Here is a 124,185-nt window from a genome sequence, read left to right on the forward strand (position 1 = left end):
ATTAACCATGGCTATTTTATTATTAAAGAAAAGAAAACACTAAACAAAACAACAAAAGACAGAACACAAAGGATAAAAGGCTGATTTCTAGTCAATCTCTTCTGTATGCTTCTCTCTGGAGAGCTTTTAACAGATTACACCTTTGTGAGCAGGCCTGCCTTTGATGGGGCACTTTTCTCTTGGTAAGTTGAAACCAAGGTCTTATTTCCCAAAATTATTGTGAGTCATCAATACTAAGACTGTTTATGGATGAGCAAAATAATTTTAAGATCCTATTAATAACTAGACAGTTTATATAGATGAGCAAAGTAAGCAATTTTAACTAAATCCTCTGAAATCGAAGAAAGTAGTTAAATTACTTAGTTAGAAGAATGGTTTCAGAGTAGCAGCCGTGTTAGTCTGTATCCGCAAAAAGGAGTACTTGTGGCACCTTAGAGACTAACAAATTTATTTGAGCATAAGCTTTCGTGAGCTACAGCTCACTTCATCGGATGCATGTAGCTGTAGCTCACGGAAGCTTATGCTCAAATAAATTTGTTAGTCTCTACGGTGCCACAAGTACTCCTTTTCTTTTTTTAGTTAGAAGAAGCCATTTAAGGAGCTGTCTTGAGACTGGCCAATTAACAAAATATTTAGAATCTTCAATTCAGTTAAAACCCAGTATTTCTCCTTTTCCCAATGTTTAGCCCTTGTCTCTCCCCCAAATGCATGGTCTAATCATTTAGTGGTTAACAGGAGAAACTGTTAACATCTTAAATTACAACACCATGTCCATATCTCTTGTTTTCACACACACACACACACACACACACACATATACTCTTCCTTTGCCTTTTAGTCCTTTCCCCCTCTAACAAGCAGATATGTCTGCCGACTGGTGGTCTGATTTAGAGGTGAGTAGGAATTCTCCCCAGAAATGGAGCCTGCTCTCCCCCCATTGCTGCCCTCTCCAGACCACCTGCAGGAGACTACTGGGAATGTGCTTGGAATCTCCATGTGCTTGGGGAGACAGGGTCTCCTGATGTAGGAGGTTTGTTTTCTCTAAGGTTCCTTGGAGCATTTTAGCTTTATTTAAACCCACAGACATTTCTAGCCCTTCTGGACTAACAGGGAATTCCCTGATGGGACCGCAATGCAGCACTGCCATCCCGGCCTTGTCTACACTCTCCTCGTCTCCTGAGGGAGATCTGTTATTAACTAGAGAAGTGGAGACAAGCAGAGCTGGTGAAGTCCTGGCCTCTTGGGCTAAAATCTCTAATGGAATCCTGCTGGTTTAGGAAGAATTTGGAGCAGATTCTCCCCAAATTTCCCCCTGTTGTCCCTGTCCATGTTATCTCAGCTCCCTACCTGTGGGGTGAGGTGTTTGTCAAATGCCTTGGAGATGGGTATGCAATATAAATGCTCTGGGCTGTGACTGGTGGCAGTCCCTCCCCAGAGAAGCCATGCAGTGTGATTAGTTCCCCACACAGCTGTATTGTCTACCTCACCCCCCTGGGGTTTCTATCAGTGACCAGGAAAGGAGGAATACCACAGTATTCTTGTCAGCAAGTTAAAGAAGTATGGGCTGGATGAATGCACTATAAGGTGGGTAGAAAGTTGGCTAGATTGTCGGGCTCAACGGGTAGTGATCAATGGCTCCATGTCTAGTTGGCAGCCGGTGTCAAGTGGAGTGCCCCAGGGGTCGGTCCTGGGGCCGGTTTTGTTCAATATCTTCATAAATGATCTGGAGGATGGTGTGGATTGCACTCTCAGCAAATTTGCGGATGATACTAAACTGGGAGGAGTGGTAGATACGCTGGAGGGCAGGGATAGGATACAGAAGGACCTAGACAAACTGGAGGATTGGGCCAAAAGAAATCTGATGAGGTTCAATAAGGATAAGTGCAGGGTTCTGCACTTAGGACGGAAGAACCCAATGCACAGCTACAGACTAGGGACCGAATGGCTAGGCAGCAGTTCTGTGGAAAAGGACCTAGGGGTGACAGTGGACGAGAAGCTGGATATGAGTCAGCAGTGTGCCCTTGTTGCCAAGAAGGCCAATGGCATTTTGGGATGTATAAGTAGGGGCATAGTGAGCAGATCGAGGGACGTGATCGTCCCCCTCTATTTGACATTGGTGAGGCCTCATCTGGAGTACTGTGTCCAGTTTTGGGCCCCACACTACAAGAAGGATGTGGATAAATTGGAGAGAGTCCAGCGAAGGGCAACAAAAATGATTAGGGGTCTGGAACACATGACTTATGAGGAGAGGCTGAGGGAACTGGGATTGTTTAGTCTGCAGAAGAGAAGAATGAGGGGGGATTTGATAGCTGCTTTCAACTACCTGAGAGGTGGTTCCAGAGAGGATGGTTCTAGACTATTCTCAGTGGTGGAAGAGGACAGGACAAGGAGTAATGGTCTCAAGTTGCAGTGGGGGAGGTTTAGGTTGGATATTAGGAAAAACTTTTTCAGTAGGAGGGTGGTGAAACACTGGAATGCGTTGCTTAGGGAGGTGGTAGAATCTCCTTCCTTAGAAGTTTTTAAGGTCAGGCTTGACAAAGCCCTGGCTGGGATGATTTAATTGGGGATTGGTCCTGCTTTGAGCAGGGGGTTGGACTAGATGACCTCCTGAGGTCCTTTCCAACCCTGATATTCTATGATTCTATGAAATGACCCCCCACTCTCTTTGCACGTATCCATAGCCACAGACCAGGGGAAGGAGAATACAGCAGCCACTGGGTGTTGCAGCCCTTCCCTATCTGGGCCTGCTACTTCAGGTTAAATAGGAAACAGGGGTATATACAACTCAGATTCACCCCTTTCCCTGCGTAACCTTCTGTAACCTTGATGTTGAAATGTTTCCAATTCACAGTAAGTTGTTACAGGTAAGGCTGCAACAAAACCCAGGTTCAAGCATCTAGGTCAGTTACAGAAAATGTATTTGGGCAACACTATGAATGATAAAAACCAAACTTCATTCAAAAAGAAAATGATTAGTTAAGCAAACAGGTGCACAATTACCACTTACACTGTCAACACCGAGTGTGCATATAGCTGTTGTATTGTGGATCAGTGGGGGATCAGCCCACTGACAACAGAGTGAAGTACAGCCTGTGAACCCTGGGACATAACGGTACCCTTGGGGTGTTAATTGGAACGTTCACCGAATTAACAAAACAACTCCCAGTAGGAGCCATTCTCATACTATTGAACGTGCAACTGCTCCTTACACTAATTATATTTCCATCGCCTCCTTATTGACTCTACATTACACGTGGTTTACATTAACATCTGCACCAATATCCTTCCCATACTAGCAGTATAGATAGCATTTTAATAAAACAGTCACAATTCTCAAAAACACTCATTAAAAACCCTGCTTAAGCCAGCTATAACCAAAACCTAACAGTAGCAGAACCCCAAGCCATGTCCTTGCTAACTCTTACTTTCCCATAACAGGATCTCCAACTTATCGCTAGCTTTCCTCACACTAACAACTTCAGTTTTCCAAACTCTTCTATACTTATGCTAACTTAGGCCAAAAACCTAATTTCTATTTATTTCGTAACCTAAACCATCCCATTGGTAGGCCAAATTCACAGCCATGAAAAGTCATGGACCCTGAAATCTAGCTATTGGAGGGGCGGTGAAGGGTAGGCTCCTACCATGCTCCTGGCTCCAGGTGCTAGTCCCCTCTGGGCTGGGGAGGGACAGAACTCACACTTCCCCTGCACAACTGCCCTCGCGGGGGAGATCAGACCCCCCCTCCGGGTACATACCCCCACTGCTCGGAAGGCAGCGCAGAAGTGAGGGTGGCAATCCCACAACCCCCCTACAACACTTTTGCAACTCCTCCACAACTCCTTTTTGGGGTAGAACCCCACTACGACATTGTGAAATTTCAGATGTAAACGTCTGAAAACCTGAAATTGATTTTCAAATCCTGTAGCCATGAAATTTACCAGAATGGACCGTAAATTTGGTAGGGTGCTACCTATAGGCTATACCTGCCCTTTGCCAACTCCCTTCAGTGGGTCGGCACCCTCCTTCCCATTAATGAGGTTATGCTTGTGCCTGGCATTCGACTTTTCCAGAGGCCTTGTGGTCTGCACTGCCTGAATGAGAAGGGTTCTTGGCGTCCCCATCTCCCTGCAGTTCTCCCTCCCCAGGCACTGCACATGCTAGATTTCTAAATCCTCCAAGCTGTGTTTGCTGCAAGCTAGTCCCCATCCCCTGCACTGCTGAGACCCCACTGCACACTGTGGGGGAGTCCGGAGGGCTGTGATTGTTGGCACCGACCTGTGACATTGAGAAGGAAAGTTGGGGTGGCTTTGCCTCTGTTTAGAGAATCGCTCCTTTCTGGGTCACACACATGTTCTCTGTAACTGAGGAAGTTCTTTGGTGACCCAGGTGTGACTGTATTTGTTACTCAGTGAAATCAGGTTAATTGAAGTTCCACAAGAGGACTGGAACCTGCTGCTTTGGGTACAGAAAACTCCCCTCCCCTCAGCACTATCATTCAGATCACTCCCCTGGCGGTTCAAGAGAGACCTTTAATGAAGAAATTTAATCCTTCTCTTCTGTTGACAGACACAGCAGAGCAAGAGACTGCAGTGTCAGCCAGGGATGGCAACCCACCTGACACAGAGTCTCCCGGGCCAGGTAGGCAGAAAGCAGCATGATACACAGCCAGAATTCCTTTCCGAGGCCAAAGTTGCTGGTCATCTACAATGTCTTTTACAGAATCAAGTGAGCTGTAGCTCACGAAAGCTTATGCTCAAATAAATTGGTTAGTCTCTAAGATGACACAAGTCCTCCTTTTCTTTTTGCAAAGACAGACTAATACGGCTGTTACTCTGAAAAGAATCAATATAATGTTTAGTTCTAGCTTGTGCAAACAGTATAAGCCCCGTGTGATCCTTCTGGGTGAAGAGTGGTATATTAACGCAGAGTGCTATATTAGAGCATCACAGCTGTTATTATGAGAGCAAATGTTTCATCAGCCTCAAAATTCAGAAGGATGCCCACAACGGCTTATGAAGTTGTGTGCACGGTTGCAGCAATGATCCAAGCAGTTGCGGTGACTGCTTGTGCAAACGATCATTGTGATGTGTAACTGGCTGACTGTGAGTCAAGCCATCATGGCTGGGGCTGGAACTGTGGGTGCTACTGAGTCACACACACTCCATTCCTGGAAGCAGGCACCAATGCATTTTTCATGACTGAGCTGCCCGTGGTTTTCATATGTACATTACAAAAGGCTTTGTGAGTCACGATCAGATGCTGCCTCAGGCACTGCTGGTTTGGGGGCTGTGCAGTGAGGTGGGACAGAATAGATCACTTCTTGGTCAGAGTTTCTCCAGCCAGAACACACTTCATAAACTCAGTTACCTCATGGAACCAATGCTTTAGGTGACAGAGCCGCCTTGCTGAATCCCAAGGAAGGAGGAGAGGTACCACAAAGGTTTTATCCCCAAGGAAGGGGGAATCCCACATTTCAGTGCTGCAGCTCCGTGCATCCACCTCTGTCGAGCCTCGCAATGTCTCTGGCTCCTTGGGGTTCTCCAGCTCACGAATTACGTCCTTCTGGCTGAGGGGAACCCAACGGAATCCCCTTCAAACTCCTTAGTCAAGCAGAGAGCCTCCCCTAGGAAATGGAGGCTCCCCCCACCCGGAGCAATTCCAGCCATCTTGGGAGCCACAGACCAGCACAGAGAATTAAGCTTGGGTTTCATTCCACATGGCAATGCAGAGCACTGGGCACCAAAGTGCTAGCTTGGCCTCCCAAGAGTGAGGTGTGAATGTTCTGAAGTCCGTGCGATAGAAGAGAAACTCCTGTGATCTGTTTACATTGGTTCTTGTCGTAGGAGTCAATATGGGGCTTTTGGACCGTCTCTGCCAAAGACTGACTCAGACTATTGGTGAGTAGGAATTCTGCCCAGAAGCGTCCCACACGCTACAGATTTCCCCCAGTTTCCCTCCGATTCCTATTGCCCCTACATAGAATGAGTCACATGATACCTCACCCCACCACTGCCCTTCTGAATTACAGGATGGACACCTTTCCGAACGGGACAGGACAAATCTAGACTCCAGCCAGCCAGGCCCCACTGATTCTTCTGCCCCAGGTAGGAGTCAACAGCCTTTGGCTGTGACAAATCACCACATGGATCTGGTCTTCACCAGGCAGAGGGGTGGAGCCTAGACCTGACTCCACACAGGCCCTGGGCTGGTTATGGCACAGTCACAGCCAGGGTTGTGCCTTTTCCCTTCAAGCCCCATTTTCACCCCCTGCCATGCCCACTATAGTTACCGTGCCATGGAAGTCTCCACTGAATCTAAATTTCCCCGGTGTCTCCCTTATTTCTCACCATCAGGAGAAAGCAGACAGGAGGTGCGCCATGGAGCTCGAGGTCCGCCAGCTCTGCTCCAGCACCCTGCAGTCCCCGGGTGACTCCCCCAGAATGGCCAATGTAAGTGACCCTGCCCCTCTCCTTTGGACGCAGGCCTCTCTGGATCTGAGCTTTTCGATGAGACAGGCCCCAACCAGACTTATTTATCTGAGCCTCCCCGCTCCAGAACATCATGGGATTGGGTAAAATGGTCCCCGGATCTGAGCCAGACCTGGTTCTTTGTAACAGGGAACACTCACTGGCTCAGTGCCCCTGCATGCTAGGGTTTAGTGTCACAGGGGCTCTTCCGCTCTAGCATCCCCTGTGGTCAGTCATGCTGGTTCTGCAGCTTCCATAGCTCAGTCCCTCTTCATTGGTTGCTCTGTTAACTTTTTCCTGGCTGTTACAGGGTGGGGTCTATACAGTCCATTGCATTCTTGTTTTGCAAAAGCCAACCCTAGCCCAGGATTTCCTGCCCCTCACCCACAATACCCTGGTGCCTAAGAGAGAGTCCACTGAGCTGGGAGACACTACATCCAAATCTCATCTCTGCTGACTACTGCTTTATGTTTCCACACACTGCACAGACCTGATGACTGACCCAGGCCTCAAGCCTAAGCAGTTAAGTATTAGCCAGCCCCCTTCCCACACTGAACAAATTAACAGCCACGTTGCACAAGGTCACTTCAGGCAGAGCAGAGACTAGAAGCCACATTTCTAATAAGGCAGACCCAAGTATTGTGCACTCAGCTACACTGTCTTTCAGACTGAGCATGCCAAATATATGTGCTTTAGTTACTACAGGTGGGGATAGACCCCCAGGGGTTCCTGATCTCCACTATTCTATATTGTCTAGCAAAGAGTTGTGTAACCTTGTCCACACAGCAGACAGCAATTGTGTCTGTGGTTCAAGTGGTGCAGGTCTGTGTGGGGAATGTGAAGGTCAGAGCTCAAACCTTTCACTTGATAGTATTGGTTTTCCTAGTGTCCTCTTTATTTATCAAGCTGGTGTATTGCTTTCACGCCGTGAGAACGCAGCCTTTCCAAGTGGGCCTGGAGTTAGGAACTACAGTGCTGCCAATGATGATGTTACACTCAACAAAAGGCCAGGGGGTGGAGGGGGGGTGTCAGTCATGTCACTCGATTTGGTGCTGGAGGCAGACACCGACAGGTGTGAAGGGGGAGGGGGTGGGGATTGCTGCATGGTTCAGGCTGGGTAAAGAGGTCTGGCTGGCGGTGGCGAGGCCAGGTGTCCTGTCTAGTGTAGGAAACAGAACGCTGGTGCAGGAAGAGGATATTTCCATACTGAGCTGGCTTTTCTCTGCTCTGCAGGTTTTATGGCCTTGGCTGCTGCTTCACCTTAAACCAGCAGCTCATGGGTCAGCCCTGCCTCTCCTCCTGCGGACCTCAGTCGGAGTAGTGAGGATGATTCCGGAGGGAGGCAGGCTGCCCTTGGCCAGCAGGTGTGGCAAGGGGAACAGAGGTGAGTCCCAGTCTTTTGTCCACCCGCTCTTAGTCCTTCTGTAGCGAGAGGCGTCTGCCCCAGGTGGGGGAGGGGATCAGCTCCTGGCTCTGGTTCCGGCTCACGGCAAGGACACAGCCAGCTGCCAAGAGCGCAAGTAGAGCTCAGAGACAAATGCAAAAGATCCCTTCAGAACCTGGTGGGATGTGCCCCCTTTCTGTTCACAGGGTGTTGGTCAAGCCCCAGGGCCACTCTACCCCAGGACCTGCTGGCTCAGCTGCTGGTGAGTAACCCGCAGTTGGGAGGTTTCCTTATCCTCAGTGGGAAGGGGCTGCTCCTGGAGCTGGCCTGCAACGCGTGGCTCTTCTCCCCGCAGCCCCCAGAGGAGCTGGCTCGTCACATTCCTCACGTTCATTGCATATCGACCCAGCACCTCTCAGCATTTAACAAACCCAGCGAGCTCTCTGAGCCAGCCACCTTCCTGGCTCCCCTGATCCTGGGGTTGGATCAGGTTCCCCAACACAAGTTAGTGCAGCCCTCGGATGACTCCAATGTAAGCCAGATGGAATGAGCCCTTAGGGACTGTTGTGCAGGCCCCCTCCTGCCCCCTGGCCTCCAGCATCCTCTCTTACCAAGGGGCAGCTGGGGATTCCCTTTATGGACCAGCTGCCTCTTTCGGGCTGCTTCAAGCTCCCCTTGTGCTGCTCTAGCCTAGGCCAAGGATCTGACCCAGCAGCTGCCTCACGGCCTCTGGATAATCCTGTCTCCTTTCATCTGAGCTAGAGCCAGCCCAGGAGTGAGAGGATGGAAGGAGACAATAGCTGGTCCATAGAGTGTCCCTGATCAACTGAAATATCCATCTCAATCCTGTCCTGGTTGTCAGCTCCACCTCCCTGCTGTCTCCTTCCCTCCAACACTGAGCTCTCCCCCTGCACCTGTAGGGAGCGCCCTTCTCTAACTGCCTTGCAAGGGAGGAGTACAGCCACCTCTGTATTTTTGTCTGCCAGGTGCTTGGTGCATCTTCATATATGACGGTGCAGGTCAGAAGGGCATCCATGTTCCCCCTCTTCCAGCTGATAAGCATGTTCCAGGCCGGGTCAAGCCAATTCTGGGATAACTACAGGAATGACATGCTCCTCTACATGGAAGGTGAGGAGGGGGTGTCTCCCCTTGCAGGAGCAAAGCACTGTGGTGCTGGGCTCAGAGAGGGAGAGAATCATAGAATCATAGAATATCAGGGTTGGAAGGGACCCCAGAAGGTCATCTAGTCCAACCCCCTGCTCGAAGCAGGACCAATTCCCAGTTAAATCATCCCAGCCAGGGCTTTGTCAAGCCTGACCTTAAAAACCTCTAAGGAAGGAGATTCTACCACCTCCCTAGGTAACGCATTCCAGTGTTTCACCACCCTCTTAGTGAAAAAGTTTTTCCTAATATCCAATCTAAACCTCTAAGCCAGGGCCTCCCTCTGAATCCAGAATAATATGATGCTGTGACCTTGGAATCAGAGAGGATCACATCAGAATCATATCCCTTGGGTCATCTAGCCCAGCCCGCCATGCCTAGACAGGAAGGATCCTTTCCAGGACTCAGAGTAGCAGCTGTGTTAGTCTGTATTCGCAAAAAGAAATTCACTGTATTTTCTACTGAATGCATCCGATGAAGTGAGCTGTAGCTCACGAAAGCTTATGCTCAAATAAATTGGTTAGCCTCTAAGGTGCCACAAGTACTCCTTTTCTTTTTCCAGGACTGTATCTAACCTTCATCCGACACCTCACACCCTGGGGAAGGATCTTGGCAAGCAGAACTCCTGGGTATTTCACATCAAGGGGTCTGGGCCTGAGGGGCATTGTTCTCCATCAGCGATTTGCACAGAGCCATGGATCTCCTTGGGGCCCATGAGTCGGCAGCTCCTCCCTGCCTCCCGCCAAACCAGAGCCATGTTGCAGGCTGCTCCCCAGTAGACGGGTCTAAACAGAAAGGAAACTGATCTTCCCATCTCTTCCAGATCACGAGACTGGATTCTGCCAGAGGGAGTGGGAGCAGCAGCTGCTGCAGTTAAGGGTCAGAGAAATGGAGGGCTGGAAAGGAGCTCAAGAGGTCAGCTCGTCCAGCCCCCACACACTGAGGCAGGATTAAGAGGCCCCCCCAGCAGCACTGCATTGTGGGACAGAGGAAGCGGCTGAGCCCAGCAGATACAATTGGAGAAGCACCAAGGGCAGCTCACAAGGATTCACAAGCATTAGGAGAGACGTGGGGGTGACAGTTCATGCTCCCTCTTCCCCTCCCCTCCCAAGTGTCGTGGGTTCCTGGCTGGAGTTATTGAGAGGACCCATTTCTTGGCCTGTCTCAGTTCTAACTGGCTCTTCTTTCCCTGGCAGTTCCTGGAAGGCCTTCTCTTCTTAATCTCGGACCACACCTGGCTGGGCTGGTTCATCACTAGTATCAGGCGCCAGCTGGCCTACAGTGATAAGCTGCCCAGTGACAAAGTCATTGTCCTGGAAGGAATTAGGGCTCAGTGCCTAGTTCAGAACAGTGGTCGCTCCTCAGGGGCAGCTTGGGGCCAGTGAAGCAGACAGCTATACCCCGTGGGCTCTGTGCATGCCAGCAGCCAGCATGATGGTGTCTCTTTCGCAGAGCTGTCTCTACAAGTGCTGGTTCACCGGGCTGATGTTGTCTCTAGCAGAGACCGTCAAGCCCCAGCTATGGCTTATGGTGGAGATGGTCAATTTCCGAGAAGAAGAGGAAAGAGAGGTGAGGCCTTTGCTCCTCCACTGACAAGAGATCACTCATTCCTTGTCAATCCCCTGATGCTACGTGTGTATGTTCTGCCTTGGACACGGTCCAGGGGATTGAAAAGACCTTCCTTATACACATGCCCTTGGCAATGACCTTGAGAGCCCATCCTGGCCCCTTGGCTTGTTGCTCAGCATTCCCAACCTCCGTCTTTCTGTCTCTCAGGGATTGGCCTGAGGGCTTGGGCTGTGTGCCAGGCAACACCTAGGTGAGATTTTCGACATCCTGGAGCACTGGGAAGAGTTCGTCAGCAGGGTGCAGCTCCACCCTTCTGCCGGTAGCTCTCTGCAGGTACGGTCCCACCTAGCATCTCTGCTCTTTCATCCATCCCTCCACAAACCTTTGCAGATAAAGGGACCTGCCAGGGAGGACACTGCTTCCCAGAAGCCTGTTTGGTGAGGAGCTGAATTTCCAAGCAGTGGCTCAGGCTCCGTGGAGAGAGCCCTTTCCTTACTCCTCCATGGAGCTGAAATCGCAGCACAAGGGGGTGGATTCTGGGGGAAAGGTGGGTCCTGTTGTATAAGCTCTCCAGGGTATCTCCTGGGCAGCTCAGACATGCTCCACACAGCCCCATAAACAAGGCTCAGAGAGGGCCCAAAAGACACTGCCATGCCATCAGCTCCAGCTGACACATTTCTCAGCAAAACAGACCCTTGGTCTTCCCCTGAACTATTTCACAGACCTCCTGGCAGACTCACCAGGGCCGGCATGTCTGACATTTCCCCGCAACCCTCCAAACCTTCCTAGTAACTCGCTGGGCCAGATTCTCAGCTGGTGCAATCCACTGTAGTCCCAATGACATCTCTGGAACTAGGCTGAATTAAAGCAACTGCTAGTGTGTCCCCTTTGGCTGCCGGGTCACCTCAATCACCCAACCCTGGGAAGCTGGGAAGGGCCTTGGAGTCCAGGCAATTCAGCTCAGCAGAGTAGCCTTTGGTTGCTAACCCGGCTGGGTGAAAAATCCTCCCCTGGCCCCATTCGTGAGTTAGGAGCAGCTGGAAGCCATCCCTTCTCCTCACTCTCTCCTTTGCAATTCTCAGGAGCCAGCTTCCATTGAGCAGCTGAGACGCCTCCTGCTCCTCACCTATAGGCATGTGGTCCACTCAGGCCCCATGGATCTCATCCCAGAGAGCATAGGCTGCAAAATCCTGTCTGCCATCCAGAAGCCCTTTTGCCTGAGCCCACACATAAATCAAAGCCCTCCCCTGACCGCCCACGCAGCACCTACCCAGGGTGTGCACAGCAGCACAGAGCCATGTCTTTGCATAAACTCAGCTCAAAAGGCTGGCCCTTTGCCCTAGGAGGGACAGGAGACACGGGAGCAGCACCATTCTCTGTGCCCCCCCCCAAATCTTGATTAGCTTGATTCCAGGCCCATGGAAGCTAATGGAAAGACTCCTATCTGGGCCTTGTTAGAATGTAACTGTGCATCACTCGATGCTATTGTCCCAGAGATGACTGTACCCTGTTTGGTACCTCTAGGCTTGTGCTGCACTCAGGGATCAGAAGATAAAGCTTTAGGGCTTGTTTCCCCACACACTGTAGTCAATGGTGTAGCCGGGCACAAAAGGGGCACTGAGTGATTCAGGCCCCTAGCCCAGCAGACAGGCTCTGGTGCCTAAGGGGGATTTTTGAGATAACTCAAGGTTGTTTTCTTGCCATCGGAGATTTGAGGCCGGCATTCAGTCTTACGCTGGTTACAATGCCCATATGCGAGTCCTAGCGAAAAGAAGAGAGGATGCTAGTTTGGTTTAACTGAATGTTCTCGCTGGAGAACAGACCCATCACAGGGAGAGCCCAGAAGACTCCAGAGGGCAGCAGATTCCTGTCCCAGATCAGACAATTACCATCTGATTGTCAGGGGAGCTGAGCAGCCCCAAGGCCCATTGACAGCTCTGGGAACTGCAAGCGCTCAGCACCTCTGGAAATCAGGCCATTCTGATACCAGTCAACTCTGTGTTCTTGGGGAACCAGGGTGCAGTATCCAGCCTGTCTGACTCATGAAAGACACTCCCCCACCCCCACCTCAGCCTCTGTTTAAACCAAAACCCATCAGAGAAAAAAAACTTGCAGAGAGCAGTGAAGGGCGTTGGGATTCACACCTAGACCCCTCCTGACAAGGGTGACAAGATTAAGACATCTCCATTAGCGTACAACATGAAGAACAGAGACAACTCCCCTAGCCTCATCTGCATGAAAGATGGGACAGGGAGACATCTCAATTTGCATACAGAATGGAGAACGGAGAACCGCACTGAACTCTGGGACCAGAAAAGCAGGGACGCACTGCATCATGGGAATCTCTGCTCCAGATGTTAATGAACCTACGCCTGCACACACCCAGCTCAGCAATTATCAGACCAATTCTAGTAATAAATCCTTGATTGATATCCAAAATACTGAAGCAGCCTAGTTGCCTTGTGAGCTCCCTGGAAGAAAACACCACCCACAGCCAAGAGTGATCAGCTCCTATTGTCTAGCCTAAAGAAAACCCTTAAGTCATCAGTTTACCCATAAACAAATCTCGTGTTCTCCCTTGAACCATTGTATTTTCTCTACAAAAACCCCTACCTATGCCCAAGTAAGGTTATGATGCTTAGATCCAAACTATGCATCAGTTCCACTGGTACTCCATCTTCTCCTGACTGATCGTGCCTGGGCTCTGCCTGTCTCCTGACCTCAGGACCCTGAGCTACCACCATCACTCAGGAACCCCGACCAGTTCAAGCCTCCTGAAGTGGGTGAGGTCCCCCTCTTTCTCTCTCTCTGTTTTCCTTTCTACCTCAGGTATTAACCTTTAATAATGTATGTTATGTTGGTTTAGGCTCTCCTTGTGTAGTTATCACTATGATTCAATAAATAACGTTTATGGTTCAGCTGGTTGCTTCTCTCTCTCTGAATTTTACTCTTTTTTGTTCTTAGCTTCCCCCATTTACTCTGCAGCAAGGCGTCTTTTATCTAAGCTACAGATCCCTGTAGTGCCCAAAAATACGGCAGGGTTTGCTCATCAAGTGGGTTACTGCCAGTACAATTGTGACGTGAAAGGGGGATGGGATGTGTTGAACCTGTGGCACATAAAGGGGGGCAGGCGAAAGTGCTGCTCAGCTCAGCCTATTGAGACCAGGGGCACAGGAGGGTGACAGCTTGAAGGTGCGGCTTAACCCAGCCCTTTGAGTACAGAGACATATGAGGGGATCAGCTTGAGTGTGCTGATTGACCCGGTCCGCTCAGACTTGCTCTGTTAGTGTGTGCCCGTGTGTTCATCTAGTTCTAGGGCTGGAGGAACCCAGCTCTGGGGAACCGAGGTCCTGCAGGACAGCTCCATTGGGAGGGGAGAAGGAAGGAAGGAGTAGAGCTCCATCTGAACACACAAGTGACATAAGCAGTACATTAATAGAATTATAAAACCCCCCCACCTGAAGAGTAACCCTAATAAATGAGCATACCCCAAAGTAACGGGCACATCTGGTAACAATTCCTTGCATCCATCTCCAGAGATGTTCCCCTAGGGAATGCAGAGATGTTCCACTCAGCAAGCCAGGTCCTTTGCCTTAGGGTGTGAGGGCAATCCAGCCTAGGACAACAGCTCCCTTGTAGAGACTTGCCCTGTAGCCTTGTGCCTCAGCTCTCTATTGCCTGTGGCTGTTTCCTCCCTGTTCTCTCCCGCTCCTGCCTGTGAGTCCAGGGTCCACTGGTGAGATCTGCTTTTGTGAGAAGCCTTGTGCTGGTGGGTGAAGCTGTCACCCAAAAGAACAGGACTCCCTTGGTGACCCAGGACACATGCACCCCGCTGTCCCTCCTGCTGGTGAGTGAGTGTGCTGGGGTCCTGGGAGGGGTCCCTAGGTCAGACGCACATGCCAGAGTACCCAGCGTTGAAGGCCATGTGCTTTGTTTGCAACTGGGTACCCAGGGATATCTTGTGCTGCAAACCCAGTGCTGATGCCAGATTCTTCTGGTGCAATTCCAGCCCAAGGAATTAATTGGCTCTATTTTCCATTAGTGGATTCATACTGCTTCCACCCGGGACAATTCCCCATCCCACTGCTGAGGGATCTGTCCAGCACCCAAAAAGTGCCCTGGAGTTTAACTCCAGGTTTTCATTCTGGGACATGATGCTGCGGAGTTAGCAGGCTCAGCCCTCCCTAGGTTTGCAGGAAAAGATTTGACCTCAGCTGTTCAGGACTCTAATGCTCCCAGTCACAAAGATGCCTCTGACCAGATCCTCCTTCCCTGCTCTGTGGCAGATGCTGAGGTTTCCAGAGGTGCTGGCAGGAATGGCGAAATAGGGGCTTTTGTGAACTTCCCCTGCATTCTGGCCACGTGGCAGCTCCCAGGCAATATTCCCAGCTCCGTGCCCCAGTGCGTTGCACGCTGGGGCTGTGGGTTGGTGGGGGTGTCAAACAGCGTTTGGAGGCTCCATATCTTGCTGAGTAACCAGGCTCCCTCAAATTCTTTTGCCTTTGACTCTCTGCTTTGTGCTGCAGGAGATCCTCAGAGGCAAGGACCGGGCCTGGCTGCAGAGCCCTGATCAGCAGCATGCCCTGCTGGCCATCTCATACTTAGGGTACGTCCATGGGGCCTGACTTACCTGCAGAGCCCAGCAGCCGGGGAGGGGCAGATGGAGGGAGAGGAGGTGGGGGAGGAACGAGCTCCAATAAGAACCAGAGGATGCTCCTCCCTGGTGGCTCACAAACGGAAAATATCCTCCTCGGCCTCTGGGTCACTTTATCCAGCCCCAGCTCTGCGTATTGTCTGGCAAGAGGGAGCCCCTCCCGTCAACATAAAGTGCTGTGAATGGGTGCAGATGCAGAGCAGGGCCCAGGATCATCCCCAGAGAGCAACTTCCCCAGCAGAGCCCCTGCCGGCTGGGCCCAGGGGGCGCAGGCATCTCCAGACAGGACCATTCCTGAGGCGGTGGCTCTGCTGAAGATGCCCCCTGGAGCTCTGCTGCTTAGGGAGGGAGCTGTCCCTCGTGCCATCAAACCCAGCCTGACTCCGGCGGGGACCAGTCTCTGTTTCAATGGCCCCGTCTGCTCTGTTCCTTCCAATCAGGAAATTCCAGCCTCACCTATCTAAGGAACAGGAGGCTGAGACCATCAACACTTGTATCGCTGGCACCATGGTTCAGCGCCCAGCCCTGGCGAAGCTGAGAGGGACTGAGGTGGCAGAAAGCTCCGCTATGCGGGTAGAGGTTAGTGAGGCATGGACAAAGCTGCAGTTCCCACTTGCCTCCTTGGCTGGGAAACTCAGCCACCCCCCTGCTGAGTAGCTGGACCCAGGTGAGAGGAAGGATTCTTTGGGAAAGGACAGCCCGTGGTCCAGGTGAGACCCATGTCTATGTGCAGGGGGATCAGTATCACCTGGGGAAAGGGACCCCAAATACCAACAGCACCTGGCTCCAGATGGGGGATCCACTCGTCCCCCTGCCTTGTGCGCCCCACCTCCCTTGCTATTTACTTCCCCGCTTCTCTCTGCTCCAGTGTCTCCAACAACTGCCCTGGAAGGCCCTGGATCTCATGCTGCAGCCGTTCCTGGAACTGCACCTGACCCCCACCATGCTGCTGCGTCTGTTTCTGGTATGATGGGGAAGAGGGGCCCATTCACGCTGGCCATGTGGGGATGGGCCGGCTGGTCAGGTTCTACCCGAACCACAAGAGGGAAGGCTCCAGTTGATCCCAAGGGGGCTGAGCAGGCCTCCCAGCTGCTGTGAACTAGCCAGTCCCCACGGGGCATACATCCGACCCTGGGATCCAGCAAGACAATCCTAGTCCTGCTCCAGGGGGTGTCACTTTGGCCTCCTAAATTTGGGCTGGCACCCCTGTGCTCCTGAAGGAAACAGCCCCGAAACCCCACAGCATCAATAGGGAGAGTCCTCAAAGCGCTGAGTCCAAGATCCTCGGACCCGTCCCAGTGCCCCCGAGACAGGAGAGGAGCGCCGAGTTCCAGTGTCCGGCAGCGGAGGAGAAGGGGTTAAATGCGCCATCTCCTCTCCCTGCTGGGGCGGGAAGCAGGTTCTGGGGGTTGCCCAAAGGACATGGGGGGCAGGTCGCCCCGGCATTGCTGTCGCTCACACGGCTTTCTCTCTGCTCCCCAGCACTTGCAGCCGTGGATCTGCTCTCCCCGGGCCCAGGAGCGGAGCCGAGCTGTGAGAGCCAGCGCCCGGTTCCTCATGTTCTATCGCTTCCAAGCCATCACCGAGGTGAGCAGCACGGACCCTGCTGCCCCCCGCAGCACTCACAGAGAGAGGGGGAGGGGTGATACAGACAGAGCTGGGCTCAGCCCCAGTCCATGCCTTGATTTTCTGTTCAGTGGCCCATTAGGACCTGAGACCCATGGCAGAGCAGGGCTACAAGGCCAGGCTGCTGACAAGCCAGGCCTTCGATGCTCAGGAGGCCACCAGACACTGGGCATCTCAGGCTCTCTATTGGATCTTCACACCTTGCAAAGGTAAGATGGAGCGGAAGCAAACAGTCGCCACCTGCCAGCCCCGGCCGTGACCTAGCGAGCAGGGCTGTAGAGAGAACATGGCGCCTTCATCCCAGCCCTGACCAGAGGGACACAGAGCAGAAGTGGGTTGGTACCGACCAGGCTGGCCTGGCATCTGCCCTTCACCAGGTGCCTGGGACCATCTGGGACCTCCCCTGATCCCACCCCCAACACACCTTCTACATCAGGGTGATAGGTAGGCAGTTGGCCCAGGAGCCAGCTGAGAGCTCACCCTAGCTGGGCGTTCCCAGTTGCGTCCAGAGTCTGGCTTTTTGGAACCTCTGACCTGGCTCGACGGCAAGGGGGAAGAATCCAGCCCCGAGAACACTGCCTGAGCACTGCTGGTTTCTTGGGCAGCTGTCGTGTATACCCAGACAGCGGCAGTGGCAACCATGCTGAGCAAGATGCAGAAGGATGCCAGCTGCAGAGAGAGCCCTGCCCATGTTCCTATGGTGAGTAAAAGAGACTGTGGCTGGAGAGATAGACACACACACATGGGAAAGGGGGCGTTATTGTCTTCTTCCCTCCATGAGGAGCCGGCAGATGGAAATTCCTGGGTATGGGCTCCAATGCTCACTCACATAGCCCTGGGCGCAGGCTGCCAGTGCCTCTATCTCCATTCCCTGAGGAGCAAACCCACCTCCCTGGGCCGGAGCTCACTGCTCACACTCGGCCTGTGCCTTTCCCTGCAGCTCATTGCAAAGCACCTGCCGTCGCGTGACCTCATGCCCTTCAGCTTCACCCTGCCAGTAGGCCTGCTGGAGAAGGGGGAGCGTGCTGACCAACGGGCAGGCGTCATGGAGGTGGTGTTGAGAGAGAAAGAATCAGAGCTACAGGGCCAAGTAATGGCTGGGCATTGAACATCTTGGGCAGCTCCATCTTGCCCCATGCCCAGAATTTCTGGGGCACGAGGGAGGATGTGGAGGGGAGATGTTCCTTCTCACCATCATTGATCAATGGGACCCATCCCCTGTCTGCAGGGCGGCCGCTGGGCACGGCCCTGTAATCATTTGCAGGCATTGATCCCAGGAGTCTGGCTTGCCCAGCTCACTCCCTAGGAAAAGTGCCCTGTCTCCAGACTCATCCCCCAGCTGGGGGAACAGAGCCCACAGTGGGGTCCCCCGTGTCCACTGGGCAAAGAGTCAGTGGACACAGATTGAAATGATTCCCAGATGCTTAGGTCCCACTCAGCCCAGGTGTGCTGTCACAAGGGGAGGTACAGGGGGAGGTACAGCCAGGATATCCGGAGGGGGGCGGGGGGTGTCACCAGGCAGCAGAATTGGAACCCTTAGTGCTACAGAGCTGGATCAGGGGTGGGGGTTTCAAGGTACCAAACCCGTCTCAGCTCAGTCACTCACTAGGAGAGTTTATCCATGGCCTCTGCCGGGCCATGTGACCGCTGACTTGTTTCTGAGCCTGCCCAGCTACTCCTGGCCCTTGCCTGCCAGACACCCACAGCGGGGATAGGGTCTCAGCCCCTGCTTTGCCTCCGCAGGTGCAGGATCTGCACGCGGCTCTTTCCTACACACTGTGCCCACCCCGAGAGGGGGGCGGCTGAGTGAAGGGACGAGACATCCTACACCTACTGGTCAGACAGCACACCAAGGCCGCGGTCAGCATCCTCCTGCAGATGCCCTGGCCTTACGAGCGGCGAGCGCTGGCCCCGGGGAAAGGATAGAACACCCCGCTCCAGCCTCCCCTTAAAGGGGTCACTCCACAGCACCATGGTTACACGCAGCACAGACCCTCCCCTTGCACACGGGCCCCCAGGGAACAGCCCTGCCCCGGCATGCTGTCACCATTAGCCTCCCTGTCCCTTGGAGGGCTCTGTGTGCTCTGTGACCCCCGGCTCAGGGCTCCCCCAGTTGAGCTATTCCTAACACAGCTGTCATCCTCCCCCACTTCGTTCTGTGCCAGCCAGTCCACCCCGTCCCGGTTCAGCTGTGCGATGACTTGGCTGGCTGGAGGCCAGAACAGTCTTCCAGGGCCCCCCATCACAACACAGACCAGGAGAGACCCCATGTGAGCAGGTTCACCCCCTCTGTCAGCATGGCCCCCCGCTCCCGGCAGGGCATCCTCCAGGCTGAGGCAGGAGAGGGGCCAGCCTAACTGCATCGCCCACACAGATGCCCCTACACTGAGCATGTTCCCGCAGGGGCACCCCCTCCCCCAGCTGGGAAATGCCCTCTCCCCCCCCGGAATCCCAGCCTGGTATCTTCCCCATCGCATGCTTTTATATGCCTCATCCCACCCTAGAGGCTGGTCTTCTCCGATTCACCAGCCTGCCAGGGTCCCCTGGGCCAGCAGCACCTTCCCTGCATCCTGCCCAGAGCCGACAAGCACAGCGCCCATTTTACAGCCTTCTCCAAACCCCCCACCCCAGAGCCATGGCGTGGTCAGAACTGGAGCCTTGTTCCTCCTGAACCCCCACCCCCTGCCCCATGGGGAAGGAGCTCATGCTATCCTTGCCTGCAGCCCCCACTCTGTGCCCCTCCCCCAGCTCAAGAGATCCAGCTGAGCACCTAGCCCTACCCCCCACCAAGGGTGGGCACCTCCTCACATCAGCCCCACCGCTGAGCCTGGAGTCACTGCTTTCCCACTGCTCTAACCCCAGCCCCTCTGGTTCCCATCAGGAGAAGGTGGCAAGGGAGGGAGGGGGCCCCCCAGCTGGGAGAAGTGAGTCTGGCCACCTCTGCCCATCCCTTGCTGTGACACAGTGCCCCCTGGCAGTGCCCAGGCAGGAGGGTATGAACTCCTTAGGACTGGCCAGTGCCTGAAAGACCTTGAGGTCAGCCAGCAGCAGGCTCAACCTGCTGCTTCTGGCCCATCGCCCCTCGGAGGGCATCATCCCCGATGTGTACCAATGGGGCCCGTCCTCTGTGTTAATTCCTTACCTGCCCCATGCCTCTGTCTGTCACAGCCAGGCCAAGGCCATCTGGAGATTCCTGGGTGCAGACCCCATGCTGGCCAGGGCGGTACTGCACATCCTGCTGTATGACAACCCAGAGAAGGGCCAGGCTAACGCTAAACAGACCCAGGACAGGAGCTGCCCCCAGCCAGCCTGGCTGCCCCCGGCGGTAAGTTCCCAGCGCTGGCATTCAGCCCTCTTTTCCAGCTGCATTCTGCACATGGCCACTGTCCTCTGACTATATCTTGTTCCCTTCCAGACCACAAGCGGCCTGTGGGAGCTGGTCAGGGCCCTGGGGCAAGTGGACACGTGGAGGGACTCGAGGACGACCTGTTCGCGTCTTACTTCCTCACCATCACCGGCTCCCCGGCCCGGCACCTCTCAGGAGCCCAGCAGGACCTGCCCAGTGACGCCAGTCCCCACAGGTAATGTGTGGGCCTGATGGATCCCAGCACCCACGCAGTGTCTGTGCTAGCCCCTAGTTGGGGGAAGCTTCCTGCTTGGATCCTTTGTTGTCCAGGGACCCCCGACACCTTCGGGAGACTGAGGGTTCAGATCAGCCAGGCTTCTCGTGCTTAGGAGTGGGCAGAGCTTCCCCCAGATACTCAGGGAGCCAGAGAGCTCCTCAGAGTGGGCAGCTCATGGGGGCAGGGCTCAGGGCAGCAGGGTGTTCAGGGGGGCACCTCATGTACTTTTCTCCCCGGGGTCAGTTTCCTGGCTGGGGGCGGAGGGGGCAATTTTCACATCTTTGGAGGAGAGCGAAGGTCACATCTGCAGACGCTCCCCCCTGCCCCTCCAGCCTTCACAGTTGGTGGTAGGGGAACCAAAGGCAGAAGTGGGGCAGCTTCTAGTCTCACCCTGATCCCTTCAGTGCTGCAGCAAGGGAGTCCTGCCCCCCCCCCCCTGCCCAGAGAGCAAGCATCCCTGCATCACCATCTCCTGCCTCCTTCTCTTCCCAGCATGGCTGTGCACGCCCTGGCACGGGTGCTGCACCTCAGGGGCAGTCAGCAGCTGTGGAGCTAATGGACCAGGAGCGAGGCTGGCAGCTGCTGGAGGAGGCCCAGCCCTAGGGGTTCACTCTCCTTAGCAGGTGAGGACAGAGACTGGAGGAGTCACATTCTCGCTCTGGAGCCTAGTGGGGCAGAGATGAGAGGGGGTGGCCAGGACGGGGCTGGATTCTGGCATGTGCAGGGTTGTCATGCACACGTCAACAGGAGCTCTTGTTCTCTTCCAGGGCCATGGTGATCCACCCAAAGCAGGCCCTGAAGAGCATCCCGCGGCTCCTCCTTCCCAACCTCCAGGCCAGCCAGGAGGGTGAACGCATGGCCTGCACCGCCCTGTTTGCAGAGGTGAGCTTGGAGGACTTGGGGGAGGGTTAACCAGGCCCAAAAGCTAATGGAACAGGAGGCCAAGCTGGTCAGCCAATGAGAGATGGTCCTGGTGGTGTATTGCTTGTAAATTAATCCCTCTGCTGGGGACTCTGTGGTGGGGTTTGGGAGCACCCCACTGGAACCAGAGGGAGTGCTCTGCCCTGCTCGTGTCGCTTCTGTTAAGCTCAGCTGAAGCCAGCCTCTCATGAACAGCCGTCGGTACGGATTTAAGTCACCCCTCCTGACCCCTGATCATACTCCCTTCCCCTTGCTCCGGCCGGGCTAGGACCCACTGACCTCACCCAGCCCTCTCTGACAGCTCCATTCGGTCCCTTTAGTTCCTCGGCAGCCCCTTGCTGATGGAGAATGAGCCCAAGGCGATGCAGAAGCAGGTTGTGAGGGCCATGCTGCAGTAGACAGAGGACAGCAACATCCATATTCAAGGCAGAGCGCTGCACGGCCTCAGAAACGCAGTAACCTAGTTCCCGGACAAGGTGGGTCGAGAATGGCAGGGTTCTAGGCAGAGAGGGCTGGATGGGAAGCTCCTGGTTCCCCTTCTCCCCAGCCCCTGGCTCTTGTGGAGCAGACTGGGCTGTAGGCTCACTTGCCCAGACTGTGGTTACACTCAGGCTGACAGAGCGTTGCTCACCGAGCGGCGTCCAACCCCTTCTCTGCAGGTCAGGAAGAAATGAGACCAGATCCTGGGGAGCTTTGTCCGTGCCATGTGCAAATGCTGCAACCCTGCGCCGTTCTGGACACCATGGAAGGGCTCTGCTGGATGCTGTGGAAACCCAAGGTGCCTCTGAAGGGGCACGTCGCTGTCCCTGCAGGCAAGAACGTTCTTTGAGGATGTAAGTACCAAGCAGGGCAGGCCTCATGGCACTATAGGACACCCCACAGGGGGAGATGCTCAGAACCTGCCCTCATGCGGAGGGGGCTCAGTGTCCGATGCAGGCATGTTCCTGGACTTGTGGGGAAGCTCAGCTCCTCTGCCAGGGGAGGCAGGGATAGAGTCATTCTTGGGCCCTGGGCCCACAATTATTTGGCAGCCCTGTGGCCCAGCAGGAAGGAGGGGAGTTTGCAGAGAATTGTCCTGTTGTTTGAACTAGCTGAAACCTCTCCGGGCTCTGCAGCTGCCAGGCTGATTCCCAAAGCATGTGAGGGCCTGAGCCTGTCCCCCACTAACCACCCTGCACCCCCTGTCTGCAGGAGAACAGCGGCCTGAGGCAGACCTCCATGGAGCTCTTTGGCCACCTCAGCAAATTTGTTTCCAAGAAGTCGTCCCTCTTTAGGGCTGAGGTGGAGAAGAGCATGGGGATGCTGCTCATTCACCTACAGGAACCCCCAGGTGACCCAGGTGAGTGCAGCTGAGGGCTCATAGGGGCAGGGGTGGCTGGGGGCATTATAACAACATGGCAAGGGTGGTGCAAACTCCACACTCCAAGCCCCAGCTCTCCTCAGTGCTGACCTGTGGTACCCAGGACAGGGACCCCCCCACTAGTCCAGCCCTCCCTCACCCCACACAGAGCTCTGCCAGCCCTCAGAGTGTAGCTGTAGGGCAGATCTGTGGGGTTTCCTTCTCCTCCTCCATTCCCCTCCTCCCTGCCCAGCCAGACTCTCGGTGGCTTTGGCTCCATTTTACAGCCTGCCTTGTTTAGTGGCCAGGCCCAGGTCTATCTATGGCCCCTAGCAAGTGACCTGACCCAAGCAGGGCCTCAAGGAAGGGCAGGTCGCTGAGGCCAGCTGGCTCTCCATTGCTGCTGCCCTGCCCTCACTTGTGTGTTAGCTCCTGTCTGGGAATGACTAGCATCCTGCAGCAATCCCCCTCCCCCCGCCCCCCGAATAGCAGCCCCCAATAGTGCCTGGATTGAGGGGAGGCCACGTACGTTGGTCACTGGGCAGTGCTGTTAATGGCCTGAGAGGGACCCACAGGGAATGGCCCCAGCCCTACTTCCTATTATCTCTCCCTGCCCCACGAGTCTGGGGCCCAGTGCCACATGCACACTGCCAGCAGGGGGGAGGGGCTGGCCTCATCTGCCCACACATAAACCCACCCAATTTCCCCCCTGTGACGGGTTGGATCACAGAAACCCCCTTGGGGCTGCCAACTGATGTGCCAAGACTACTTCTGCCCCAGCTTTCCCTGCCAGCTTGGGCCTCCAGCACCCTGTCTTGCTGAGCCAAACACCCAGGGTCTGAACCACGTGCCCCAAAGCTGCAGACTTAACTGAAAGCAGCTTAAGAAGTGTTCCTCTCTTAAACACTCAGATGCCCAACTCCCAATGGGGTCCAAACCCCAAATAAATCCATTTTACCCTGTATAAACTCATAAATTATTCGCCCTCTATAACACTGATAGAGAGATATGCACAGCTGTTTGCCCCCCTCCCCCAGGTATTAATACATACTCTGGGTTAATTAATAAGTAAAAAGTGATTTTATTAAATACAGAAAGTAGGATTTAAGTGGCTCCAAGTAGTAACAGACAGAACAAAGTGAATTACCAGGCAAAATAAAATAAAACACGCAAGTCTAAGCCTAGTACAGTAATAAAACTGAATACAGATAAAATCTCACCCTCAGAGATGTTTCAATAAGTTTCTTTCACAGACTGGCTGCCTTCCTAGTCTGGGCACAATCCTTTCCCCAGTACAGCCCTTGTTCCAGCTCAGGTGTAGCTAGGGGATTTCTCATGATGGCTGCCCCATTTGTTTTGTTCCACCCACCTATATATCTTTTGCATAAGGCGGGAATCCTTTGTCCCTCTGGGTTCCCACCCCTCCTTCTCAATGGAAAAGCACCATGTTAAAGATGGATTCCAGTTCAGGTGACATGATCACATGTCACCGTAAGACTTCATTACCCACTTGCCAGTGCACAGGTATACAGGAAGACTTACAAGTAAAACAGAGCCATCTACAGTCAATTGTCCTGGTTAATGGGAGCAATTAAGATTCCAAACCATCATTAATGGCCCACACTTTGCATAACTAAATAGGACCTCAGAGTTATATTTCATATTTCTAGTTTCAGATACAAGAGTGATACATTTATGCAAATAGGATGACCTCACTCAGTAGATTATAAGCTTTGTAATGATACCTTACAAGAGACCTTTAGCATGAAGCATATTCCAGTTACATTATATTCACACATTAGCATATTTTTATAAAATCATATAGAGTGTAATGTCACCCCCCCGCCACCTTCCCACCTCCCTGGGACAAAGGGGTAGCCAAGGCTCCTTGGAGCCAGATGCAGGAGGGCTCTGCGGCCAGAGGGTCTCCTCTGTCCTGGGCCCAGGCGAGCCCAGCACCTGCAGCAGGAGCAGGTCTGAGGGAGAGATCCTGCCTCCCAAAGGTCTCACCGTGGTTCCCCTCCCCGCACCCCACTGAGGCACTGGCCCCAGTCAGGTCCCCCCACAGCCTGTACGGGGGGTGGGGGGGGCAGAGATTCACAGGAAGCCCCAGCCCTGCCCACCCCAGCTACCACCTGCCATGCAGGCAAAGAGCCAGGGCAGCAGCTCTGCCACACTGTGCTTCACGCCAGCTCCCAGTGGGGCTTGTGTGCCAATGTGTGCCTTGGGCACAACACCTCTCCTGGCCTTTGTGGGGCACAAAGCCAAAGGCAAAATGATCCCAGTAATCTTGGAGACTGACTCTCCACCCAGCTCCTTCCCCTCCTCTGCTTGGATGGATCGGGGACAGGGGGGCACCTTGAAGGACAGAAATACAAGTGGTGGATAGTGCCCTGCATTCTGTTAAATAACCAGGCCCGCCTGCCTCCCCTAGGATACATGGTGGACAACTGAAACCAGAGAAGAGAAGGCTTGGAACGCCTGCCCTGCTGTAAGTCACAGCTGAGGCATATTGCTGTGGTGGGGGGGGAGGGGGAACAGGATGAGGAGGGGTTCTAGGGGCAGCCGCCACATTGCACAATGGGTGGGAGCCAGAACCCAGTTGGAGTGACATGCAGAGTGTAGGAGCAGGGAGAAAGCCCTCAGGGCTGGCTCTGGGGTATCCTCTCCCAGGCCATAGTTTGAAACTCCCTGCCCTTTGGGGTGTTCTCATCCTGGCCCAGGCAGGAGCCATGGCCGGTCAGCAGGGTCTGGGAGTCAGAAGTGGGTCGTTCCTGGCAGGCAAGGGGCAGTGGCAAGCAGAGAACCCCCTACTCCCTCGCCAGCTGTGGTGCCGCCAGCAGGAACTCTGAGCAGCCCCAGCCCAGCGCGAGGCAGGGGGCTGCTATGAGCCTCATTTGGTGCTAACTCTGCAGAACCCAGCCTGGCATACGCCAGGAAGTCGTGTTGCAGACCCACCATGAACCATGTCTCCCAAGGATTGCTGCCAGACCCCTGCACGCACAGAGCAGCTGACCACCACCCCAAACCTCCACACAGCCCCAGCTAAGCTTATGGGGATACAAAATCTAGCTCTGAGCCTCCCTGCCTTCAACAGATGATCATGCCCCAAAAGGCTGCACCAGAACAGAGGAAACAGAGCCAGATGCTGAGGAAATACATCCCAGGGCTGGAGTGTGCAGTCCAACACCCCGCCCCATCACAGGCATTAGTTCAGTCAGAGGCTGACCCTGTCAGCTGCTCCCTAGGCAGAACCCAGCCAGGTGCTGAGCAGGCTGTCCTAGGCCTGGTGCTTCAATGCCTATAGAGGCTGCAGTCAGCGCAAGAAGGGTGGGCAGGGGTTGGCATAGAGCCACAGGCTGAACTGCAGGCCGCAAGCAGATCCAGTATCGCTTCTCACAGCCCCAATCCACAGAGCAAAGGAGGAATAAGGCTGCTGCAGCCAGAATTTCCTTCACTCAGGCTGCAGGTCCTGGGTTCTCCCAGCATGTGGCCCTGGCTGTCAGAAAACTCCCCAGCTCCCTTTAACAAGCCACTCTCCTCATCCCACCCCCTGCGGGCACTGCCTAGGACAAACTGCAGGGGGCCAGCTCTTGCCTAGGGAGGGGGAGTTTGAGCTCTTTACATTAGCTTTGTAGTGAAGCGAGCTCCTAACCAGCAAGACCACTAATAACAGCAAGAGCCACGAGGTTACTTGAGCAAAACAAATACTTTAAAAGAGGCAGGGTGGAGAGTAAAGAGGAACCTGAATTACAGCGGGTAGCATGTAAGCGGGAAAGTAGAAGTGCTAAGATGGCTTGTGAAGAGCAAATAACTGAAGGTATATAGACAAACACTAAGAAACACTTTAAGGCATCAGAAGCCTGTGAAAGAATGAGTGGATTCAAGAGAGCAATTAAAGACGACAAGGACATTGCTGAGAAGCTAATATTTGTGTGTGCACACATCTCCTGCCGTTACCACAGAGGCTGTTGGAGAGAGATCTGTCCCAGACTGGTTTTCTTCTCGTAATAGAGGTGCCACTGGGGCTTGAGATTGCAGCAGAGGCGGTCCTGGACCAAGCTGATAATTTATGAAAAGTAATCCCCCCCCAGTTCTTCAAACTGGATTTCATCCTGCTCTTGCATCTAGAACCTTCCATTTTTTCTTTCTAAAATTCAGAAGTCCTACCTTGGACAAGTCCCCATCTGCGTGTGAATTAAAGCATGAGAGTATCAAACCCTGAACACAAGTTTGTAATATTGTTTGCAGTAACTAGCATCCCCAGCGTCCAGGCCGCCACGACCAGCAGCTGCGGGATGGCTGTTGGGTTCTCAGGGCCTCGCTGCAGGGTCTGTCCTCACAGCAATTGCTGCTGCATACTCCAGCCTAGTGAAGGGGAAGAAAATCTTTGTGCAGAATCAGGCTTATATATTCTGTTGTGCCCTCATTACAGGTCAGCTTTATAAAGCAACACACAAGAACACAAGGGCATAACTGTCTTTCCTAAGTGAGGGTAGCTGCTAAGTCTGGGGGTAGCTGCATGCTAATGACTACATAGGGATGATACTCAAGATCTCATGTTCACTCCCCAGATAGACTTGCAAAGATCCACACCCACAGTAGACACCTCTCACCACAAAACTCAGCTTGTTACATTTCCTGACACCCTCTCTATTTACAACCTATGCAGTTGGCTGCTTTTTAAAGACAAGTGCGTGTTGCAAACTCACGTTTTGTTATCCATTTCCTTCTTTGCAAACAAAGATTCAGGCGGAGAGAAATTCAGTCATAGTTTTTCCTGCAGGTCTAGCTACTTAGATGCTCTGCTCACACAGGCAGGCTGATCATGTGGGCTGGACCATGCTGCTGTGTGGATGAGGGAAGCCTATGAAAGGTGGGGTGTAAAACGGCACTCTCACTGAAGATGCTCAGACCAAACTTGGGTCAGGATGCAATGCTACAACAGTCCAGCAGGGGGAGCCACCCCAGGAGTAATGGGCAGGCTGCCAGTGGATGTCCCCATATAGGCAAGAGAGCACTTGCAGAGACCTGTGAGAAAGCAGGAGGATGCCCAGGTTATCGCCTTGCCAAGTTCCAACAGGGAGGTGTCTCTTTCTCACCAAGATCTACCCGAGCTCTGATCTCTAGGGCAGGAGCCTTTTATTTAACGCTGCAGGCCTCACTCATACACCTGCCAACCAATCAAGGCCTTTGAGCTCCATTTGCACCATACAGAACAAACGGGTGGTCAGACTCACTCACCTCGAGGGTGCCCTTTTTGTATGTCTAGGACTTTTCCATCTTCTCCTCCTCCACAGAGGGGAAGAGATTGGAAGCTCCAGCTCCTGAATTGGGCTGTTGGGGACACACACTGATCACCAGTGACTTATTGGGGGACTAAATAGGGAACCCTGGAGACAAGAGTATTTCCCCAACCTGCCTAGGGTGGAGAAACTTTAAGATTCAGGTCCCAGGAGTCCAGAACCTCTCAAGTTTGCCCTCTGCAATCCGTTCTCTCCTGGTGGAGCCTGACAGAAAAACAAGAGATTAGTGGCCAAGGGCACAGAGGGCTGCCGTGTATCCCCTCCGGGAACCAAGGCTCAGGAGAAAAGGCTAGTGGCCTGCCAAGCAGCAGTCATCAGGCTTGGCTTCTCTGGCCCTTCAACAAATCTTCCCCAGAACTTCTGAGCTACATGCAGGCTGCAAGGGGGGTATCGCTCAGTGAGAATTCACCTCTGGCAGGCAGCCCTATCAAGAGCCGGGGTAGGGGGATCGGAATGACATGAGCCCAGGATGGGCTTCCTTTCTGGGACAGTAGAGCTGGGCAATCTGCAGCAGAGGCTCACACTGCAAATCCAAGACAATATCATCATCATGTTCAGCCTCACCACGAGCAGACGCCTGGCATGTAATCAAGTCTCCATTCTGTCCTCGTCCAAAACTTGAAATCAAACTCTTACCTTCTCGACATTAAAGACTGCGACAGATGCCCGTGTTGTGTAAACAGGCAGTGAGGTTATGCAACCTAGGCAGAAACAGGCACTCAAATACTGCACTGATGGGGGCCTTGTAAGGATGTAAAGTAGTCAGATGAACAGTAGCATCTTTATACAGGAGGATCCTTGAACAATGCCCCCAAGCTATTGGACTCAAAGCAAGAACAAGCATCTCTTGTTCACCTCTCAGTAGGAGGGCTCAGGGAAGAGAAGAGTGAAGCAACAGCTCATATCGAATCTGCTCTTCAGCAGACTTAGGGTGACCAGATAGCAAGTGTGAAAAAGCAGGACAAGGTGTGGAGGGGTAATAGGATCCTATATAAAACAAAGCCCTGAATATCGGGACTGTCCCTATAAAATCGGGACATCTGGTCACCCTAAACAGACTACACGCTGCACATCAGTCATACAGCAGCAGCGTTGATGAATTAATCTAGAATGAGAATACGGTATCTGCACCATCCGAGTCTAAAATGGGGTAAATGCACACAAGGCAGACTTTGAATAATGCTTGGACAATACAAAGCCAACTCTCTCCTCCATGCAAGTTCTGCTGGTTGGATGTGAAGATACTAGGGTGGGGTTGCAGTCGTGGAGGTGATGTTTTATAAAAATACTCCTGGAAGACCAATAAACTGCTTCTACTACACAGCCACTTCCTAGGGGAATCCAAAGAGATTGGGTTTCATTTGGGACACTTTCCAGAAAGCAGCTGAGGAGAGAGGTGCTTCAGCTGCCTTGTGAACATGTACTTCCAACAGATTCTCTACCACCCAACTGGGAAAAGTCTCCAGGTGTGTCAAAGACGGGACCGCTTACAGCTGAGGGTGAGAAGTTTTAAAGCACCCCTTAGTGAAACCACTCTGATTACCAGACAATGCCAGGATTAACTGCCTCGAGTACCATGTCACTAATCCAGCATGCCAGGGACATCACAGAGTGCAAAGGCAAACGCAGTGGTTTACTAGCAGCTGTTTTGCTTGACCTAGATACAGAATTCTGGTTTTGTCTGGGAAGGAACAAGAGATTCTTTAAAACCTTTGAAAGCATTGCAGCTTTAGGCACCAGAGGCAAATGCTTCCTCAGATTTTCAACCTTCAGTAAGATGTGGCAGCTCTTACAGAGACAAGCAAGAAAGTGCCTAGAGACACAGAAGGGCTACCCTGAAGTCACAACTCTTTGCTGGCCTGTCACCAACAGCTGGCGAAGGAAGCTGCACATGCTGCAGTGCTCCTGGTTTGGCCGCACCAACACGCTTGGCAGCATCACTGAGTCAAGACAGCACTCACCAGATGGTCTGGCTCCCTGGAAAGTCCTCCAACAGCCCAGCTTTAGACATGCCTGTGGGGCAGTGTCCCAGGACAGGCAAATCGGAGGATTTTAACAAAATATTTTTTTTGTGCAACAGCCTCAAAACTCAAAGAATGGGAGATGGACAAATGACTCCGCTGAACTGAAGCCTGTGGGCTGCACTTCCACACATGCATCTTTGTTGGATTTATTTATTTTTTTAAAGCTGCAGTCGCAAAGGAATGTTTCAGGGGAAGTTCTGGGTTCTACAGGAGGTCGGACAAGGTTCTAAGGCCAGAAGGGATCATTGTGATCTATGACCCTTGCTTGCTAGCATCCCTAAGTTCAGAGTCCAAAAGGGATGACTTCAAAGGGAGGCTCAACGGCACTGTTGAAAATGAATCAGACAGGCTATCCAGTGAGTTAGAGCACCTTCTGACATTGCCACTATTTGCATCTCTCGGGTCCCCCTATTCATTATTAGTGGACTTGCAGTCTGTATTCAGTGTGCCTTAGCATATGGCTTTGGATACCCAATGGCAGCTGGTTGAGCTTTTCTGGTAGTTCTGTGTATTTCCACAACACAATTACCTCATGGGGCTTCCTCACCCTACAGGAAGAGACACAGGAAAAACTATTAAACTGTTCCAGAAAATACTGAGTACAAAGTGCAATGTTACCATTTAAGCTAAAAACATTCAACGTTCATGTCAGGGTGGCTGGGTGTTTAGTGGCCCTAAACTCCATGACTGGGTATGTGACAGACCTCAATCTCGAAGCACTGGATGTAGGCAAAGGGAGTGCTGAAGACAGCTCTAAATCAAAAAAGAATCCGACTAAAGAGATCTGTTAATTTGTTAAGCAACCAAAAAGGATTGATTTGTTATTGAACAGCCCTGCTGCTAACACAACAGAGGGAGAGATTTTTTTTTGACATTTCCACTGGCTGGTAAATTGTATTACCCCATTTCCCAGATTGACTCAAGGGATGGGGGCAGGAGTGGGGATGTCAACCCCTTCCCCCAGCAGCTTTAGTGGAACTGAAATTTACATGGCTGATAACTTCCTTATTTGTTCTGATCTATAGCAGCTGGAATGACCTCCCAACTCCAGGGGAAGAGGTGCTTAATTATTGGCTCGTGGCCACCACAAAATGTTGCAACTGCTACAAAATAAAGAGTTTATAACCTCTGAACAGGAATTGCTTACAAATTAGTATCTGGAATCCAGAGGTGATACCCTAGCAGATAAATTTAAGGGTAAGTCAAACATTGGTCATTTGTGAGTGTGCTAAACAGAGATCAAACTTTCAGGCGTACTATCTTCTCTCACCACCTCTAATTCTGTTTTTATTAACAGGAGCGATTCCATCAGATGCATCTCCCTCCTTTCCCTCAAGAGAGTGTGTGTCAAGATTTCATTGTGTATGATCAAGAAGGAAGAAAAATCTGTACACAATGATTAGCCCTGATATTTTAATGGAAATACTGCACTACAGTCAAGTTTACAACATTTGTATAGAAATCATCACATGGATAGGTGGCCAAGGATCACATTACAGAATACAAAAAGCAATTTAAAGTAAAAAGAAATCTTTGCTATTGTACAGGCTGGGATCAGAGCTTGGAGCTCAGAAGTCAGACATCAGGAGGGATGAAAGCTGTAGGTGAAAACCCTGCTGCAGGAGAAGATCTCCTTGTGTTTTATTGGGTTTTTTTCCTGGGTACCTTGAACAGCAGGAATCCCGCCATGTTAACCCCATTCCGCTCAAATAACATGCAGGCACAGACTCTTGGACAAAAACACCCACAAAGCAGCAGCAGCTGTTACTTCCAAGCTGGTAAAGTCTAAATCATCCAGACTTCCACTTTCAGATCAGCTTTAACATACATTGAAAAGAAACACCTGAGGGTGCGGTGAGGCGCAGGGGAGTGTGTGTAAAACCTTTGAAATGGAAGAGGACACAATAAAACCCCCTTCCTGTCTGAACACAGCAAAAGGAGGAGAAACGGGACAGGTAACTTATTGCTGGCAAACTCTGAAAACTCCCCAGTGGGCTCTTTACTCTCTTTTCCTTTCTCCATAGGAGGCTCCCATTCTTCACCATGGCTGGAACTACTCTCTGTACATTGGCTGCCAATGACTAGTGACCCTTATAGGCCATGCACTTTCACCACTCTGCTCTCCCAGGCTGCACAAAGGCTGGAGCAATTGCCCTCCCCCTGACCCTCTCTCCCCAGCTTCTCCAGCTCTCTGCCAGGGAAGGTAAGAACTCAGTTCTGAGGGGACAACCAGCTGTCTTGAAATCCCTGGGACAGATTTAAGAAGGGGACTTTGAAAAGCAGCAAAGCTGCATTCACAGCTCTCCAGCTGGGACGACGGAAGCTGTTCGGGCACAACTGGCAGCATTGTTTTGTGCAAGGAAAAGATGCCTCCTTTGAGGAGGAGAGACAGTGCAGTTGGGTCTGTTGTGGCTTACGAAGTCCAGGCCAACTTGTCCGAAAACCAAAATCTTCCAATGCTTAAATATCTGCCAGCACTAAACTTCTATGCTTAAAAAAATATATATCCCATTTGTGGATTTCACTCGTGAAATGCGTCACACAGCCTACCAGCCTTGCCTTTCTCTCTCTCACACACCGACCGACACACACACACACACACAGACACAAAGCAGCTCTAATCAAATACTGGTTTGGTACTTAGGATGTTTTCTCCAATACTGAGAGGGAAAATACATAAGCACAATCAACCCCAGCTAGGTAGCTCAGCAACACTTCCCAAAAGCGAAGGTTCTCTGAGCTGGAAGACCAGGTGGATAAAAATTACCCACCAAAAAAAAAAATTTAAAAGTTAAAAATTATATAATATATATTTATATATCATAACAGGCTGCTTAGAACATGATCATGTTCACCACAAAACACACACATTGCCTCTGCCTTCTCCCCTCAGATTGTGAAGCCAATAATAAAATGGTCAAATGTCCCCTCTCCCCACTGCAAACTGCATGCTGCATGGTGCCTTTCAGAGCAGGAACAGGGCCGTGGGTGAGCGAGTGTCTTCCTCAATAAGAACCAAGATGTACTTTTATTTACAAAAGAAAGGAGAGAAAAGTTTCCACACAAAAGCACTACAATGATAACTCCCTTTGGTAAAAAGTGTAATAAATGTCTCCATAGGTCTGTTTGTAGGTACTAACTCTCAAGCCACCTGGTACTATGGTACACAAGAAGCTGGTACAGTTATGCTAGCACATCAAGCATACTTCCTTTAATAAAAAAACAAAAAAAAATTGACAATATGTACATTTATTTACAAAAAAGGAAGGGGAACATGTTAAAATTGTGTTGTTTCTGCTGTGTGTGCGTATGTGTGTGAAAAGCTGGTGCATGGCACTAGGAGAGACTAGTAAACAAGCAGGTACAAAACAGTCCCACTGGCACTAGAAAGGACAGACCAATCTGAACTGGTTGAAACAGGAGTCCAGCAGGGTGAAGGAGGGAAGTCGAGGGTCAGATCCAGGAGATGGTGTTCTCGACACCCGGACTGCAGAGCTGGGTGACCCCATGTGAAGATCCTGGCAAACCTACAGCAGCCTAACAGAGGAGAATCCAGTTGTGATAGGCACCTCTGGGTTTCACGACATATCTGAGCATGTAACTTTAAATGCATCACTCCGGTGAGGATGTATGCAACATCCAGTTCTCGTCCCTTGTAGCTCAGGCCATCGAGGAGTTAGTCTCAAACCTGCTGGTGCGTATGAGCTAGCTGCATTTCTCTAGGATCACTCAGTTCTGAAAAGGGTCCTTCCCTCCACAGTGCACGCTGAAGTCAGAGGCCTGTTGGCAACAGTTCCAGCGTAGGTTTGTAGAGATCCGTATTCCTAAACCGAATCCCGCTGGTCACAGGCTGTACCAGCTGCACACTAGTCAACTGGCCATGTTACGGAGATACACAGTGAGGGGAGAAAGGCATCTTCCTCATTTCCTTGATACGCACACACACATACACCCCACGTGATCTTCCCTCACTCAGGGACTTTACGGTGTCTTGAATATTGTGCCGTATTTGACACGGTACTTGTTAATGCTCACAAAGTGCAGGGTCTCTGTATCACAGGTGGTGGTACAGGGCACCAAACCCTCCAACCCTTCTCCCATTAGCCACTTGTTTGTCTCAGCTGCCATTTCACGGGTCACATGCTCCTTGGTCCATTTGTCCACCCAGGCTTGGAACCGCTGGTGCAGCCGCTTGCTCACTCTTTCATGGGACTACAGAAACGGGAGAAACAAAAAAAATAAATAAATAAAATAAAAGGCTACAGCCCCCAACATTCAAGATGACGAAACACTTAAAAAGAGAAAACACACCCACTTCCCTAGGCCGACAGATTTAGCTCTACTGGGGAACAGGCAATATAAACACTGGCCCTCGCTGACTAATCAAGGGAAAGTGTCAGTAAATTGGAGGCAGTGTATGAACAAGCAGACGCAGACACTCTTATTGCCCAACTGGAAATCCTCAAAAGCCTAGTGTCAATGAAAATTAAGTCTGTGAAATCAAGTGCTCAGAAATCATAAAATTCAAAAGTCATCAAATGTTTGTTGAACTCTGAACTATAATGTTAACTCTGCCACAGTGTATATCCTGTATATTTTATGGAATGGATTCAACACTGTGTTCATGATCAAAACAGAGACACATAAAAAATACATGTGCACCAGAGCAGAATTAAATCCTCAAAAGAAGTAACGTCCAGAAGTTCCTGACTTGACTGCTTGATTATAACCCTAACGCTGCAATAACGCTAAGCTTCTCATATCACTTCCCCCATTAATGGCAGTGTCAGGTGATGCAAGACTGTGTTCAGTCTTCAAGGCAGGTGTTTATAAAAAAACAATACAGAAACATTTTCACGTGTGTGCAAGAATTCCAGCTGGAAGAGAAGAGGGGGGTGCTGAGACAGATATATTTGTTCCCAACTTCTCACAGCGCATGCACACGGCACCCCCACTAAAATAAAGTTATTTTTACACTGAAACAGAGCCTAAGAAATTTCAAGCCAAAAAGGAATCTGAGTAAAGTTATGAGTAATTTAATAAAGGGTTAGTTGAAGTTTAACACTGACTTAATTACTGTGGTCAGTCCCAGTAGCTACTATACATATTCCCATAGCTGTGCTATTCTGCTAGAACCAGAACGTCCGAGTCCTGGGAAAATATGCATTGTGACGTTTCCAAGGCGGACGGATTTAAATCCACTTTTCCATTTGTATTTCAGCTATTTTCTAAAGAAAGATGCACTCTGGTTGATATAACCATTAAAACACCTTGACTTACAACTAAACAGACGCTTTACAGTAGATTTGGTACATCTGTTTGCTACCTAGAAGTGTACACCATAACTCTAAATTTAAGCAATTTATATAGCTTAACATTTTCATATTCTTATTAACTGAACACTTTTAGTATGTTAGAAAATGGTGAATCATATATTACTTATTTACTAGATAATTAACTTTTTGCTCATGTTATGTGTCAATCTGCATTAGAATGGTAACTGGAATGTAAACAAACAAATAAACCAGTATATAAAATGTATTTGTATTAGACAAGACAACCTTAAATGTTTTAGGCACAAACTTTTCTTATCAAAAGATGTTTCACGTGACAATTAAATTTATTAAACAGAGGGATTAACTGTAGTCAGTGAATTAAACTGATTATTTCAGGTTGGTCTGGGAAAATTTTCAAATATGCCTAACTGAAAGTAACGGGGGCTTAAATTTCTAGTCTCACCTATGTCTCTTGAAAAGAAGACAGACAATCTCCTAAATTACCTAGGCTCACTAACTGTGCTATATTTTTGAAGCTTGACCTCAAAAGTTAGATGCTTTCCCTGGCTCTTTCTTTATATTAGAAAAGAAGCCTTTAATTCAAAGGCTTTATTTTTATTTTTATTTTTTTTTTAAATAGTGGGTTCTGGATTCAGCATATTTATTTGTTATTTAAATGTCTTATTATAATCTTCTAAGTTTAGGCCTCAACATATATTGTATTAAAATTCTGATTTCATTTTAAAACAGGCTCATTTTTAAGAAGAAAAACTTGTAAGTAACAAACATTTTTTAAAAGGATTATATTTAATTAAAAAAAACCAAACAAACAAACAAACCAGCCTTCCAATTTTTATCCATCCTGGACCTTTCTGTATTATGACATCACTGCAGCTATCCTTGTCACAAACCCAGCACTTTCAAGCAGCTGGTATATTCATTTGCAGTGCTCCGCTGCCTGGGAGCAACCCTAGACTCCCACTCTCAGTGACTGCAGGGACAAGGCACAGCTCCTTGATGAGATGAGCTTGGAGGGCTATGTCAGTTTTTCAGCATTTTAGTTCTTTGCTATCCCCCTTTTTAGGCCCACCCTAACAAGGGGGATAGCAACCAATGTGAGGTCCCCCTAGGCAAGAAACCTATGAGTAAAAGGATGCTAACAGCTGCCTACTCTAAACAGGAGAGTTTGGGAAATGGAGGGGTAGGAAAGGAAGGGTTACATCTCAGGAACATTCAGAGGAAGTTTACAGCGTCCAGTGGACTAAACCATGTTGTGTCCAGTCCTCAAAGCAATATAAAGACGACTAAACGTTATAGGAGAACAACCCCAGCCCGGAAACTTTATCTGACTCTCCCCAGATGCCCTTTGGGAGCAAGAGGTTCAGGGAAACACCAGCTGCTCATCCCATTCCTTTCACTCAACTCCTACCTGCTGAGCACGCAGCAGAGCGGTCCTCCTGTACATGTAATCTTCCGATTTGATCACGTACACCATCTTATAGGAGTTCAGTTTGAATTTACACTCCAGCTTGTCCAAGCTCTCCACATTCTCCATGGACTTCTTACTGTTTCCCTCCTTCCCTTCCTTCTCCTGCTGCTCCCGACCACGCTGACACTTACGGATCCGCCTCAAGTTCCTGTAAACCAGAGAATCCCTGCTGGGATTAGTGCTCATCCTCTGTCCACTAGGCTGGACACATTGGTGGCTGCAGGCCAGCCCTTCGGAACCCAAAGTATTGCTCAGAGCGGAATGGTCACAAATTAAAGTCGTTTAGGCTCATGTGCCTACCAAAAAGCCAACCCACTGATCTCAGCTGTTTACAGAGAGTGAGGGCCTTTCAAAGCTATTTTGCAACCAACTCCCTGCTAATGAAAAGCACTGACTCAGCACTTGCTGCACTCAGCTAGAGGGCTATTGTAAGCCAAGGCAGGATTGCCAAAAAAAAAAAAAAAAAAGGGGGGGGGGGGGCTGGTGACTCCCCAAACCTCTGACCTCCCTGCTGCCTGTGGACTATGCCCTCTCTCAGTCACTGGAGAGCAGGAGCCCAGGGTGGGCTCTTGGAATAAACAGCAGCACAGTGTCTTTATATGCTACTCCCAGGTTAATGTCTTCTAAAGTGGCAGAGTACTAAAAACAAACAAGAGACTGCAATAGCCATCACTGTGATCTAGTAAGATTTTCTCCCCCTGCTGACATGGGTACTTGTGGTCTGTGTGTTACTTTTCACAGCCACAGCTTGTTCACTCACCTTGGTAGGAAGACCGGCTTTTGGGCCAGGTGTTCCCGAAGTTCAGGAGAAGTAGAATCAGAGTTGACATACCGCTCTACGTAGTCTGACCAACGCTGAAATTGGGCACAGAACACAAGGAGTTAACCAACATCTGCCAAATCAAACAACTCAAACCCAACTCTGAAGGGGTTAGGTTGGAAGTGGATGAAAGAAAAGCAATCTTTGGAGACTCCATATATTTCACACAGGTCCCACTCACTCTCCCCCCATGGACGGACATGCACCTGTACTGTCTGGTTTTTTAAATTGTTAATGAAAGAGATGCCAACGAGGACTGTTCAACCCAATTCACTGAGTGCACTGTGTCACATAATGAATGTGTCCTGTAGAACTAGAAGCAGGTCATAAACTATAGCATCTGAAACACTGACAGCTCTGCCATCTTTAACCAGTATACCCCTGTTTAAACTTTACAAGCTTAATAGCTGCAGCTGAACTCCGAGGACAATCTGCTCTTACCTCTGCCTCCACAGGGTCATCTGAGTTCTCCTCTTCGGTGTCCAGCAGCTCGATGGTTAATTGGACCTGGCCTCTGCTCTGAATGAACATCAGCTACAAAACAGAATGTGGAAGGGGACTTCGTAACAAATTATTCAGAAAAATGAATTCCTTTCCACCAGGGAAAAGAACACGGAAGGAGTTTTGACAATGAGTGGGAAGTTCTAAATCACTAAGGAGCTAATCTAACAGAGGGTAGAAGGAATAAGGTTAAAGAAATTATTCTACGTATATCGGCAGAAGAGAATTCCTGGACAGAGAACCATAATATGCTTAAAGAGAGTTGGAAGAGAAAAGCATGAACTGCTGTAGTGAACAGTTGGTATTTTATTAACAATCAGACAAAATCTCTGTTAACCACAAAGTTTACTCAAAATTGGGATGTTTCTAAAGGCAAAGCAAGAAGCTGGACCCCTTTTAGCAGCATGCTGTTTTCTGATCAATTTGTGCAGTTTCAGTTCTTTGCTTCCCTGTTTATTTTGAGACTCTCAGTGGGAACACAGAGACATCCTATAAATATCAAAGCCATTATCAATGAATTTCACTAGTTAAAGATGGGCCCGGCCACTTCTGATTTCACAGTGACGAGAAGTATAGATTTGATTTTAACTGTGAGTCAAGTTTATTTAACGCATAGGTAGCAAATATTAGTAAGAGACCATTACAGTCTACAATGGATGAGATGGAAAAAAGGTGGACAGCTCCAGTGACCCACACCAGAGGAGGGAGAGAGAGATTAAAAACCTAGTGACAGCAATCAATCAATACAGTATTACTCTGGTTTTGGGATACTGAGAAATACAGGGAAATCCTAGCTTTACTTCAGGATATGAATTTTCCATCTTCCTTGCAAATGCCCCATTTCCGAGGAACTCTTTATAGAAATATTTATCTGTTTTTTCTGTACATTCTACAGTTCCTGTCTGGGTTTATGCAAGCCCCGCCAAGGGCTATATTAAAACTGACAGTCACAGAGCAGGTACCCAGCAGCTCCAGGCTAGAATGCACAATCAGATCTACCTGTCAAGCTCTATGAGAGCTGTGGAGCACACAGGTGTCCAGAGGTCCTTGGGATATTTGGATAGTTACGTAAAATGAAAAGCTGAGCCCATTCTCCTTTCTCAGCGAGCCTTCATACTTCCCCTCCTCTCTCAGCAAGCTCATCCAGAGTACTCCTCCAAGTGTCAGCAGTATGGTTTTTACCTTGAAACAGTTCTCGTCCGACATGAGCTGCTCGGCTTTGCGCTGGTACGTGGCCTCCACAAGGGTCCGAGAAGATTGTGAAGACAGCAGGCCTCCGGTAGCTCCATTGTTATTCTCTGACAGGTAAAGGTCTGTCACCTGCACACAGATCTCATCGCTCACTATGTGCTGAAGCTGGGAGCAGGAAGGACACGGAGAAGAGGAGTTAGTGAAGAGGGTTTTAAATGCCTCTGGACTTGGTGCACTGTATACTGCAGTAGCTCCCTTTCCCCAACCCAAGACAGTCAGAGGGCTTTGCACTAGTGTGCAGAATGGACAACCTGCCTTCTGCAGTCAGGCAGTAGACAAAACAGAACGCTAAGAAAATCTCCAAAATAAACTTCTCCATGTGGCATCAAGCAGAGTTTGACATTAATCAAAACAAGCAAGGCTGAGCCTTCACCATCTGCCTGCACGTCTATACTCAAGAGTTTCTGAGCCCTTTATTACAGAGATGTCCTTCTCGAGATACGGTGATCACAACACAGAATTCCAGCTAGCTGGGGGATTTGTTAGTTTTATGCAAACACTTATGTCGAAAACTATAATTGATAAGAGGGAAACCATTTTATCTCCCCTGCATACATATACGCTGTGGCAGAATTGGTCAGATTTCCAGTTCTTCTCCACTATGCAAGTCTCATAATCAGCTAAAGAATATGTCCATCAATGCAGATTAGAAATGAACATACCCTTAAAAATTCCTGCTTCAAACCTTTGTCTGGTCAAACCGCAGCAAAAAAAATTCTAGCCATCTAAGTATTAAAACTAAAAAAACAATTATTTAGGTTACGAACATAGTAGCCTCTTCTATTGTGAATTACAACTACATCCATTGGAAAACATCATGTCCTTTAAAATAAATAATGATGCTGGCAAAGTACAGTTACACATACAAAGTAACTACAGATAAATAACCTTTAAGTAAGCATTATGAAGGAAATGTCTGACAGCTGGCAAAGATTTAGACCATCGAGGTACGTGGGAAGGGCTTGTTAGGCAGTTCTCTTGCCATGAAATCGACACCAAATTCAAAGGTTGATTGGTTGGTTGTTTGTGGAGGGGAAATTAAAAATAATTAAATCAAACTCTAATCCTTAATTATTTCCCCAAATTTAAATAAAGAGCCGGTTGGCTGCCAATTTCCTGTCAAAACTGAAATTAAGAACTTATTTTTAGCCCTACCTTTATACTCTAATTTGTGCTTAACAATTCTCCAAAGAAATGGGATCATCAAGGTAGCCAGCATGTGAGGGCTCACACTTGGGCTTACAGAGTTAAAGTGACAACTAGCAGCTGAAATCAACAAATATACCAGGTTCAAGAGCCAGCCAGTGTGTGTGCAATCCAGAAGGAAATTGTTATTCAAAAGAAATACAGAACCTTTACCAAGAGTCCTTACAGTTGTGGTTCTTGTGTTTACAAATGCTTCAGGTTTTCTTATAGCAAGAGAACACTTCAAATGTGGTCCCATCTGATACGAGGCACCTTTTGAATAGCTGAGGACAGTCTGCACTTGGTAAGGCAACTCCTACCTTTTCATGTGTTGTATATTTATACCTGCTTACTGTATTTTCTACTCCATGCATCTGATGAAGTGGGTTATAGCCCACGAAAGTTTATGCCCAAATAAATTTGTTAGTCTCTAAGGTGCCACAAGGACTCCTCGTTTTTACTGATACAGACTAACAGGGTTACCACTCTGAAACCTGCCTTAAGAATGAGGCTTGAACCTACCTGAGGAGTGTATTACAGTCACACACTAGGTGGACCACTTATTACAACACAGTGGTAGCAGCACTATCTTTCTGAATGAGGAGCTTTACTATAATCCCCCTGATTATTGGATCACTTGATGATTACCTGGTTGTGTTCATTCCCTCTGAAGCACCTGGCATTGGCCACTGTCAGAAGACAGGATACTGGGATAGATGGACCTTTGGTCTGACCCAGTATGGCCGCTCTTATGTTCTTATGATTTCAGGCACATACTACAGTCTGAAAAAAGTCCTCTGGGCTCATGTTATTCCTGCCCTCAAGACAGACGTGTATTTTAAACAAAACTCTATCTATTTGAATAGTCAATCTTTTTGCTTTCTATAGAAGGTTTACAAATCTTCAAAAACTGGCATTTTAAATATTGTTAAGCACACTTAATCTAGCAACTTCTTTGTTAAAGCAACATTACTTGGGGAACTGTTGTTATGCCAGATACACGTACCTTTGAAGAAGCTGAAGAGGGGAGACAAAGTACCACAAGGTAGCTGGGTAACCTAAATATCCGTACACACCTTGTTGAACCTCATCACTTAAATACACTAACACTTATCCTGCCCCATCTCCAGAAATATGTTAGAGACACAGGAGGAAACCCCTGCTGTTCTCTCCTCCACTCTGAAATACATCACACAAATACATTTCAATATTACCAAGCTTCCTTTAAACCTTGGGGAGTGCTCTTTTGTGGGAAAGCATCAGCTACTTCCTCTTTATCACCTGGACACCACCCTTCCCTTCCCCTGGCAGTATGCTATAAGTCACCTGTCTAACAATGCTCTGGATCAGCTTGTCCATGGTAAAGGCGATGTAGGCATGAATGGTGAACATCTCACGCAGGGAGTCCTCATACTGGGATGAATCCATGTTGCCATCTAGCAGGTTCCGCACCATGTCCAGGAAAGCTGGGTAGTAATCCTCCACATCAATATCCACTAGAGAAAGAAAAGGTGCAGCATGAACTACATTGTAACACCCCTCAAAGGCAGTTCCTACAGGCCTGCTATGAGTTCTGGGAGCAAAAGGGCCACATGTTGAAGGTCTCAGACAAATTGATGAATTACCAGAATGGTCTATAAAATGAAGGACAACATTGTAAGACTTTAAATTAGAGCTTTTCAAATTAATGCCAGGTTTGTAACCCGTCAGAGACCTCATGGAGGAAGGCAGAGGTAAAATTCTCAGAACTAAAGGAGGTTCTTGCTACTAAAACATTATGCATACTATTAAGGCGGAGACCTCACCAAAAAGACATGAATGCAGACACGTACTAAGGCTCTTATGAAATATACACATTACACATTATTAACAACTTGTATTTCAGTTGCACCCAGAGGTCACAAACTATATCTGGGACCCCTCTGTGCTTGGCACCATTCAGACACATAACCAACGAGTCCCTGCCTTGAAGAATGTAAAACAGAAGCCAAGGGGGTTGGGGGAAGCAACTAGCCCGAGGTCACATAGTAACTAAGCAGAAGATCTCGGACTAGAACCCAGGTCGTCTGTTTCTCCAATACCTATCCAGCAAGCTACATGGACAGTTACTGCCTTTCCAAGCTGAATGTGCCAATGTAGCTTCTAAAAGGTTTTGTGTGCTGTAACAGAAACACAGCAAAAATGGGAGGAAAACGAAAAAAGCAATTCAGGGTACACCCAGTTTTGAACTAACACTCATCACTGTGGTATAGGTATCAAAGGAAGATGAAAATAAAGTTTTTGAAAATACTGGTTAAGGAACAATTGTTTTCTGTTTGTTTTTAATTGTTATAGGCTCTGCATCCCTCAAGGCCAACAAAGACTGTCCACACCTCCTCCCTTGCTTTAATCCAAATTAGGTACTTTACTCTGGTTTTAGCTGGCAGGAAATAGACAGTCATAGGCAGTTTAGTACTGTAGCATTATCACCACTAAGGAAACCATCCTTGGAGAATTCTAAATACATATATTTCCTGAGACCACTCTGATTACACTAACATTACAACAGCAAATGGAAGCTCAAAGAGGCTTTTTACTGGTCTACATATGACTGCCTATACTTACTTAGGTTTGCCCATCTCTGCTTTCTTTAGTCGGTAAATCATTTGAACACCAGTTTAAAAGGACACACACTTGTTAATACCAGAGCCAAAACTGACTGCTTTGTCAATTGCCAGGGGCTGACTCCTCCATTGAGATATTTTATAACAAGCTTGAGGCCAGAGGAGATTTTTATCCAACTTGTAAATCCATGAGGTAGAAAAACAGCGCAATTCAAAATTAAGAAATTCAGCTGGCAAGGAGTGTTAAAGCAATACAAAATACCACACCTCTTACCCACAGCCCCATGAACTACGATGCTTCCAGTCCCAGGGTCAGGTCTAGAGATCTCCTCCTTGATAACATGCTGTGCTACATTTAGTGCCCACCAGCATCCTTATATTTCACATTTTGGAAACTACCAAAATGCAGGTACTGAGACAATACCTAAAGGCAGGTGAGGGGGGAGGAACACAGATTCCTCAAGACACCAGGAAACAGATCAAGTACCAGATCCACACACTGCAAATTAAAGCACCTATCACAACTGCCCCCCCCCACTAAGAGAACACTCACTGGGCTCTTTCAGTCGCAGCTGAATTGCTGGGCTGTCACTCTTGTCTCGTTTTATGCCTAGCACTTCCCGCTCCCACTCCCTTTCCCGGTTCTCCTCTTCGATTTGCCGCTCAGCCTGGGTGCAAATCCTCAACAGCCGCAAGCACAGGATCTGGTGAAGCCGCATGAAGATGTACCAGTTGTTGTTGACATAGAAGAGGTTGTACACTTCGTCCACGCCCCGTAGTTTCTGGGCCGTTGTGTTGCTGAACAGCAGCTTGGCTTTCGGAGGGCTGCCCCCAACTCCATTGTGCTTTTTCGCAGTCCCAGTGGCTTCATCCACATCCATTTCCTCCTCTTCTTCCTCCTCCACATCTGAGAGCTCGCCCCGCTGAGCAAACAGCAGGTCCGGAATGAAGTGGTACATGATCTGCTTGATTTTGTACTTGTCCTCTTTCTGAATTCCTGTCTGCCGTTTCACGTGGTGGATGATAAGAGAAGCAGCATCCTCCAGGATTTGCTTGTCCTCATAGGCTAGTGACAAGTGTGGGCCTATGGGTACTCCAGCATTATCTTCTGATGCCTGCTCTTGCCTCTGAGGGAGGAAGAGCAAATAGACAGAGCAAGGGTGAGTCTCACATATGCAACTTACCACGTCTTCAAGACCCTTGTACAAAGCACTGGCAGTGAACTGGATTTCCTCTCTCATTACAACCCCAAGCCCTATGGGGGCAGGACCAGAGTTCACACTATCCATCATAACACCACAAGTTCTGGTGTCAACGGCCTACACATATTACATACATGCACGCATGCACACACTCCAAATCTCCTTCTGTCATATCTCTTCCCTTCCTGAACCTGTGGCTCTTACCATAGCAGGATCTCTGTTGCCAAAAAGGTAAGTTCCCTCAAGTGCTAACTCAGTCACTCTGTAGCAGCAGCCACCACTAACTACCATGACCAGGCAAGCAGCGTGCATTCTCTCCTTCCCCCTGAAACTGGTGGCCGTGAATGGCCTACATTGATACAAATGCTGCATTATTAATATACCCCAGCAAACAAGGAGGGGCCAGGGTAAGGAGGAGGTGAGAGCACATGCTCAGAGCCCAGATAACTGATAAAACAACACTATCAGTGACCACCTTACCTCATCATAAATGCTCTCAATCTCATTGAGGAGGCTCTTTGACCTCAGGACCTTGGTGTCATTCTGTTTGAAGTTGATGCCCTGGTGATCCAGGGATTTCAGGTAATATTTCTCATTCTGCTCCCTCCAGACCTTGTTGAATCCTCTCTGGGCTTCTCGCCACTCTTCCTCTTTCATCTTTAGCCTTAAAAAAGCAACAAAAAACAAAACAGGAGCTAAGAGGTGCTAAGATACCACATTGATGGGTATAGGATAAAAACCTAGACCAGACAAGCTGGAGGCAGTAAGGCTTCTGCTCAGTGCCCATCGTCCACTGAAACAAAAGAAACTTTCAGCAGGAGTTCAAATGAGGTACAACGTACATAGCAAAATTCTCCAGAAATGGCCATGAATCTTTAGACTGGTTTTGCAGCTATGTTATTTTACAGAAGGTTAAATAGGCCACAAATGCAAGAGTAGACCCCACTAACTGGGCTGATGAGGGCATTCAACAGAACATAAACCAAACTTTTTTTTCCTCCTGTATAGCTCCTACAGAGTCCCAGGACTGGTTCTGGGTTCACTCAATTTCCCAGAATTCTGCTTTGTGAGGAGTTACAAACAACAAAAATCTCAGCTGTTGTAAACAGCTGGCCCAAAGAGTCCCTGGTATCTGTGACATCCCATAATTTATTTAATACATGGATTTAACCACTTGCCAGAAATTTCTGAGCTCTCAAACTTCTCTGATACTTGTTATGGTCCTGTAACTAGATATTCTTTTCACCCCATGCAACACAGGCATATACAAAACTCTGAACCCCTCAGCCATCCTATACCTAGCCTAGAAGAAAGAAGTCAATTCTGTCACTTCACAAAGAGTGCACTGTAACCAACTTGATCACATTTAAAGGAAAAACATACACAAGTTGGGAAACACACATCCTTCCACCTCTCACATCTTGACATAATGGAAAAGCCAGCTCTCTCTTCACAGGGGATTAAGAAATCACAATTTACATCTAGGCAGCCTAGATACTTTTTATGAGACATGGGAACTTTGCAGAGGTGTAACTGCTGAACATTCCAGGAGTCTAGAAGCACACAGATCCCAGAAGTACCTCTTACTTGGCAAGTCCCTTCTCAAAACTGTATCCCTCCTCTAATCTAGTTTTTATATCATGTCCATACCCTGGTGTCTAAGACCACTTCCTCACAGTCTTACCCCTCTCCTTTCATCTCTTCTTTCTGTATGTCTAGTTCTCACATTATGTTCTGCCTCAGTAGAGAACCTGCTGGAGACTGCAGGGGTCCTCAACATGATGCAACAGAAAAGCAAGTCCTTCCGGACAGGAGTTCTCTTTCTGCATTTGTACAAAGGGGCACCAATTCTGACTGGGGCATTAGGGAGCCACCATAATAAAGATCTGACAATCCACAACTACAATGCTAAAGGGAATTACTTTTATTTCTAATTATCCTTTGTTCTACATCGTTAGAGATGTATCTGGAAAGCGGAAATGTATGATGACACAGTTCCATCAAAACGCTGTTGTAGCCTCTTGCTATGTAAATCCAGAACCAGCCAGGAGGACAGAGAAGCTATAAAGAACACAAAGGTTAGTTTCCATTCATTTATGGAATATCCCCTTCAGCCAGTTTAGTAGGGGCACATTCCACACATTCTTTGAATATTCAATTTCCACTTTCTCTTTACAGCTCACCTGTCCAGCTCACTGACCATGCTCAACAAGGAACTGGGTGGAAGACAGCACTTAAACTCAGGAGTGACACGTGGTGACCACTAGAGGGGTTGGCTCTTACTCTACTCTATCACTGCTGCCCTCAAGGGTAAAAAAAGGAAGAGCTAGGGAAGTTCAGAAAGTCCTGCACTAAGGGTCTAAGACACAAGAGGAAAAAGTCCCACACAGATGGTACTCGAGAAGAATACGTCCTTTCATCAGTTTTACATTTCCTGCCTTTCATTTTCACGGAATAGCCCCTTGTTTGTATATGAAAAGGTAAAGCAGCAGCAATCATATTTTGTATACCTCTGGAAAACCCCCTCTGATTCCACCATCTCTCAAACCTAAATAGTTTCATTACCATCAATCACTTCTCACAGTCTTCCCATGTCTCATCTTTCCCTCCACCCGCTCATTTCTGAGCCCTTTATTAATGAGCTGTCCTTCTCGAGATAGGGTGACAACACCACAGAATTCCAGCTAGCTGGGGGATTTGTTAGTTTTTTCAACATACAGTAATGGGATATTTGCTTCAATTCATAGCAGAGACTGAGGATGTACAAGAAGATTCTGTCGACCACCTCTCTTTCTATTCAAGACCACATTGACGACCTGTAGTCTACAGATCAGGAACCTATGCTTTAAAGATCGTAAAACTGTCCAACTTTTGACTTAGCGTCCACTTTCCTAAATCTCATATCACAATTTTTAGTATAATCCCTTCTACCAAGGATGCTGGACTGTTATATATTGTGGTTGCTACCCCTTGATGGTTTGACCATGGTTATTTCTTGATTCAATATCCGAGTGTTATTCAGGTCTAAGTCAATAACCTCTCCTCTTGTGTAGCTACAGACTAGCAATTACAAGAAGTAATAATTTAAAATATTGAAAAACTCCTTCTCCTCACCTTATTCAGAGGTTGACATTTTATATGTGGGGAGTTGAAATTGCCAGTTATAACTATTATTCAAGACAGCGGTCTCTGGGCCCGCTCAATGTTGTGCACTCACTTCCTTTTTCTGGTCAGGAGGCTGGCAGTAGAAGATAGTATTCTTTTGAGTTGGAACCTGAATCCAGTACACACACTGCACTTCAAAGCCTTGTTCACTTTCACAGATGGGATTTATAATGGGATCAAACTCAGTTGTGTTCAAAACTGACAACACAGAACCCCACCCCATCTTGATTTCTGAACTCAAGACTGCCATATCTTGGGTAGTGATGTTTTGGCTTTAATGGACACAATAGTAGCTGGGTAATATGAAACGCAACAACTTATTATAACATAAAAAGAATCTGCATTTCTCAGACTGTATGCTTTCCTGAACTGGAGCCTCTGTGTGTGTTTGGATAGTGCCTAGTGTACGATGAGTTTTACCCAAACGCAAGTAATAATGCCAAAACCTGGGAAGTACCTTTTCAGCACAATAGGAACTGCAACAGATGGGTTTTTCCTCAGCCCATCTATGATGTCGGCTGCTTTGTCAGCATATATCCTCTGCAGCGCCTTGCGGTGGATCACCTCCGATGTGCCACCCAGAGTGTTGTCCAGCCGGAATTTGGCTTGCTCCTCAGCAGACAAGCGGGAGAGTTTCTTTTGGATTGCCTCTAAGACTCTGATTGTTGCCAGGTTGGTCTCCAAGACAACATCCAGCTGAAAGGGAAGATGCGTCAGCCATAGTACAATATTACTTGCTGGAAATAAAGGTCGGGTCTACACTATAGACCTATATTCGTGTAACTATGTTGCTCAGGGGTCTGAAAAATCCACACTGAGCAATGTAATTACATCAACCTAGTCCCTTGTGTAGACAGGGTCATGTCAACAGGAGAGCGTCTCCCATTGACACAGCTATCATGTCTCAGGGAGATGGATTAACTAAGCTGATGGGAGAAGCTCTCCCATTGGCATGGGAGCTTCTTCACTTATGCGTTGCATCAGAACAGCTGCCGTGTTTTAAGTGTAGACTTACCCTAACATTTAAGTGAAGCAAAACAAGAACTTAATACTTTTGTAATGCTTTACATGTAAAACAGGAGGCACTTGAGAAATGGTTTAATATTTCCACATTTGGTTGTTCTAATCTACCTACATTTCATCTGCTTCCTATACAATATTGCATCTTTCCACAAGAAGTTACAGGTTACCAAAATGCTTCCTTTAGGAAATAAGATTTTCCATGTGTGGGAGGTACACAATTGACAGCATTACTACAAAAGGAAGTCATAATCTTAGCATAGGCAAATAATTGCTGAGCTGACTTCCACTTGGAGTGTCAATCATTTAAACACTCTGTAAATGTCATTTTTCAGACTTAACACAGGGATTTATTTCAGCCCCTATGTACTAGGTGGCTAATAAAAGGAAGCATTAATTATGCACCTGTCATTGAACAGTTTTATTTGGAATGACCTAAACTGAAGAGGAAGAAAGTTCTGCCAAAGCTACTGACCAGGATAAAGTCAATGGGCTGGAAGGGAAGGGGTTGGTGATCAGAAGCAGTTACTTGAATTTTGCTCCTTGTATTCACAAAGGCTGAATAGTCCTTAATTAGAAGCATAACCATGTCCACCAAAGGCAGGACAAGTAGTAATGGGCTTAATCTGCAGCAAGGGAGATTTAGGTTAGATATTAGGAAACTTTCTAACTATAAGGGTAGTTAAGCACTGGAATAGGCTTCCAAGGAAGACTGTGAACTCTCTGTCATTAAAGGTTTTCAAGAACAGGTTGGACAAACTTCTGTCAGGGATTGTTTAGATTTACCTGGTCCAACTCAGTGGAGGGGGCTAGACTCGAGGTTATTTCCAGTCCTACATTTTTATGATTCTATGATCCTATAACCATGTGAGACATGGGTCACCCAGAAAAAATGATTCTGGGCATCAGTATTTAAGCAGTATTATACCATACAGCTAGGCAGTTCATAGAATCCCAGACTTCCCAAGAAATGATTTTGGAAGAACTTCTACCTCAAAACGCTCATCCTCACATCTGTAGATGTGTTCTTCGTATTGTGTCTTCTTGGAGCTAACAAAGGTGGAATCCTCAGACCAGGAAGGGAAGGATACCCAAGTATCATTCAAAACCTTAGGTGCAGGAGAAAAGCAGAAGACTGAGGGATCTTTTCTCTGAGCCATCAGAGAAGCAGACATCCAAATTTATATCATCACATGTTCCTCTGACAAGGAATCTCAGATTCCCTACATCCATGGTCTCTTTTCCTTGGTGAACATTCTCTCCTGTACATACCACAGGACCCCTTATAGCCAAAACTTGACCTTTTGGGCATACTGCAAAAGCCAATGATTTGACATTGTCTGCGGGGAAAGCTAGGGGTTTTTCTCCTAGGGAAGTCAAAAAGAAGGGTAAAAGTAGTATTTCTGTTGCTTTGGATTTATTGGCTGGCTGAGTTAAATTTGTTCTGTTAATATGATTGTTTAATGATGCTGGGTGGTCTCACTGGATTATTGTAAGTATAATAAATTGTTAAGGTGCCCATGGCTTTTTGTAGGGACTTTATATTCAAACATAGATATAAACCTAGTCAGGTGCTTAAATCCATACTCTGGCACCTTGGCCTCATTCTCAAAGGTCCTGAGCAACTGATCTTCCACCGACTGCAGTGGGAACTGGGATTTCTCAGAACCTCTGAAAAAAGAGGCAAGGTGCCAAAATACAGATTGGGAGACCAATCTCAGCCAAGCAAGTTTGAAAACTTTGGCCCGTTTTCATAGACCCTGAAGTGTGTGAGGCTGAATCACTAATCTCCTGCAAGACAGAGTTTGTTAGGATACCACATAGGTCATCCTTTAAAGACATGTTACAGTAAGGTTTTCAAATTATGCAGCTGGTTTTCACCATGTTATTTTATGCTAGCCTACCATCAGTCCAATTAAATGTTTATCACCTACAACAAAAAAGCACTTCCATTTGCGGGTAACTGGTCAGCTACATCCTGCCTTTCCTTCTCCATGGCATCATGAGCAAAGCCCTGCCTATCCCCTCAAATGGAATCTTGTGGCAACATTTGTGGTGGCAAAGATCTTCACCGCCATCTAGGTAAGACATTTAGCTGTGCTCTGGGGTTCCCCTCTTCTCCAGGGAATCCTCTTAATCCCTCCTATAAACCACTAGGAACTTAGATAACCTCCTGTAAAAGTCCCTACCCCACCCGTATCAGAACCACTAGCCTTCCTCAGCTGATAGGTAAACAGTACTAGCCAGCACCATTCCTGCATTGATCAAAAAAAGGTCGTTACAGAGCATAGCAAGGACTGTGCACATCCCCTGACTCTGCACCTCCTGCCAGGAGAAAAGGAAACTCTGGTTGTTGATCTGTGAAGTCTCTATAAACTGGACAGATTCTTTTAAATTATGTATTCTGAGAATCCCATAAAGTTTTTCTGGTGTACATACACACCACAACTGAAACGAAGGAAAACTTTATGGAATTCTCAGAAAGCACAATTTTGTGAGGAATCTGTTTTCACTCTCACACTTTCTCACACAGCTGGTAGCAGCACTACTACTGAATGAGGCAGGGGTTCTGTGGAAAAAATAGTATGTGATGATGAAACTGAAGACTATATCATAATACATTTGCACATGTGGGCGAATTAAGGTTATACTGGCCAGCTTTAGCATTTCCTAACTTCTGAGTGCTTGACTTTGCAACTTTTCAGCATACTAGAGTTATGCAGTCAACTCCCCTTATTGCCCTTTTTTACCAGCTACCATTCAAGTCCTAGCAGACTGGAAATGGGCTTCCCCCAGCATGCAATTCCTTTGGCTAGAGTGCCTTACCTCTTTACATAGTGGAGTCCGCCCTGTGCACTTGGGCTGCTGGTAACTCTTGGGCAAGGCTCGGTAGCTGGAGCCCAGTCTCTTACAAGAGGCATAGTCTATCTCCATGGCAATCCCCTCTGTAGCCCGTTCTTTTGGAAATGTCTCCATGTGAACAGACTCTTTGTAACCCAGAAAGTTTTTAAACCAAGTGAACAGTTCTGGGAATTTCCTAAGGGAAAAGAAACATACAAGAAAGCCTTGAAAACTGTAGCGACTTAGAAATCAAATACCAGTGCTCTAAGATACTGGGTCAGAGCTGCCACTTGAGAGAGATGGTCCAAGACGGCCCTTGGAAGTCACATCTGGGGACAGAAGACTCTTGGCCACTCAACTGCACTTTGAGGAGGCCTGGTAAGTGGATGCCAGTGCAGAAAGTCATTCTGTTTTTCTTTGGATTGCTCCTGCTTCTATTCATCTTGAAGGCTATTTTTTTTGGTGGCAAATGCCTTCACATCTGGGAGGCTGTTGCCATGATGTCTGAGATCAAACACTTTTGTTCTGCCTCATCCTCACTCATCTCAAAAGCTGGGTTCATATGAGGAACTGGGTCTGCAGCTTCTCCCAGAGTAGGCAAGACTTGCCAGGAGCACTCTGACAACATTTTCAAACTGAATCTCTGACCATTTAGGTTAGATATAAAAGCCAGTTGGCTGGTTTCTAACCTATCTGCCATTCAGGGACTCAGCCTTAAAAACAGATCATTACTTTCCTGATTGGAAAGGGGTAAAGAAGTTGAATACTGATTCTAGGACTCCACTGAAGAAAAATTCCATCCTTGAAGAGTGAACCTCACACCACCAAAGCCTCAGCTGGTGTTGCACAATTAGGTGGAAGATTTAGAAAATACCAGCTGATAAGTAAGCACATAGATATTGGTAACTGAAGTGGATTCTGCTTGTGAAAAAATAATCTTACTCTCTGAAGACCTTATTAGAAACTAAAACCAATACAGGAAGAACTAGAAATACTAGTGAATAATCACAGTTACGACATAACTGGCATCACAGAAACTTGGTGGGATAATTCACATGACTGGACTATTGGTATAGAAAGATAAGCTTGTTCAGAAAGGACAAGCAGGGGAAAAACCAGAGAAGGGGTTGCCTTGTATATCAAAGACGTATGCACTTGCACTGAGGATGAGATAGATATGGGAGGCAAACCTGTTGAAAGTCTCTGGGTAAGGATAAAAGAGGCAAGAAAAACAAGGGTGATGTTATCGTAGGTGCCCACGATAGACCACCAAACCAGGAAGAATAGGTGGATATGCTTTTTTTTTTTTTTTTTAAACTAATAAAATTATCCCAAACAACAGGACTTGGTAGTGATGGGGGACTTCAACTACCCAACCATCTGTTGAGAAAATAATACAGTAGGGCACAGATTATCCAACAAGTTCTTGGAATGCACTGGAGACAACTTTTTATTATAGACGGTGAAGAAAGTGACTAGAGCAGAGGCTATTCTAGATTTGAGTCTAACAAAGAGAGGAACTGGCTGAGAATTTGAAGGTGGAATGCAGCTTGGGTGAAAGTGATAATGAAATAAGAGTTTATGACAATGGACTTCAAAAAGGCAGACTTTAGAAAACTCACAGAATTGGTAGGTAAGATCCTGTGGGAAGCAAGTCTCAGGGACTTCAGGAAAATTGGCAGTTTTTTAAAGAGACCTTATAAGGGTACAAGAGCAAACTATCGCAGTGCATAGGAAAGGATGGATGTATGAAGAGACCACCCTGGCTTAACCAGGAGATCTTCAACATACTGAAACTCAAAACAAAGCATGCAGAAAGTGAAAACTAAGTCAAATTATAAAGGAAGAATATAAAAAAAACCCACAACACCACAAGTACACAGGGACAAAATTAGAAAGGCCAAGGCACAAAACAAGATTAAACTGGCTAGGGACATGAAAAGTAACAAGAAAACATTTTACAAATGCATTAGAAGCAAAAGGAAGACCAAGGACAGGCCCATTAACTTAATGAGGAGGGAAACACACTCACAGAAAACACAGCAATGGCTGAAGTGTTAAATGCCTTTTTCATGTTAGTTGTCACAAAAAAAGTTAGCAGTGCTCGGACAATTAACACAATGAACATCAGTATAAATGGGCTAGGATCTGAGGCTAAAATAGGAAAAGAAAAGTTTAGAATTACGTAGACACGTTAGAGGTCTTCAAGTGACTAGGGCCTGATGAAATACATCCTAGAATACTTAAGGAACTGGCTGAAGAGATCTCTGAGCCATTAGTGATTATTTTTGAGAACTCATGGAGGACAGGTGAGATCCCAGAGGGCTCAAAAAGGGCAAATAGAGTAACTATCTGTAAAAAATGGAATAAGGACGATACAAGGAATTACAGACAGTCATCTTAATGTCTGTACCCAGAAAGATAATGGAGCAAATCAAAACCAATTTGTAAGTACCTAGAAGAAAAGAAGGCAATAAGTAACAGTCAACATGGATTTGTCAAGAACAAATCATGTCAGACAAACTTAATATCCTTCTTTGACAGGCTAACAAGCCTTGTGGAAGGGGGGGAAGCAGAAGATGTGATATATCTTGACTTTAGTAAAGCTTTTGATACGGTCTCACATGACCTCCTCATAAACACACTAGGGAAACATAGCCTAGATGAACCTAGTAAAAGGTGGGTGCACAACTGGTTAGAAAAGCATACTCAGGGAGTAGTTATCAATGGTTCACAATCAAGCTGCAAGAGATATCGAGAGGGGTCCCACAGGGATCTGTTCTGGGTCCGGTTCTACTTAATATCTTCATAAATGATCTGGACAATGGCAGAGAGAGTGCACTTATAAAGTTTGTGGAATATACCAACTGGGAGGGGTTGCGAGCTTTTTTGAGGACAGGATTAGACTTCAAAATGATCCTGACAAACTTGAGAAGTGGTCAGAAATAAACAGGATGAAATTCAATAAAGACAAATGCAAAGTACTACACTTTGGAAGAAATAATCAATTGCACAAATATAAAATGGGAAAGGGCCCCTTAAGAAGGACTACTACAGAAAAGGCTGGGGGGTTATAGTGGATCACAAACTAAATATGAGTCAACAATGTAACATTGTTGCAAAAAAGCGAACATCATTCTGGGATGTATTAGCAGGAGTGTTGTAAGCAACACACAAATAATTCTTCCACTCTCCTCAGCACTGTTAAGGCCTCAACTGGAGTAGTGTGTCCAGTTCTGGGCGCCACACTTCTGGAAAGACGTGGACAAACTGGAGAAAGTCCAAAGGAGAGCAACAAAAATGATTAAAGGTTTAGAAAACATGACCTATGAGGAAAGATGGAGGGGAGCGGGGGGGGGGGGGGGAAGAGAGAAAAAGATGGGTTTGTTTAGTAAGAGAGGAGGGTGATAAATTATTCTCCTCAACCACTGAGGACAGATCAAGAAGTAGTGGCCTTAAATTGCAGCAAGGGAGATTTAGGTTAGACATTAGAATTGTAAGGATAGTTAAGCACTGGAACAAATTACCTAGTGAGGTTGTGGAATCTCCACCCTCAGAGGTTTTTGAGAACAGACTGGACAATCATCTGCCAGGCATGATCTAGATAATACTTAGTTCTGCCTCAGCACAGGGGACTGAACTAGACGACCTATCAAGGTCCCTTCCAGTCCTACATTTCTGTGATCGCCTACAAAGCTTCAACAATAAGAGAAGCTTCTAGCCTTATTACTAATGCTAATTAATCATTTCATTTATTGCATTTTTGTCATTACATGACAGAGGGACTAATGTCCCCAGCTCTAAAATAATAAAGTGAGCTTTACTGTACCTTTCCAGATATAGATAGTTCCTGCTCTAGCTCAGAACACACAAGATACATGAGAGGAAGAGTCATTTTAAAAAGTTATTTTTATTGATTTAGGTCTAATATTTTACTTTTTCTAGCTAACATCAGGCTCTTTCTTAATGACCCAAAGTTTGCCAAGTTTCAATGAAGCGAAACAAAGATTGTAAGTTGTTTGCAGCAGTCTTTCATATTGTGTTTGTACAGCAGCCAGAAAAACGAGGCTCTGGTCTTGATTTAATTTATCATCATCTTCGCTTTGCCTCCTTCTCTGCCTTGTGTGCTAATTCGGTCTAGAGCAGCATGGAATACTAACCTTGCAGCCCCAAACTGATGTAAGAATAACTAAGGTACATAAAACTTACATACAGTCTCTGCCATAACTTATGGTGGAATTGTTTTGTTCACTATCAACTCCCAAAGAAGGGTTTGTACCCTCTTGGTTTACAGTTTTGCACTTCATGGTGTATTGTTCTGGACATTAATTTGCTTTGGGGCAAAAACTGATCTGCTCAATTAATTAGCAATTATTCCTTTTTCGAGTTGGTATGTTCTGTATCATAAAGACAAAAATACTATATTTATGGGGGGGGGGAATAGTCACAATCACAAAGCAAGAGGCTGCTAGGGCACCATTGTTTGATCTTCTGAAGAAGGGTAAAAGGATCAGTAATAACAGCACCACTTCTGCACTCCTCTTAGCTGCCTTTTCATTCTTTGCAGTCTCTAGGAAGCCACAAAACTGCCTCTTTCAGGCACTTCACCAGAAAGGGAAAATGGCGGTCATCAAATCAGGTGACAATGTGCAAGAAAAAATGGCTGTTCTTTTGCTTCAATGAAGGACAGCCAAAGAGAAGAATCTAAAATCTAATGCACTTTGAATTTATAAAGTACTTATAAAGGATCTCAAAGTACGATTGGTGTTCCTTTTATCTCATAGGCCTGCTAGTAGCATGTGGCAATTTGCCACCTACATTCATAATAAGAAGTGTTCAGGGAGGGCTGGAGGAGACAGGAACCTCAGAGGTGACACATTTGGATCTCAGAGGTGAACCGGTATTAGCTCACTGCTGTAAGGGCAACTCTCTACCAGTTATTTTGTGAAAAGAATTAAGCAAACAGCAGGGCACACAGATAAACTAGTCAACATTAACATTCCATCTCTGGTGTGTACACTTTGTGCTGCAGGTAGCTCAGGAAATCAGATGCCCAGTCAAACTATTGAAGCTGTGGAGTGCTGGGCCACAGAACCAGCTGTAAGTTTTCTTTCTTTACATGGCCACACAAGTCAGCATTTCCTTCCTAGCTCCCGAACAAAAACAGACTAGATCCCTTAACGTCACCCACCTCCAATCACTGACCATATAAAGAAATGGATTTGCCCATCCTCCACTTACCCCAAGAACGGAGAAACTAGCTGCACAAGCTCAGCCCGGGAAATCACCTCCTGATTAAAAATAACCAGGCAACGAAGAAAATTTTCATACGCCTCCGTACTACGCAGAGCTTTGCGGACCTTACATACATATGGGAGGAAGAAAACAGTCAATACAGAGTTGAGAATGAGTGCAACCTAGACTTAATACTGTGCTCTCAGGTGTTATCCTGAACAGATGAGGTTACTCTCACAGCCAGAATCAGACACACTCTTTTAGACTTGGGAGTTTTATGCCATTACATTTAAATGCATTTCCCCTGCCCATGCACTACTACTGTGAACAGGTAAGGTATAAGAACCTCTGTAGAATAGAACAGAGCATAAATTAAACTGGGTCTCTGGTTCTCGCTTGCGCAGACCATGAGGCAAGAATGATGACTGATCCAAGCATGCCGTTCTCCTAGTGGACATCCTCCTCCATCCCAAAGAGGTAAGCAATCAAGATCTTTGTGTCCACCCATAAGGAGAAGAGCAAAATATGGGAACACTGAGAAGAGTCTCAGTCAAAACTGGTTCATAGAACACTGTCAGCAGAGATTACAACAGCTGTCTGCTGTTCTGCTTCTAGAAGCAGACGCGTCACACAGGTAATCCTCTACCCACTAGGGCAAACTGCAAGTCCAGACAACAGAACCATTCACTGTAGCCTAACAATCAGTAATCCACGCTACAGCAGTCACAACTTTCCAGCTTGCCATTATCACCACAAAGTGGTGTTTGTAATCCTCCTCTTCTCAGTAAGACACAGCTGAATCAGATTCTTTAAAATACCATTACCTTCCCCCATGAGAACAATTTGCATCTTCACATCAAATAGAGCAGTAGCATCATCAGGTTATTCATCGTTGTGATTCAGACTCTCCTGCTAGGATTTCTACATTTACTTAGGTTAACACCTCAGTGTTTTCCATCCAACGTATGGGCTTTCGGTTACCATTACCTCTCCTGCAAACCTGTGCCATACCCCAGGGATCAGGATGGTGTCACTAGCACGTGGATATGTAGTTAAAATGAGCATTTGCCTGGGGTCACATGCTCTGCTACATGCAATGGAGGAGAGAGAAAATTGTGGACACCTCAGGGAAGAGTACAAGGGACTACTTGGAGGCATCTCATACTGCCTACCTGCCTCAGTCTAGTCTGTGTGGTCAGGAGATGCGGCAAGAAATAGGTAAAAACTGCACAACATGGTTTGTTCCCACTCAGGAAAATGTAGCTTACAATGCAACTGACTCATTTAAGCAAAGTTGCCCCCACTTCATGCAGCTGGACAGGGGAGGGGAATGGAAAGAGTGACACTGCCAACACAACAAGGTAGGCCATGTCACCAGTAGCATAGGGGGCTCAGAGTGACGGGAGATGAATGTGAACTATGAACAAAGATGCCTTTTCCTGCAGAGTTTTGTCTTCCATGACAACTGGCAGCCACAACCCCTGACAGCTATGCTCTGCTGCCATCTTTACCTACCCAGAGGGGACAAAGCCGTGGATCAAAGGCAGCTGAAGAGCCAAAGATGGACTTTAGGGGCAGGGATATGCACAGAATTTTTTTAAATTAATATATATCAGATATATAGACCAGCTGATAGCACATGTAGTTAAAAGATGACAGAAGTCTCATTCTGGAGAGAACGCCACAGACTTCGCTGTGTTTAGTTACATTGGAAAACCAATGTGCTATGAGCATGAATCAAATGTGCAAAACTGTCTATTCAGAATTTCATCACTCACCTTCTCGAAGAACAGAGATTCTGTCCCCACCCCATGTTTGCTGGCTTCTGCCAATGACTGGTCCTTTAAACCAAGCAGCTTTGGTTTCTTCTGCAAAAAGCAAAAGTAAAACCACAAAAGGAGGATTAAAATATGCAATAACAATATTTTGCACAGCTATCATGTGAGGGCATGTGTTTCAACTTCCCCGACACCCCATGTACAGTACACCCTTGCTATAATGCCCTTCATTATTACAAACCTTTGGTTATCATGAACCTGGTCCCTGGAGCCCGATTACAGTACAATACTGTACTGTGTTTAAAACAAAACAAAAACACGTTGCACATACTTGCACAATTTGTATCCAGCCTCATATGTTGAGCCCAAGGGCAGAAACTAAGGAGTGGGCCCCTACCCCCCGTCCCCTCTCCTGGGGCTGAAATCCAGAACCCCAGCCCCACTGCTCAGGGCTGAAAGCCGGAGCCCCAGACCCCCATTTGTTTTGATTGTCTTTTTGCTATAACAAACCCGTGGCTATAACGAACAAAAGGCTTGGATCCCAACAGGTTCATTATAGCAAGAATGTACTATTCTTTCAAATAGAACAGTCAACATCAAGTTTTTAGGAGGAGAATTATATTTGAGTTTCTACTGGTCCCCCAAAATTAAAATATTCACTTCGCTCCCCTCTTTGTTTCCCCTGGATTTTACATAATTGCTTTCCCCATACTCCTGTTTCACGGGGGGGAGGAGGAGCCTTTATTTTTCACTAGCAGCAAAACTTTAAATAATGTTTAATGCAAAGATGGAAAAAACGCATCAAGTCACTTGCAACAGTCATTGCACAGAATACACCTCAATATATTAGTTCTGTACTTAACAACAATGAAGACAAATTCCTTTAGATTTCTGCCAGAATCTCTCCCACCTACTCCAATCTTGCACCTCCCCATAGTTTCTGCATTTCTTTGCTCTCTTCTTTTATTTGTTCCCAGGGTCTTCAAGGAACCCTCCCTCCCACAGCTACACATCTCATTCTCAGAGGACTGCTGGAAGCTGACCATTATTGTTATTTGCTCCATCATTCTGGAGGCAAGTGGGATTAAATTACTAGAGAGATGGGTGCTGTTGCTTTCCTTTACAAAGCAAAATGTAGAGCTCTGGGATCACTGGATAAGACTACCAGCACAGACAGAAAAGAGGCAAACTTGACCCGTACAACCTCAATAACCAAACACTACACCACTTTGCCATTTCTGTTTCATTGCAAAGCTTTATCCACCCAGAAATTCTGGTAGCTTGTAAAAGCAAGGCTTGGTTAACAGAACACAGACTCATCAGAACTCTCAAATTACCTTTAGCATGGGAAGAACACACAAGAGCCCAACGTACCTGCATTGAATTTTGATTTAATGCAACCCCTGGGATACACCATAACTATTCCCCTTTTTTACTTCCCCCAAATGCCTTGAGAACAGCATTGCAAGCTTTTCAGACAACCTGTCACTTGGTCAGGTTTACTGAGGCTTCTCCCTATCTACTCCCTCCAAATGCTGCTTTATTAAATAAAACAATATAATCAATAAACATATCCCTGTGTATTCTGTAGCAACACAGAAGAAGAAAGCAAGCACTGTTCCTCTTTCTCCACTGGTAACTACTGCCACACTACTCACACAGGCTGCATCTAAGTCTCTAGCCCTCTTTGTATGGATACTACTAAGTCCTGCACTTAAAGGCAGACCTGAAAGGGTCTAATTAGAAGCCTGGGTAGGTCTCCTTCGCCCTCAATCTATTCATAACCTGAAATTTGAGCCTCAATATAAACAAGTACATAAAATGCATTCTACTCTGTGCCCTCAATTTTTGCCCATTACCATTATTTCTGGGAGAAAAGCTGTGAACTATGCATGTTCTTACCTTCACTGGTGGGGTTGCTCCAGTTCCTGAGTGCCGTCTGATTTGACAGCCATTTTGGTTGGGTCTTTGTTGCTTGTTGTTGAGCTGGGGTTTCTTGATTGTACCACCATGGTCATTTCTCACTGACTCCACTTTCTCTGCAGTTGTCTTGCTTAACAGCTTATTTAAAAAAACCCACAAGACTATTAGTAATGTGAGCTTCTGGCGCTGGGGCAAAGGTGCATGTGAAACCCCGTCACCTTAGCTCTAGCTGACCAGTGCATTTTACAGCAGTGATTATAGTCCTAGAACAGGTCTTTGAGGCACAGGAGTCACATTTAAAGATTTGTCAACAGAGACTGTACTCCCTGCCCTCTTTTCCCCATGTGCAATGAAGGACTGTTTGAAAACACACTTAGAAAAGAGGAAAGCAGTGTACTTTTCTGAATTCAGTTTTCTTGCATAGCCAGCTTTCTACCAACTAAATTAGTGGGGTTGAACTCACCACAGAGCTGTTAGCATCTGGCAGGAACTGCCCAAACTCAGAGAGTAAATCCTCCTGGTTCTTGAAGAGGCGCGCTACCTGTGCGTACACCTCCTGCTCTGTCAAAGCTGGTGTGTAGTTACCACCTGCCTCCTTGGCATTCCGCTGCTCTTTCTGTCACAGGAACGGGGGATGTGAGAGAGCAAAGGAAACAAGAACCATTACAGCTGCTTTCCCTAGTTTCTGCTTTTCTTTCCCTAGGGAGCAATACTTAATGCAACTCAAAACATTCATTCCTGAGTTGAGAGTTTATGTTTGTTGCTCCTGTATCGCTAACTGGAAAATCAGCAACCGAAAGAAAAACTGAATATGGTGGCTGGCAGCTCCTCTGAAAACAAAGAGTCATTCCAAATGCTCAGGGGGCAAACATCAACTGAAAAGGTACCGATGCTGGATAGCTTGTTCTCTCTCCTTCACATTAGATGCATTATATCCATCACCCCTTTATGCCCCAGGTTCATACAACATTTGGTTTAAAAATCCTGCCCACTATTTCAGATCATTGCAATCAGACGAATGCTGATTTTGCACTGTTAACTCACACGCAGTTAAACTGGTTTGAAATACATAAGTTGCCCCCCACTCTCCCTCTAGCTAATTATTTGCTACTTGAGCATGTCAGTATGTCAATCTTCCGCATACCCCCTTCAAATACACAATACAGGCGTAAATTAATTTTCTATGGTAAGGCATGACACACATTTATACATACTTAAAAGCACCTGCATGGGTAGTGCACGTATACAGTGTTCCACTAACCTGATACGTGTGGAGGATCTCCAGGAAGGCCTTATAGATGTCTGGCTGTCCCTGGAACCGATTCTTGATTTTGTTGACGTAGTTGATGGCATGATTGAACTCAACTGGCTGATTGTTCTGCAGGGACGGTGTGGTTCCAAGAGAGATTGTCACAGGTGTATGAGGCTGCACAGGTGGAGAGCGTGGTGATGCATATGGAGGAATTGGGGGAGTCTGCTGGCTGGCTGGCGTATGTGCCTGCAATTGTGATGGCTGAGAAGAAAAGGGACACTTAGTTTTGTCTTAGAGATTTGTGTTGTGGTAGTTTATTTCATTCAGATCAAATCCTAGGAAGAGAACATGTAGTATTAAAACGCAACAAAATCAGTCGCACACAATAACCTGCGGGGGGGTGGGGGGAGGTGGAGAGGCGCAGGAGCTGTTCCCACAACTGATGCCAACAGCAGAGCACCATGCACAGGGTACCTCTGTGAGATGGAAGCTCTCAGTCTACCCAAGATACTTTGATTTGACCAATGGAGAGGCTGAGTAGGCTGGACATACCCTGATGATACTAATGCCCAGTGAAATAGCCCCACCCGTATGTTTCAGCACTAGGGGTTGTGGCATGTTCATTTCTTGGTGTTCTTAACTCCACAGCTGGGAGTGTTACAGCAAATTTTTGTTTGCACTGATGGAGATGGAGGAGGAAAGGTACACTGAAACTAAGTCAATGTTGTCTATCCACACAACTCATCCACACAAGAAAATTTCCTAATGGTTGATCCTGGATGGAATTTTATTTTTATTTTCAAAAACTGATTCTGCATATTAATGGATGTACCAAATAAATACATATAAGAAAACAGAGGAAAACTAATGTAGGATGTGACAATCATCTAAAGAGCTGATACAAAGCACACTTGGTAAAACAGAGGAAGACCTCACCTTTCAAGTAGTGAGGAAACATTTGACATTACAGAGCAACTCGATTTTGGCTGAGTCATTTTTGTCTTCATATTTCAAATTAACAGGAACCAAACCGCATAGACTTAACTTGCTCCAGGGTGGCTAGTGATTGTCTCCATTATGAAGGTATCCTGTACTCCTGTACTGTATTCAGGCAACTGAATCTGAAGATACTTTCCTTTTCCAATAGTCAGTTAGTCACATAACTGACACTAACAAACATGAAAATCAATTTAGGATTTTAAAATTTGGTTGCTACTGTGACGAAGTGGGAATGTTCTTAATGTTTTAGGGAAACTGAGGCACCCACACAGTATTCAGAGAAAACATTACGACCATTCCCACTTCGTCACAGCTACCCTTTAGTGGGAGGCTCAACAAAATCACAGAAGGGTCTAGAGCCAACTTGGAGCTGGTAATTTTCAATGCAACTGAAAATACTTCACCTTCCACTGCCTTCCAACATGCATTAAAGCTGTATTTTGGAGAGTGTTACTGGCAGTTCTGGTAACAACCCTTGTAGTTAAGGTTGGCTTAAACTTAACTACATTAAAGCATTATAAGACCTTGTTTTCAGTTGCTTATAACTTTGTCAAACTAACTCTTCAAGCTCAAGTTTCTTATGCCTGGCATCTGCTTCAGGCTAAAGTTTCAGCATAAACAGTTCAGCTAGTTCTGAGAAGGAGATCAAGGAAAAGCATGTTTTGCCCGCGCTAAAACGAATGCTTACAACCATTTCATTGAGATGCTCTAGGGCTTCCATGCTTTGGAGCAGGGACTTGAAATCTGAGATTTCCTAATTTTTGAGTGTTTGACTTTGCAACCAACCTTAATGTTCTCTTCATGTATTTTTTGCATGTTATTTTTATATAAAGGCAGAAGACAACTACCACTAGTGCATCACTCTGAGGTTCTATTAATGGTCAGAGAATCCTGCTGCATGCTACCAGCGTTGAAGAAAGGGAAGGTTATGGTCATCTAGTCTGGCTTCCTGCATAACACAGGACATATGATTTCACCAGTGATTCCTGCATTAAGTCCATAATTTCTGGTTGAGCTAGAATGCATGTTTTACAAAGACACCCAAACTTGATTAAAAAAAGACTTCAAAAGAAGAATCCACCATGTCCCTAGGCAAATTGTTCCAGTGATTAATTACCCCAAATGTTAAAATTCTACATGACAGATACAAGGTGAGTGAGGTAATATCGTTTATTGGACCACTTTCTGTTGGCGGAAGGGACAAGCTTTCAAGCTTCTCAGAACTCTCTCTCATATGACCTGAGGAGGACTTCTGTGAAACTGAAAAGCTTGTCCCTTCCACCAGCAGAAGTTGGTGCAATAAAATATATTACTTTACCCACCTTGTTTCTCTCATATCTGGGGGGACCAACACAGCTACAACACTGCAAACAACAATGGAAAATTCTACATGAGAGTTTCATACAGCTGCCAACCCTTCCATCAGGATTTCTGTTTCTCAGCGGAAAACAAAAATAATGTAGGGGAATATCAAGAAGTCCTCTCTGTTCAATATTTATCTATTGCTTTATCGGGGCCCCATATCAAATGCAACTGAGCTAATTAAAAAAGGCATTCATCTGGGCGTACCAGACCATCCTCGGATAATGGTCTCTACCACATTTTGCTAGAGACTCTGGGTATCTTTCTTTCCCCAAATAAAATGTATAATATTGGCTTGCATCTCCTTTGGTAGTCTCCAATTGAAAGGTTTGAAATTTATTGATTTTGGATAGCAAATTCATTTTTTAATCAAAGCAATATTTCCAAACTAATCAGTAAGGTTTTTTTGTTGGTTTTTTTTTTAAATAAAAGCTTTTAAGAAAGGAAAGTAAGCTGGAGCCAAAGAGACTATTTAGGCAGGAGCACAAACTAGGGTTTTGAGATGCTACAGTAACAAAAATAGAGTCACTGTTTCATACCTGAATTTGCCTGCTCCAAATCTAAAACTAAAAAAAGGAGTTTCTGAAGTTTTGGACCAAATCCATCACTTTAGATTCCATCTAAAATTTACTTTACATCCTAAGACTTTTCCAAAGTCAGTAATTTTCTAGACAGTTCTGTAGAAACATTTATATTCACATATGGTCCTTTTCACTGTGCTGGCAGTTCAGTGACTGATTATTTTCACACTCGTATCATATCACCAGGCAATATGACCGCTCTCCAGAGATGGTCTCCATGAGTGATCATCCTATCATTCACATGCACACTCACAGCTGCTGCTGCGGAGCCAAACTGGTACATGTTTACTGTCGTTTTCATGATGTGAAAAAGTTGCGAAAGTGATTTTACAGATATTTCAGTTTTTACATTTCCTTTGATGAAATGTTAAGCCTTTTGCAATCTTTAGTTTCTTACCATTTCTAAACAGGGACTAGGTATTTCACTCTGCCTGTGGTATCCAAAGTCTCTCACCTTGCTGATTTTGGCAGGTGGTGGCTGTGGCGCGGGCTGTGCTGGGGTTGGGGTCGACTGTGCTGAAGGCTGGGATTGATGCTGAGGCTGCGGCTGTGGCTGCGGCTGGAGGCCATGTGTGGGGATCTGGTGAACCTGCCCTGGTGTTGTCACATTCACCATGTCATTAGTCTGCACCTCAATTTTGTAGCCAGGTGGCAAGAAGGTATTGAAGCCCATGATCAAGTCAGGGTGACCTTTGAAGAGCTGAGACACGCGGCTGATCACTCCTGGAGTGTCAATACTGAAAAGGAACAAGAAGATAGAAAGGTCACAGATCTTGCAAAGGGGCGCTCACTGGCAAACTGGGAACCCCACACAATGGAACTATACTTTCCATTCAAATTTTTATCTAGCCATCACTAGCTTGTGACAAAGCCAGGAAACAAGACAAAACTGATTCTTCCTCATGTATTATTTAACTTGTTCTTACGTTACAGCCAATTTTATTTGTCCAAATAACACTAACTCAATGTGATTTGGTCACAAGTCTGATCGCTCTGCACCTACTGGCAAGCAGACAACCAAATGAATCAGCTGTAAGGACTGAACTGGGAACTCCAACTTTCTAAGCAGAGATTTGGCACAAATGAGGGGATTGGCTTAGGCTCCAGAATGGAAAATACTGACCAACACTGCACTTCCCAGCACTGTCCAACCAGCAGCACGAATGGAGCAAACAGGAGGAAAAGGACTCTAGAGATTACCAAGGGATGGATAATCTCCAAAGTGGAAAGTGCTAACCATCTCCTGCCTGCATCTCCCAAACGCACATGCGCACACACACTCTCTCTCTAATCTAATATGAGGAAAGCAGAATATAAGTTGTTACCTTTGAGATTTGAATTCCTTCATTATGTCCAGGAAATCATTGTAGACCTGAGGCTGACTACCAAACTGCAGCTTCACCTGGTCAAGATAGGACAGGGCATCCTCCACCTGAGAGCAAAATAAAGGAGCTAAAAATACACCTCAGAGAAAAGTGGGTGCCCACTCTTGCGCATGAACACACATTTGGAAAGGCACCTGCCTACAGTAAGCCACTAAGAGTAAGTAATTAGGTAGCAGCCTGATCATAACATTGGCTAGTTTATAATCAGTGCTATCTGACCATTTGATACAGCCACATCCTATTGCTGGGCTCACACTGGAAAGATCTTGGTATTTTTCTGTGATGATGCAATGTACGTGTCAGCAGAAATAGTCACAGTGAACACACTTCAAAGTAACCATTTCATCACTGGGTGGGGTGATTGCTAGTAAAAACTCAGAGCTGGACATGCACTATTTTTCCTACATTTTTTTGTGGAAATTATTACTGAAGTCTAAAAATAAACATGGCGGGGGATCCTAGGAGGAAATTCCATGTATTAGTGCTGCCAAGTACACACTTGCCCTTTTTTTAAAAAAAACTCATGAGACAGACATTTCAATTTGGCTCATAAGGATTTGGAAAATGCTAACTGTGGATGTTAACTTGGAAGTACCTCAAACAGCAAGGAGGCCATGTGGACACTTAGTTTCTATTTACGAATGGTCCATATACCAATGTCTGATTTTCAGGAGGCGCTGTCTGAGCAACCGCAGCCCTCAGTGAGAATTCTGGGTGCTTCTTATATCTGAAAGTCGGGCTACAAATGAATACACTGCAAGAGCCATCCATCTCCCACTTTGCTCATTACCAGATTGTCTAGAGGTATGAAAGCTCCTACATGCAACAGAAGCCTTCTGGAATAATATCTGAGATCGACACTGGAGTTGTTCCTGTTCTATTGTATGGGAAATACTGAAGTTAATTAAAAAGTTAATTAAAAAAGAGATTTTAATCCATATTCATCTAAAGCCTGATCTTGAACCATCAGAGGTTTTGCCATTGATTTCGAAAGGAGCAGAATCTGATCCCAGAATATGGGAAACTAGGTCCCCTGGAAAGCAAGCGCTCTGTTGCTCTGTTTACTGTTTTAATGTAGGAACAATGAAAGACACTTCAATACGTTTTCCAAAAGAGAGGAGTAAGAAATAGACATAAAATCATATACATGTGTTCTTACTACAGCTGATCTGAATTTAACCACTTCAATGTTTTATTTTTGGTTGGGGGAGGGGGTTAAGGGAATTTATTGCAAACAGTCTAAGAACAGAGCCTTGCTCACTCCCAAGCATCTCCTCTACACCCACCCACACAAAGCAACACATTCAGAAAAGCCTCTAGATGCCACGGTAGTTTAACCCTTTCACACATGGGCTCTGCATCAAAGCTCCTTGGCCCCCCTTCATTCCTCCCTAAACCTGTTGATTAGAATTCCAGATTTCATTATTTTGCTACAGCATTTGAAAAGAAAATGCATTAACAGAGACGGGCGGGGGAGTCTTTGGCTTACACAGCCTAAATCCCCTTCTTCATACTGAAATATTAACAGTGTACAGGGCCAGCTTTCAAGTCATGAATTCCAGGCTTCTGTGGCTCATCAGGAAAGCTTTTAACAGACAGCCCAACTGGCTCTTCCGGGAGGCTGGTATTACATATGCAATAGCCAAGGACCCCAGATTACCCCCAAACTTCTGGCACAGGCCTCAGAAACTGCCGCCTGCTCTGCAGCAGCACAACATAGACAGAAGTCGATAGCGTTAAAGATTTTAGTGAATGAATATACAGAACTTCAATACTTACTTTCAATAAAATGTGATTTTTCCATTCATTTAGGCTGCTACACAAACTAAAGCTCACCACAGAGTTTACCAGGTCACAGAAGTCAGGGGTTTTGCTGATGAACACTGGTACAGCACAGACTACATGGGATTCTGTATTCCCTACACATAATGCTAGTGCCAGACTCTTGGGTTTGTTCTGAACACCATGCCAAAGGCCAAGTTCCAACTCCCACCAAGTTGTCCATAAATCTAGCCTAACGATCCTTCATTACAAAAAGATTATTACAAAACCAGCAACTATTACCTGAGATCTCTCATCCAGTTACATCAGACACCTGCGCAGATGAAACTACCGCCAACTAAGCAGATGCTGCCCTTCAAAACACCTATTTTACAGAATGATAAACTGGAACTTGGTGTTACCTTAAGCCTCTGGAACTGCTGTTGCCCCTGCACGGGTGCTGCTGGAGGGGTCGGGTGAGCATGACTCTGCACCACCTGGCTTCCATGAGGCTGCACTGGTGTAGTGTGATGATGTCCGCTATGGACGGTCGCTATAGCGGGACCATGACTGCCTGAGCTCTGGGGCACAGCCGACACCTGGAGAGGAAAGATCAGAAAGCAGCTGGGGGTTAGGGCTTTATCTGCTCTTGGAAATTCCCTACTGGAAAAATTGTGTACACTAACAATTCAAGCTTCAATGAGGACATGGACTTACATAGCGCCTTTCACCAAGGCACAGCCCTCACAGTACTGAAATGCAACCACTTCTGTGGTGAAACAATAGCTGCTTATTGTGAAGCTAGTTTAAAAGCAGCCTCGAGTCCTATCCATTCCTTAATGCACAGATGCTGCATAAATTTCATCTGGTGACTATCTGTAAAATGGGTATAAGAACCTTTATCCAATTCTTTGGGCAGCTGTGCACTGTAGCTGTTTATAAATAAATGCTTCAGCATCTCTGGATGAAAAAGTACAAACTACAATTCTGAATTGGCAGAATGTCACCAAGTCTGTACTTTCACCATAGCACCAAGACTAACAGCCTTATTCATTAAATGCATTTTGGGCTCTTTAACCATGACCTGCAAAAAGGGGAAAAAATGGCTGGTTTCTTTCATTTTCTCTGATTTACAAAGGCCTTGAAGATTTTTTTCAGAAGTACGAAAGGAGGGAACCCTCTCTGTGTTTATGATAGAAATTCAGGTCCTGTCCAGCCTGGAAGGCTCTCTGATGACTGGAGAACTAGTGATGTGATACCACCACAAGAGACAGGAGCGAAAGTAGAGAAGGGAAAGAGATTTTCAGGCAGATTTGGACAAATTTATCAGTGCGATTGCATGATCAGGGTTGCTTGTGATGGTAGGAGGCAGGGCTCAACAACCCCACGGCTCACATCTGGTTTATGTCTTACATTCCTAAAAAGCTCATGCTTCAGGGTTTCAGCCAGCCACTGGCAGAGGACAGGAAGGATTCTCCTCCCCCCATGTATTCTGGTAGGTTTTTTTTTATCTCCTTCCTTTGACACATCAGAGATGGCCATGCCTGGAGATGGGACATTTGGGGGGTGGCCAGGTCTCTAAGGTGGCACTAAGCATTCTCTCTCAGTTACTTGGCTGGCTGATTCTTGTTCACATGCTCAGGGTCCAACTGATCACTGAATGTGGGGTCAGGAAGGAATTCTCTCCCAGGTCAGAATGGCATTGACCTTGGGGGGTTTTCACCTTCCTCTGCAGAGTGTGAGTGCGGGTCACTTGCCAGTATTTTTTGGGGCTCTCTCATTTAAGCATTTCCCTGACATCTTTGGGGCCTCAGGCACTAGTGCACCTGGGTCCCTCCTATTCTCTGCCCATGGCTCATAACGGCCTAGTCTCCTGTGGGATGCAATACTTTGGTCTCATTTCAGTTGTTGTGTTTAGTGTGCATGCACTGGGTAGGGCTGGCGGCCTGTGAGTTACAGGAGGTCAGACTAGATGTTCTGGTGGTCCCTTCTGGCCTTAAACTCTGATTCTATGATATTCAAATTCTGGTTTTGTTTCTATCTATCTATTACCACCTATTTAATGGCACAATGATGAAAATTTTGGATAAAGAAAGCCTTTGTTAAAGATTCAACACCATAGCTCTTCAATGTAGGTGTTAGAGCTCTCAATTAAGATCCTTTGGACCTCCCAGAGATCCTCCAGCAAAAACCTGGGAATCCCAAACTTGATGCTTACCTTTAGAAAAATCAGGAAAGACAAGCAGAACAAACTCTTTTGGGCATGCACTTTTCAGGCCTCCTTTATACATCATAAACAAGCAAAAAGTTAAATTGAAAAATTCTTTAATGAATACTTAGCTTGAATTTTTTAAAAATTTGATTTAAAAAAATCCATTTTTTTAATAGAGAACCTGCTTCAAAACAAAAAACAAGCAAGGTTTTTTGCTCCTCCATTCACATTTAGAAGACTCTTAAGAAGGCCTGAGCGCAACACCAAACTTACCTGGGCCAACTCTCCAGACCTCTATCCCCATCTCTGAGTACATGCCTGCCTGCTATCTGCCTGCTGTTGCTGTTAGTAGTGAACATCCTTTTGGAGAGCCTGGGGTAGCATGTGCACATGAGTTGCTCCCTAGGCCAGTGCATGAGATGGGAAGTGCAACTGACCAGCAACAAAACCAAGGCAAGGATGATATATAGAATGCTGGGAAAAAACTAAGCAAACACTGAGAAAAATAGAGGACAAATATTTCTCTCTAGTGTTTCATTTATAGAAATCTTACATGCTGCTATTAGATTAATAGGTACAAATTTTTCAGATGATGCGATTTTCAAATTGGCAATGTTCCTTTAATAAGCACAAACGGTCAGGATCTCAAAAGGAAGAATGCCACCTAATCAATCACCCACATCACTTCCTGCTGCACTTGGATTTTCCTGGAAGTCTCCCATCCAAGTATTGATCCAATCCAGTCTTTCTGAGTTTATGAGCTGAAAAGATCACAGCAAAGGTTGAGTGGCTGCAGGACAAACTATCCTACTTAAAAGGGAAAAAAACCCACTTACTGGCCTACTTCTGAATAGGAGATAATTCAGAGATCAGGGTACAAGGATCCCCAATTTAGGCCTTAACTCAACAAGGTACTTAAGCACATACCTAATTTTAAGCTTATGATCAGTTGCCACTAAAATCATGGGACTTAAAGCAAGTGCTTAAAAATCAGGCACGTGCTTAAATGTACTGTCAAATTGGGGTCTTAATTTAAGAGGCCATTTTTGGCAAAATAATAACTGCTGTCACATGTAGAACCCCACCATAGATTATTAAACCTGCATCTTGCATTGTACAGTCATTGCTGTTCACACTAAGTAACAAGTGGGCATACCTGGTAGCTGGGAGTTACAGAATACTGAATTCCAGTGGCAGACTGCATGGTCTCCGAAACCGCCTCATATACAGGAGGTGCTGGAGCAAGCACACGGTGCTGGTGTTGGAAAGCTTCTGTGCTGCTGGTGATACGTCTCTGTTGTGACGCGTACACCGGTGACTCCTGCTCATCCAATCGCCGCTTCATTCTGAACTCATGCTCAGGGAAGCTCTACAAAACCTGCTAAAACAGTTCAATTAATAAACAGAAGTGATTGATCATTCTCCCTCAATGAATACAATGCTGAGCTCATCAACATGAGGCATAGCATAGGTAAGGCAGGTTTCTGGGCATCCATTTAACTTAATTATTTCTTGGATAATTTTTTTGAGGGGGGACGTGGGTTTGGAATCAGAATTAATTTTTTCAGGTGAAATAGTAAAATTGCATTTTTTTAAATACTAGCCTGTTTTAGAACTCAAATATTCAGTTTGAAAGTAGAAGTTGATAATTTCTTCAACAAACTAAACCGAAGTACATTTCTAATTTGAACATCGCTAACATATGTAGGTTCTGAACAAAGCCACGTTTGCATACTACACAGACTGGAGATGGTTGAGGAGTTTCTGGCAACAGAAGTCCAAGTAGCTCTTTCACTGTGGTGGTGAATCTTCAGTGGACAGCTGAAGGCCTTTTAAGTGCTTACATTGAAAGTGTGAAACTCATAGTATGTCAGCTGTGAACCTGCAGCGGCAACAGCCCAGGTAGGATGTTAGCCTGCCCTGTGGGAAGGGGTTTCCAGAAGCTTTGGGAGTGGGTATGGAATTTAATTCTAAATAATTTAGGGGTTAAAAGATGAGGTTCTCTCAGATTTTACAGGCTGAAATAAAGTTAGTAGTAAATCCAGAACAAGAAAAAACTGCAGACTTGCTAGTAAATTTAGTTTTGATTCCACATTCCTCGCCAATAAGTTTTACCCAGCCCCAGTGTCATTGCAGATCACCAGTGTCACAAAGTGGAGCAGGGCTAAGTGTCAAAAATTGGCCCCAATGTTTCCTCAGGACATCAGAAGACAACGATGAACAACCCACCTGCAGCTCCCTCAAGATCTTCTTGCAACACACATCCAAAAAGGCATATGCTCCTGCTCTAACCCAAATAGCGATTCCCTAATTCACTCTAAATTTGTGTCATTCTTCTGACCTCCGACCCCTTCAAATTCTGTAAATTCTTCTCTTTAATTGCATGACCTCTCCTTTCCAGCCAGGATATTCAACAACTGCTTCCTTCTAGGTGATGACAGTTAATGTCATTCCTGAGAAGTTACTTATTCTTCATACAACCACTGAGAGTGTTCAAGCACATTCAGTCTCTTTCTCCAATCCAGCACCACATCCTAAAGAGTGAAACTTTTTTCTCTGGGGTCTGGAATACACCTGGGTCTTTCCAAAGCAAATATATAGCCTTGTCAGTTTCAGTGTAATTAATGAACACAATTCACTGCTGGCAAGGAAGCTAACAGACGCAGTCCCCCAGCAGATGTAACTGGGCTCACGCCTCTCCCCCCAAAAACCACCGGTAAACCAACAACCTTCATGCCTCACTTCAAATATCAGCTTCCAAAAACATTCTAAGTTGTGAAGTTATACTAACTCTTCAGTTTGAGTGCTTAATTAGCCAACCAGATGACAAACAGTGATCATCAATATATGTAGGTATAACAAGTAAATGCACAACAAATTGTGTATCAAAAGTCCATGTGTAGCTTCTTAGTATTTAAGAAAGAATAATTGTGTAACTTCTTACTGCTTTCCCTGGAGCCTCTTTTCTCCTTCACTAGTTCTTCTTTCTCTCTGTACTGTGAAGCTTCCTCCATCTCTCAGAAAAGAATCTCCCATCAGGAACCTACCATATCTATTGTGAGGGGCCTTCTGATACTGATCAATAAGCTCTGGAATGAGGAGGAGGAAATTACTAAAACCTAATTCATAGGGTACTGAGCCTAACAGACCACAGTGACATCTGGAGAACAGAAAGGCAAAAATCCAGGAGAAACTGAGTTGATTTTCCTGGTTTTGTCTGCTATTTTTGGACTGGTCTCTGCAAATGACTCCAGCATCTGCCCCATGATTTCATTTACTGTTACCCTCCTAGGGTTTAGAAACATTTTAGCTTTGTAAAAAAATATTTTACAGATAGCACAGCTAGAATCTAAACAAGTAAAACAGCAGAATTTGGCCATGCACCTTTGATAGAAGCACCATCTAGGATTTCACATCAACATTGTGATAATAAGGGCATGTCTACCCTACAAAATTAAGTCGACATGTTAAGTCAACATATAGTTGCCACAGTAATTAAAGTGATGGTTCACGTCCACACCTTGCTCCTTCTGTCGATGGTGTGCGTCCTCACCAGGAGCTTCTGCTGACTTAACCATGTGGGACAGTGACAGCTGGAGTCCCCATCCCAGTGGGGAGGCAGAGACTCCAGCTGTGAGCCCCATGCTGGGCTGACAGCCAACAGGCAATGTAAGTAATACAGTGTCTACACAGACAATGCGGCACCCTAACTATATTGACCTTAAGTGCTATGCCTCTCATGGAGGTGGAGTTATTCAGCTGACATACAGGGCAACTTGTATTGGTAGGAGCTACATTTTAGTGTGGATGCTTACAGAGTTAGGTCGATGTAAGTTGCCTGATGTCAATCTAATGCTGTAGCGTAGACCAGGCCTAAGTCAAGTCAAAGCAAAGCCTTGATAGCACTCACTTACAATGCATGCTCAGGAATATGGAGCAGCTGAGAGGTAAGTCCCTATGTGTCCACTTAATTTTTGTTCTGTCCCCTCCCCATTCTTATATTGTTAGTCTCTCTAGGCTTAGTACACTCCTTACCCTTTTAACAGAGCAGTAGCATACCATCAGTAATGCAATCATCACAAAAGCATTTCCAGCAGTTACAAAGTTAATGCTCTCTCTCCTCCCACTTCTCCCCAACAAACTGGGCATGAAACTTTTCAATCCAAATTCACAGTTTGCAGCCAAGCAGAAAGTGAGCCAGCTATAATAGGCCTAATGTATAACCTGCACAGGGGTATAATTCCAGAATACAGAAACACTGAAGTGAAAGATACAGTTGCAGAGACCATCTAATATAATGTGCATGTCTAACAAAGCTCTGCTGTTTGCGTGTCTTCGCCCAAAGAAACACATTCCACTTTTCACTTTTCCTGGGCTAGTCAAGGTTTAAAGTAGATGCTGAGCTGCCTAAAAGGCTGTGTAACGGTCAAATAACTGCTAAAAGAGTCTTGCACACTTACCTGTTATGATGATTACAATTCCACCTGGGACTACAAGGTCAGCCTTTTCTTCCAAGGAGCAACAGAAGATCTCAGATTATAGATTTACTACAGTCTTGCAGAGGTGCAAGGATGAGTTATCTGCTACAAGTCATCTGCTGGGAAGGTTGGCTTAATCGTCTAACCCTCAAGTCTGGAATTCCTAGACTGCCTGGTCAAAATGCTTACAGGGTCAACTCAACCCTTTAGCTTCCCAAGGCAGACAATGAAGTTCCACACAGGATACTGTATGTGGATATGTTGGATGTAAACTTAAAACCAGGCCCTGTTTGCTCTTAATTTTTACTAAAGATCCAAGGCCATTTTTGTACAAATTACACACAGAGGTTACATGCTATAAGCTGGACAACTGCCTTGCACACCAGAGTAAACAAAAATTGAGTGGCACGGTATGTAGGCAAATTTTATCCTTCTCTTGTACATTCACTTACTGGGTGAGCAGTCCGTCCAAACCTGGAAAGGGCTTCTCCTCCTCACTCTCTTAGTGATAGGTAGCAGAGGTGAAGCTTTGGCATCTCCATTCCCCTGCAAGCACTGTAGCTGCCTCACCTCTCTAGCTGAATGCTTACTCATCATCTAATGCTAATATAACCAAGTATGAAAACTGACAATAACCCAATTAGAACTCACACTAGGCTGGGCTTCCAGACTGGTGGGTACTCCTGGGCAGAAAGTGAGTTTACAAGAGAATACCAAAAGCCTCATTTCTATGATGGAAGGTCCGATATTTTGGATTGGGATATACCATGCATGCTCACTACCTGGGAGATTACAATACCTCATGTCTGAGAGCAGCTCCTAGAACTACACCCAAAGGCCAGGTCCACAGATGCACTAACCTTCACTCTGTAATGGTCAATGAGCATGTGGACCAAACTTCAGATTGCTGCTTGTCAGAGCTCATCCACAGACTTCCTCTTGGCCCAAGAAGTGACTATGCCCCATGAAATAAACCTTTACTCAAGGGGGGGGTGGGGGGTGGAGAGCAAGGGAACCCATCTGCAAACTAAAGTTTCCTTAATAGAAAAATTATTATTCAAGTGCATTAAAGACCTAGAGGCTCTGTCATCTTTTCTAGCCCCTATGGAATCCATAAAAAGGATTTCCCTTTGTATAGGTCTTTAGAGAATGCAGACTAGATGGAAAAAACCCTGTCCTAAGCAACCAATCCCTCAGATGGAATTCCTGGCAGCTCAGACTAAATGTTGAGAGACCATGCCACATGGACCTCTTTAGTGAGCAACAAATTGTGTTCTGCCCTATAAGAATAACTTTCCACTCCTAGCACCACCTTGCTTGCTGGCAATCCAGGCAACACTGCTTACTCCTGTCTCTGGTCCTTGGAGACCAGCACACACTACTCTGACTGCTCTAAGCTCCAGCCAGTTCACATGCAGAGATCTCTCCCATGTGGGATGAATGGGACTGCAGGGTGGTTCCCCAAACCTTGAGGCTGGCATCAGTCCTTACCCCAAATCGTAGGTCCTTGAAGTGACCTCCAACTTTTAGTTTAGTTACATCTCTCCCACAACTGCAGGGACAGCCTGAGCTTGAAGAGACTCTGAATCCTCACATGTAATCCCCACCCCATTCCTTTGTTCACCACTGTGAGAGCAGCTTGTGAACCAAAATGCTTCCTGACCTACAGGGCTAGATCAATTAAGGAAGACATCTTCTTGGCTCAGATGCTGGAGGATGCTCTGATCTGCTCTGCTAAGTTGTCTTGCCGTTTGTACTCTCTTCTCTGATGGAAGACCCATTCCTACCACCATACTAACTCAGCTGATGACATGGAATCAGGTTTTGCTTTTTTGTATCTGATCATAAATCCCAGCCACATCAAGAGAGTTGCTGATTCCTGGACAGCTTCTCTTGTTCCTACCAGAGTGAAGACTTTCATGAGCCAGCCAGCCAGCCAGATATGGAAGAATATGACGTTTCCTCTGTGGCTCAACCACCATTACACTCTTTGTGGAGACTGAGCCAATGGCCAGGGGAAAAACCTGTAACATTGCAGAAAGGTACAAAAGTCCACAGAGTAATATGCAGAAATCAGAGAGCACTCAGTGATCCTCTATTCTGCTGAAGTCTGCTTCAGGGGGAGAGGGACAGGGGCAGGCTCAAGGGGCTCTGGTCAGGTACAATCTCTGGAATGCTGGCCTATACCAAGGCCTGGGTGGAGATCTTCATTATGCCAACCAGTCTCTATTCTGAGAAGACAAATATGGTCTCTTGGGCTCTGGAATGACTTTATTTTCATCACTGAGACCCTGAAGGCTTGATCTAGTGCTTCCCCAAATAACTTTTCCCCATTAAAAGGCAGATGCAATGAGCTCCTGCTTTGTTGCAAATTCCTCCTCTCCAAGAGCATTACTAGAAGGCTCTCCCATCCATAAAGTGACTGGTAAAGACGGAAAGAAGATTGTGTGACCAAGACCAGGGAGGCATCACTGAGGAATTTGTAAATTTCCAAATTTCAGTCACAGGGTACTTCAAAGCCACTGGCCCCTCCACAGGGCAGGTACAATTCTTAGTTGAAGATATGACTGCAGAGTCAATAATGGGGCAAAAATCCCAGCAATTGTGCTATCTTTTAGACAACCTGTAAAATATATGCATCTGCCTTGGGGAGGGCTGTTCTGGCACCTGATTTCTCTCCATGTCCTTGTGAAAGGGGAAAGCTCACATCTTGTTTTGAGGATACATGTGTAATGACTGTGACCCATTTAAGTACTTAGAGTGAGTATCAAGGACTTGAAGATGAACGACAATGCTAAAACATAAATACCATGTTATTTTTATTTATATTTCCAATGTACAAAAAAGGCTTTTATCTAACACTAAGCCTCTACTGTAGACTAAAAGGACAAAGAAATAGATTAACCCAGATTGTGTCTGGATTCTACATCCAGAACATAGCATTTACTCAAGCACCTGCTTTCGGGTAGAAACTAATATTGGTCATTCCAAGCTTTTAGATGATCTAAACCAGGGGTTGGCAAACTACGGCCCACGGGCCGGATCCAGCCCCTCAGGGTTTTGGATTCGACCCGCGGGATTGCCCCCCCGTGGTGCCGCAGGACCCGCGCTGCTCTCAGAAGTGGCCGGCACCACATCCCTGCAGCTCCTGAGAGGGAAAAGGGGGGTGCCGTTGCCACCCCAGAGCCGCTTTAGGTAAGCGGTGCTGGGCCGGAGCCCGAACCCCTCCTGCACCCCACCCCCCACCTCCCTGCCCTAAGCCCCCTGCCCGCACTCGCACCCCTCCTGCACCCCAACTCCCTGCCTTGAGCCCCCTGCTGCACCCTGCACCTCTCCAGTTCCCCAACCCCCTGTCCTGAGCTCCCTCCAGCACTCCGCACCCCTCCTGCACCCCTGCCCTGAGCCCCCTCCTTCACCCCAACCCCATTCCCTGAGCCCCCTCGTACACCCCGCACCCCTCCTCTGCCCCAATCCCTTGCCCTGAGCCCATTCCTGCACACTGCACTCCCTCCCACACCCTGCACCCCAACCCTGCATATAATTTTCCCACCCAGATGTGGCCCTCGGCCCAAAAAGTTTGCCCACCCCGAACTGGTTTCCAGCTCTACAGATTTGAGATAAGTTGTTAAACACAAAATGGAAAACGAGCAATATGGTAATAAGAATAATGTAATTTTTAAAGGTCTTCTATCTCAACACCTGTCAGGACTAGGAATCTTTTAGCAGATGAGTTCCTTTTTCAAGAACTAATCATGGAACAGCGATCACAGAGAAAGAAGATCTCAATCCCCAAAGATGTGAGAGATTTCTGAGAAAGGCTATGCCAACTGTATAGTCACATACTGAACATGTATCCCTAGACTCTTTTTTTTTTTAAACAAATGGGAGAGCTCAATATATCTCCAAATTCCAGGATTTCTCAGAAAAAGCATAACAAGGAACAGTTTAATACAGAGTGATGTATCCGGTGACCCTCATGTCCTAATTCAAATTGCATGCTGCAGACATCTTTTCACAAGCTGTCTGAAGTTTTAACATATGTTCCTAAAAGGTTTTATACAGGTTTATAACAATAGTATGTACAACGCTGATACTTCTATTATTACTTTGTTTTTTAAATGTTAGACTCTGGACAGAACTGCACTAACTGAGGGCAGGTCTACACTACAAACTTGCATTGGTGCAGCTCCACCGCTAGAGAGAGTCTTCACCAAAAGCGCTAAGCTGACGTGAGAGAGCTCTCCCATTGGCTTAATAACTCTACCTCCATGAAAGGTGGTAGCTATGTCGACAGGAGCAGCTCTCCCATTAACAATAGCGCTGTCAACTTGGGGGGTTAACTACGTCACTATGGGGTGTGAAAAATCCACATCCCTGAGTGATGCAGTTATACTGAAGTGTGTAGTATAGACTTGGCCTGAATGAGGTTGGTAAACCTGCTTTAATGAAGGGAGAGGAGGGAGAGAAAAGGGTCTTAAAATGAGGAGAGGACCTGATATGGATAGACAACAAGTGGACCGTAGAAATCTACACACACATACATACACATCCAAAAGACAAAAGAAAGGAAGTGTGGGGATTTCAAACGTTAGCAGAAATAAAAGGATTGCGGAAGCAAGAAAGCAAAATAGGGTGGAGGAGGAGAAAAGGGACAGAGGGACAGAAAAGTTGGGGAGGGAAGAGCTGAGGGGGTCAGACAGGGATAGATTTTACCTGAGAAAGTAAAATAGCTTGAAACACTTACGGTTTCTTCTCATTTGGACCATGGAAAGAATGGTGGGTAGGGGCAGGGAAATGAGAAATCTTAGCTAGTGCTTGGGACTCAGAAGACCTGCACTCAATTTCCTGCTCTGCCACAGACTTCCTATGTGACCTTGGGCTAGTTATTTGCTCTGTGCCTCAGTTCTCCATTTGAAAAATGGGAAAAACAGCACTGACCTACCTCACAGGGGTGTTGCTAGAACAAATATATATTAAAGGTTGTGAGGCACTCGGATACTATGGAACTGGGGACCATATAAGTACCTAATATAGATACTGAAAAGACATTAAATGAACTCCCTGAAACGTTGAGAATTGACAGCAAGGTGAAGTGCTGGCAGCCCATTGATTATGCAGCTATGGATCTTACCTAGGCCTCAGACTAGATGCAGCTAGGATAATCTTAAACCCCACTCACCTCAACCCAGACTTGAAAAGGGAGGATGAGAAAAGTGGTGGTGAGGCATTAATTTACACATTGTCACAGCAGCAGCTGTTAATGATGACCCCAACTCTGAAAATTACACAGTAATAATTTGTGAGAACACAAAGTGAATCAAAACTTCACATAAGAAGTAAATTTCCCCACCTCCATGGTGTCCAATTTCTACAAAAACATTTCTTCCATCATTAGTGCTCAGAATACCTAAGAATGCAGCAATGGGGAGGAAAAAGATACAAATGTGCAACCAAGAGCACACCCCCATCCAGACAGAGGAATACATATAGGCCTACATTTTCTGCTCTGGCTTTAACAACCATAAAAGCTTTCAATGCTGGAGAAGACCAAAACTGCAATCTAGACAGAAAACGATTTATAAATCCTGGAAACTAAACTGGTTTGTATGCCAATTTCAACACAACATTTCTCATTCCAAGACCTATATGTTCAACAAGGCCTGTACTGAGTGCTCCCTGACTGGCCTGACCATGAATGACACATCACAACAGCAGGCAAAGTAAACCTGAAGAGATCTATCTATTGCATGTTGTAATCCAGTGTGAAAAACATCCTGTATTTCTCTTCTCTTTACATGACTTCAAGAACTCCGGTCAGCCTAGTATTTCTTGAGTTTTCCATAGTTCAGCGTCTGTAGTATTTTGTTATAACAGCACTGTGTCCATATGCTGTTCAAGGCAGAGACATTGGAAAATGTATAGCTCTACCACCATTTAATAACAATTTCAATTTCCTTAATATTACTCTTATTTCTTCAATACTTGTCTCCAGTGGTAACAGTAGACAATAGTCTCCACACCATTTCACTGAAAGCCAATATTTTAACAAAACCCAGTGTTGTTTGGGAAGTCAGATCTGTACCTCTGTGCCAAGCAGCATGAGATTAGAGACAGCCAGGACAGTCCTTCCAGCTAGCAAAATTAAATGTGTCTAATTGTTAGTGAATCCAGATGCCATCTAGGTGTGTATAATCACTTCCATCACTGAGTGCACGACAATTATCAACAAATTTATCTTCACAACAGCCCCATTAACTAGAGAATATTTATCCCCATTTGTATTGAAAATTGAAAGACTAAGTGACCTGCCCAAGGTCATGCAGAAGGTCTGTGGCAGGGCCAGGAATTGAATTGCAATCTCTTGAGATCCAACCCAGTGCCTTAACCATGAGATCAACAACACTACACATAAAAGAGCCAATTAAAGCCACCCATGGTAGAAGGGGGGGGGGAAGAAGGGGGGTGACTTACCAGTGCCACTTTATCCTAAAGCCTGCATTGTGAAAGCTAAGATGGAGTCTGAAGTGCCATCATCCTTGCTGAGGACATCTGGCATTCACAGGTTTGCACTGAGATGGCACGCAACTAATGGATGAGCTACCTATATACCACTTCAAGTTTCAGACAATTCCTCAGTTCAACCAGAGGTGATTTTTTTGGCATCTTGTTACACTAAAATCTTATCACTGGACACTCACTTAAGATAGTACTGTTTCCTAAAACATTTTCATTAATAGAGTATTATTTAATAGTTTTCTATTTTACTGCATCAGTTTTCTTTTACACTTTACCTTTTAGTGTATTGAAAGTTTCTTTAAACCCTTGCACAGAGTCCACTGAATCCCAATCACACTCTTGGGGATACAATCATTTGCTAACCACACACCTTTTCCCTCTCCATACTGCAGCCTTTATTTTTGCAGAAAACCAGCTCTGCTATAGTTAAGGCTGAAAACTCACTTCCGCTGACTTCAAATGCTCTAAAATCCACATGCTTATTCATATTGTTTTGAAATTTAGTATGCCTCAAAAGGATGCAAATTTGGGGTCACCCAAGCAAGAAGTTCTCAAGATATAGAACCCTGGGGGTGGAGAGGAGGAAGCATTTCTTAAGGTTGACAGATTCTACCAACTTTTTTTGAGCAGACCTAGGGAATCAAACTGTGGCTCTGATTGTGGCCCAAATGGTCTCCACTACTCAATGCTGGGAGAGGTGACATTCAGGTGGGTGGGTGGTGAACCTGTCAGCCCCACATTCTCCCCGGTATGCGTATGCCAGCATCTGAGGGCATCTGCCCCTTTAGGGGGACCTGGGCTCCTCTTCCTGCCCCTCATATGAGCTAGCATCCCAGGAGGCCTCTTCACTCTGAAAGGCTCAGATTCTCTCTGTCCCGCTGGGCCCCTCCCCCAAGTGAGCAGGCATTTGGGGAGCAGGCATTTGGGGAAACCCTGCCCTCTGGGGCGGGAGCTGAGGACATGCAGGCTGGGGGCATGAACCCAGGACACACTGCAAGACTGGGTAAGGAGCTGAGGGGCATACCTGATGCATATCACTCACTCAAACACTTGGCACGGAGAAGACGAGTCCCCAAATCAAATCTGGGTCTCAGGCACAGCAGTACAGACCACAACCACAAGTCCACCTTGGACATCTATTCTTTAATTAGATACTCATTCAAAGGTGCTTCATTGTACATAGTGTTCTTTTAAATGAGTTTGTTCACTTATAGCAGACACTAAACAAGTCATACCTGACCATTATATTTAAATACAGGTAAGTCTATATTTATATTAAATTTTTAACCCCTTCCAGTTGGTACTGTGCCTAACACAGCGCTATGAAATAAATCCCACTCATTGAATATACTTAGACTAAACTAGTTCTGGATTAGAGTTTTTCAGAAAAAAATGGTAATCAAAAAGCTCACACATTCCTCATGACACATTTGGTCACTCAAGCAGCTTCCATTTAAACAGCAAGTATTTGTCAGTTTTACAAACCGTTTCAGTCGTCCAAATAGAACATATCTTGCTCTGATACAGCAGATGTATCTTAAGCAAATACCAGTTTATATTGGTGCATGTACTGATGTCATATCTACCTGGGCAATACTATAAAAAAACACTTTGTATTCTGTGTTTCATTGGCCCAGATTCAAGGAAGGAATCTGGCATTTGACAAGACAAATACAAAATATATTAATGCTTCTACAGTTTATGAGAATACCATTCCCAGTTACCTACAACCCCAGGTAAAACCCTAATGCAGTTTCTATTGATGTACAGTAAGCAAAGGGGTAAAAAAACAAAACAAAAAAACCCAAAGATACTGAAACTGATACACTCAGTGCAGGCCACTGATAAATTTAAAGATTGTGAGGAGCATACATGTAGAGAAGGATGCCAGTTCTTGATTAAAATATTTAAAAAATTAATGTTAGTAGCAGAATACTCTAAGAGTAATTCTCAGACTCCTACATGCCTCTGTGTTGTTCCGTGCAGGGTTCTTATGCGTAGCTTTGCAGTCTTTCTATCTAGAAACTGCTACAGTCCTTTGATAGGAGTTCTTTCAAAAGAAATCTGGAAATTCTAATAAATCTACATGTCCCTTCAGAGTGGGTATAGAGTGAAAGCAGAATAGGCCAGTTACTCATAAGTGATGCTGTGTCCAAAACCAAAAAGTAGCAGCAGAACAAGAAACACAGGCACCTAACCATGTATATTTGTTAGGAACTGTGGTAAATGTAAAATATTGTTTTTATATTTTAAAATAATACTTTCTACAGGAAATACTCTAAACAGTTACTACACACTAGGGGTAATAAATAGGTGGACTGCAAGCCAAATCCAGACCACCAGGTGCTTTTTAACAGATCCCAAAATCTTTTTATTTACTTTTTTTTTATTATTATTTTCTCTGGAGTCTGGACCTTGACAAAAAAATAATTGACTACCCCTACTTTACACTATTAATATGGTGATGAATGAGGTGGGTTGAAGGAATAAATCTGAAGATTTTAGTTAAGTTCTATGAAAATCTGCAGAAACCCCACTGATGTCATCATTTTCAGCTGCTCATCCACACTAACACAACTCAGTTCAGTTTATTTCCACACCTCAAACATGTTTTATTTAGCTCCCTCTTCCTGAGTATTTGTAAACAATATGAAGTGTACAATGAGGAATCAAGTGAGAGTAAAGTACTAAAAGGCAGCCTGTATTTTTTTTAATCTGTAAAAACCTGAGGTTTCTGATTACCATAGAAACATACATCATTAACAAGAGATTTAAATTCTCCAGACTAAAGTATTACACACTGGATATTTTACAACGACCCAGGAATATTCTGTAGTAACTATGCCCATCTTCTGCTGTTCAGCATGCTCACTCAGCCCAATTATCTCCTAGCTGGCTCTGCACATACATGGAGCATTTGAGGACAGACTACACAAGCACAAGAGGCTGATGATTAATGAAGAAGCTCCAGCCATACTATACTATGGGAGGTGACTGGCTGCCCTTTCCCTGTGATCGGGTACTTTGAAGTACAAAGGACCACTGGAGAGTCTTTTGCCTCTCTCCCCAAAATGCAAAACACCCCCCCACACACCGAAGCCCCCACTTCACCCCATGCTCTTAAATAACTGGAGTGAGCCTGCAGGAGCCCCAGTGGACAACACAGCTCTAACTCGGCTGGAGGTTTGGATGTGTTCTGGACACCCTCCAGATACACATCACAGGCACGTGGAAGACAGGCTGTCCCCAAGCCACTGGCCTTTGCTGACAGAGCTTCCTTCCGCCAGCCAGTTACCTAGTGCTTAGCGTCCAGTTACCCCCACCCTGCTAAGAGTTAAGGAAGGAGACCTCTGAACATCGCTGCCTCGCTGCAGGGATCAAATCCAGTCGGCTACCCCAGAGCGTTTGGGATACAACCGTGGAGAACCGCCAGACGAGTGCAATACTGCTCCGTGTAACTAGCCGAGGCTGAGTGACCACAGGGTGTGGGTCTCCAATAAGGGTGCTGTGTGAAATGGACCCGCTCACCGCGGGTCTCCGGTAAGGGATCGAAGCGGGGTAGGAGCCGAAATGCAAAGCCCCCATAAGGGAAGAGTACAGGGGAGGAGGCGGCTGTGTGCAATCCACCCAAGACCTGCACGGACGGAGAAGAGGAGTGGGAGGAGCTAGCAGCGTGCAGTGTACCGGGGAAGGCGACGTCCCCAGAGGCGGAGCCTGTGTGCAATGCCAGCACTGACTGACGGGCGCGGGGGAGGAGGCTGGGTGCCACCCTCCCGGCACCGGGGTGAGAGCAGAGATGGGGAGAGGGAGGAGCCTGCGTGGAACGCATCCAGTACTGAGAGGAAGAGGGTGTCCCAGGGACGGGGGCGGGGCCCGTGTGCAATGTACTCGGTACCGAGGGATTCCGGGGGGTGGACTCCGGTAGGGGCACGACGGGGGCGGGCTGAGTGCGATGCAGCCCGCGGGCTATCCAAGTACGGCTTATACTCCATGCACTCGGTTCTTAGGGGAAGGGAGTTTGTCGCGGAAAGGGAGGCGGGCCCGTGTCCGCTGCACCGACTCCCGGGGCAAGGGGGCGGCTGCGTGTGCAATGTGAGTGATCCGAAGCGAAGGAAAGGGTTCGGGAAGCTCATCTTCGCTAATCCAGAGCCCGGGAAAACAACCCGACCGGGACGGAGAGTGGGAGCGGCTACTTGTCCGCTACGCTCGCCGGGGGAGGGGACTCCGTGTACGTTCTGCACCGGGGGGTGGGGGGCGCCTGTGTCCGGCGCACGCGGGGGACCGCTGCGCGGAACCGCCCGCTCGCCGGGGCAGGGAACCCCCGGGGAGACGCAGCGTGGGAGGCTGCTCTCGCTCCCCTCCCCCGGTGGCGCCCGAAGCGCGCGGGCCACCGGCGCGAGTCCCCGCCCCATACGGAGAGCGAGAAGGGACAGGAGCGACCCGCCCCCCGCGGCGCCCGGCGGGACTGTCACACCGCCCGACCCCTCGGCGCTCACCTCAAAGCCCCCCTGCGCCCAGGGGGATCGCGCCCCGCCGGTGGCTCTCCGGGCCCCTTCTCCTCACGCGGGGGCGGCCCTCGGGCCCCTCCTCCTGCTGCTGGCGGGGTCGGCGGCGGCAGCTCCCCCCCGGCTCCGGCGGCTACTCGAGAGGGACGGTCCCTGGCGGTGTCGCGCTGTGGGAGGGCTCCCCGGCCCCGGCGGCTGCTCCGGGCGGGGTGGGGGGTCCCCGGGCCCCTCCTCCTCCGGGCGGGGGCGGCGGCTGCTCGGTTCGGACAGTGGAGGGGGTGAGGGGCGGCTGGGCCTGGACAGATACGAGGGATGGTCGGCCCCGGTGAAGGGGGGGTAAAATGGAGTAACCGTCTCTCGGCGGCGGCCGCCGAGCGCTGGCCGCTTCTCTGTTCCCCGGGAAATCCCGCCCCTCCCCGGCCCGGGGGGAGACCCCCGCGCTTCCATTGGGTACGTAGCCTGCCACTCACCGCTTCTCCCAATCACAGCGCAGTGCCCACCCCCATCCCCCGCCCCTATTGGACACAACCCCCAGGAAGGGGATGTGAAGGGGGGGACCGAGGAAAAATGTCCGTATAGGAAACAAGCCCCGCCTAGTCCCGCCTCCATTCCTCTCCCATTGAATGCCGCCTACAGGAACCGGTCAACGATTGGAATAGGTGCACGTCGGTCAAACCTAGACTCCCCCTATCTCAGGCTCCGCCCCCGGCCACTAGGAAGCTCCGCCCCCTCTCTGGGGAGCTCTTTTGTGGAATGTTTACATCTGCAAGTGGATCCAGATTCGTGCCCCTACAAATCCGCCCACAATCCCGGGGGCAGCAGCTAGTGCATTGGGCGCACTGCAAGCCGTGTATCTGCACCCATGTTGCTTCAGAGTGTTGCCCCAGCACGTGCACTAACACTGTACAATGCACGGGTGCAACAAGCTGCAGCAGCACGGGCGCCAATTCTGTCCAACTCTACAAGCTGCAGCGGCGGTACGCCCAGTATCGCTAACGCACGATGCATGCATGGGTGCAACAAGATTCAGCCGCACGGCCAGTAGCCCAGTTTAATACACGCAGGCACCAAACTTAAGCAGCTATGCACTCGCAATAGTAATGCATGAATGCAACAAGTTGCATGAGGTCAATCATGCTACCCAGTTTCCAGATTATCTGTGAGATTCATCCGCTTGCATACAATTTAAACTGGGATGAAACCTAGTGCATACTGCCCGCTAGGAAGCAAGGTAATTAGTTTCCTTTTACTCCTATCAACCCAGTTTGAAACTTGCAGCAACTTTACAGGAGGTAACAAGTGAAACCATACAACAAAACAGGCACTATTTAAGAACACCTTTTGAGACAACACCAAAGCTGTACGTGGTGGTCGCATTAAACCACAACCCTGGATTTGGAATCCAGCCTCAAAGAACTGCAGGTCACCTACTGAGCAACTTGAGCACATTTTGGATCAGAGCTACTCCAAACTGAAGCAGATAGGGAAGGTAGATTTGTATTCCAATATAAAGTTCAGGTATGTTTTTACACTCATGTGGAAGAAAAAGCTGTCATAGGATTAAAGAGATGTCATTTTCCCTCTAGTCTGAAAGCTTTTCCCCCAAAGTTTCTGCGAGGAAGCATTAAGTTTGTCTCAAAGGACAGACAGGCCCAGAAGGCAAACAAACAACAGCAAAAAATAAAGTGTGCATTTCTTTACCTGAAGTTGCATGACCCCATCGCTAAATAACTGCATTGGAAATCCAAGTCTTAGCTTACTTTTAGCCACTACAGTAACTTTGCTTTATTAATTCCACACAGGAGTTTCTGTGTATTTCCGCTACCGCTGACTTGTGGAGGGAGTATTGACCAACTCCCTTAGAGGCTTCTCCAGGCCAGCAACATGTACAATTCTCATCCTCAATTCTTCCTTACTACAGAAGTCAGTGACACAGTGTATCCATTCAATACAAGCCCCATGCTTCCAAGGGAGAGGAGGATAGTCAAAACAAATTGACTAGCAGTGTAAATCACAGTGAATTCTTGGCATTTAATAACAGTCACCATGCAGACAACAAATGAAAGATACCTTCTGGTGGTACCCTAATAAAACTGTATTCTTATTAAAAAGAAAAGGAGTACTTGTGGCACCTTAGAGACTAACCAATTTATTTGAGCATGAGCTTTCGTGAGTACTTTTTGCGAATACAGACTAACACGGCTGTTACTCTGAAACCTGTATTCTTATTGCCTCCCGCAGGCCAATACCATTACACACACTTTCTATTCCAAGCCTTAAAACTGTCCAGAAACCTTATTTGGAAGTATATTTTGTACCTCAGATACAGTTAAGAGTACACACACAGACCTTAACACCTCCCTGTCTAGAAGAGCCTGCTGTAATAGGCATGGGACAGTCAAGGCAAAGTAGCACACAGGTCTTAAGCATATGGCTGATACTATTTTTAATATTTGGTTCTATACCTCTGTTGGGTGTTGCCCACACAACTCCTCTCTCTTCCCTGGTGTAAAAAGGGACAATATCTGGATCACTTGGAGATTGTCCCTCACCTTCCACTTATAACCCTGCTAATTATTGTACTGGGTGGCAGGATGCTGCCTGTTGCTGCAGTTTCAAACAAGCAACTTTCTGATTCATATTTTGAAGCATGATTGTAATTAAAATAAAAAGGTGAGCAGGTTATGCATCGCCCAGCCAGTTCAGAAATCCTCAAGTGCCAGCACCTCTCGCTCACATGGTCTCTTTAGTGCATGATGTACACACACACCAACAGTGAGAGCTACTATTAAACCCTCTTTAGCTTCCTCCAACAGACACGCCTCCAGCTAGCTCCCAGTAGCTTTGGAGCAGACGTGCAGGCTTCAGTTTTAAAATATCTTCCAACATGACTGAACTTGTAGTTCTGAATTAAGAGAGAGACTTCAATGAGGCTCCCTTCTAAAGAGCAGCCCCTGCGAATGGGAGAGGCTTCGCTTCACATCTTTTTACAATGAGTCTGAGCCCAATAGAAGCAGGGAGGGAAGGAATCGATTTCTTTGCATTGGACTGTCCCACCGACTCACTCGTCCCTAAAAACTGGGGTGATTTCCTCTTTTGCCTCGCCCCCTTAGTGCACGGAGTAACCAGGTACCCTCTTTTCTACGTGTTAACTCTGTCCCTGAAAGCATACCAGAGGTTAGGGCTCCACCCCGACTGTAAAGCAAAGCACGACAGCACTAGGGTAAAACAGGGCTTAAGGGAAAATCCACGTGCTGTACTGCAGATTGCACGCAATTTCCACGTTTCAGGACATAGAAGTACAAGGTAGTAAAGACAAACAACACGCACGCAGAGCTCCCTCTCTCTGCGCTCCTCGTGGACTACATAGTACAAGATTTGTAGCTAACCAGAGGGCAGATACATTGTACGATCCACATCCAAAGAGCTTTATAGCCCCCTAAACTGAAATCAACCCAGCAAAAGTCTGCTTGTGACAGAGGCTCATTTATCCAGGGACTGGGGGGAATCACAGCAAGGGAGGAGCTGGTACTCGGTCAAGGCACCGAGATGGTGAAAGCCATCCCCTTTCCCATACGCTGGCTCAAGGAGGGCTGGGGCGGGTGTGCCAAAAACTTTGGGCCACACTCTTTACCTTCAGGATAGATCTCAGAGAAGGGGAAAAGAAAAAAAAACTCTGCCTCCACGAGGCAGTCCAAACGTTCTGGCGCCAGACGGGACTTGGAAAGAACGAAAAGAAATTGGGGAAAGGTGGGGGAGGTTCTCGCATTACCAACCTCTCCCCCCCCCCCGCCCCCGCCCAAACCAAGCTCGAGATTTGTTGCTCCTTGCTCTTAATCTCAGGTTTTCACCTCACGGGCGCACTATGCATTGGAGGGGGAGGGAGATCGGGGGGGGGGGGGGAGACCCGCAAGCGAATGATGTGTAGTATTTCAGATATCCAGCCAGGCAGATTCCGTGCAGTCTCCCACTTAGATCTCCAGAGTAAACCAAGGCTGGATTTCTGCTGTCTCCCGCTCAAAAAAAACCCCGTGCGGCACGGGGGAGGAAACAGGGCCGCCGAGTGCTTTTGCTGCCAAGCAATATAAGACCAGAGAGCGCAGCTAGGGTGACTCTCCCGCCTTCTCCTCCCCCAGAAGCTAGAGGAAAAGGGGGCTGGCCTATGAATCCACAGCGGTGCGGGCGAGAGCTCCCTCCGAAAATATCCTAAGCAGCCACCCCTGCCCTTGCCCGGTGGGGAGGGGGGGATTTTATTAGGAAAGAGGCACCTTGGCAGGTGGTCCCCCGCCCCAGCAGGAGGGCTTGTCGGCGGAGGGGGGATTGCCTCTCCCTATCTCTTTGCCGGGCAGATCTGACTGATCTCTGGGCGAATCCTTTTGTCCCTAAGTCCCTCCCAGCATTGACTGCGCAGCTTCACTTCCGGGATGGCTGCGCCCCACGTGGGGCGGATCTATTACACGTGGGGGGGAGGATGGGGGAAGACACCAGACCTGCCTTCTCCCCCTCCCCCATTCTCCCTCCCTTGGAGGCAGAAGGGGGCGGGCCAATGCTTTCATTTCTACCAATCAGCTCCAAGGAGAGGAAAACTTCCCTCTTCCTGATGGAATTAGGCAGTCCTTTACCATTTGGGGCGGGAGACCAACCTGAAAAACAGCCAGGTCTTCTGACAGGCGGGGCGATTTGGGAACCCTAGCCAATAAAGCAGAAGGGGTGGGGCTAATTCTTCTACCCAAGGAGAAGGGCTAATCCCGCCCTATGACTACATAGGGAGGAAGGGGGCGGGGGAAGGACTGTGAGTGTGTGTACTGCGTATTCACTCTATCAGTCTCATGCAGTACGGGCACGCTACGCTGCTTGCATAGCTGAGGTTGCAAATAGCAGTGTTCCTCCAGCACAAAAGGGGGAAAGCGACTCAGACTGGCAGGATTCTGGAGTGGATTCTCTCAGTGGGGTCTCCTCTAGGCTGGAAAGAGAGAAGAGGCAGAATCCCCTCCGCCCTCACCATCCACGCCTTGTAAATTGGAACGTGAACCCTCCTTTGCTTTCCAGCCTGCTGTTCCCGCCCCCTCCAGAGTCCGCCCCAGAACCCAGCCTTGCTGGCGGCTCGCGGCCTCACTTTGCTAGCGCTATAACGAGCGCAAGGAAGCCCCTTTCGTCTCTCGGGCCGCGAGACCAGCATGGAGAGGGCCAGCCCGCCACCGTAGCTAACTCCATGCAGATCAGTCCAACACCCTAAATCCTCGTCCCTGTCTCTCTGATAGACGCCCCCTCTGCAGTGTTTCCTTTCCCCAGGTCAGAACCATACCAACTTGACCCCCCCCATCCCCGACCTTCACAGTTCCTTTGCTTCTTTAAACTATTTTGAGCCGCTCTGCAAAAAAGCGGCAAGGACCACCGGCTTGCGGGAGAAAAGGGGCCTGCGGGGGTAGCCCAACCCCGGAGCTGTCCATCTTTCCCTCCCACCGGCATAGGAGGCGGGGTGGAGACTAGAGATGCAACTCCATGTTTGCAAAGGGAATCAGGTTCAGTCAGCTGGGAGATGAGAGCTCGATGGATCGAGACCAGGAGGAAGGCGGCTGCTTCGGTTTGGGTCGCAAAGTAGGCTCAGTGCACTGCAGGTAGCAAGCGTTCGGTAACGGAACGTTCGCGCGTGAACAGGGGTTCGGCGCTGGAACGTTCACCCGGTGTCTGGCTACTTTGCGTTCGGCAATGGAACGCCACGGCGGCTGCTAGAGGCCCCACTCCATTCAGCGGGGCTCCGGCGAGGATTGTTTTGGTGTGAATTTAAAAATAACAATCACACAGCTGCCGGTTCAGCGAGAGAGAAACTGGAGCTGCAGCCCAGGCCCCCCTGCCGGCGGCTGCCTCTTGGCAGATCTGTTCACACGCCTCCCCCAACAAGTTTTCACGTAAAGAAGCACAAATCTGCGGGTTCCGATTCCGCCCTCTCTGCGAGTACATCCGGCCTTGGGATTTGTAAACTAGATCCACGCTCTGGCAGCGCCTGCAAAGCCCTGCACCGAGCCGTGCTGCAAAAGCCACCCCCGCACCCCAAAAATCTACTCAACAAACTCCTAAACCTCCTCTCGGGACCTTGACCCGCAGCGCAGCTTTGTTTATGCCAAGCAAAATAAGGGGCGGGGGAAGTGAAGTGTCCCTGTTCCTCCTCCTTTCCTCCAAACTGCATGGATCCCAGCGCGATGTTAAACAAACACCACCAGCACGCATACCACCCGGCCAAACGCTTGCTCTTCCTCGGATCTCCGTGCAGGGAGGGGGAGGGAGAGCGAGGGTAAAGCAAAACCCAGGGAAAAACTGTTTTTAATTTCTCCCCTCTTCCTCAACGGATCCGAGTGCTCAGTCCCTCTCCCACCCTGATTACCAACAGCTCCACCTACCACCCCCTTTCTCTCCTCTGGTTCTGGCCCGATTTGAGCCGGGTGATCTTAACACCCCCCCCCCCCAAAAAAAAAAAACGCCCAATATTTTGGGGACTAAATTGAAAGCAGCTGTTACATACCCTCAAAGCCCAGGCGAGGAGTCCTGAATGGATGGGAACTCCCCCCAAACGGGATTGGCCTCTAGCTGAAACTCGTCACTTCAATCCCACCCATCAGGGGAGGGAAGGCTGGATCCAAACCTGCAACCCTGGACACGCCCTCCCCTCTTCCCCAAAACACGTAGGGCAGGGCTTTGTGCGAAAGTGGAGTTAGGCTGCTGATCGGCCATTTATGTACATCAAACTCACGCCTGCACGTCGGGGACTGAAGTGAGCGTTCACACACTGGAGCTTGCATAAACTCCGGTTTCCATCTGTCTAGCTGCGCTTGAAGCACTTTCTGAACCTACCTGTTACAGTGTTAGGATCACAAAAGCAAAGTTGTGCTGAACGCCACAGCGCCAGTCCTAGGGCCATGGGAGCGGTGCGGTTGTGCTAAGACGCCCCCCTTGGCAGCCCCACTCCAGAGCAGGGAACACAGCAGCAGCACAGTAAGTGATTCTTTTCTAATAATAATAATAATTAATTAATACTGTGCCTTGTCCTGGCAGCTCCCATCCAACCATTAACTCCTGTAACACCATCATCCTGCTTGTATAGTGAGTGTCCTCTCTCCAAGGATCTCAGGACAGTTTACCAACATGCAAGATTAACCCTTGCATCAGGTCTTGGCGGTAGGTATTACCCTCATCGTATAAAGAAAAGGAGGACTTGTGGCACCTTAGAGACTAACACGTTTATTTGAGCATAAGCTTTCGTGAGCTACAGCTCACTTCATCGGATGCATTCAGTGGAAAATAGGGAAATTGAGGCACAGAGATTAAGTGATTTGCCTGAGGGCTGTGGCAGAACTCTGATCTTCTGAGTCTCAGTCCTCTACTTTAAGTTGTTATACCGGCTATGCACACTTTATCAAACAGAGAACGTCTAATGGGCGAGAAGGGCAAGACCCCTGTCGGTTGGACCAAGAGCACAGGAATCTCTTTTGGAGGAGCAGCTGGAACCATTTAGCAAAGGGGTGAGTGCTAGGAAGGAGCACTCTCTCCCCACTATTGTTGTAGGAATTCTTATTTTTTGTATTATTGTATTGTATTATTGTAGCACCTAGCAGCCCTAGTCATAGACCAGGACCCCATTGTGCTACGTGCTGTACAAACCCAGAACAAAAAGATAGGCCCTGCCCCAAAGATCTTACAATCTGTATATAAGACAAGAGACAACAGACGGGTACAGGCAGATGGGGGGAGAACAGGGAAACAATGACACATGACTGGCCGTGAACACCAGTAGACACTTGGATACTGGGAGCTGATGCTCTGTTCTTACAATCTAAGGGAAAATATGGGTGGGATTTAATTATCACGATTAATCACACTGTTAAACAATAATAGAATACCATTTATTTAAATATTTTTGGATGTTTTCTACATTTTCAAATATATTGATTTCAATTACAACATAGAATACAAAGTGTACAGTGCTCACTTTATTTTTGATTACAAATATTTGCACTGTAAAAACAAAATAAATAGTATTTTCAATTCACCTAATATAAGTACTGTGGTGCAGTCTCTTTATCATGAAGGTTGAACTTACAAATTTCAAATTATGTACAAAAAAATAACTGCACTCAAAAATAAAACAATGTAAAACTTTAGAGCCTACAAGTCCACTCAGTCCTACTCAGCGGCGTATTAAAGCCTAGGCCAACAAATTTGCGGGGGGGCAAATTTATAATAGCAGCCAGAGGCTGCTTCCCTCGGTGCTGGTTCATGCCCTCCACTCCCGGCCCCACCCCAACTCCACCCCTTCCCTGCCCCCTCCCTGCCCCTATTAGTCCCCTTCCCCAAATCCCTGCCCCGGCCCTGCCGCTTCTCCTGAACGCGCTGCGTTCCCCCCTCTTTCCCCTCCTTCGCAAACCTGTTTCGCGCACAAGCACTGGCAGGGAGCAGGAAGAAGCAGGTCCCGGCGGCACGCTCAGGAGAGGAGGCGGAGCGGAGGTGAGCTGGGGCGGGAAGCTGCTGTTGGGGGGTGGCAATTATTGCAGTGCCTAGGGGCAGCAAAATCATTAATCCGCCATTGGTCCTACTCCAGCCAATCACGCAAACAAACAAGTTTAGTTTCATTTGCAGGAGATAATGCTGCCTGCTTCTTGTTTACAGGGTCACCTGAAAGTGAGAACAGGCATTTGCATGGCACTGTTGTAACTGGCATTGCAAGATATTTACATGCCAGATGCGCAAAAGATTCATATGTCTCTTCATGCTTCAACCACCATTCCAGAGGACATGCATCCATGCTGATGACAGGTTCTGCTCAATAACGATCCAAAGTAGAGTGGACCGACATATGTTCATTTTCATCATCTGGGTCAGATGCCACCAGCAGAAGGTTGATTTTCTTTTTTGGTGGTTCGGATTCTATAGTTTCCGCATTAGAGTGTTGCTCTTTTAAGACTTCTGAAAGCATGCTCCACACCTCGTCCCTCTCAGCCTTTGGACGGCACTTCATATTCTTAAACCTTGGTTCGAGTGCTAGAAATCTCACATTCATACCTTCTTTGCATTTTGTCAAATCTGCAGTGACAGTGTTCGTAAATCAAACAACATGTGTTGGGTCATCATCTGAGACTGCTATAACATGAAATATATGGCAGAATGCGGGTAAAACAGAGCAGGGGACATACAATTCTCCCCCACGGAGTTCAGTCACAAATTAAGTTAACTTTAACGAACATCATCAGCATGGAAGCATGTCCTCCAGAGTGGTGGTGGAAGCATGAAGGGGCATACAAATGTTTAGCATATCTGGCACGTAAATACCTTGCAACGCCGGCTACAGAAGTGCCATGCGAACGCCTGTTCTCACTTTCAGGTGACATTGTAAATAAGAAGCAGGCAGCAGTATCTCCCGTAAATGTAAACAAACTTGTTTGTCTTAGCAATTGGCTGAACAAGAAATAGGACTGAGTGGATTTGTAGGCTCTAAAGTTTTACACTGTTTTGTTTTTGAATGCAGTTATGTAATAAAAAAAATTCTACATTTGTAAGTTACGCTTTCACGATAGAGATTGCACTACAGTACTTGTATGAGATGAATTGAAAAATACTATTTCTTTTGTTTATCACTTTTACTATGAAAATATTTGTAATAAAAAATAATATAAAGTGAGCACTGTACACTTCGTATTCTGTGTTGTAATAGAAATCAATATATTTGAAAATGTAGAAAAACATCCAAAATATTTAATTAATTTCAATTGGTATTCTATTGTTTAACAGTGCAATTAATCGTGATTAATTTTTTTAATTGCAGTTAATTTTTTTTAGTTAATCACGTAAGTGAACAATTAATCAACAGCCCTAGTAATATCTTTTATTAGACCAACTTCTGTGGGTGAGAAAGGCCAAGCTTTTGGAAGCTCGAAAGCTTGTCTCTCTCACCCCCAGAAGTTGGTTCAATAAAAGATATTCCTTCACCCACCTTGTCTCTCTAACATCCTGGGACTGTCATGGCTACAACAACACTGCACACAAGTATTTACGTTGAGTGGGAAAGATCATCTACCATAATCCTAATGTGACAGCTCACCTATGTGGTTGAAGCCACATCACCATTCACTGGTAAACAGCAGGTCTACTCAGCTAGGACGATTCCTAAGAGAGATTCAAGTACATTTCAATGGCTCTAAGCAATGGGTAAGCAGCCTGCCTCAGGTGCATCTACATGTAACAAAACTGCAACCTGGTTTTCTGCACCTATGCTACCACCAGTAACTGCAAGTTTAGATCAGGCACATTAGTGGTGAAAAACAAGCAAATCTCCAGACCTGCCAGTGTTCAGTCAAAGTTTGCACTTACATTCTTGGTTCCACTGGTGTAGAAAAATGGGTAGCAATGATATAAGCGTAAAAGTGTCTGTAGCTCACTTAGAGCATGATCCTGTGTGATGTTGAGTATCCTTAGATCCCATTTACTTCACTGGGAATTGAGGGTGCTTTCTTGCACCTTACAGGATGAAGCCCTTAAGTGGCATACGTGGTGGTACCTGTAAACTAGTTGACACGTATAAGTTAGCATCTGCTAATGCGAATCTATTCTTAGCCAGTTGTTTGTTCATTTCACATTGTTCTCCTGCTCTTTTTTTTTTTTTAAAGTTCAGACATCCCTTGTTTGTAAAGTGAGGTAATAAAAGGGAATCTCTCTCAGCACAATGTGCTGCTTTGAAACACAGCCAGGACGGTCTGACTTCCAAAGCCCAGGTTCTGACACAAGGAACGTGGCACTAACGTCTCTGCTTCAGTTTCTCCATCTGTAACGTTGGACAATAATTCTTACTATCTCACCAGGGAGTGTTAATGAATTAGCAGATAAAGTGCTTTGAAGATGAGAAGCACATCTGTGCTAATGAATTATTATTAGAGCTGTGTGTATACAGACAAAACTCAGTGGCCTGGATCCTGCAGTAAATTTTGCAGAGGTAGACCACATGGAGTTTGTTGCAAGATCGGGGCCAAAGTTTGATCCAATAGCCTCAGACATTTTCATACTCTTTTGGGTTTGCTTTGTTCAAACATTACCTAGATTGGTTTCAGAGTAGCAGCTGTGTTAGTCTGTATTCGCAAAAAGAAAAGGAGTACTTGTGGCACCTTACAGACTAACCAATTTATTTGAGCATAAGCTTTCGTGAGCTACAGCTCACTTCATCAGATGCATAAAAGTGGAAAATGCAGTGAGGATATTTTTATACACACAGACCATGAAAAAATGGGTGTTTATCACTTCAAAAGGTTTTCTCTCCCAAAGGTGGGAGTGGGGTGGGGGGAGAGAAAACCTTTTGAAGTGATAAACACCCATTTTTACATGGTCTGTGTGTATAAAAATATCCTCACTGCATTTTCCACTTTTATGCATCTGATGAAGTGAGCTGTAGCTCACGAAAGCTTATGCTCAAATAAATTGGTTAGTCTCTAAGGTGCCACAAGTACTCCTTTTCTTTTTGATAATAAGGTATGTAATCAAGATTTATGAGCACAAGCACTGATGGAAACTCTGTCTCCAGATCCCATGTTCAGTTGCCAAAAGAAAAAGTACGAATGACTTTCTGCAAGCGTTTGCAGATCAGAAGAGTTGCATTCAATCAGAGAACAGAAACGTGACCATGTGACCAATTGCTCCAAGGCAATGAATGGGAAATTTAAATAGCAAGTAACTCAGCAAACAATCAAATAATCAAATAATTTTGCAAAGCAGGTACATTTCAGACATTTGTGGCCACGTCTACCCTACAGAGCCTTTTCTGGGCTACCCTTCTAGTGTAGACACAGTGTAAGCCAATCAAAGGAGTTTTTCTGCCAGTGTAACAACACTACCTCTCCGCACACCATTTGCAGCCTCCTTCTGCAGCCTAGATACGTCTCCTTTGGGGGTTTTGTCGGCATAACTGTGTCGGTGGAGGGAGTATTTTTTTTAAATCCCTGACTAATATAGCTCTACCAGTATAAGTTTTAAGTGTAGATCAGACCTGTGACTTTTTCAGATGTTCCACGTATAGGAAAAAGGCAAAGTTAATCAAACCAGGGGGAAATTTTTCAACAGCATAAATAGGAACTTCCTTTTTTTGCCTTTGCAAATCCTCTTCTAACTGGTTAGTTAAGAATTATTTGTTCAGCTCTAATTACTGTTATGATCTTGGATAGTCAGGACAGTTGCTCACTTGGAATTTTTAGATTTTCATCACTTCGGGGTGACCAGATCTAGTTTTATGGGGCTGTGCCAGGGACCCAGACAGTTAAACTAGGAGCTTGACCTGGTTTTAGTGTAATGAGATAGCTGGGTGGCTGAGCACTTACCTATCCCCATTCAGAAGAAGCTCCTGCCTCCTTTCTTCCCCCTCCATATTCTGGGCCATGAGTTGTCTCTGTTTTAGGGCGACTAGTTCACTACGTGTCTGTCTCCCTCTGATGGAACTCTTGAGTGGAGCAGTGCCCAGGAATTCTAAGGCAATAGGGCTGAACTTGCACTGTTAAAAAAGTGTGTGAGGTTTTTGCGCCTGCAATGATTTGCAGTAGTTAAATGATGACTGGTATCATTGCAGGCAAAAGTCAGCCAGTTGGGCTCATGGGGTTAGCCATAACGCCCGAGTTTTGCACTAGCCATTTATTGCAAAGGTAAAACAAAAACAACAAAAATGCAAGCAGCTAGTTTGGAGGCACAAATTGCAATGATTAACAAGGAGGTTATGCCACGTGGATGTTCTTCTAAAAGACATGCTATAGGAATTATTTTGGAGAAATTCTCCGGCCTGTGTGAGACAGGACATCAGACTAAATCACAACAGTCCCATCTGCCCTTGGAGTCTGTGAATCTATAAACCTACCACCATAATAAGAACGACACTCACAACTTTGACACTCCATCAATACAAGAACCCAGCCAGAAAAACCCTGAAACCAACCAAGTAAGCACAGAGTTTACTCTAAAAGGGAAAAGGAGCCAGAGACTCAAAGAAATCCACTGGGGACTTCACTATTGCTGATTGATTTTACATGGGAGGTGCTCAGAGAGTATGGTGCTCGGCAACAGTATGGATCCTTAGAGATAGATCCTTAAAGAGCATGTAGTGCCATGTGGGATACTGCAAATCCTGGGGCACTGTAGATATGCAGCTGAGATGCGCCAGCCTTTCCAATGACTTACTGCCTTGTCTGCTACTTCCAGGCACACACAATTCCATTGGAGACAGTCAGTGTGCCACCCTGCCACAAGTTTCTGTAAATGGGACCTGCAAAGGATTTCTTTTTATTGGATTTGTGCCTGTTTTTTGCTTCTTTATGACGGACCAAGAAGGCCTGAAAGGTGCGTGCCCCTGAAAGCCGGCTTTTCCCCCCACCTACTGGTTTTGTCTTGGAAAATCAGGACTGCTCTATCTGGATTCCCCTGGTTTTGCTGGGGGTCTTATTGTGTGTGCTGATACTTCAATGGAAAGGGCAAAAGTGTTGAATCTTGAACCAAAGGCTTAGCTTACCCAAACTGGCTAATCAGTCATTGACGTTAAATAGGTGCAGTAAATACAAAAGGAAGTGGTGGGACTAGCTCTCCCTTCCCCTCTCAATTACTCAACTTCCGCTATCTTGACACTTGGGATGTCACCACTTTGCTGGCTCTCCATTCATCCTAGCCTCCCAGGGTAGGCAGCACGGAAATTGTTAACGTAAAGACCAAGCTGGGAAAAGCCCCCCAGCCTCTCTTTGATACATCGTAAAGAAAAAAGAAAAGGAGTACTTGTGGCACCTCAGAGACTAACCAATTTATTTGAGCATGAGCTTTCGTGAGCTACAGCTCACTTCATCAGATGTTTACCGTGGAAACTGCAGCAGACTTCATCAGATGTTTACCGTGGAAACTGCAGCAGACTGGTCTGCTGCAGTTTCCACGGTAAACATCTGATGAAGTGAGCTGTAGCTCACGAAAGCTCATGCTCAAATAAATTGGTTAGTCTCTAAGGTGCCACAAGTACTCCTTTTCTTTTTGCGAATACAGACTAACACGGCTGTTCCTCTGAAACCTGTCATAAAGAAAAAGTGTGCACAATCCCAATTAATTTTCCTTCGCGGCTTACCTCCAAGGGAGGGGAGATGCCTGGTCAGTTGGGATGAATAGCTGGGGGCATGTTGCCTGGCAGAAAGGCTAATTAGGGATTAGCAGAGCCCCCCGTTTTGTAAGACAGCTTGTTATGAACCGTTTCTTCCTTCCCCCTTCCATCTGTTAAACCCTCCCACACTGCCAGTTCCGTCAGACACGCCCTCCTCTGCTACTGGATTGCCAAACCCTGCATGTGCTCCCAGTGCCATGTGCCCTTCCTCACACTCAGATGCCACACTCCCTAGAACAAGCCCCTCCCCCACCCCAAATTCATCTCCCTCTTCCTCCCAGCTGCTAAACCCTTCCCTGGCCCTCCTAGAATAAGGTATTGTTAGAGGCCCAAATTATCCCACCAGCTCCCCACACCCCTCCCACCAGCTACACTCCACAGTGATGTGAGAGAGGTTCCAGTTTTCTTTCGTAAAAATAGGGTCTACCTAGGCTAGTTAATGAAGAAGATTCTGCTGTGCCAGGATCAGCTGATACCCCTCCTACTCTTTGCACCAGCCTCCTGGGTAACTCAAAGTGACCAAATTTAAAACCAGATGTTTAAATGCAAACCCATCTCGGATCAACAGTAAGTCAAGGAGCAGTGGGACTTTGAGGGCCTGATTCTTGGTTAACGTATTCCTCTGCTTGGGGAAGGGGACCTGTGACGGGGTGAACTCACCCTGCACTGGACAGGGAAGAGTTAACTCTTCACTGGGGGTACAGGAAGCCACGCCCCAACATTCCTACTGGGCATGCTCCAGGTGTAGCAGCCGTATAAGAGGGAGCAGTCTGGGCTGACTGCTGAAGAGGAAGGATGCTCTTTGCTGGCTCCTGCCCAGGAAACACTGGAGCCCTGGACTGCAGAAGCCAGAGGCGCCAAGACCCACACGGATACCCAAGTACCTGTGGACACCCCAGGGAGGTCTGAGCTACAAGAAGTTGCACTGGCCGAAGAACCCAGAGACGCCGAAGATGCACAGATCGCTGACTGGAGTGACAAAGTGGGAAGTAGCCCGGGGGGACAAACCATTATCTTGAGGCCTGTCAGCATGTTGTGGATGGATCCCCACTAACCCAGTGGTGGACTCACTTGCTCTGCATGGGCTGGGGATGCTCCCTGCACAACTGGTGTTCTCAGGGGGCTGGTTACACCCACTTTACAGCGCTTTGTGCTTCCAGAGTGGGGTAAACTTAGAGCAGCTGAGAAACAGTGTGAGTGAGACAAAAAAAATCTCTGACTATTCTAGATACATTTCTGGGGTGACAATATCCCTAAATCAGTGTGTGGTGAGGGGGGGAATGGGCCCTTTTGTGCTGCTTTATAGTATATTAAAAATATCTGAAAGGGGAATTATTTCTTAAGGTTCCCCCACCCAGAAACACCTAGGTCAGTTTCATTTAGTTCTCCAGTCATCCAGAGAGAAATTCCAGGAAAAATAAAAGATCTGAATTTCTTCTTCTTTTTTTTTAAAGGCAGAAAAATAATGCAGCCCTCTTCATTTGACACAATGAAGCAAAAAAAAATGTCACACACCCACATCACCTTTAAGGAGAAATTATGTCACCTTCCCCTCTCCAAGATTCACCCTTTATTTCAGTGTTCGTAAAGTCTGCAGACGGACATGCAATTATCAGGCAAAAAACTGGAGTCTCTACATTTGAGGATCAATGAACACATCAGAAGGCCCCATGAGGAACTAACAAAACATGAGTAATTAGGACAGAAGGATCAGGAACTGTCTCTAAGAAAATCAGTTTCTTTGCAAGACCTGGAGGCTTAAAATTACAGTGGTAGTTTGAAGGTTCTCCAGTAAGGCTGGTAAATATAAAATATATTCATATAACAGGTTTGATCTTACTCTCATGTAGTTCACTGAGAGTTTTGCCGTTGACTTCAGTAAAAGAAAGGGCAGTTCTGAAATGCTAAATAAAATAAAATATATCTTGTGGCAATTCAATATTAAGGTGGAGAAAGTAAGCACTCCAAAATCAGGATATTTCAAAACATGCAGGACTTAATTCTGCTGTTTTGTGCAAACTCTATGCTGTACAATATCTGTTAATAACAACTAAGACATGAAGATTTACACATTGCAAGGAATAGAGGGATGAAAAAGAACATCTCTATTCTCAGCAGTGTGGCTGAGGTCATGTTGCGAGCTCATCCCTAACTTTTGGAATTTCCTAAATTTAGCATACTCTGCTATTCAGCCTTGATTGGGCATTTGCCCATCTTTTGGATCAATTTCCCCGCTTGTTTTTAATTAAAAAAAAAAAAAGTCAGAATAGTTCAGCTCTCAGAGTTTACAAGCTTATAAATTCATTTAATGTCAGCTTGCTGCTTTCTTGAACTCCGCCATTCCTGATGTAGGCCTCTTAAGCCCAGCCTCCCTTGGCTGTGAACAGATAGCATCCCTGGACCAGATTCTCATCCTCACCCTGAAGAGAGCCACCTTTCCACTCCATCAGTCCCGGGGCAGTCTGGGGCCAAACTGGCCCTTGGTGTATTTTGGGGCAGCCTATGGCAGGCTGTCCCACAGGGGTGGCTGCCCCAGCCAGGGACCACTAGAGAGCTGTGTTCTACCCTATATCCGACACACTCAGATTCTTCTGCCTCCCTGGGATGTCCACTACATGGAGAGAGGGGTGAATGGGGGTACAGAACTATGCTGGGTCTGCACTGGGCAGTACCATCAGAGCCGGGAGGGGACAAAGTAATTGGCCCTATGCTTCTGAGGTCTCCTCTAAAAATCCACACCTGGTAATCTGCATGAGAAAAATGACTTTGCTAATGACAGGTGGCAAATCTTCTGCCAATAGTTGGGGTCCATCCTCTCCCATCAAATTCTCTAGACAGGTTCCCAAAGTGCATATATCTGAAAAGAGGAAGAGACATTGATCATTGATAAGGAAAATTCAGTTGATCACATTTATCAGCTGAGCAAAAGCTGTATCACACACCAAATCATCCCTTCCATAATTATTTTATTGGTTTCTCATCTGAGCAATAAAAAAACATAACCATAAGCAGAATGGTGGTTATTAAAACGAGAAGCAGAATGGTCTATTGGATAGGGCACTGGACTGAGATTTAAGACACCTGGGTTAGGGTGACCAGATGTCCCAATTTTATAGTAACAGTCCTGATATCTGGGGCTTTGTCTTATAGAGGTGCCTATTACCCCCCCACCCTCTGTCCCAATTTTTCACACTTGCTGTCTGTTCACCCTAACCTGGGTTCTGTTCCTGGTTCTGAGCTGCTGTGTGATCATGGGCAAGTCTCTTTCCCCTCTTCCGTCTCTTGTCTGCTTGGACTATAAAGGAATCTCACACTATGCTTTAGTACTGCACCTAGCACAATGGAGCTCGGATCTTTGCATTACCGCAGTGCAAACAATAACAAAACAAGATTTTGTCTTTTAAGAGTAAATGCAAAACATTGCCAGAGATTGGAATGTCCAATCCAATGTTTTTAAATTTAGTTCTTAATGACAGTTGTCTTTTCTTGGCTTGTGTTTAATGAGCAATATCCAGGGAAATGCACTCTGTTCAGAGCCCTTGAGAAAGAATTATTACTACCACTAATTATTTTGCAACTAAAGGTGTACCAGGCTCTGGAACAGAACAGAGAACATTGCTTTCAGACAGAGGCTGAGGATGGAGTTTCCAAAGCCATGTGAGGGAGTTAGGAGCCAGCTCCCATCAGATTTCCAGGGGATCTGGCGCCTTTGAGAATTCCAGTGGAAAATCCAGTCCATGTTTGACAAAACAAGGATCTGTGACTGATCCAACAGGACTTGGGGCTGGTTAGTAGCTGCCAATATCAGGGTCTTTGTAGGCTCAGTCTGTGACCCTGGATGCCGAGAAGGAGTTCCACTTTAGTTTTAAATATAGCAGCAAAAAGAATAAGTGAGTCCTCTTGTCAGGGGTTCTCCTTCACCCCAATGCTATTCCAATACATCCTGCTTGCTGAACTGGGCTTGATTCAGAGGGGCCTGGCATGGAGGAGAAGGAGTCCTTCCCCTAGGCCTTGGAGTAGCAGGCTGGTGCTACCATGGTCCTGATTCCTAGCTCTCCACATAACAGCAGATCCACCAGCCCTGCCAACGCTCTTCCTCTGATCTGCCTCCTAGCCCTGCTGTGTAAGGGTGGGCCGGAAGCTTCCTTGGACCTGGGCTGCAGGGCGTGTGGTCTCCTCCAGTGTTTCTCACCCTGTGCCATGGAGCCACATTGTTCATACTGGATCTGGGGCTCTCCACAGCCACCCAACAAGGTCCAGCATTCACGGCACCCGCATATGACTAATGTGGAGCTTCCCCATCCTTGTTCCCAGCCAACCTCCTATGCCTTACACTGCCTCTTTAAATGCAACTCCTGAGAGAGGAGTCTGAAAGGGGGCTTCTCATGAACTTGCTGATGCCTTCAGCAATCTCTAGGGGCTTTAGGCCAGCGGCCTCCAAAGCACAGACTTGGTAATCAGGGCTCACCTGCAATCAGGAGCTGTACACAGCTCTGGTACATCTGCCCCAAGTGGCCAGCTTAATCAGGAGTGGGGCTGGAAAGTGAAGTTTGAGGATGGAAATGAACAACTCCTAGAGCCACTTGAGCTGGCAGGTGCATCTAGCAGGTCATCTAGCCCAAATCCTCCTTGCTGGGTCAATTTCATTGTCCCTAAACCAGATGTAACGATGATGCATCTGGTCTGATTTCCAGGGTCAGCGATTCCACAGCTTCCTTGGACAGCTCGTTCCATCACTGAGCTACCCTCCTAGTTAGACCATTTTGTTCTCTTTAATATTAAGCTTCATTTCACCCATGCTGCCCCTGAAGCTCATTGCTGCTTGTTCTGCCCTGTTGACTAATGAGAATAATTGGCCCCTCTCCTCGTTAAAGCATCCCTTTATGTAGCTGTAGACAATTACTGAATTTCCCTTCTGTCGTCTAGACTCTAGGCTGAGCCTGCTCAGTTCTCATCACCTCTCCCACAGGGGCCAGTTTCCAAATCTCTAGCCATTCCTGCTGATCACCTCTGACTCTCCCTCCAATTTGTCTGTCTTTGTCCAGATGCAGTGCTGAACAAATGCTGAACAGGATACTCCAGTGGAGGCCTGATCAGCGCTCAATGGAACTGATTACCTTGCTTATTTGACACACACTTATTAAATCAACCCAGTGTAGCATTTGCTTTTTATGCAACTGTATTGCATTGTGGGGTCATGCTGTTTATCATTCTCCATCCTCCCTGGATTCTATGCTGTGTAAGTTCTTAGACCATGCTCATTACCGTAGTATGTGAGCACCTTCCAGTAGAGAATTACTTAAAGTGAGTACCTCTGCTGGGCGTGTAATGGAGTGTCTGATTTCGGTAGGTTATTTTTTGTTTCTGTTTTTCATTTAAATACACATGTTGCTGTGTATTTGTGGTAGAGAAGGCAAGGCCAAGGAAATGTACTTTGCACTGAGTGGAAGATGATGAGATTTGGGATGGTCCTTAGCTCCTGGGGGAGTTTGTTCTACAGTCTTGGCCAGACCCTGACAAAAATTCTCTCTCCTGCACAGACGAGCTTTGTTGAGAGTCCTGTTGTGCCCGAGAAGCACAGTTGTCCCCCACAGTCTTTGTCCCAGAGCTTTAGGCAGTCTTTTAGATACCCAGGACCCGTGGAGAGCCTTAATGATAAGGACTGTGACTTTCATTTGATATTCTATGGGACGCCAGTGTAGAGAGCAGAGGCCAGGTTTGGTGTGCCCATAGCTGCTTGTATTGCCGAGGAGACCTAGTGCAGTAGTTGGTACTAGTTGGAGTTTCCAAAGTGCTGCAGGCTTCATGCCCAAGTACGTTGCATGGCTGTAGTCCGGCCAAGAGGTGACAATGGGGTGAATAACTGAGACCAGGTCATCATCTGCCAGAATGAGACAGAATCTCCTAGCCCGCTGGAGATGGCAGAGAGCGTTACCTGTGGAGACTGCAATGCAAGAGCTTAGCATCAGCAAGAAATCCAAGAGCACTCCCACACTGTGGACAGAACTGACCAACTGTGGATCATTTCAACCAAAGGGGTGGGAGTGCAGCCGCTAACTCTTCACAGTGCTTTAAGGCGGGAGGGATAGCTCAGTGGTTTGAGCATTGGCCTGCTAAACCCAGGGATGTGAGTTCAATCCTTGAGGGGGCCATTTAGGGATATGGGGCGAAAATTGGGGATTGGTCCTGCTTTGAGCAGGGGGTTGGACTAGATGACCTCCTGAGGTCCCTTCCAACCCTGATATTCTACGATTCTATGATTCTCCTCTGCCCACCAGCACCACCTGTCTTGCATGGCTTCGGCTTCAGCCAGTGGTTCTCCAGATTCTTCTCTGCGGGGCTGCCGCCATGTCAGGATCTCTTGTCACCATTCCCCCCCATTTGGTGGCCCTGACCCTGCCAGCTGGTGCTTTGCCTACGCGTAGTCCTTCCTGCAGGAACCATTTCATGCTGTTCTTTAGTTAAATCTAACCTTCCTGATTTCAGCTAATTACACTGACCTGTCACAAGGGTGCTTCCTTTTAATCCTGTCTCCAGAGTGTTTGTGGGGCTCCAGCTTCATAGCCTCCATGCATTTGATTTATGCCTTTTCCAGTCCAGCTTCCAAGCTGTTAAGTGTTGGTCTATAATGCAAAACTATCAAGGCTCTTTCCCTTAAGCCCTTAGCCACAGCAAATCGCCAAAGAGCACAGACCGGGACTGAACGGGGTCTGTGAGGAGGCAGCGTTGGTTCTCCTGGAGCAGAGAGAACTTGATTGTGGGAGGAGCTATATCCAAGTGGCCAATCAGCAGGGACTTTTTTCAAAGGCTTAACTTTTAGTCCTTGAGGAAGCTTGTTAGCATGAGAGAAAAGCAAAGGTGAAATCTTCAGCTGGTTTAAATGGTACGAGCTTCAGTGGAGCTGCAGCTATTTACACCAGCTAAGGATTGGATCCCAAACACGTAGGAGCCAAAGTTCTGGCTCACAAGACAGTCGTGACAGGCCAGATAAATGGGCTCAGAGATAGAATATGAAATGTAAGGATCCAAATTCATCCCTGCTGCGACCTTCCTCGAGTCAATAGAATTACAGCTGGGATGAAATGGGCCAATTGTAGCTAAGGCTCTGTCCAGGTTAAGAAACAAGTCATGTTAAAACATGAGAACTAGCACATTTTAGTAGCATTTAGCTAACTGTGTAGACAGAGCAAGTGGTAATTTAACACCTGTTAGCTGATTGAGGTGAACCCTCCTCTGTAGGGCCAGCTACCAGGTTCTAAACACACACCTGTTTTCCTAGTGTAGACATAGCATAAGTGTGCAATGATACATGCAAGTAGAAATAATGTGAAAGCTAAGTGTAGTTTAAATGGCATTGCATTAGTTAGTATGGTAGAAGAAAAGGATCAGGTGTATTGATAGTCAATTTTTTAACAATCCATGCAGCATGTAGCAGCAGCAAAGATGACTAATTGGCTTTTGACTCCCATGGAGGGATGTTATATAAAAGTCTAAGGGATATTACACGCCATTCCCATTCCGAGGTGTTGACAAGAGCACACCTGACAGAGTTTCCATTTTGATCACCTAGTTTGACCTGAGGTTGATATGAACCCATGACGTGGTAGAGGAAGGAGACTGGTAATACGAGATAGAACCTGACACCCATTCTGTTCGCCTTGGGTTTCGGTTCTTAGAGATACTGGCCCAAATCCTGGTTCCACTAAAATCATTTGCACCAGCTGGATCTCTCCCAAGAGATCCATAAGCGTTAGGAGAAGGTTCCCCTTCCCTTGTGAAGTGTGCTGACAAGGAAATCCTGAGGCAATGTCGCTGAAGGCACGCTGAAGGCAATGCCGGGCATGTACTCATCTACCACCTCCATCCAACAGGATCCCTGTGTTCTACAAACTATGTACTGGACCAGAAGCTTAAAATTCCCCCTCTCCTGCTTAACAATGGGTTCCTGTAGAAGATGACTCTCCCTGCAGGAGAGGGGGAATTTTAAGGTTACAAACTCCTATAATCACACAGTATAATTTTAATAGTTGTAACAGGGCCTAGATCTTGCAATAAGCTCTCTGAATAAATCACTTCACGTGCCACTGAAATGCAGCCACTTCCGGGGTGAAATGTGGCAACGGTTAGACAGCTCTCAGCAGTAGGGCATGCCACTTTAGGAGAGGAAGTGATGAATATTGTATCCAACTGGAGCTGGAAGGGAATGTAAAGGAGGGCAGAATGTAGCTGTCGAATGGGGAGCATGGCCAGGAGTCCAAGTTACCAACATGTTTATGCAATTAAACCCTTGAATGACACCAGAGCTGGTCCCAAAAAACCAAAAGTAGTTTCACAAACAAATTTGAACCTGATTGTTTCAAAAACTGTTCAGTGCAGCACTGTGGTTTGGGTTTTATTTTAATGTTTGTGACTTGTTTTTTAAATTAAAATATCAATCAACAATTTTTATTTACTGACAAATTGGGTTTTTTGGTAAACGAAAATTGTACTTTTTTTTAAAAGGCACACTTTTTCATTTAAAATGTGGACAATGCTGACTTTTTTTGCAAAACATTTTGATTAAAATAAGTGTCATTTTTTGATGACAAATTTTAATTTTAACAGTTTTGACCAGCTCTAGCCAGACACGCTTCTGTTTGTAGATTGTTTTTTTTTGTTTTTAACCTGACAAGCATCTAGAAGTGGACTTGTGTTTCTCTGGAAGAGGGCCAAGAGTCATTCCTTGCCAATTTAGGCAGTAGAGTCTCTATCATTTAAGTCAAGCCTGGATGTCTTTCTAAGAAAGATGATCTAACTCACCCACAAGTTATGGGCTTGATGCAAGAATTATTAGGTGAGGCTCTCTGGCCTTTGTTATGCAAGAGGTCACACAAGATGATCATAATGGTCCCTTGTGGCTGAAGACAGAGATGGGGTGGCATGGTGGCCTAATGGTTAATGCTTGAGCTGAAATTTGGGTTTGATTCCAAAAGTAACAGACTCTCTTCCCAGACTGACAGGGTGTTGGGAGCACCATGGCAGCACCTCACTAGAGAGGGAACTCTTCCCATAGTCCAGGGAGAGGGTGATATATTTCACTATTAGTATCATCATTATAGAATTGTAGGACTGGAAGGGACCTTGAGAGGTCATCTAGTCCAGTCCCCTGCACTCCTGGCAGGACTAAGTATGATCTAGACCATCCCTGACAGGTGTTTGTCTAACCTGTTCTTAAAAACCTTCAATGATGGAGATTCCACAACCTCCCTAGGCAATTTGTTCCAATGCTTAACCACCCTGTTAGGAAGTTAGGAAGTTTTTCCTAATGTCCAACCTCAACTGCCGTCACTGCAATTTAAGCTCATTGCTTCTTGTCCTATCCTCGGAGGTTAACAAGAACAATTTTTTTCTCCTTCCTCCTTGTAACAACCTTTTATGTACTTGAAAACCGTTATCATGTCCCCTCTCAGTCTTCTCTTCTTCAGACTAAGCAAACCCAATTTTTTCAACCTTCCTTCATAGGTCATGTTTTCTAGACCTTTAATCATTTTTGTTGCTCTTTTCTGGACTTTCTCCAATTTGTCCACGTCTTTCCTGAAATGTGGTGTCCAGAACTGAACACAATACCCAGTTGAGGCCTAATCAGCACAGAGTAGAGCGGAAGAATTACTTCTCGTGTCTTGCTTATAATGCTCTGCTAATACAGCCCAGAATGAGGTTTGCTTTTTTTTTTTTTTTGCAACAGTTTTACACTGACTCATATTTAGCTTGTGATCCACTATGACCCCCAGATCCCTTTCCGCAATACTCCTTCCTAGGCAGTCATTTCCCATTTTGTATGTGTGCAAGTGATTTTTCCTTCCTAAGTGGAGTACTTTGCATTTGTCCTTATTGAATTTCATCCTATTTACTTCAGACCATTTCTCCAGTTTGTCCAGATAATTTTGAATTTTAATCCTATCCTCCAAAGCACTTGCAACCCCTCCCAGCTTGGTATCATCTGCAAATTTTATAAGCATACTCTCTATGACATTATCTAAATAATTGATGAAGATATTGAACCGAACGAGACCCAGAACTAATCCCTGCAGGACCCCGCTCAATCTGCCCTTCCAGCATGACTGTGAACCACTGATAACTACTCTCTGGGAATGGTTTTCCATTCAGTTATGCACCCACCTCTTAGTAGCTCCATCTCAACTCCACTCTCCTCTTCTGCAGGTTGGCAATAGATGTATTGATTCCCGGGTGGGGAGAGCTTCAGGAGTTGTACAGTTTATCCTCACACACAGGATCAGGCAGAAGAAGATGAGATGAGATTGAACAAGCAGTCCCGGAGGTAGTTCACTGAACAGTGCACCCAGCTAAAGGCAAGCCCAGGGTCCTGCACAAAGCAGCACTCGTGAGCCACGTCACTGCTTACAGTGCAGGAGCCATTCGCAGCATTCCTTAACCACAACACAAAACCTACATACACTTCTGGGGGGGTGGGGAATAGCATGTCCAGGGCCAGAGAGAGGATGTAAGAAAGACTCTGAAAGGGATGGTGGATGCAGGAAGGGCCTGATGCAAAGCCCAGTGGAGCTGGTGGAAAGATTCCCCTTGACTTTGTTGGGCTTTATATGCAGCCCTAGGGTGTGGTGGGACGGTCTCCTAGAATACGTGTTTCAGGTATGTTGTAAGGGCCGGAGCCAAGTGTCTGGTGCCTGGAGCGCCTTCTGGTTCCGTGTTCTCCAAAGGAAGAAAACACCTACGTTACTGGCTGTGTTGACTTTAGCAGGAGGAGGAGCACTAGTCAGAAGCTATTTACTTTGTGACATCTGCGATCCTCAGAGCCCTACGCATCAGTCAATCAGAGGATTGGATTTTCTTGCCAGTGGCCTTTTAGAACTGCCCCGACACCTTTCATCCCTGCCACTCTGGGATTCACTCCTGCTGGGTGCTTTCAGCTCCATTGGCTCCAGTCCTTTTGCAGGACTGTCTCATGCAGCCAGATCTCTCCCCCTCTTGAGCACAGATGATGCTTCTCAGTGTGTGCCTAAAATGCTACAATTCTTGCTAACTTTAGCACCTTTTAGCACCGTCTGGGCTGCAGCTGAGCAAACACTTCAGTGGCTGGCACTGAACCATTGTTTGTTTCAAAGGGACGGCATTCACAAGGGAGACTCTGGTTAGATGAGATCCTCCTTTTCCCCAGAATCAGTCACTTCATAATGACACTGCTGATTATTATTTGCATTTCAACAGCCTCCAACAGAGAGGATGGCCCCACTGTGCTAGGTGCGGTACAAACACACAGTAAGGCCAGTCCCTGCCCTGGGGGGCGTACTGTCTAAATGGACAAGACAGAGGGGAGACTGAGGCACAAAGCCCAGGAAGTGATTTGCTCATGGTCATGCAGCAGAGCAGTGGCATGACTAGAACCTAGGTCTCCCAAAGCCCAGTTCAGTGCCCTGGCCACATGCTCAGATAGTGAAGAGGGGTGTTGAGCTACCTAAATGCTGAGCCCACCAGCTCTGCCAGCAGCCAGCCAGGACTAGGTAGACACACTGCCTGCTCACCTGAGGACTATGCTTTGGATGGCAGGTCCACTCCCACTTCTCAACCAGGCAGGAGAAAGGAGACATGCTCTGTTCAACACGGAGGGTCCCCACGCCCGGCCCCTGGAAGCGAATTAAATGGCATCCTAGAACCCCGCTGGCAGTCCACCCGCTCTGATGCGATGGGCACGGCTCCTGTGCTAGACCCCTCAGCTGTAGTTGGGCTTTTTATCTTCTCTTGCCGGCTGTAGCACTTTGTACACGCTGGGACCAAGGCGCCCTCCATTACATGCAGCCTTCCCCGTTCTCTGGCCACTGTTGCGGTTTGGCTCTGGCCTGGCTGTTTGCGGCTGCTCTTCCTGTTTTGGTGACCCCTGCAAATTGGACCAGGGTGGAATTCCCCCCCAAGGCAACACCTGAAGCCAGTGGCTAGAGGGGCGCTTGGATTTACTGAACCTGGACGGGCGATAATAAGCCTCTGGCCACCCTACCGGTTCTGGAGTGAAGCTCAGATAGCAAGGAGAGCTGCAGAGGTGTAATCGCCGTGATAGGAACAGCTCCGCAGACCAGCTAGACATGCTCGATAGACCTCTGCCAGTCCACCACTCGCTGGGATGGAAACAGACTCCCTTGCCTCCACACCTTCCCCCCATCATGGGGAAAATCCATTGCAGTCAGCCCCTGCAGGGGAGATGGAAAGAAATGCAATTTGCCTAGGCCCGTATCAGCAAACAGATTGACAGTTGCATCTTCTTCTCTCTGTCACAGACTAATGCCCTCCGGCCCCTTACCCAGTTAGATTGCTGCTGCAGCCTTCTTCCTGGTTTGGGGTCTAACCATGTCACCCGCTTCTTGGTATCCCTCCACCGGCTCCCCCTTCTCCACCGCATCCAACACAATCTCCCTGGAGGGAGCAAGTGTGCCCTCGTGCGCGGAGCAGTGGATGGCCTCGGGAGAGCTGGATTCTATTCCCAGCTCTACTCCTGGGCGACCTTGGGCCGGTCACTTCCCATCGCCAAACCTCAATTTCCCCAGCTGCAAAAGGGCAGCAGTGACCCTGCCCGCCTGTGGGGAGCACTTTGAGATCTGCTGCTGAGAAGTGCCAGGTATTATAGTGATTTCACTGCCAAGGCCCTTCAGAGCTTAGCTCCTGCTGCCTATCGCCTCATACATGCCACCACAATGTCCCCTCCTGCCTCCACCCTGCCAGTGATGACAGCCGCTCTCACGCATCAGTCTGCGCACAAGTATTTTTGCCCTTTCTTCTGTGCTGCCCATTTGGCACGGAAGGAGCTCCTCAAAAGTCCACAGCCACCGCCCTGTCCTCATTAAGACTCCTTTCTGCTGGGATGCTTACTAAACACTCTAGGCAGCTGGTGTGCAATGACCCCTGCTAATCATGCTGATTGCAGTTGGCTCACCGTCCACTCAGGCTTTCCACATGCGCTTTTAGCCACCTACTCTACCCTCCTGCCATGTCCTTCCTACAGTAAGCTCTTTGGGGGCAGGAACTCTATGTGCAGCCTGTCCTTGCATAACAGGGTGCTGCTCCCAATTTACAGCCCCCAAGGCAAATGATACAATGCAACCAGTCTGCAAACTTTGCCAATCAGAGTAGAGAAGGAGGATGCACCTTCATGTGCAGCGGGAGTCAAAAAAGCGAACAGAATGTTGGGTATTAGGAAGGGGATAGATAATAAGACAGAAAATATCCTATTGCCTCGATATAAATCCATGGTACGTCCACATCTTGAATACTGCGTGCAGATGTGGTCGCCCCATCTCAAAAATATGTATTGGAATTGGAAAAGGTTCAGAGAAGGGCAACAAAAATTATTAGGGGTATGGATCGGCTTCCATATGAGGAGAGATTAATAAGACTGGGGCTTTTCAGCTTGGAAAAGAGACAACTAAGGGGGGATATGATAGAGGTCTATTAAAATCATGACGTGTGGAGAAAGTAAATAAGGAAGTGTTATTTACTCCTTCTCATAAGAACTAGGGGTCACCCAATGAAATTAATAGGCAACAGGTTTAAAACAAACAAAAGGAAGTATTTCTTCACACAACGCACAGTCACCCTGTGGAACTCTTTGGCAGGGGATGTTGTGAAGGCCAAGCCTATAACAGGGTTCAAAAAAGAACTAGGTAAGTTCATGGAAGACAGGTCCATCAATGGCTATAGCCAGGATGGGCAGGGATGGTGTCCCTAGCCTCTGTTTGCCAGAAGCTGGAAATGGGCGAGAGGGGATGGATCACTTGATGATTACCTGTTCTGTTCATTCCCTTTGGGGCACCTGTCGGAAGACAGGATACTAGGCTAGATGGACTTTTGATCTGACCCATTATGGCTGTTCTTATGTTCTGGGAATGTTGCCTATCACAGAGGAAGGTTTAACTGATCAAATACATGAATCTTATCAACGTGTAAGGTGCACCTGTTGCAGCTTCCAGGGATAAGTCCGGATGGAATCCCTCCAAGCTCTGAAGGGGAGTCTCTTCTACTCTGTTCCGGCTCCCAGTAAACTGCTGCACCCAAGTGCAACAGACTGTGATCGGAGTTCAGCTGAATGTCACCATGAGGATGTGCCCCTGACTGGTCCGTCACCCTGATAATGGTGGATTTTGGAACCCTCCAGAATTGGGGCATTTGGTGACAGCCACGAGAATGTCTCATTCGTTCTCCCGCCAATACCACAGCTTGTGTCCATCCCTACCAAATATCTGACAATAAAACCTGGACATGGCCATGGACGCAATCCCCTCTCCTCCACGCACACACTTAAAATACAACTTCCAGAGTGTGCTGCTGTACTCCTCCCACAAGGCGTGCATGTATCTTTAGGACCACAGACTGTTACTTCATATGACTGTATGGCCGTGTGGTTATATAATGGATACAAGATATTACATGGACCAAGAGGAGAGAGCACATTTGTGAAGAAGTTAGCTGGGTTCCTCTGCAACGTCATAGCTGCTCTGAGCGTGCAGCTTTCACCATGTGCCCCTCTCAGCGATTGCTGCTTCATTGGTCCATCAACTCTTGGCTTACACCTTCCTTAGGACACGGCTGGATATATCTATTTGGGCAGCTCCACTTTGAAGGCTGGATAATGCATGTCCTGGCATCCTCTGAAGCTCCAGCTCTCAAAAGAAGTGTTCAGTAGCTCAGCAGATGTATAGTACCTATAGATAAAGGAGTTTCCCACCCATACAGGTTCAGATCAGTGAATTGTACTATTTCACCAGACTATATTAAGTGCATGGAGGAATTCTGCTGCTCATAAGTTCTGGGGATTGCGAAAGGCTGCTGGGAATCCACAGATTCAAGCTTCTACAGGGAGTTTATCCCCCAAAGCTGGTGGAGATTTTATTTTAGTAAGTAAATCGTGCAACAATTGTCCCTCGTGTTGACACAGCTGCTGCAAACCAGGGAGGAAGCTGCCCCAGCCCTTCCAGCTGTCTCAACGCTCCCATACACAAGCCTTCAAGAGGCTGCATCCCAACCCAGCGATGCCCCCACTTGGGCTCCATCCCACTGGATGGGGCTCGACCCTGTCGTCTTTTCCTCAGTTAGATTTCAGAATTGACTATCCCTTTCCTGCTCCAAGCTGCCCCCTGACTTACAAGGGTTCATTCTTTTCCACATGGAGCAGAGTGGAATCAGCGGAGCCGCGTGATGCGTATTTACAGCAGCCTTAGAGTGGGGTCACCGTCTGATTCTGGGAGAAAGGGCACTGCGCGGCCACACCATTGCTTGTGTCTATACATTCAACAGTGTCAGTCCCGCTGCTGACAAGGAGAGAAATGTTTCTCTGCCACGAGGGAGGCAAAGGCTGCATTTCACAGCAGGAAGGATTATAGCCATGAAAGGTCTTTTTTAGCACAAGGAAAGCCCTCTCCTACAGCAGTTGTAGTCAGCAGGTCTGCAATGTGCAAACAGCTGCATGGCAACTGCTGTGTTACCTCTGGCATCACAACAATCAGCTGTTCAGCACTGTCTCGCAATCGGAGGGCTAGATCCTGCCTTTGACTGCCAGGGCCAGTTACTGGGGGGCAAAGCACGACAGGAGCATTTTCTCCCCACCACCAGCAAGGCAGAATCCCTACAAGAGGGTGTGGCTGATAGGCAAGTTACTGACAAGAACTGCTGGAAAGGGGGCATGGCCAAGAGCCCCTCTGGTAAGCACACAAGCTGGTGTCACATGCTCGCCAGGAGTGCACACGGCTCTTTTAAAAAAAGAGGACAAAACGCAGGAGTGCGCGACCTACCGAGCAGTGACTGGCCTGCCCTGGCAGGACGGGTCCTGTAACCACTGCATAACCAGCCTTGCCCTGCGGCCTCCCACCCTCAACAACAAGGGCAGCTAGCAAGGAGAAAACCCCAACGTTTCTGTCCCATTCTGCACAGACACTTACGAAAATCAGCGGGCAGGAGGGATCAATCAGCACAGGTGCTCTTGTGAAGACAACATTTCCTTGCTCCCATGCATCGTATGGAAAGAAAGAACCATCTAGTTCACCAGCAACCCTTCCAGAAGCAGGGGCTAGAGGGAGCCATGGCCAGGAAAGGGGGAGCAAAGAGAGCAAGGGGGAATAGATCAGCTTTGATGGGGTGCACATCAAACCATGACGTGTGGCAGGAGGCACTTGGTAAAATTCTTGAAATGAATTGAAAGGAAGGTTAGGATGGTTTCCCTGCCTCTGACATTTTGCCCCATCCCTGTCCATCTTCTCTGCAGCACATGTACAGCTGGGACGCAGGGGTTATTACTGGCTAGGGAAGCCTGTTGTTGGGACTCTGGGTTAAGATATTGGCAGTCAGTCACTGCCATGACACCTCTGGTTTTCTGGCTAACATCCTATGGTCTGAACACTGCATGGAAAATGTTAAGGCCCAACATGACTGTATATCTTACAGACACCTCCAGTCACTCACACTTCACTCTTGTGCTGATCACAATGTGATCAGAATGGATCTCTCTCGCTAGCCACCTAGCTCGCAGTCACCCATCTAGTTTCCTCTCTAGTGGCCTTATTCTGCCTTTAGCTACCATTACATGTGCAGCTCCCACTGGCCTTACGGGGAATGGTGCTTGTATACAGGAGGGAAGAAAATGGCCCAAATGTTCAAAGTGTGCATGCTTCTGTCCATGTGCAATCCCTAGTGTGCACACACAAGGGATATGCACATACCCATGCGGGCACTCACACCATGTGCATTGCACAGGGACAAGTCGAACACAAGCAAAATGCTTGTGCACTTCTGAAAATCTGGGCCTCCAGCCCAGCCTATAGCCCAGTTCCTATCCTCCGGGGGGGTGAGGGGGGAAGAGGGGAAAAATAGCTTTAATCCAAATAACTACTATGCACCTGCAACAGGCTACCTTCATATGACAAGCTTTTCCCCATATGTGTGTCAGATATCTTAATCAGTCACCGTTCTGTTTCCACCTCCTATGTCCCCAACCTCTCTGCTTCCCTTTAATCGCCTCTAAAGGCCAGTTTGGAGATGTGCACCACTGGCCGAGACTACAAAAGCTGCCAGGGCAACTACAGGAAGGAGTGGCTATAAATCCAAAGAGCATCTTAAAGAAGGGCGAGTTGTTGATTACACTTACAGAAACAAAACGTCAAGTCATGTCACATATATGTGCCTCGGTTTCCCCAAATGTAAAATTGGGATGTCATACTAACCTCCTTTGTAAAGTGCTTGGAGATTTATGGATGAAAAGTGCTATGTAAGAGCTATGTATTATTTTTATTTGAACATTTAATTTCTATGGCCGCTGCCTTTAAGGAACAGTCTGAAGAATGGGGAGGGATAAAGTTTTGCCATATTTACATCTAAGGAGACAGAAGTTTCTTCTCCCTTTAAATAAAATTCCTCAAGTTAGTATAAAATTGAGATTTATGTTTTCCTTTTTTAAAGGCTCTGCAATAAAATACAAGTTAAGAGACCTGAATAACATAGGGAGTCATATCAAGGATAGAGGCCATCTCGTTTGATCGGTTTTGTTCTGTTTATTTTTAAATCTGTGCACTAGCTGTTCAGAACAGAGCTACAGAATAAAGCAACACCAACCTGAAATCTGGTCAGTTTCACACAGGGAGTTAAAAGCAGGCCTCTAGACCTTCCTTGGAGTCCTCCTGCCAAATTTTGTGGGTTTACAATAGTGTTTTTACCTCCTCTGTTACTGCGGGAGAGACCCTAACAAACAACAAGGGAAACTGACTATATGCAAAGCACTGCCACCTGGAAATAAATACAGACCCTTGTTCCTCTAATCTCTTTCTGTTACAGTAATCTCAGGTGTTACTTACAGCAACAGTGGGTTAAAGCTTTTTTAGAGAGAAGTATGATTTTAACCCACTGCATTTTGCTGCTGATGGTTTTTATGCTACAGACATAACCAATTACACGGGCTCCAAGTTTTCCTGTCATTACCTCGCTCAAAAAAAGTATTTTGTTTGTTTTCATCTGCTTTGTGATGGTTATTATTTACGTAGCATCCAGAAATCCATGAGGCACATCACCTCTGGATCGGAAACACATTGATCTTGTATCACTACACCTGCTGCTTATCCCCCAGCTGAAGTCAGAATGCTCCATTTGTGATGTTACATGTATTAGTTGCAGAGAGGATCATGCAAAGTGTGGGTGTGGTTTTTTGTTTTTTTTTTAAACTCGGGGATTTGTAAACATCTTTGGGCAGAGCCCTGTTTTCTTATCATGTTTGTGAGATGCCTCATGTATTTTGTTCTGGATGCTACATAAATAATAGCCTAAAAGAGCTGCTTTAGGAATTGTTTTGGGGAAGTCCTGTGGCTTGTGTAATACCGGAGGTCAGACACAGTGGTCCCTTCTGGCTGTGGAATCTATGAATAAAATATTTTTGAGCTAGGTAATAAAAGAAAATATTTAAGGGAGGAAACCCCTCTTTGGAAATATTCAGGTGGGGAGCATTCATTGCTAACCAGCACATTGTTCAAATGTGCTAGGCCAGTGGTTCTCAAAGCCGGTCCGCTGCTTGTTCAGGGAAAGCACCTGGCGGGCTGGACCAGTTTGTTTACCTGCCATGTCCGTAGGTTCAGCCGATCACGGCTCCCACTGGCTGCAGTTCACTGCTCCAGGCCAGTGGGGGCTGCGGGAAGGGCGGCCTGCTGGGTGACCTTAGGCAAAATCACTTACTTTGCCTGTGTTTCCTCTCCCACCCTATGCTTTTTTATTTAGCGTGTGAACATCTTGGGATGGGGCAGTATCTTACTAGGTGTTTGTACAGTGCCTGGCACAATGGGGCCCTGATCTCAATTGGGGCCTCGAGTTTGTACTGTAAATAATATTAATTGTGGTAAGAGACCTTAAATATTTAAAGAAACCCTGTAATGTTTAATTTAAAAAAAAAAAGCGGGGGGGGGGGGAAGGAATGGCAGCACTCAGGCTGAACTCTGTCCCTAGCCCCCCCACCACTGAAAGCTTGGAGATTCTAGGAACACGTTGGCTCATCAGCACGCCTGGCTTTTCTGTCGCTTTAGGTGAGGCAAGCAGGCCTGGCCTGAATAGAGCTTTCTAAAGATTTACATCTCCATTGATTTACACCCAAGCCCCTGCCAGGCAGGATAGAAACAGGCCACTTTTCAAAGTGGTGACACAACCCCCAAGGACCAGGGGTCACAGCTGTTAGATGACTTCTTTAAAGTGCAAGAGAGACCCAGGACCGGTTTTCTAGTATTTTAGTCCATAGAGTGCTGCAGGCAAAGGGCTTAATGACGCAAGTTTGATCAGTCCTCTCCAGCGGTCAAAATCCCATGGTTACTAACTCTCTTGAGATCACAGAGAGATTTAAACGCATCCCATTTCCCTGGTCCTCTAAAACATGATGCAGGAGGGCGTGGGAATAAGGTTCTTCCAGTTAAAATGCTGTCACATTCTCCCAGTATTCCTCCCCACAAAAGAAACAAACATTCAATGAATGCTAAGACTGTGCAGATAACCCCTCTACAAGGGCAGAGTTAGGGTTGCACTTCCTCATTTTTCATCTAACTAGGTCCTTGTATAGCCCCTCTTCCCCAAATGATTTGAATAACTAAGAGTCATCATTAATCAATGGATTTTATTCTTACAGTGCTACTGAATTACTATTAACCCCATTTTACAGATGGGAAACCCAGGCATAGAGAGATTAAGGGACCTCCCTGAGGTCACACAGGATGTCTGTCTGATCTAGGGAAGGAGTGTAGGTCTCCCAAATACCAGTTCAGTGTTCAATCCATAAGACCATTCCTTCTATGTCTATGCCTTACGTAGCCTGTATTGTGCAGGAGGGCAGATTAGATGATTGAATGGTCCCTTTTTGCTTTAAAAATCTATGATTCTCCAGTTTTTCAATAATGCAGTGTAATCAGACATTTTGCCTCACATCCTTACATAGGTGTAACATAGCTTACACTTTTTTCCTCCAATGTTTAATCCCAACACTAATTTTATTGTCATAATAGTTCAGTATCACTTTATCATCAGACTTTTCATACAGTTCACCTTTCTAATGTACATAGGAAGAATTTAATCAACAGCTACACAATGTTGTTTTCAATCAATAGTACCGACTTCCTTGGGTACAATTCAGGGGATGAAACAGTTGACTAGAAAGCTTATTTGGTGGTCTATATCTGCTAGCTAATTGTCACAATTACTGTATACAGATTACCATGTGTGTACTTTTTACTGTGTATTTTTTGTACAGTGGGCAGTGTGGCCTAGTGGATAGTGCACTGGATTGGAACTTAGGAGACCTGGATTCTATTCTACTCCTGCTAGCCTGCTGGGTGACCAAGTCGCTTTCCTAGCTCTGTGCCTCAGTTTGCCCATCTGAAAAATGAGGTTAATGATGCTAAACTTCCTTTGTGAGGTGCTTTGAGATCAACAGATGAAGAGCTAGGTATTAACAAGATGTTAACATGAACAGTATTGTAGAAAACATTATATATGATCGTGTAATTAAGGCTGGGGCAGAGCTAAGGTTGTGGGTGCCGGCTGTGTGCTGGTGTTCTCTGCCTTTAGAATGCCTCTGTTGCCTCCTCTCTGTTCTCCAAACAAGCTTTTTTGAAAATAAAATTTCTTAGGTTTTATACAGAAGAAAGCAGCACTTGAGCCTCCAGCCCTTGGATGTTCTGCAGACTTTCCAAAACCGCGGTAAGTAAGTGTCAATCCCGTCACCGAGAAATATGTGGGGAGACCCCACCTGAAGGCCCCTGCCCCCGGCATCCTAGGAGGAGGCAGGGTGTTCACCTGTGCCCCACAGGAACTCTGCACCCAGCTGCCGAGTTCCCACAGTGAGCCAGAGCGAGCATCCCTGCCACGCGTCTTGAGAATTCATAGGAGCTCTGTCCTTGCCTGTACACCTCAGGGAGTCCACAGCTGGTGAAGGGGATTTGAATTTTGATCATTGACACAGAAGATGAGATGCATCAAAGCAGGGCTCCCTCCTGCACACCGGAGACAGGCTGCAGGGCTCTGCTTCGCAAGACCTACAGATGCTGTGGCGAGGAGCTTGCATTTGCCTCGGTCCCCGTGCGCCTTACAAGAGCTCTTCTCTCAGCTCCAGTTCTCCCTGCCAATTTCAGCGACAGAACACTAACCAGGAGCCCGACGCAGCTGTGCACAGAGCACCCTGCTTCAGGTCTGCACTTCAGGTGCAATCCAACACTCACTGTAGTCAAGTGCAAGATTCCTGCTGCCTCCATCAGCCCCTTGACATCAATGGAATCTACTTGTGTGGTTAAAGTCAAGCATGTGCATAAGTGTTGGCAGGACTGGGGCCCTAGTGAACTTAGTGAAAACAACCTACAGCACTTGCTCAGCATGCGAGTTTCAAACGCTCATAACACAGTTAAAATCAAACCCTGTCACCTTTGGAAGAAGGCTGCATACTGCTCCTCATTTAAGGCTAGTTCCAGACCAAATTGCAACATTCACATCTGTCATTTTGACTGCAAGGCTGTGTTAAACAAACAAAAAGTTGCAAGATGATTTTTTTTAGAATGGGAAACGCGCGCGCCCACCTCCTTGTACTCAAACCCAGCGGAATGGGTTTACTCAGTTTAGAGACCACGCCTAGAAAAATCTCAGCCCTAAAAAATTATGAGCAACCGAAAACAGGGGATTGGAATGGAAACTCTTCTGCAACTTTCACTCTGATAAGTCAAGAGCAAAACCCCACTAGAATGTAACACAAGAATAGGTGAACTGGAAGGAGACAGTGTTCTGATAACACAGGCTACTAGGCCCTTGTTTACTCCCTTTGTAAATCAATGGAGAGATCTGGATGCCCAAGGATGGCAGAACTGGCTTCCTAGTTCCATGATATCAGAATGTGTAGATATGTATATTTATCAAGCTTTGCAGCTCACTGTTAAGTGTACACGGTGCCTGGACCAAATCCTGCTCTCTGTCACGCTGGTGTAAATCTCAGGTAACGAGTGAAGCCAATCGTGTTACCCCAGATTCACACAGGTGTAACGGAGAGCACAGTTTGGTCCTGCCTCCGTATAAATGCACATGGCATCAGGAAAGGAGGCATTCAACTGGCTGGAGGAGGCTCTGGCTGCTCTTGTAACTGTCCAGCTCTGGGTTTCTCTGAGAACGTGTCTCCTGGGGGTGGTATGCCCACAGGGCAGAAGAGTTTTCTTACTGCCCATTTCCAAGGATCCCAAAGGCTAAAGCTGTTTTTGCAAACCAGGATTTACCTTACTCAGTGGACAGCCAGCTGCTGCAATCCTTCAGCTGCCAGCTGCCTTTCCAATCTCACCTGTGAAGGGAAGAAGGAGGGACCAGCAAACCAAGGGATTTAAAGTCCCCTATTTTGGACTGATCCAGCGTCCATTTCAATTCAACAGAATCACGAGCTGACCAACTGCAGATGGAGCTGCTGGTGCTCTCTCCCTTTCTACAGCAAAGGGGCATCGGAATGGCAAAAATAAGAAAAGGGGTGAACATCCCGGCTCCATAGACTTCAGTAGTAAAACAGCCATTGACTACAATGGGACAAGGGACCAGAATGTCATCTAAGCTGTTTTGGCTTTTTTAATTAATGAATCCCTTGTGTGGTTTAATGCATAGAGCACTGGATTGGGCCTCTGGTCCCAGCTCGACTACAGAGTGACCATGGGCAAGTCACTTCCCCTCCCGCTGCCTGCCTGGCTTGTTTCTTTAGACTGTACGCTCTCCAGGACATACATCTAAGTGAGCTTCCTCCTGAGCTTGCTTATTTTTGGGGCTCCTTGCTACACAGCCCCCTCTGGCCCTGCCCCTAGTTCCCTCAGCCATAGGGAAGCTCTCAATACCTGTATTCTCCTGAGCTGGAGCTAAGGAGACCCACCTGGTCTGGCTGTCAGGCTGCAGAATGACTCTACAGCTCTCTGCAGGGTCCTAGCACCTGTTGGCGACTGTTTCCACAGAAACGGGATCGAACAGGCATCAACAGCGAGCACCGGGTTTGCAAAAAGCAGCTACAGATGTTAGAAGCCTTAAATTAAAGAAACAATAGCAGTGAGGGAAACACTTGGTGGCTGTAGTACCTCAACGGGGGGAGGGGGACAGAATTAAAAATAGTCACTTAAAAAACAACAGATTTTTAACCACCCTCCCACTTAAATATTTAAAAAAGTGAATAAAAGCAATATGGACCTTCAAGTAGCGTGGTTATACTGGATAGCAGTGATTCAGTGGTTGAAGGCCCATGGTTGACACTCTCCCAATATGTGTGTGTCTGATGTTTATGCGTACATGATGATTTATGTGTACACACACCTCGGCATACTCCAGTAGGTAAGCATATACCTTTATCCATCTGTATCCCCATGCATACAGAAGCACCTTCTGCATCCAAGGAAAACAGGTAACATTAATCCTGTCCCTGTTGCTTTCATTGGACTGGATGCATAAATACGCCTGTAAGACATGCAGCTCTTTGACATCATCTTTCGGATGATGATGATTGAGGAGGGAGGCTGTGCATGTGTGTGTCAGATAGGCAACGTGGTCCAATGCATAGGGCACTAGACTGGGAGTCAGGAGAGCTGGGTTCTAGTCCAGGCTCTGCCACTGTCCTGCTGGGTGACCATGAGCAAACCACTTCCCTTCGCTGTGCTAGTTTCCCCTCCCCTTCCTTTGTCTCCTCTGTTTCAGTTGTAAACTCGTCCGCAGAGGGATTATGTGTATGTTCAGCACCTAGCACAAGAGGGCTCTGATCAGGGGTGGGACCCTCTACGTGCTAATATAATGGACATAAATAATTCGTGTTAGGGTGTCTCCGATTTACCTGAGCAGCTCAAAACCCTGCCCCACCTTTGTATTGAGCCTGTTGAGTGAGCTGTAATTAACTGTATAATTGAGGCGTCTGTATTAAATTGTGCAGAAAATCAGCAAACGAAACCCTTAAAGAGGCACACACAATTTGTCAGCCTTCTCATTCAGAGCTCAGGGGGTGGGGTCAGTGGACTTTGCACATACCTTTTCCTTTATAGTGAAGGGGCAGAGGTGTCTGGGCCAAACCCATCGCTTACAGAAAAGAGAGCTAGCTTTTGTGAAAGGAAAACCCCACCAGCCACGCCCAGACGAACAGCTGTGCCCGACCTCTTTCAACAAGGCTATTTAGCGCAAAGCCAAACAACAGGAAAGTAAGAAGAGACTCATTCACCTGTGATTTTTCTGGCTGGCTGTGGCCCTAAGTAACAGATATCCTGAGGGATTATCTAGGCATGTACTGTATACATGAGAAGCACAGTAAATTAATCCATAATTAAAGCATGCATAACCAACAGGAGCAGCCTCTGTCTCTCTCTGCTACCACGAACGGTTTGTGTGAAGTTCTACCATTGAGTCCAAGGTCTACTTAGGACAGAGGTGGGCAAACTATGGCCCGCGGGACCGTCCTACTCGGCCTTTAAGCTCCCGGCCGGGGAGGCTAGCCCCCAGCCCCGCCCCTGCAGCCGTGCGGGCAGTGCGGCTTGTGCCTGCCCACCTCCCAGGCTTTCCAATAAGCCTGTCCTGCTGCTCTGAGCGGCATGGTAAGGGGGTGGGGAGAAGGGGTGTTGGA

At 46.9% G+C, this 124,185-nt stretch overlaps 1 protein-coding gene and 1 pseudogene across 4 annotated transcripts; one reads left to right on the forward strand and one right to left on the reverse strand.

Moving 5' to 3' along the window:
• Positions 1-6,380: 6,380 nt before the first annotated feature.
• LOC125644024 (maestro heat-like repeat-containing protein family member 1) lies at positions 6,381-25,201 on the forward strand (annotated as a pseudogene).
• A 6,275-nt stretch (positions 25,202-31,476) lies between these two features.
• Positions 31,477-91,959, reverse strand: SIN3A (SIN3 transcription regulator family member A). Of its 4 annotated transcripts, none has more exons than XM_048866222.2 (21): positions 91,938-91,959; positions 71,075-71,296; positions 68,129-68,305; positions 65,886-65,992; positions 65,015-65,297; positions 61,628-61,879; positions 60,830-60,982; positions 60,346-60,504; positions 58,444-58,533; positions 56,672-56,790; positions 51,416-51,626; positions 49,582-49,698; positions 48,027-48,265; positions 44,885-45,068; positions 43,756-44,329; positions 41,926-42,095; positions 39,346-39,519; positions 38,104-38,196; positions 37,603-37,697; positions 36,783-37,008; positions 31,477-34,289 (listed from the first exon to the last, which is right to left on the reverse strand). In XM_048866222.2, the coding sequence occupies exons 2-21, from the start codon at positions 71,261-71,263 to the stop codon at positions 34,059-34,061; spliced, it is 3,843 nt and encodes a 1,280-aa protein (XP_048722179.1). In that variant the 5' UTR covers positions 71,264-71,296; positions 91,938-91,959; the 3' UTR covers positions 31,477-34,058. The 4 variants fall into 4 exon arrangements, with proteins under 4 accessions (XP_048722179.1, XP_048722178.1, XP_048722177.1 ...); XM_048866221.2 differs by lacking the exon at positions 91,938-91,959 and adding an exon at positions 85,409-85,829; XM_048866220.2 differs by lacking the exon at positions 91,938-91,959 and adding an exon at positions 85,409-85,829 and having other exon boundaries at positions 71,075-71,299.
• Positions 91,960-124,185: the final 32,226 nt, after the last annotated feature.

This window comes from Caretta caretta, chromosome 10 (genome assembly GCF_965140235.1).
Source record: "Caretta caretta isolate rCarCar2 chromosome 10, rCarCar1.hap1, whole genome shotgun sequence".
Lineage (NCBI taxonomy): Eukaryota > Metazoa > Chordata > Testudines > Cheloniidae > Caretta > Caretta caretta.

Coding starts and splice junctions, on each gene's coding strand:
- SIN3A (XM_048866222.2), bottom strand. CDS start 71,263: ATGAAGCGGCGATTGGATGAGCAGGAGTCACCGGTGTACGCGTCACAA. Junction 45,069..48,026: donor GTTCCTATTGTGCTGAAAAG/GTACTTCCCAGG, acceptor TGCTTTTTTAAG/GCTAAAGATGAAAGAGGAAG. Junction 39,520..41,925: donor TCCAGAGCATTGTTAGACAG/GTGACTTATAGC, acceptor TCCTGCTCCCAG/CTTCAGCACATAGTGAGCGA.